The sequence below is a fragment of the Dermacentor albipictus genome, chromosome 8 (assembly GCF_038994185.2).
Source record: "Dermacentor albipictus isolate Rhodes 1998 colony chromosome 8, USDA_Dalb.pri_finalv2, whole genome shotgun sequence".
NCBI lineage: Eukaryota > Metazoa > Arthropoda > Arachnida > Ixodida > Ixodidae > Dermacentor > Dermacentor albipictus.
Window position 1 is genome coordinate 135,855,551 of NC_091828.1, and position 144,179 is coordinate 135,999,729.

General features: G+C 45.6%; 1 protein-coding gene and 1 long non-coding RNA gene across 10 annotated transcripts in view; one reads left to right on the forward strand and one right to left on the reverse strand.

Moving 5' to 3' along the window:
• The window catches only part of LOC139049198 (uncharacterized), a 28,361-nt gene extending 19,935 nt beyond the window's left edge, over positions 1–8,426 (reverse strand). Inside the window, exons 1-5 of one of the 9 annotated variants that reach the window (XM_070524563.1) lie at positions 8,183–8,426; positions 7,202–7,284; positions 5,755–5,805; positions 3,465–3,498; positions 1–39 (exon numbers count right to left, since the gene is read on the reverse strand). The exon at positions 1–39 is cut by the window's left edge and continues 32 nt beyond it. In XM_070524563.1, the coding sequence (XP_070380664.1) occupies positions 1–39; positions 3,465–3,498; positions 5,755–5,805; positions 7,202–7,284; positions 8,183–8,216 (241 nt within the window). In that variant the 5' untranslated portion in view covers positions 8,217–8,426. The other 8 variants (XM_070524562.1, XR_011508181.1, XR_011508182.1 and 5 more) reach the window with 8 other exon arrangements.
• Positions 8,427–29,506: 21,080 nt separating this feature from the next.
• On the forward strand, positions 29,507–78,751 carry LOC139049199 (uncharacterized). Its single transcript, XR_011508187.1, has 5 exons — positions 29,507–30,101; positions 45,838–45,872; positions 63,061–63,907; positions 70,647–70,774; positions 77,381–78,751. It is a non-coding gene; the product is annotated as an uncharacterized lncRNA (long non-coding RNA).
• Positions 78,752–144,179: the final 65,428 nt, after the last annotated feature.

The following is a 144,179-nucleotide window of genomic DNA, read 5'->3' on the forward strand; positions in this document are numbered from 1 at the left end:
CCCTTTGAGAATGGTCACCACAAGCACCTGACTTTCTCCCTAAAGATTCCAGTATGTGTAATTATTGACAGAAAGGAAGATTTGATAACTTCTAATTGCGTGTTCTCCAATTAAATACAAGTCAAATGGTCAACAGCTATTTGATTTACATTTGACATTTTGAACATTCGCACAGCACAAATATGTACTCCAGCCATACTCGAGAAGAATACCATCAGTGCAGATTGTGAAACACCTGACGAGTAGGGAAAAAAAAGTTTCGTTTTCAGGGCTCTGAAATTATTTTGAGTTTTGTGCAAGTGCACCGTCAGTAGCATACCTACTGGTGATCATCAAGGGTTCAGCATTTAATATATCTGCTCTTGCCAACACTAACAATACGAGATATTCCTCTAACAATTCTTTCCTTCCTCAAATAAACACTAATTGTCAATGTTTACTGCTCTTTTATGGCGATTAAACACTAAATTAAACCACCCCATATTAAAGCCTGCCGCACAACATTAACATTCAAGAGAGATATGAAGACATATTTACTATCGACACTACTGGCTACAGACTCATTACCACGAACACATATTATATACAAACTCATTTTACCACTTTCAGTGCTTCTGTATTTGCCAAATGTATCGCTTTTATTCTCTATATCCCATTGTCTTTATTTTTTCCTTCCTTATTTTTTAAGTTTTTTGTCGCACAGTATATATTTCACTTGTACTTTGCATATTGTAAGCACATTTTTGTTTCTGATTATCTCGTACATTAACCTTGTGTTCTTTGATATGTGTCATCCCTATGTTTCCATAACGTGCCAATTACTACATTTTTATTTATTCATACGCAGCATCTATTTCATTTGCTTGTATTTGTAAGCACCTTCCTTGTATTTGATTACTCGCTTCATTAACTTCGTGTATTCTGATGTGTATCACTGCTATGTTGCCATAATGTATTAATTACTATATTGTTAAAACTACTAATAGGTCCCACTGACAGTTTTTGTAACTCCGGGACGTCCTTCTGTACTAATGATGAATGATGAAATAAAATTTAGGTATTCTGTATCAACTGTGTAATTATTAGGTATTAAAAATCACCATTGCTAGATGTCATAGCGGCACCACTCCCCAGGTTCTGAGCCACCTCTAGTAGAACGAACTAGTGATCTTTTTTCATGAAGTGGATTGGCTTCCCACATGACATCATTAAGAATACACAAAGCAAGCCTCCTCATTTAGCTTATTTTTAGTAGGATATGAAGGCATAGTAATTGATGTACCTGTAAAAGTAAACACACTAATGTAAGACATGTAGATGTTTCTTCAGTCTAATGGTAGACTAGCCTGAGATAGCAGATTGTCTGCCACTGTTATCTACACACACACTATCGACTAAAAAAGTTTACGAACCATGGGATCTCAGAAAATGCTAAATATCCGAGCAGCCTTTAAAAGTAGCCAGTAAAACCGTACATCACAATGTTTGCATATACTAGTAGAGGCTGGAAATGGGAATACCAGGCTTCGTTTTGAGACTGCGGAGATATTCAGCTTTTTGTGAGATCCCTTCATTTGTTAACTTTTTGGGTCAATAGTACATTTGTACGTGTGTGGTAGGGAAGGTATGAATTAGAGAGTTTCTCCAAAAAAGCACGGCTTTGCAATAGATGTGCCAGGCTGTAGATGTGCAGGCAAAGAGTGAAAAAGAATGCAATAATGTTTAACAATAGCACAGTGACGACAGCAACCAAAGCAAAGCAGCAGAGGGGTACATGTGGTGGCAGAAACTTGCACTGTACCTATTGCACTTATATTCTTGTACTGCAGGTGAGTGCAGAGAGTAAGTTACCGCGACTGCACACTGTACAAAACATAAGCGCTCTATGTAAACTTCGTTTTGAGGCCATCATCACCACAATAACAAAAAAGCTGCATCTCTAATACCCCTGTCAAGCGGGCAAGTTAAGTGCACTTACGGGGAGTGCACTTACGGGGAGTGCACTTCGGTACCTTGAGTCACATTTTAGGCAACGCGCTTCTTAACGGGAAAACAGAGTGCACTCGCAGTAAAAAAAAATGGCGACAGTCTAAGAGCGCGTTTTTAAAGATGGAAATTAACAAGTGAAAGCTGCTAAAAAGCGATTGTTTTAAGTAGAATTATATATAAAAACAAGCTTCATCTATTTGTCTCAACAAAAAACGAAGAAGCTTTTATTATAAGTGTGTTGCAAGTCAATGCTGGCCAAGACGAATGCCTAGCCAATCCAAAACAACATGGCGGCGTGCGGCAGTTGATCCTGCTCATGATCCTGCTAGAACAGAATATGAGCGAGTATATATGAGCAAAGACGGTGAGTTCGATATTTAGCTCCATTGCAAAATGCCACGCACACGACTGAAAGCACGACCGGCGTGGTCAGCACGCTTTCACACCAAAATACAGTGGCTGGAATATTCCAGCCACTGTAACCAAGATAAACACGAACTGAATGAGCATGGCGGCGCCACAGTGCCGCATCATTCTGGCGCTGCTGGTTGCGTACATGATAAAATCGTTCCTTTATTGCGCTGTTTCGCTTCTCGCTAAACACAAATTATATCGTTAACAGCTGCTCAATAACTGAAATGAAGTTTTGTGTCCTTTTTCTATGCATTACATTTTGCATCGTTGAAAGCGTTGGTGGCGAGGCTAGGCACTCTTCAAACCGTTGGCGGCGAGGCTACGCACTCGGCCAGCAAAGTGCGTTCCGTGAACGTACTCCGACTTGAGTGCACTCACCTGAGAGTACACTTAGCTGTGACGTTAAGATTTGGGAAAGTGTACTTAAAAACCGAGTGCACTCGCCGTAAGTGCACTTAACTTGCCCGCTTGACAGGGGTATAAGTCATATGGGAACAAACTAGATTCAAGTAAACTGCAAGTAGCCAACACTACTGTCACTGTACGATGTCGTGTCCAATGAGGCAGGACATAGCCAAGGCCACATAGAATAAAAGTGACATTGGAGAGGAAAGGCTTTAGAGGAGGGTAATTTTTAACCACTTGCAGCTCTTTATATAGCATGGTGACATGAAGCTTTTTTTGAGTAACCATTCGAGGAGAGATACTGTGTACGTGTAGGTCACACCAATAAAATACTTTCAGGGACCCTTTGGGTGATGAGGTTAACATTTAGTCTTTTTTTCTTTATGCACCCACAAGGTTCCGTTACACATGTACAGATTTTCTGTGAACATTTTTTTTTCCTTATCAATTTGTGTTGTACCTGTGTTGTACCTTACTTTCCTTGTATGATTTTGTTCTGTTTTCTTTAACTTCAGTCTTTCCTCAGCGGCAATGCTGATGTCATTTTATTGATTTCTAGTGCTTTAAGCTAATATGGCCAGTCCTACACAATAGAGAAAGAGTGAAATAAAGAAATGCGCAAGATATGCATGCTGGGATGTGAAGTGATTGCTTACGATGGGGCAGGGTGGACACGTTAGAGAATGATGGCTGGAACAATGTAATAATTATTTTCTTTTTTACACTTTCTCATTGGTCTCAGCAGCATTCTGCTTACATTATCATCAGCAGGTCTACCAGTAAATGATAAACAAATTCTGACATTATACCAGCTAATAACTGCCTTGCTCAAGATCTGAGCAACTGAGCTATTTCATGATAGGAGTGTTTGAAAACTTGCATCAATACTGACTGAACGAAATGCTATTTTGCTTCAGCTACCTAGAAAGAACTAGCATTAGTGGGGTTGATCTCTTGATATGTCTTATGGTAAATGAATGTAGGTGCATTTGCCCATTTAGAATGAGAATAGTGGAAATTAATGGGACATTGAAAAGACACTTCAACATTCCGACGGTTGTTACAATTATGAAGGGCCTGACAGTTCCCGTAGCATTACTGTTCTGCTTACCATTTAAAGGTTACCAGCTTACTGCTGTGGTTTGGACATTAAACTCTACATTCGACCTCACATTGGGCGTTCTTGTTGCACCTGCCTTGAACCCCACCCTTTCCATGCATATGAGGTGTGTTGAAAAAGAAACCGAACTTTTGCTATAACAGCTTTGCTGCTTATGGTACAACATCTTAAGTGCTGTCCCCTTCAAAATAGTCCCCTCTACTGGCAATGCACTCTTCCCATCTTTTCTTCCATTTTTGGAAAGCCTCCTGGAATGAAATTTCTGGAATGGCATGCAGGTCTCTTCTCGCATTGTCCTGGATCTCCTCTACGATTTGGAAAGGGTCTAGGTCCGGAGAATATGGTAGGTGGGGCACAAAAGAAGTGCGGTGTTTCGCTAAGTAGCTGCGGACAAGGAGCGACATGTGAGCCAGGGCATTGTCATGATGCAACATTCAAGCCTGATTTTCCCACAATTCAGGCCTCTTACTGCACACAGAATCTCTCAAACATGCTAGGGTTCCCTGGCAAACTTCTTTGTTTACCATCTAACCATGTGGCACAAATTCCTGATGGGCAATGCCTTTGCAGTCAAAAAACACAACCAACATCACCTTCATTTTTGACCGACTCATGCGTGCTTTTTTTGGACGAGGAGAACCTTTGGCCACCCACTGCGACGACTGCACTTTCGTTTCAACATTGTAGGCATAAACCCATGTCTCATCGGCTGCTATGATGTTCTTAAGGAAGTTTTCATCGTCAGTGGCAGTGGCAAGCATTTCCTGGCTGATTTCAACACGGGTCTGCTTCTGTGCACCAGACAACAAACGTGGCACAAATTTTGCACTGACACGACGCATCCCTAGTTTGTCACTCAAAATTTCATGACATGATCCTACGCTGATACCCACTTCATCAGCGACTTCTCGAACGGTCAAACAACGATTTCCGCGAATCACAGTTCGAACTCCCTCAATATGGTGATCATCTGTGGATGTGGAAGGTTGTCCAGGCTTGGGATCGTCACCGACCAACATTCTTCCCTCTTCAAAACACTTGAACCAACCACAGCACTGCGTGCGACTCGCACAGTCCTCCCCGTATGCTTGGCTAAGCAACTGAAAAGTCTCTGTGAAAGTTTTCCAAAGTTTGTAGCAGAACTTCACACACACACGCTGTTCTTCCAATTCCTTCATTGTCACTTTGGCACCAATCCGAAGAGCAGCTTGTTCATGTGCTCACTTCAGTGGCTGTAGCTCGCCAACTACGGTCAGAGCGAAACGCGGCAAATGGCAGTTTGTTGTCTAAACCTGTCATTACATGCGCTCAGTAGCCGCAGCGCGCTCGCTCTGCTGATTGGCATGCTATTTCAAAAGTTCGGTTTCTTTTTGAACCCACCTCGTATATATTACTGCACACACACACACACAAAAAAAAAACCTTGAGTCATAAGTGAGCACTGTGTCTGTCCCCTTTCCTTTTCCAATCAGTTGACACTGTTTTCGTTCTAAATACCTTCTAGGAACTAGGCCATAAAGAAACTGTCTTGCAAGTGCCCTATATTATCTGTGTTGTAGTCCAGTTTGTCAGTCTACCTAAATTTAGCATTGTTTATAAATTCTGCTTAAGTGCTTCAAGATTTTATGTATTCTGTACACTTCTACAGGTCAACACCACCACATATTTCATGTAAGTAAAAGTTACTATGCAGAAAATGCTCGTTTTATTTGAAGACCAAGCAGCTTAAGTGATAATGCATGTCCTGACTAGGTAAAGTTAATGAAAAGTGACCAAACATATTTTTCAAAGAAAGGCTATGTATATGTACTACAGGCAATACAAACCTCTATTTGCATGCCGCTGCTACAGGTCCCGTGACTAGTGTGACTTGCTTTCTGTAAGCAGTACAGGCTGTACAGAGCTGTCAAGTCAGCTAGTCTTTAGTCTATCTAGCTTGCTTTCATGTATACAAACCAGAAGGCCGCCTTCTACAGTATTATGCTGAAGATTATAAATGGTTGCCTGACACTGTGCCTTGCAATGTTCACAGGCATTCGGCTTACCAGGAGACATCATTTGTGTTGGCAACAGTAGGTGAGAGGTAAATAACAAATAAAGTACACATTAATTTAAAAGCCTTCATCTTCACTACATTGTGCAACATAAGGATGCCTTTCCAAAGGAATGTAGCCAGTGCCATCTACAAGCACAATGCTCACCAGCTGCAGTGGCTTCATTTGGACACAGGTGACATGCAAAGACATCGTTGTGCTTGAAGTGAGGTGCATGTAAAGCACCACAATCCAATAAAACTGCTCATATTTTATACATGTACTGCGTTTTTGCTCCCACTTTGATGTTGACATGATGAGCCTGAATGCCATCAGCCATCCTATACAAAAACTGTCCCTACTTTCATTCAAATGACTCAACCTAACTGTGATAGGCTAGCAATTTTCTGGTTTGGATATGCTGTTCAGTTTGTGCATGTTATAGTGCAGGCATACCACCAATTGAGTTAAGCATTGTGAAAATCAAGTACACTACATTGCCTACTTAAGCACATGAACATTTAAGCAACAAAATCTTTTTCTGCTCATGCAGCGACCTACAGCTACAAAGGAAGAGACAAAGACAGTGCACACGTGTAGGTAATATCAAGCTTTGATGCAGACATAGTAAGCTGTGGTGAAGAATGAAGTGTAACCTGTGTTTCCACTTCTGCATGAATTTTGTGGAAGTGCTGGAGAGTCAAGGTTTTGTACAGCTAATTTATGTATGTGGTCTAATAAACCATTGCAAAGTGAATGTGTGGCATCAGCAACAGATAGCCAGGCACTATCACAAAAAGAAGCAACATAATGCAGGGGAGTGGTTGTTGAAAGTTGCAGGTTCTGGAGGAGAGAGACAAAAGGACAAGACTGCATCGATCAATTGGACATGACTGAAGGCATGCATGGTATGTCGAGCAAGAAGCAGACAGAAAGAGTATTAAAGAAACGCATGAAGGAGAAGCCTGACAGTGTGTGAAGGCAAGAGCATCACATGAAAAGAAAAATTTGAAGAAAGTAGCAAATGAATGGGGAGCTCAGATGCTAAGGAGCAAGAATTTTCTGCTAGAAATGTTATTGCTGTTGTGCCTTAGCCCTGGTGCTGCAAATGGAAGGTGGAAGAAACAAGTACAGTACAAGTTGAAAAAGTGTTGTGGCAAGAGTGAGCGGCATTAGATCGGTGCCTCACCAAAATGATTGAATTTGCAGTGCTCATCTGCACTCAACAAAGTGTGCTAACCTGTGCTGCTGGAAGTGTGCGAGCTATCTCGAGATGAAATGTGCAATCAGCCAGCTCTTCCAGATTCAGAAAAGACTTGAGACCTGAGGAAAATTTCTAAAAGTACAAGACAGCAACCTGATTTGTTAAATCATATTTTGGATGTTTCCAGCAGAAGCACTTGCACCAACGAAAACTAAGTTGCATTAAAGGTTGGACTTCAGAAAGTGCATCAACACTACACCAACGATAAATGCAATTCCACTACATGGATGACTTGCCTTGTATGAAAACATTGTTTTCACGTTTTGCTCTCCTGTTCGCCACATAAGCATTGCGGATTAAACAAAGTCTCACTGTTTCGTGCAATGCGTGTGTCACTGGCTGACCACAGAGACGCCGAACAAGTGTACTGGCAGGCATTCAGAGCTATTTCGCATGCGGTTGTAGTGATCTGAGCCCTTGTTTCGCCCACATAGAGCGCCCCGTATATGAGCTAGACATCGTAACAGCCGGGATTATTAACTAGCCAATATCAGTGTTACTGCACAGCTTTCACAATGGTCTACTGCTATGAAATTGCATGACGACCACTGTTCTTTTGCATACATTTCTTCCGTATTCATGCGCAGGGCGTAGTGTTTTGCCAGTGTGGCTATACAGCTCTCACAACGATCTACGGCTCAGATTGCATGACGACGCAAGTTTTATACTTACACATACAGAGTACAAGATTTCCATTCCCACGAACCTCCAAGTGTGCTGTATTCTCAGTTACATTAAGAACTAATGCATCGGCACGGAAACTGTTTCCGTTCCCGCGATTCCCCTGAAGTGTGTGGTATGCTGACCTTGATCAACGACACTAATGAACAATGCATCGGCACGACGTAATGCTTTGCCACTAAAGTCATCCGAGAAGACACCTCACTTCCAAACGTATCCCCTTGCGACTATAAAATTTAATACGCTACCGTCGCAACAAAATAGCAACAAACTCACCTCGGACGCAGCTTCCGCCTTGCCGGCCACGCATCCTGTCGATTCTGTGCTGCAAGCGCGGCTAGGGACAAAGAGAGCAAACGGTTTTCTTCCCCGTAGTACCTAAACGACGAGAAATCTTGAGCACCAAAAGTCCCCACATTTCTCTCTCGCAGCAACCGCTCCTCGCGCGTGCGCAGAAACAGCGGTGAAATCCATTTTCGATGTGCTCGTGCCTAACGGCCATCCCACCACCTCGGGCTTCCTGATCGGCCACTACTTCGCTTCCATCTCTACGACCCTCTACCTTCCTCCCTCCTACCCTCTCTCTCTTTTAACCCCATTCCCTCGACCCTGCTGGCGCTGAGCCGTGCTCCCGCATGGGTTGCAGAAAATAGGCTAGCCTTTTCTCCTTCCCCACAAGAACCACTTCTCTCTCTGCTTGAAAGTTTTGCTGTCGCGTGCTGCAGAACGATTTCGAGATGTTTATGTCGTACCTTGTGTAATTAACGCAATGTCCGTTCATATGAGGTCGTCAGGGAAGCCTTTCGGTGCATCGGTAACTACAGTACGCGGAAATCTCTTGGGGCGCAAACATGTGACGCGCATTATCGGCCGCGGTGTACGTGTAGTGTTGTGAACAATATATTGCGTATATCGCTTTTGATTCAACGAAGAAAACCGGTGTCACTGCATTACAAGCATGAAATGGTAAATCTGCTCACTATCTGATCGCTTGTCGTACGGACTAAAACATAAGAGCGCATACTCGTGTACGGCCAACCTAAGGCAACCACAAAACATGTAAGCGGCAGGCGCTATCAAATATTTGTGATACACCGGTATCGTTCTCACGCATTTCAAGTCTAATAGGCTTGAAATCACTCTGTCTACGTCAGCCTTCCTGCATGAGGCCGATGGCGCTGCTCAACACAGCGATCACTGCGGTATGCGAACCAGCATGACACATATAAGCTATGTGCTTCGGCATTGCCTTTTTGCCCTGTAAAGCCATAATATTTGAGAGGGATCGCATAAAAAGAATGCGATGGCTATTTTTGAGGACAAAATTTGCGTTATATGTGTGAGTGCGTCGTAGAGAACGGGACGAATTAAAAAAAAGAAAAATATATATCTGTTATCATCCACTTTCTCGAAAAAGCAGAAGAAAACGGACCTCGCATCGTCACGCCGCACAATGTTTATAGATATGTAAACGTTGATGCCGTATGCTTGGACCATGCGCTGTATAGAAGTTATCTGTGGAAGATATATATCTGTAACCCAGCACATACCACTGCTTAGGACGCTCGCGCAGTTCCTAAACGGTCGCTTTTCTGGACAAGCTTAATTCACATTGTAAGGAATGCTGATATTAATAATCAAAATTATGTTATTCATGGGTGGAAACCTCATTCACCGAACCAAATGGACACGCAATGTAATCTGCGGTTAACACTTTGAACGCTTGTTAAAGTGTAACAGCACAGCTCATATCGTAGCAGAATGGTATCCACGCCGTTACCATCGTCGCGTATGTTTTATTGAAAGAGCGTAAGTTTGGGCATGTTGGTATTCCATAACTTTTACGTTTTTAGCGCACAGAAAGGGACGAGAGAAAAGTGCTGTGTTCGCGTCGCACTTCTGTCTCTCGTCCCTTTTCGTGCGCTAAAAACGTAAATGTTATGTTTTATTGTTCCTAAACCGCACCTTAGAACTATAGGGTAATACTGCAATAAGGTCACATTAGTGAATGGAACATTCAGAAATACACAATTGATACCAGAGGCTGATTGTAGGCTCAAATATGCACGCACACATCGCACTGCGTTCTCCGTCCGCCTCAACGCGAGCAGAAAGTCCGGCCATACCGACTTAAACCACTTCAGTACTTCTCACAGAACCGTTTACCACGTACAAGATGCACGTCATACAAAATAGACCGCACGAGCGCGAAAACATACGCCAGCACCCTGCCATGCAGGACGGAGCGCTCGCCCAAGTCAGCATGCCGACTGCCCATAGATGGCGCCACTGCGTAGCAATATGGTGGCTTAAAAGGACGTCTTATTGGGCAAGTTGGTCAAAATTCATCTTGGGTACAAGGCGTGTGTGTGTTCGCGCCTTGTACCCAAGATAAATATGGTGGCACCCATGAAAAAAACGGTCTACACACGAGCGCGGAAGAGAGGGAATGCGACGCGAGAAACTCGTTAGGACCCCACCGCGTCGAATGTGCACAATACCTTCTGGAGCTCCCTCGGCGTCGCCACCTTAGCCTCTTCACAACTGTAATTATCCGTGACCACCCTCAAAAGCACTGCAGAAACTGCAACCTTTCCCTTTCTACTAACGTGCGACTCCAGAGGGGACGTAGATAGAAGTGCAGAGAGAAGGGAGAAGAGGCAGTTCTCATAAAGAGGGGGGGGGGGATAATGACGTGGGAAGGCAAGGAAACCGTACTACTAACACCACCAGCAATGAACGCGAAAATGACAGCCACTGTTGGCAGCTTGCATGCAAAAGCACATTCATGTGGTGGCACTGTTTATTTTGGTTATCTGGCCGAGGCAAGTAATGCGGATAAGAGAACAATTATCAAACATCATTAGCTTAGTCAGGCCCAGAAAACTCATTTGGGTAGCTATTAATAGCAGTAGTCGAGGGCACGCTTGAAAGGCACCGTTTGCAGACTGTACATCAAATCAGTCAAGCCGTCGCCACTGTCGGTGAAACAGCATCAATCAACGCGAAAATGACAGCCACTGTTGGCAGCTTGCATGCAAAAGCACATTCATGTGGTGGCATTGTTTATCTTGGTTTCAGGCCCAGGAAAGTAATGCAAATACGAGAACAATTATCAAACATCATTAGCTTAGTGAGGTCCAGAGAACTCATTTAGGTGGCTATTCGTAGCAGTAGTCGATGGCACGCTTGAAAGGCACCGTTTGCAGTCTGCACATCAAATCACAGTCATCCCGCAGCCATTGTTGTATTTGTTATCTGACCGGGCAAGTAACACGAATGTGAAGCACAATTTTTCGCCCTGAATAGCTCTGCTAGCATTGTTTGTACTAGAAATTCTGAGTAAAGTTTAATGTGTTTTATTGAGGCAATTATTTAATTCACAAGCCATCGACATAGCGATCGACGGCCAGGTTCAGACAATGGCATTGGTGAAAGTTGCAAAAGCTCTCAGTGCACTGCTTTGCTGGGCTCCATTCACTGAAAAATGTCTTTGTAACGATGAAAGCGTCAGACAGGAAATGACACCCCACTGCACAATGTTATTCATGTTGAAAATTTTACCATCATGTGTGATGGGTAGCGAAACCGTCTGTTTACTAAACAAAGCATGAAAAATGCAACAGCATAGCAAGGTGTTGTTTCACAATATGCAGCCTTTCATGTGCACTTCTGGCGAGCTGCTACATGCACTGATGCATAAACATGAACAGAGGTAAGAGGCAAAGTTACTGTGCAGCCCACATGACGCCTTTAAGAAAATGTATCTGTCAACCTTTCTGTTTTCATAGGCGATCAAAATTTATTTTGAGCAAGTTGGTTAATCACATTGCGGCAACAACACAAGAAGCAAGGACAGAAAACACAGCGAGTAGGCAAATTGAGAGGACGAGGTAGACCAGTGAGAAAGGTTTTAATGAGATGGAAGAGGCCAGCCCTGCTCTCTACAGGAGTTCGTGCTTTGAATGAGGTTGGTTAATGAAAATGTGTAAAAAGACTTTGCTGAAAGAAAACTAGCAAAAACAAATGCTAATATAGAATTAAAGGACAGAAATAAGAGTAAGCGCAAACACGCATTGAAGCAGGCACGTATTCACACACAAACGCGAAAATGAGAAAAATATCCAATATAAAGAAATGTGGGAAATAAAAAAAATGAGAGAAACGCAAGAAAAGATACACGCATTTACAAACAGAGGCGGATAGAGGTATCATCATCATCATCATCATATGTACTTTATTTCTCGTCCGAGCGAGGGGAGACTGGGACTAAAGGCACGCAGGCCTGACAGAGGTCCCAGACCCCACGGTTACAACAGCGGATGAAATCATTACAAATGAATACACATATAACGTACATATATATTTCACACAAGAGATCATAAATTCATGAACAAAAGTGATTACATTATTTGTTCGTTAGAACCAGTAAGCCTCATAATGATTAGCACAGTATGCGCTCTTTATTAGATCATACATGTCTACACACAGAGGCAATAAAATGAAAAATGTTAAAGGGGTTGGGACACCAAATTTCGAGGCTATAAAAAGCATGTTGTAGGCTGCTTCCGTATGCAAGGACACCCAGAACGAGGCATTGGACTCTGCAAACATTTCAAAATAATTTTAATTCAGCTCCAAAAAGCCATTAAAAACTCCTTCTCGTAGTCGAGACCCATCGCTAGCGCGGCAGTTACTACGTCACAGAGGAGGAACGAAAATATTGACGTCATAGCACACTAGCACAAAAACGTGAGGTATGATGAGTAACGATGAAATGCCGATTACGGAGCCTGATGAGCCGAGCGACCGAGCATAGCCTCCACTATGACCGAGCTACAGGCATATAGAAATCCTTTCTTAATGCAAAGAAAGGGTAAGGCGTGCAGACACGGACACAAGAGGAGAGAAGTGGACAACACGAACGCCGCACGGCGGCCCGCGAACGGCAAACTGCGTGCGGCGAGTTGCCGTGCGAACGGGTCTTTACATGTTTGAACACTAGCCGGCCGACTTCGAAAGGGACCAGGGATATGCGGCGTTCGTGTTGTCCGCTTCTCTCCTCGCATAGTCGCATAGTTCGGCAGCTCGGAGCGGTCTCTCGTTCGCTTGGCCTCTCTCATTGTGAGGGCCCGTTCACGTTACCGGCACGGAAACTCGCCGCACGCCGTTTGCCGTTCGCGGGCCCCCGTGCGACGGCGGTTTTGCTCGCGAACGGCGAGGTTTCCTTGCCGTAGAGAGGACGGGCCTGGGACTCATTTGTGCGGCAGCCATACGGTGAAGTGGCCAATCAGTGACCGAGGAGTGGTCACCCTCGCACCGACGGCAGCTTCACCGCCTCTGATCGTTCGGCGCCGCCGATATCGTCGCTAGGCCTTTTCCGGTTCACTTCAAAGCTAAAGCTTACGGCGCTTCGGAATTAATCACCGACTCTCACAAGCCGCAATATTTTCTTACCGTTGTTGTCACTCTTCGCAATAATGATAATAATCGCGACATGCACTTCGAATCGCCAGTTGTTGACCTTTGCTGGCAGAGCATGCGTATGCGCGAGCAGACGACGCAGCATAGTTTTACGTCACTATTTTTTGTGGCCCACGTGACCAAGCCATGTTGCGTTTCCTCCTCTGTGACGTCATAGCATCGCCGGAGCCCAGAAACCGAAACCGAAATCGCTCGGTATAATAATGCTATTATTAAATTATTTATCGGATATATATGAATCCCGCTGTGTGTACCGTGCTCCCTGAAGCATGACGCAACGTTTGAATCAACAAACGCATGAACAAAAATTTTGATGTCCCTTAATAATTACTGAAAGCAATGTCATCGGCGAGTAATAATGCATTAAGCTGTTTTTTGTAGGTACTTTCTGAAGCACTGAAGTTTAACAATTCTCCTACCTTGTTTACTATTTCTGTCGACTGATATATGAAAGTTTGTTTAATATAATTTGTTCTTGTTTTCGGTAAGTGTCTGGTATTCCGGCGCAGTGAATAACGAGGTATTTCATCGTTGTCTATTTTGGTGAATAATTTTTGCTTGTGTATGGTCATCAGAAGTTTCTTATAATATATTCTGTCTGCTCGAAGAAGGGAGTAGCGTTGAAATAATGGAGCTGTTTCAAGGTCTACAAAACGGCCATGGTAATTGCAGTATATACGAAGGATTCGTTTCTTTAAGAGAATAAATTTGTTGTAGTTTGTTTTTTGAAGTAGTACCCCAAACCAGTACCTCGTAGCAAAGTTTAGAGTAAATGAGGGTATTGTATAACTGTTGTTTGAGCCAAAGCGGAATCAGCTGGGTTATCCTGTTAATGACACCGAAAGATTTAGAAAGGTCATTGCATAGCATCCTTATATGCGAACTCCAAGATAAATGTTCGTCAAACCAAACGCCTAAGAATTTTTGTTCTTGGACTTGATTAATTGCTATACCATTGTAAATAATGTTAATGTCATTAGGTACGGTCTTGTTACGAGCCCTGAATAAGATGCATGTTGTTTTTGCAGTATTTAATTCAAGACTATTTGCACTCAACCACACTGATAAGCGATTTAGATATGCATTAACACTGACAGAAAGTTCAGAAGTGTCACTGGAAGTAAAAAACACGTTGGTATCATCGGCGTACATTGCCAGGTCAGGGGAGTCGGGTATTCGTACAATATCATTTACATAAATTAAGAACAATAGTGTGCCAAGTTTTGAGCCCTGAGGTACACCCTGTTTTATAGGCAAAATATCAGAGGTACTAGAATTTATCTGAACAAATTGGCTTCGATTCGTTAGGTAACTTCTTATTAAATCATTAGCGACGCCGCGTATTCCGTAAATTTCTAGTTTATGGAATAATATTTTATGATCGATCGAGTCGAAAGCCTTCCGTAAATCTAGAAAAAGGCCAAGTGTAACCTTCTGTTTTTCGATGTTCTCAATTATTTTATCCTTGATATCTAGAAGGGCTTGCTCTGCTGACTTATTCTTTTGGAAACCATATTGGTACTTTGAGATTACACTGTGTTTAGTCAAGAAAGACCACAGCCTGTCAACTACGACGCTTTCGAAAAGCTTTGAAAATATATTTAGGACCGAAATTGGTCTGTAATTTGAGACTTGATCTTTCGCACCACCTTTATGTATTGGTGTTATGCGAGCGGTTTTCAGAGCATCTGGAAAGATCCCTGAAGATATTGACAAATTAACAATATAAGCTAGAACGACACTTATTTCGCTTGAGACATACTTTATCGGCTTCGGTTGAATTCCGTCGGGTCCGGCCGAGGCTGTGCTCTTCATTTTGTGTATCAGAGATTGCATCTCAACGCTATCTGTAGGTTGTAGAAAAATGGAGCTGGTCACCAGTGGGACGTCGATTGCATGAACCACTCTTCCTTCGCCTCCCCTCGATGTACATGTACCAGGCTGAACGAAATGTTCGTTCATGCTCGTCATTTGACGTTTGTGCAGTAATGGTGTCTCGGACGCGATACTCGACTTTCTACTTGTTATATTATTCACCACGTTCCATATCAGTTTCGGTTCGTTATGTATGCTAGAAAACAGTTGTAGATAGTAGTCTTGTTTAGCTTTCTTCACTACCCGCCGTGGTTGCTTAGTGGCTATGGTGTTGGGCTGCTAAGCACGAGGTCGCGGGATCGAATCCCGGCCACGGCGGCCGCATTTCGATGGGGGCGAAATGCGAAAACACCCGTGTACTTAGATTTGGGTGCACGTTAAAGAACCCCAGGTGGTCCAAATTTCCGGAGTCCTCCACTACGGCGTGCCTCATAATCAGAAAGTGGTTTTGGCACGTAAAACCACATGATTATTATTATTAGCTTTCTTCAGTTTGCTTTGTAGATGATTTCTGAACTTTTTGAATGTCGCCAACTGTTCTTGGTCACGTGTTTTTATGAAAAGGTGGTACATCGCATTTTTCTTTATCTCATTATATAAATGACGGTTTATCCAAGGTTTTCGTACTTTCTTATTCCTGGTACGTTCATATCGTAGCGGGAAAGCGGATTCATAAGAAGTTTGTATGCTGGACAGAAAAATGTTGAAAACTGCGTTAACATCACTTTCATTGTAGACCGCCTGCCAGTCTATAGCTACAATTAATTCCCGAAAGTGTTGTAATGAAGAATTATTTATATTCGACGATGACAAGGTGTCCGGGTAGCGCGAATGTTAGTGGAATTGATAAAAGAAAAAAAGGGTAAATGGTCACTTATATCAGTTGTAAGAACACCGGCAAGTACTTCATCTTCATTTAAGTTAGTAACACAGATGTCAATCAATGTGGCACTATTCTCTGGTTGGTAACTTAATGTGGTTTGTGCAGGCGTGGCAAGCTAAAATTGATTTCAGATGCCAAGCCCACGTGTCATGTGAGCTCATGTCTATGTTTATATCTCCCATGATTATCACAGGTTCATTGCTAGAACAGGCGTACAATAGCAAAGCGTCTAAAAAATGCAAAATATTTCTTTCTCGCCAGAAGGAGGTCTATATATTACCGATGTCATGGTCTTTCCTATATATATAGTAAGGCATTCTACGTGTACATTAATTACAGAGAATTGGTCCACTACGGTAAAAAATATGTACATAGCTACACCACCTCCCCTTTGATTGATTCTAGTCATGTGCTGCGAGCGATATTCATCAATAATAGGTATGTGGTCGTTTTGTGATAACCATGTTTCGGTGAAACATATAACATCAAATTTATTTTCTATTGTCGACATCATATTCTCAATTTCGTCTACTTTGTTCCTTATACTTCTGGCATTTATATGCATAGTCGAAAAACTTTTTAAACCTGTGCTTTCTCTGTTGAGAGGAAGGATATCATAATTGTCGTCGACTATTTCAAATCCCATGCTAATATAATTTTAGATGTAGCGTATGTGTTCCTGGTAGCCTATTCGCTCTCTAAGCCATTTTTTCTAGGTCATTTAGGGAACTTTGTGGGGTCTGATGTGGGATTCTCACACCGTACTCTTGGGACAAAGGAACGACAACACAGTAGTGCAAACAATCACAAGGGCATTTATTGCACCTTTCATAGATCAATGCCTGCTAGCCGAGTTGCTATCCACAAAACATGCCGATGGGCGCGCGACAAATCTAGAAGTCCGACTCACCGCGTCCTCGAGAGCGAATATGTTCGCTCCATGCTGGATCCCAACGCCTGGTCGTTCGCGTGTATAGTCACGCGAATCATGGCACGTTCGAAGGCGGCCACGCGAGGCGGTCTCGCAGATGCATCGGTCGCCGCGCGCGCGGAATGTCCGCGCTGTTCGGCGACCCGCCGGGGAAGAGGGTTGCTGCACGTGCAGCCCGCTTGCTGTCTCGAAGCCAAGAGAGAGCGCCTTGTCCTTCCCGAACCCAAGTAACCGCGCAGCGGCGCGACGCTCGCGCCTTCTCTCGGACTGCGCTTCAACCACATCGACCGCGCTGACGTCACGCAGGCCACGCGGGACCACAGGAGACGCGCTATGCGGGAAAACATCAGGGGAGGCGCGAGGGTCGCGCATCCCCACATCCCCCCAACCTTAAATCACTTCTTATTCCGGCGAAACGTGACACGGTCTAACATTAACCCGTGCTTCGCGAACAGGGTGGTACATGCAACAGTGGTCGCGCTGAGGAAATGTCCACACGCTGTCCATAGCATGCGAGCCGACATTGTCCTTGGGTACACCGCTGGCGTCCGCCGGTCACAGCAGCGGCTTTGCAGCCTCGACGGCACGATGCCAGGCCAGGACTCCGGAGACGACGACGCAGTAGTCGGTACGAGCAAGCGTCGCTCGCGCCGACGCGCCCTGCTGGCAAGAGCCGCCGTAGCTGTCGGTGACCGCCGGCTCTTTTGTCCGCCGCCGAGGGTTGTGAGCTGGATACAGGAGGCCGCCGAAGTCGCCGCGCCGAACTGGCCGCAGCATCACCATCGTCCGGGGTGGCTCGACGTAGTCCGGGGGAGCAGCGCAGACGATGTGCAGGTGACAGCAAGCCAGGGGTGACGCCAATCACGCTGCGTAAACTCAACACACTCGGCAAACACTAAAGTAGTGCAAGGGAGAGGAACTCTGCATGCGCATCGCCCACGTGGTACGATGTTCAACTCGGCTAGCAAAAGATCGGGCAGCTACTCAGATGCTAAGTTCACGTGAACGAAGCTCGCTTTCTTGAGTCGAACGAGTAATTTCAATTCGTGCGAGGTTAACTAGAATGAGGTAAGCAAAGTGCAACACCTCAACGCCACGGTCCACCAGGTTGTGTCCCTCCACGTGCGACAGGCAGCTTCGTAAAGCCTTAGGCCTAAAGCGTCGCTACCCTGACAACAACCGGCATCAAAAAAAAAAAAAAAACACCCAAGATGGGCGCAAGACCGGCAGCCGCGAGGAGACGTCAGCTCTGTGAGGTGGTCCTACTCCGCTCGGTGCACACAGCATCCGAGTTGACGGCGCCCACCGTCCCAGACGGTGTCGGAGCGCCCGGTGCCAGGCCGCAATACCAGTCAGCCCGTCGTGGCACCCGTGGCCCGCGGCCACCCGGCTCCCAGAGCCGCGACTTCATCCGAGTCAAAGAGATAGAAGAAGCTATTTACATAAGAAATTCGGACCACCCACGAGGCTTCCGTACTCACTCGCTTCAGGCTTGCCACTGCTCAGCGGGCGCTCAGCCTCGCTCTCCCAGGATGCAGACCACGTGGCTCTCGTACCAACGAATGCCATTAAAAAAACACTTGCGAAAAGGCTTAGCATGTTGACATGTTCAAACACATTACAGCCACCATCACCTCGCTCAAGAAAGCATGCCGCCGACGCTAGCGATCAAAATTCACGCTAGGCCTACGCTTCGGTTCAAACAAAGGCCTCGAACGAAGCAACACTGTTAAAATTATCGTCCGATGCCCCAAGAGTCCCACGTTGGGCAGCCAGATGTGGGGTCTGATGTGGGATATCTCACACCGTACTCTTGGGACAAAGGAGCGACAACACAGTAGTGCAAACAATCACAAGGGAATTTATTGCACCTTTCATAGATCAATGCCTGCTAACCGAGTTGCTATCCACAAAACATGCCGATGGGCGCGCGACAAATCTAGAAGTCCGACTCACCGCGTCCTCGCGAGCGAATATGTTCGCTCCATGCTGGATCCCAACGCCTGGTCGTTCGCGTGTATAGTCACGCGAATCGTGGCGCGTTCGAAGGCGGCCACGCGAGGCGGTCTCGCAGATGCATCGGTCGCCGCGCGCGCGGAATGTCCGCGCTGTTCGGCGACCCGCCGGGGAAGAGGGTTGCTGCACGTGCAGCCCGCTTGCTGTCTCGAAGCCAAGAGAGAGCGCCTTGTCTTTCCCGAACCCAAGTAACCGCGCAGCGGCGCGACGCTCGCGCCATCTCTCGGACTGCGCTTCAACCACATCGACCGCGCTGACGTCACGCAGGCCACGCGGCGAAGCGGGACCACAGGAGACGCGCTATGCGGGAAAACATCAGGGGAGGCGCGAGGGTCGCGCATCCCCACAACTTATGCGGATCACCCTTGAAGTTTCAGTTTTCCGTGCCAACACCCGTCCTTTTGACGTCCAAACGAACTGCCAGTTTACCTCGGATTTCTTTTTGCGCGCGGCTGCGAGCAGTTTCTCGTTTGTTTGTGTCAGGTGTTCACTTACATACACCGCGTTTTTCGGATCTAGATCTAGTTCTTTACATGTCAGCCACTTCTTTCTGGCCTTGGCGAGCAATTCATCGCGCTTCCTTCGTTGGACGAAGCGGACAACAATGTTGTTCACATCCTGTTTCGGTGTCGGGACCCAGTGGCATGTGTCAATGTCACTTTCCCGGATGATTTCTTCAAGGGCAACGCCAACTTTTTCAACCATTTCCATGGCGTCAAGTGTTTTCTCGGTTTTCGGAATCCCCCTGATTTCGAGATTATTCAATCTTTGGCACTGTTCAAGGTCTTCGATTTTTTGTGTCAATTTTTCGTTTTCCTCCTTTAGGGTGCTATTTTCTTTGAGTAGCTGCTTAATCTCATCCCTTAAGGCTGTGAATTCCTTTTTGAATTCGCTCACTTCATCGCATGTATCGGAACAGTATTTTACACTGTCTTTCAAGTTCTCTCAAATCCGTTCGCATGTCACGCTTGAAGGCTTCAAGCTGTTTAAACAGATCCTTTATCTCTTTGGCGTCATCTTTCCCACCCATTCTCGGTACTATCAGGCAAAAGCGGGCACCAACACAATCGATTCGGCAACGGTGCACACGAAAACGAAGTACAAAGTTGGATGAAAGAACAGAGCAGCAGCAGCAACGACAGCGGGAAAATAATATGTCAATGTAAAGGTACTGTAGTTTCAGAACTAACCTGTACAAGAATAAGAGGCGACTCAGATGCTGCACGTTATGCTGTCGCCGCTGCTTCTTTGACGGTCCGGTGATATCGGATTGTATATTGTAAAGAACGGCGGGTTGCACAACAAGATTGTCACCTTGCCACCCGATTACGACAAGGGGTGCAAGACGCGCACCTCCCGCTCTCCGCCGCTGCAGCTGCGAGGCGTTCAAAGAAGCGACCTTTGCGCAGGAATCCGCCGCCTTCCTCCAGCCCGCTTCGACATTGTGACAAGACGAGTTTGGTGTGGGGACAATGATTCCAGAGTTCCTCAACGCGGAGCTGATCCGACACGCCTGAAGAAGCTACCGCGGGAACGTCTTATTTTTGCGCTCTCACGGTTCCGCATGTTGCCAAACAACGAGCGTCCCTCGAGCGGCGTCGATTTTCCGGAACGGCACCACCTTCAACGCCGTCGCTTGGGCTTCGGAATGTGTGTGCCTTTGTGTCTGTAAACTGGTCTTCAGAGCAGCTGCGAGTTGGTGATGTGTAAACGAACAGCCGCCGCGTCGTAGGACCAGCGGATCGAGTGTATAAAAACTGTGGTTGTGCGATTGTTGGACACACTTCTCTTGAGCAGTCATGTTAGACTGGTACACTTCTCTTGAGCAGTCATGTTAGACTGGTACACTTCTCTTGAGCAGTCATGTTAGACTGGTTCACTTCTCTCATGCAGTCCTGTTGGACTAATACTATTTTTCTCAGTCATGTTAGACTGAGTTAATTTTCTGTAAATAAACCCCTTTTTCCTCGTTCTCGATGAGAAGCAGTTCTTCACTTCATCAACGATCTCAGCGTAAATAAGTTGGACGACGGCATGGGCCAGCTACCTTCGAATTCATGCCGTACTCCAATCTTGGCAAAGGACCACGGACGAAGGGATTGAGCCCCCAATCCTGACAACTGGCTGACAGCGGTGAGATGGACTTTGCGACATGGTGCTGTATCTGTGGTGAGTGCTTGGTTTTTGCTTTGACTCTCTAGGCTTCATTTTGTGGTTGTTCTGTTTAGAACAGTAGGGAAGCTAGATTGTTGTGTGTTAGCTAGGTTGTGTTTTCCTAGCTAGATTTAGAGAGCAGAATCAAGGCAGTAAAGCAGCAGTCATGGAGTTAAGGACACTGCTGAGAGACGAGTTGTTGATTGTTGGTGAGGAACTGGGCCTAGATGTACGCAAGGAAATGCTCAAATCGGAATTATTGGAGCTAATTTCCAATCAGGCCAGTGAGCAAGATATTGAAATGGGATTGGAACTTCTCAAAAAGAGAGAGAAACGGGAAAAAGAAAGAGAAGAACGAGACAGAGAAAAACGAGAGAGAGAGGAACGCGATAAAGATCGCGAGATAACAAAAATGCAACTTGGACTTGAAAACAGACGTTTGGAGTTGTCTCAAGGAAGTGAAGGAGCTCTGGGTCGATCAAGTGAGGCAGAATCGTACCGCATGGACAGGCTATTAAAGCCATATGAGGTCGGGACCGACATAGGCTTGTTCCTAAGCAATTTTGAAAGGACTTGCGAAAAGATGAACTTCGGTCCGAGTACATGGCCACAGCGGTTGCTGTCTATGTTGCCGTGTGAGGCGGCGGAAGTAATCGCCAGATTGAGTGTGCAGGATGCATATGATTATGCGAAAGTTAAGGCTAGTCTCCTGAAGAAATACCGCCTTTCAGCCGAAGCTTTTCGGCAAAGGTTTAGGAGCACAGGCAAGAAAGATAGCGAGGGCTATCCGGAGTTTGCATATAGCTTAAAGGCCAACCTAGTCGAGTGGCTTAAAAGCGCGGAAGCGTACGACAGCAGAGACATGATCATTGAATGCATGTGTCTAGAGCAGTTTTACAAAACCATTCCCCAAGCTGTGAAACTGTGGGTGCAAGATAGAGGTAATGTAAACACTGTGGAAAGGGCGGCTGAATTAGCCGAAGAGTACGCAACCCGTAGAAAGTTGAACGCCGAGGAGGGAAACTGGGACGGTCGAAATGGACCGCGGAAGCCATTTCCGTTCAAAAAGGGTGCGCAAGCTAGACGATCCGAGCCTGTAGACATGGCGGAAAAGCCCGCAGAAAAGAGCGAGGAGAAAGTTAACGGAGAAACCGCACAAAAAGAACAGAAAAGAAAATTCGAATCTGTCAGACCAATTCGCTGTTACAAATGCCACAAACTGGGACATATAGCTGTAAACTGCGAGAAGCCAAGCGTAGTTTTTTCCTACGTGGAGGAAAAGGATGAGAATATGGAACTTTTAAGTCCATATCTCCACGACCTGCAAGTTAATGGAAAACCATGCCGAGTGCTAAGAGACAGTGCCGCCACGCTGGACATTGTCCATCCGTCTTACGTGATGGTAGAGGACTTCACCGGAGAAGTAGCATGGATAAAACAGGTTGTAGAAGAACACAGCGTGTGTCTGCCCATGGCCAAAGTCAAAATCAGTGGACCATTCGGGGAGCTAGAGACTGAGGCTGCAGTTTCCAAATTTTTGTCACTGCAGTATCCCTACATCTTTTCGAATCGTTCGAATCAGTTACTGCGTGACAGAGGGCTCAAACTGGGAGAGGGCATAGTACAGGCATTGACCAGAGGCCAAGCTCGTAAGATCGCGGCGCTTTCGGCTGAAAATGCTCAAGCTCCTCCAGCTGAAGCAGAAAAGGGGATGGCTTCAATACCCGAATCCGAGCTAGGCCCGACGGACAAAAGAACAGTTGAGGAGAGCCTGCCAGTTGACCAGCTCAATGAGAGCGTAGCACTAGAGTGTCAGAGTTCTAGCCTGCAGGAAGAGCATGCAGACGCGCTCCCAAGCGAGACAGGGTCGTTATTATCACCGGCCTCAAAGAACTTTGATCAACTCTTACGCGTGGATAGAGAGTCACTGGCAGCTGAGCAAAAGAATGATGAGAGCTTGGCTAAATTACGGGACACAGCTAAAGAAGGCATTGCTAGGCGCAACGTAACGATACATGAGAAAGGAGGATTGTTGTATCGGCATTACAGAGATCGAAAGGGTAGGATTTTAGATCAGTTAGTCATACCTACTAAGTATAGGGAGGACCTTTTGAGTCTTTGTCATGGAAATGGGTGGTCCGGCCACCTAGGCATAAACAAATCAAAGGAAAGATTGCTTATGGAATACTACTGGCCTGGCTGTTTCAAAGATGTAGAAAACTTTGTAAGATCATGCGACGCCTGCCAGCGTTCTGGTAAACCAGGAGAGACTTGGAAAGCTCCACTGAAGGTAGTGCCCTTAATAACAGAGCCTTTCAGACGGCTTGTAATAGACACGGTAGGGCCTCTTCCAAAAACAAAATCAGGCTACAGGTACTTGTTTACCATGCTGTGTCCGGCTACCAAGTTTCCAGAAGCAATCCCTTTGAAAGAGCTCAGCTCCACTGAAGTAGTAGACGCGCTTTTGACAGTGTTTGCACGAGTTGGGTTTCCAGCCGAAATTCAGGCAGATCAAGGGTCAGTATTCACGAGCGCACTGACTTCCACATTCTTGCAAAAGTGCGGGGTAAAGTTAATGCACAGTTCTGTCTATCACCCTCAGTCAAACAGTGTAGAGAGGTGGCATTCGGTGCTTAAGCGAGTTTTGCGTGCGCTCTGTTACGAGCACAAGGAGGACTGGGAGAACTGTCTGCCGGCAACTTTGTTTGCTTTGCGAACGGTTCCACATGAAGCGACAGGGTTCTCACCAGCAGAACTAGTGTATGGGAGGACACTCCGTTCTCCACTGAGAATGTTAAGAGAGATGTGGGAGGAAAGAGGGGAGAGTCCAACCGTGGTTGAATACGTGCTAAATTTACTGGAACGGCTAAGCGCAACCCAAGAACTAGTCGGAAAGAACATGGCACTAGCTCAAAAGAACGCCAAATTCTATTACGACAGGAATGCGAGGCTTCGTACGTTTAACGCCGGAGACCAGGTAATGATCCTCAAACCTTCAAGAAAGAACAAGCTTGAAGTTCACTGGGACGGGCCCGTTAAAGTGTTGCACAAACTTTCAGAAACTAACTATGCTTTGAGAATGCCCGGTCGCAGGAAGGAAGTGAGGATATATCACTGTAATTTGATGAAGCCGTATGTAGAGCGGAGCGGAGTCGTTAACTATACTGTCAAAGAGCCGGATGGCATTGGTACCAAGTTTAAGGAGGATAGGGCAACCTCCAACTCTGAAATCGGCCTAGAAGAAGTAGTAGAACACTCGGTAAGCTCGCATGCTCTAAGACCCGAGCAGCTAGATGAGCTAAAAGGGGTGTTAGGGGAATATCTCGACAGATTCAGCGATCGGCCGGGTAGAACCGAACTGATAACGCATGAAATTGAGCTGACCTCTGCCGAACCAGTAAGATCAAAACCTTACAGGGTGTCTCCAAGACAGAGAGAGATTATGGAGGCAGAGATACAGCGCATGCTAGAGTTGGGAGTTATTGAGCCCGCTGAGAGTGACTACACGTCACCGCTAATACTCGTAGAAACCCCTAACAAGGACCCTCGTCCGTGTGTTGACTACAGGAAGTTAAATGCGATCACTAGGGATCAGCTGTACCCGATACCCAACATTGAGGAACGAATTGAAAGAGTTAGCGCTGCTAAATACATTTCAACTATAGATCTCGTGCGGGGGTACTGGCAAGTTCCCCTTTCCGAAAGTGCCAGCCGCTATGCCGCATTCATCTCGCCTGTAGGCACTTTTCGCCCTCTCGCACTCAGCTTCGGGCTGAAGAACGCGCCGTTTAGCTTCTCTAAGTTAATGGATATTGTCCTAAAGGACTTGCAGGAGTTCGCCTTACCTTATCTTGATGATGTGGCCATTTTTTCGGACAGCTGGGAACAACACGTATCGCACCTCAAACAGGTGTTCTCACGGTTGAGGGAAGCCGGCTTAACGATGAAAGCGGAAAAGTGTAGGTTTGGTTGTTCGCAGGTTACTTATCTGGGCCATGTTGTTGGTCAGGGCATGAGACGGCCGGCTGAGCTGAAAATAGCTACGATTGGAGATTTTTCTCAGCCGCGCACGAAAACGGACGTTCGTTCATTTTTGGGACTTGTGGGGTACTATCAACGGTACATTCCGAATTACTCACAATTGGCAAGTCCATTAACAGACGCCCTCCGAAAGGGAGCACCGAGTAACGTACACTGGGATAAGGACAAAGAGAACGCTTTTCAAAGTTTGAAAACGCTATTGGTTTCTCGCCCTGTGCTTCGCGCGCCAGACTACACAAAGGAATTCATAGTTCAATGCGACGCAAGCGACAGAGGTATGGGCGTGGTACTTAGTCAAGTCGGCGACGATAACGAGGAGCATCCTATCCTCTACGCCAGCCGTAAACTAAATGTAAGAGAGGAAGCCTACAGCGCTTCAGAGAAGGAATGCGCTTGTTTGGTTTGGGCCGCCCAGAAGTTGTCGTGTTATTTGTACGGAGCGAAGTTCATCTTCGAGACCGACCACTGTCCTCTGACGTGGCTCAATCAAATGTCACACAAAAACGGCCGCTTGCTCCGATGGAGCCTCACTCTCCAAGAGTACAACTTCTCCGTTAGATATAAGAAGGGAAAGTTGCATAGCAATGCGGATGGTTTGAGCAGGCTAATTTGAATTCTGCGTTTGAGGGTCCCGCCTAAATTTTAGGGTTACTAGTGTTAAATTTATTAAGCGAAGAAGATCCCCTCTCATTTAGCAGGATTCCCTCCATGATTGCTGAATTTGTCAGCAGGAATTTGCTTCAGAAATTGGCATAGTGAAATGCAGCATTTTTTTTGTTTCTGCACTTATGTTGTTGTTGTTTTTTTTGAAGCCTAGCGAGTCTAAAGTGAGAGCCAATGCACGTTATCTCGGCGCAGAGCCGTGTTGTGGGGTTCATTTTGCAGTTGCCTGTCCTTGTTGGATGTTTTGGGGCGGTGACATCAATGCACAAGTGGTCGCTGCGAGCCAAGACATCAATCCCCCCCTGACCAGCAGCCGTTCTCTTCCTGCCTAGCGGTTGTCAGCGCTAGACAGTCGAGACTTTTGGGGCCATGGAGGCGCTGTAAAGAACGGCGGGTTGCACAACAAGATTGTCACCTTGCCACCCGATTACGACAAGGGGTGCAAGACGCGCACCTCCCGCTCTCCGCCGCTGCAGCTGCGAGGCGTTCAAAGAAGCGACCTTTGCGCAGGAATCCGCCGCCTTCCTCCAGCCCGCTTCGACATTGTGACAAGACGAGTTTGGTGTGGGGACAATGATTCCAGAGTTCCTCAACGCGGAGCTGATCCGACACGCCTGAAGAAGCTACCGCGGGAACGTCTTATTTTTGCGCTCTCACGGTTCCGCATGTTGCCAAACAACGAGCGTCCCTCGAGCGGCGTCGATTTTCCGGAACGGCACCACCTTCAACGCCGTCGCTTGGGCTTCGGAATGTGTGTGCCTTTGTGTCTGTAAACTGGTCTTCAGAGCAGCTGCGAGTTGGTGATGTGTAAACGAACAGCCGCCGCGTCGTAGGACCAGCGGATCGAGTGTATAAAAACTGTGGTTGTGCGATTGTTGGACACACTTCTCTTGAGCAGTCATGTTAGACTGGTACACTTCTCTTGAGCAGTCATGTTAGACTGGTACACTTCTCTTGAGCAGTCATGTTAGACTGGTTCACTTCTCTCATGCAGTCCTGTTGGACTAATACTATTTTTCTCAGTCATGTTAGACTGAGTTAATTTTCTGTAAATAAACCCCTTTTTCCTCGTTCTCGATGAGAAGCAGTTCTTCACTTCATCAACGATCTCAGCGTAAATAAGTTGGACGACGGCATGGGCCAGCTACCTTCGAATTCATGCCGTACTCCAATCTTGGCAAAGGACCACGGACGAAGGGATTGAGCCCCCAATCCTGACAATATATAGGCAGGGGCCACCGGAAGCAGGTAGACTGTCCCCGGAAGGTGGGCATGCGCAGGTGCAGAGGAATCCACGTGTCGTCGGTCTCAGGAATGATGCGGCTGGTAGGTGCGGGTAACAAGCGGGGTGGGCTGGTCTGATGAAACCCGGATATTTGCCTGTACAAGAATAAGAGCTGTGCTGTGCCTACCTTCTCGTTTTTTTTTAACCGTTCTCTTAACACTGTCTTTGGAATTTTTAATTGTAGCATATCACGAGAATCGAAAAGCAACGCGAAGCTGTGTTGTGAGAAACCATATCGAGCGCTGGCAACACAACTTATGCGTGACTGTGCCAAAGCACGCATTCTACAGTGCGCGCGCGGTGATCACTGGTGGAAAGCAATCAATCGACGGTGCTACACAACGCTCGAACACCACCGTTAGACGCTCGGCTATCTCACTGCCGACAACGATCGTTCACGCTAAATCGACGGCGACAAATCTTTGCGTTGGAGGCTTCTTTTGCAAATATTTTCTGCTGAGATACTCGTAGGTTTGTTTCATGCGCGCACGCTTTTTTCATTTATCCTGAGAATGGTTTTGAAAAGACTTTGCTGAAAGAAAACTAGCAAAAACAAATGCTAATATAAAATTAAAGGACAGAAATAAGAGTAAGCGCAAACACGCATTGAAGCAGGCACGTATTTACACACAAACGCGAAAATTAGGAAAATCTCAAATATAAAGAAATGTGGGAAATAAAAAAAATGAGAGAAACGCAAGAAAACATACACCCCTTTACAAACAGAGGCGGATAGAGCTATTATAGGAGCGGGTTCACAAGCTGCTGTGCCTATCTTCTCGTATTTTTTTTTTCACCGTTGTCTTAACACTAGCTTTGGAATTTTTAATTGTAACGTATCACGAGAATCGAAAAGAAACGCGAAAAAAATTCAAACAGCGCTAAAGGACAGGACCAGAATGAGGAGGAGACAAACACGGCGCTGATCAATCAATCGACCGTGCTACACAACGCTCGAACAGCACCGTTAGACGCTCGGCTATCTCACTGCCGACAACGATCGTTCACGCTAAGTCGACGGCGACAAATCTTTGCGTTAGAGGCTTCTTTTGTAAATATTTTCTGCTGAGATACTCGTAGGTTTGTTTCATGCGCGCACGCTTTTCTCATTTCTCCTGAAAATGGTTTTGCTCCATCACTTCACCCCGTCCGACGAGAAACGCAGCGACACAGTACACGAACACACCCGCCGCTGACAGTAGGCACCAGATTTTGGCAAAATTTTCTCGTAACTTCACTCGGGAACGAAAAAAAGAAAACACGGAACAAACACGCAGGATGTGTGTTTGCAGCGGTCACACATCAGCGACACAGACACTCTTTCGCCAGCCAGTTTCGGTTTCAAGGAGCCTGCCAAGCGGAATTAATTATTCGCGTAGCTCTCAAACGAACTCCGCTATTCAAAATTTTATCGTTGGTATAGGTAGCGTCGGGGATGGGCCCCAAAGTACTTATTTGCTGCAGGCACCTATTGTTGATAATTAGAAAGATAATTAGCGTAACTTCGCTAATTGAGCACGTAAGTGCAGAAATTGCTCTGTATCTAGAGGCCACCAATCCATGCACTCAAAAGGTAAACATAACGTTACCGTGATTCATGTTTACCTAATTTTAAAATTTTGGTGCATCTAAAAAAGCGCCCTGTATACACAAAACAAACAAAAGTAATACGACGGCATAAAACCCAAAGGAAGCGCCCACACCGTCGCGCACACTATGAGCGTAGCCAGTTCGAATATATCACAACACACAACAGACCAATTAATAGTCGTTTTCTAGTGCATAGATTCTTAAACAAAATTACACCCTTTCGGTCGTATCTTGCCACACAAGAATAATCGTCAGCTTTCTGGTCCGCATTTCCTTTCTTTAAAGCTGCGAGCTCGGCCCTTCCAAGTCACGAACGGCATGTGCGTTATCAGCATGACAGAGCATTATCGACAGGAAAGTAGCGAGCACAGCGTTTTCAAGAAAGGAAACGCAAGCAAAACAGATGACGATTATTCTTGTGTGGCAAGATACGACCCAAAGAGTGTAAATTTGTTTAAGAACGTACTCCCGATTACGTCTTTGCCAGTACAAACAGAAATTTTCCTTGTTATCGCACTTTCTATAGAACGAACACAGTGACTAGTGATGCATTAAGTAACTGAACGGGCCAGTCGAAACGAAAACGAGTAGGCGTCATCATTGTAGGGTGACTACATCTCTTTCCTTTATTTTCATTAAAGAAAGAAAAAAAGAAACGCCGATGTATTGGAAATATTCAGCAATCAAACAGCGCTCAATGTCACCATCAAGCATCTACTTCTGCATATTCGCGCCATAATCACCTTTTCCCACCGAAACGAAAACGTGCGGTGTCGACCTTTTCTCGCCAAAGCCGAGGTAGCTGGCACGGTCAACCTTCGGCACCTTCCTTTAAACTCTTCGTGCGACTAGCGAAGCGGCAGATCTCGTGGCTCAAGTTAACCAATAAGACAACGCCTGCACACGGCACTTAAGAGCCAGGCCGGTGATTTGGCGCGCACTCGGTGCTTGCAGAAGCGGCGGAGACGCCGGGCCTGGCGGTCGCTACCAACCCTCTCTCCCGTTGTGCGACTATGGTCTCGCGGAGGGATAAATTTGCCGCGCAACGGTTGCGTCATTTGGTCGTGGACCGGTTGGACGATTCGACAAGACAAGCTGCTTCCTGTTCTTCGGCAGCTTACGTATCGATGTGTTCCAAAACTCTTGTCTTCCTTGTGGTGTTCGTCGACGAAACTTTGAGGGTATGTTGTGCGGAGTTGACACGGCTGCCCGGTGAACAAGGAATGTGGTTCGTCGGTGCAAACCTTGAGAACGCACAGCAGGGCTTCTAAATGTGAGTACATATGAAATATGTTCACTGCTCTATTCATTGTCTCTTCGAGTTATAAAGAGCATAATTTTAAGCACGTAAACAAGGAAGCTATTGCCCTTTTGTCATCTCTCCGAACTCGCGCCCAATTGTTCGTGCTTCATCTAAACAAGAGGCGGGTATTGTAGCGGTTTTCGTAATTGTGCACGACCTCAGCGAACATAAAGGAGTAAGACCTTGTTGAGTTGATCAGCTGATGCTTGACGCCGGGCCCATTACCCTCGCGAGCTCGAGCGTGAAACTGGAGACGTACCGGAATCGTCCGCCTCGCCGCCATTTTTGCCGGTTTCGTGGGGAGGGAGGGTGCCGTATTGTTTCGGAGCAGCTGTTTCTCGCTGTTCCTCTGCTGCAGGCTTCCCGACTTTCTAAAATATTTATTATTGCGAAAGCAATAGATAGTTTTAGTTGCACGTACAGTCGAGCGCGATTTGAAGGTTATCGCGCGAGGGTTAACCAGCCCAACACTCCAGGCACCTGGCGGCCGGTTTCGGGACAGGAAAAATCATGATTTCGCACTCTTCTCTCCCTCGTTCGCTGTTACATACAACAACCATCACCCCGCGACAAACTCACCGCCCTTTCTCTGTATTCTACGCTTTCTATTTGTTGCGATAAAGTGTGGACTTGGTTACCTCGTATCTTCGCGGGCTTAAGCTAATGTTCTTGGTCACCCATTCTTCCTGGCTCAGCAGCAATGACCTTATATAGGCTAGACACAGCTTCGTAACGTCCAATTTCAGATAATACCGAAGAATACGTCGTGCGCACTGCGATCACTGCCTGTTCGCAGAACCAAAAAAAGAAAAAGAAAGAAACTGATAGCCCAGCAGGGAGTGACGGCTGCTGTAGGAACAGCAGAAAGAGTGAGGGAAGCAGGCCTGATACCTCCCTCGCCTCGGCAGAGAATTCTGGGCCATGGCGCTGTTCGCGTTCTCGGTCGACGCTCGCGCGATTACCTTCAAATCGCGCTCGACTGTACGTAGAGGCTTTGCGTACGTAGAGCTTCTACGTGTAAGCAGTGCGCATGCGTAGAACGTAGCGGCCGCGCGCCAGTCTCACGGACGTACGTGCGATTCAATTCTTTGCGTGCGTTTGTTGCCCACGTAGACAGCTTCGCGCGGGAGTTTCGCGAGATCACGAACAAGCGATAGCGGGCCGTGCACGCGAAGACCGCTTGCATTGAAACACGGCGACAGGATTGAATTGGCTACCGCCGGGTTCACATTTCCCGATAGATGGAGCTACGTGGTCCCTCTTGGCGCGCGTCGCGTACGTGTAGCTAAAAGCGTTTCAGATAGCGTGCACGTAAGGTTCGTAGGCTCTTCACGTTTGCGTACGTGGAGTCTCCACGTACGTGTAACTAAAGCTGTCTAATACTACGCCAGGTCTAACCGCTCGTCGCGTATGCTGTGGCCACGCCGTGGCTCCCCCACAGCCGGCGCGGCGCTTAGCAGCTGGTGTGACGTCAGCTCTCTCCGTTGCTATGACGACGCGTGACGTCGGCTTGCTTTCCGCTCGTGGCGTGTACAGTGGCCTCCGAGCATGCGTCGCGCCTAGGTGGTCTCTCCGTTGATATGACAACCTCGCCTTGCGCTCGCTCGGTGGCGGCTTCACTGGGATATATAGCGGTGCGCTACGCGTTGGTTGATTAATCTCGCCATGAAAATTACCGACGAAGAGTCTATATCTGAATCTAGTTGCTCTACTGCTTCGAAACGGTTAAATTATAAGGCGAAAGCTAAGCAAGCTAGGAAGAATGAGAGGAAGGTTACAACGTGCCCAGGAAACTTTGCTTTCGCAATTCAACCAGGTTTACCCAGAGCTAAGCCACAGCCAATTTTTTTTCTCCTTGTTAATAAATGACGGCTACGGCTGTCTGTGAAATGGTCTGTTATTTATTTTGGTTACTTGATGAAGCCCTAAGTGCAGGCGCCAATACCGGAAGGGTGAGCTCGTTTGCGTTTTGCAACCACGTGATGCGTTTTGCGTTTATACTGTGGTCAGCGATAATTTCCATACCCAGCCTGTCACTCGTTAGATTTTTCAGAAATTTTCTGGAGTCTCTACATTGCACTCGACGAATATTTCAGCAATAGCTGCGATATTGTTTACATGTAGCTTTGATTCTGGGTCTGAATCTCTTGTTGTATGTTAGTGAAATTTGCTGACGTGTTTTGTAGTACATGGCCATTTTACAAGTTTTACTTTCCGCACTCCATGTAGAAGTTGAAGCCATACGTACTTCATTTTCAACTGCACTGCTTGCGCATATTTCTTCATTATAGGCTCGGGAGAGCTTGCGACGGATTTTGTGGTGTATGCTAGTTTCTTAACATGCATTGGGGCTTCTTTTAACTTATGTTTAAGAAGTCCGAGAGTATGGTTAGTGGAGGCAAGGGTGAGTGAATGAAGAAACTTTGTTATGAATGCCTGCAGAACGGTTAGCCTTTAGGGAGGCGTCACCGTGACGCGGCCATGACGTCTTCGCGGTGTGTGGCGCCTCTACTTCGGCCGCGGCCGCACTACTTCCTTTGGTCGACCGCGCCTGCCCCTCTTTTGGGGTGGCAGCCTCCCTCCGGTTTCGCTCGGTCGTTGCCTTTCGAGGGCTGCCGAGATCTGCTGGATCGACGGACTGGGCTTGGACATCCTGGTCATAGCACCTCGTTGCGGCCTCGAGCCGCGGTGGGATCGTTGTTATCGTTGCAGCTTCGTGCGGATTTTTAGCACAGTCCCAAAGGTAAAAAAATTACCGACGATTACGTTACTTCCTAATGCGAAATTTGAGCGCAGCAAATAAGCTGTTTCACCTTTTCGATAGATTGAGGCAAAGAAATCGAGCAACACATGTATGCGCTATCACAGATTTTTTTTTTTTTTCACACGTATTCCTTTAACAAAGACTCCACTAACAGTTCTTGACAGTCATGAAGGAAGCTTTGTGGTCGGAGAAATAGACTGATATATGTTCGACTTGGTACACCAATGCTTGATTCTCAAAGACGAGATCTATACAAGTGCCTCGCGAGGTTGTCACAGCCGTGGGACGCGTTACGAGCGAGAGGAACGGGATGTTCTCCCGCATAAGTGTTAGGAAATTGCTGTTTGTCTTTATGTCAACATTAAAGTCCCCCACTACTAACATCGGTGTGGATCGATGGACGGTTAATGCGAGTTGCAGGAAGTGCACGACGTCTTTCGTGAGTGCGGTAGGGGCGAAGTAGGCAGCTACTACCAGCAAGCCGTTGGGCAACTTTGCGGCGCACAGTTCGCCAACTTCAAAGTTCGAGCCGGCGCTTTGACAACCGGAGACTCGCAGGAAGGGGTGGGAGGGGGGCGGCGTGTACACCCAGCGGCAAACGATGGGGGCAGAAGCGCGTGCAGCAAGCGGACAACACGATAAAGGGAGGAGGGAAGAGATAGCAGCGACTGACTGATGCCGCTGACGCCGATAGTGAGTCAACCCCAGCTGCGGAGTTGGTTTCAGGGACAACGCCGCCGATGCCGACACAAACAATATGATACCCTCGCTTCCGCAGCGCTAAGAACCTGGGGGGGGGGGGACCCTTTCCTCCTCTTTCTGCATGGCGGCGACGGTGTTCTATGCAGTCACGTTATCTTGACTCTCTAGCGGCGTCAGCGGCATCCAGCGGTATCAGTCGGTCGCTGCTAGCGCTGGGGGGATGAAAGGGGGGCGGAGCTGGTTACGAGGCCGACGACAACGCCGACGCGAAACCCAGGAACGGACGCCAAAGAGCTGCGCTCTAAAAAAAAACTATACAGATCCCACGCACTGTGGGAATCGATGAAAGCAAAGCTTTCCGTGCCGGATTCTTTGATTTGTGATGTTGACGGCTAAAGCTTAATTTCTTCAATGTTTAGGCTAACACGAGAGTGGTGAGTTGATGTTACGTTACCTTGCCTGCACCACTGCTATTTTTCTGCGTAGTACACAGAACACACAGGGAGGGGTGTTTGCTTGACGCGTAGTTGTGCGCCATATTTTATAACTTCTGAGAGGGTAGAGCGTTGCCATTTTTCTCCTATGGCACGCATTGTGGCAGAAGTATTAAAATCGAATTGCATTATGGGGCTGTACTTTAATCCAAAACCACACTCGGATTTTGAGGCAAGCCGTAGTGGCAGACTCCGGATTAATTTTGACACCGTGATGTTCTTTAAGATATGTCCCGGCCAAAATCTAAGTGCACGTGAGTTTTCTATTTCGCCCCCGTCGAAATACGGCTGCCGCGATTGGGACCACATCCGGCCACGACCTCTAGCATTGCAATAGCCGCGCAGCTACCGCGGTGGGCTCAGAACTGTTGATTTGACGGTCGACCACTCCGTAGTGTTGCCCAGACCCTGCAGTGGGCTTTAATTAATGCGGCTGTGCTTCAGCACGACCTGCGTAATTCGTCCGCTTGACATATCTGCATGGCGTTTGTTTTTGCAGAAATAGCAGCAACGACGTACTGCACCGTATCTTGAACTTAAGCGTATCCTGTTTCCCCGCAACTGCTGTCTTGTAGTAGTGGTGCTTCCCAGTCTGTCTATCAACCGGGAAAACCGGGAATTCTCAGGGATTTTGAGTAGCCTGGAAAAACTATGGACAACTCATGGAATTAGTGCCGCTATCAGGGAAAATTAGCTGCAATTTTATTGAAAGGGTCGAAAGTAATGCTGGCTCGAGTAACAGTCAGGAATCGTAATGAATCGTCTTTGACGTCCTGTAGTCGGCTGGAGAGCTGCCAGTGTACAATCAATGACCGACTTTCCGTATTCCCGACAATTTGGACGGCTTCACGGCACCACCACGTACGTACCCCACAGAGTCAATGTATCAGAACGTTTGATATTTTTGATGCAAGAGCTCTTCGCCGTCCGATTTTCCGGACGTTTTGCCGTGACCGCAGGTCCGAAACGGCATTAATCAAAGCCACCACCTCTGCCATTTTGATTACCTCGCCGCCTCGAACCGGCGCTCTCGCACGCAGATCCGCTGGCAGCCGTAACCACCACTGCGGCGACGTTCGCTATGCAGCTTCTTGCCGTTGGGTGCCGTGTTTTTTATTGAAAGAATTCGCTGCTGTCAGCAATGGCACGGGCTCCGCCTTTGCGGCCCTCGCGATTGGCTTAGGAGCTTGGAAAGCACGCTGCGTTGTATAATGCCGGTTCCCGAAAGTCAGCTTCGCCTCTGTACTGAAATGTTACTTTGTGTAGCATACGCAAAAGTATTGCAGTGAAGCATAACAAGCGTGGAAAGGGGCTATTGCCACGGTACACAGTATGTATTCCTTAATTATACACGCGTGCACCCGGTATTTCCTGTCACAGTACGAGCACCCATATGCCTAATACGTGTATCGACATGCCTTCAAGGTGTTTTCGAATGTGCCTGTGGCGGTTTGAGCCCTCAAGGCCAGCAAATGACATGCATTTATTTTTTCCAACTGGCCGATTTTTCGGACGTTTTCGAGCCGCCTAGGGAGTTAGAAAAATCGCACGTGGTGTGTGCAACTGACCAAGAAGATGCTTCAAATGGTCCGTGGGACGAAGGAGTGGCAGAAGGAGGACAAGAACTGAAAGGACTTACCCATTGAGAAATGAATGGGAAAGGAAGCATGCTGCCGCCATTTTGAAGGAGCTCGAGCTCAAAAAACAAACTGTTGGCTGATGCTGAGATGCAGGTGTCCTTCATCGAAACCAAAATAAACTCTTTAAAGCAGTGAAACATAACACTAAGGCGTCGTGCGCAGGCTGAGAGTATGTCAGGACAGTTGAGGTTCACTTAATTACGAGCTGTTGAGGGAGAGTCTCAATTGTGACAAAGTTCGGGCCTCATAACCCATGAGCTTGCTATCAGTTGACAGAAATAGCTCATATTCGAAAATATTTGCTTCTGTATGCATCTCCTTTCTATTCGTATTTGAGAGTGTCCGACTCGATTTGAAATTTTTTTTAGAAGACACTTTATTTGCTGTGCATTTTACTAACTCCTGCCTTCGATTCTCTTCTTGAATAACATAGACACTACTCCTTAGTATTCAAATTGGCATAAGTTTTTTTTTTATTTTCTTCATATGCTTACTAGAGAGTGACAGCATCGGGCAATATGGTTTCAGCCTGTCTTGACATAAAACAGTTCTGAATCACTCAGGGAATTTTGCAAAGGCACTCAGGGAAAATCTGGAATACTCAGGGAACTTGGGAATGCCAACTTGGTAGACACCCTGTTTCCTTGCCTTCACACATCACCTCCCCCCTCTTTCATATTGGAACTGCCTCTTCTCCCTCTCCTCCTCTCTACAGTTCTATCTGTGTCCCATCTGGCCATGCACGTTAGTAGAAAGGGAAGCGCTGTAGGTTCTGCAGTGCTTCTGCGGGGAGTCACGGATAATTACAGCTGTCAAGCAGCTAAAGTGGCGACGGCCATGGAGCTCCAGAGGGCATTGTGCACATTCAACCTGTTGGGGGGAAAACTAGTTTCTCCCATCGCCCTTTCTCTCTTACTTGCGCTGTCATCCATATACACCCTCTGAACTCATAGTCGCTCATAGCACTTCCGGGCGACGAGCGATGTATTATAGATTTCCATAACTGAGCAATCGAGCGAAAAGAATGTCTGACCTGTTCGCGCGATGGCTCGTTTTGTCACTCAAAGCCGTCGCTCTGATGACGTTTGGGCTTGATACCAAAGTACTTGCAAGTTGTGGTGAGTTCTACACAGCATTGTTATCGAGGGAGTAGGTGGTCTATTAGTGAAAGACATGAGTTTAATTTTGGAAATATTTAATGGCATTAACAAATTAGAACACCATGCACATATCACTTCTAGGCCAGTTTTTACTAAGTGGCTATGAGTGTTACTTGTTGCACATTGATACAATATACAATCATCTGCAAATAGTCTGATTTTGTTCCTCACGTACCTGGGTAAATCATTAATATAGATTAGAGAGAGTAAAGGTCCAAGTACCCTGCCTTGTGGTACTCCAGACGTAACATATAGCATAAGATGAGGTAGAATTGTTAACTGATGTAAACTTAATTCTAGATGAGAGCAAATTGATGATCCATGCAATTATATTAGAGTGAATGTTAAGTTGTAAAAATTCAAGTAACAACCTAGTGTCTGGAATGCGATCAAATGCCTTAGAAAAATATAAAAGTATTGCATCAACTTGAAACCCAGCGTGTATGTCGTTAATAAATCCGGGAAGTAGGGTGTCGCATGAGTAGCCCTCGCAAAAACTGTGCTGATGCTTGAAAATAATGTTTGAAGTTTATTCAAAATAGGAAAGTACACAGGAAATGTTGTACAGGACATCTGGATCCCTAGCTCAAGGCTAGTTGGGATCCATGCTAGTTATTAATTCACATTCTTAACATCAATACGAAGAAGTATAAGTAAGTCATATATACATAAACATTCAATTAGAACACAAGGCAGGGTACGTCTATTAGCTACGAGAAACCGACAGAAAGGAATTTGTATTTAGTAAATTATACAGTGCAAGTGAAAAGGGTAAACATGTGTATACAATCCAGATGAAAACTATGCAGATAATAGTAATGAGTGATAATGGGATTTTGAGATGTTATGCTCTTCAAGGAAGTTGATGACTTGGCTGTGTATGATATGTTCAAGTAATTTACGAGTAGTGCTGGTTAAGGAGATTGGACAATAATTAAGTGGAGAAACACAATCGCCTCATTTGAAAATTGGTATTATTACGGCGAAGCGGTATACCTCTACCGTCCAATGAAATGCTTGTGTTGGCGTGGTAAGCAAAAAACTCCCCATACATGGGCCGATCCCGGAGATAGTGCAATGCCGGGCCAACCCGCAGCGGAGGTTAAGCAGGCGTTATCCAAGCACATTCTCCCGTGAACTTGCCTTCCTCCATGTACGACGGGTGCACCACATCCATTGTGGCTTTTGAGTCGCGAAGTACCCGACACGGTTTGCCGTTTACCATGAGGTCTCGAATGTACGGTTCTAGCAATTTTAGATTTTTCTCATTGCTACTTGGTGACATCTACACTAGTTTGGGATTTTTGCACCCCATGGAGATATGCCCCGTTTCTTAGCAGTTGTAGCAAACTACTTGTTTCTTTGCCTCGAAAGCTTTTTTTCTTTTGCCTTTCTGCCCTGTGGTCGGGTGACTCCTTTCCCTTGCTGTTCTTGTCACTATTTTTCACCGAATCTGACCTTTCCTTTGATTTGTACTGACTCAACTTTGACCATCACTCTGGCTTGTCGGGACTGTATTCATTCATCTCCTCAGTAGCTTCTTCGCCTTCGAATGCACGGCGAGTTACATACGCCTTGGCGAGATTGGCCGCTCTCGTGAGTGTCCGCACCTGGCTTATCCTGAACCCAATAAGTTTTCGGGCGGCTGGCGGAAGAACTGTTCTAATGCAACCTACTGCATTGTCTTTTCTGTGTCGCCGAGTGCACTCTCTTCTCTGAGCCGTTCTTTCAGGTTTACCTCCAAAGTGTACGCGAAGTCTGAGTATGACTCACTTTTGGTATTCTCGAGTTCCCTGAATTTTCACCTGAGTGCTTCTGCTGATAATCTGTGCTTTTTAAGCAGACTCGCTTTGAATTTATCAAAGTCCTCTGCTTCTTTTCCCATGCGGGCAATGATATCAGCTACCTCACGTGGCAGCAACTTAAGCAAGCGTTGCGACCGCGTGCTTCTTGCAAATTTTGCCTTCTCACCTGGGTGCTCAAACTGCGCTAGAAAAAGACCTATCTCCCCTACTACTGTGTCGGATGCCATCAAGTCTCATTCTGCGTTCACTTTCTCGTGCCTCTATGCTAGGTCTTTCAGTATTTTCAGCCTTCAGAAACTCAATATCTAGGTGCCTCATTTCGGTTGTGTCGCGTGCAGCACGGTTGCGCTCTTCTTTAGCCTCAAATGCTGCCCGCTCGAGCTCTTTTTCTTGTAGACGCTTGCGCTCTTCTTCCTTACGTGTAGTGCTCTATAGGCATTCCTTCAGTTCGTCGTCTGCCCCGATTGCTTCGATCACCTCAATGATCTCTGGCTTTCTCTTCGATTCGGCAGTTTGGAGGCTCAACTCTCTGGCCAAGTTAAACAACTCCAGCTTGTTTAGTGTGTTCAAGTTCATGGCTGGCTTTAGTGCTGCTAAATCTTCACCCTATAACAACCTCAATGTACTCAAAACTTCCGTCAATGGCTAAAGAAAAATCACTGCTTTGTACTTCCCCCAAAAATATGTAAAGCCAAGTGATATCTCGGTGAAAAGCCATGCACTCACCATATGCAGTCATGAATCCTGACACCTTCCTTCGCAAGCTGTCACCAGGACAAAGAGGAAACAGTCTCTTAAATGTCATCCAGTGTTGGGCAGATGAGCAAGATTGCGAAACAGTTGAATTTATTCCTGGCAAGCCAACTGCCTCTGTCCAGAGAAATTTGGGCAATGCTCCCACGGAATGAACTGCCTTAGCGTTTCACACATGCATTTGGTTTTTGCCGCTTGTGCACTGCATTGTGTACGAACCATGCACTGGTGCGTTTATGCTAACAATGAGGCGACAGGTAAATGCACATACAGGACTAACAGAAATACTCTGAAATATTAAGGTAAAAAAGATCTTGTGTCTAATGTAAGGCTTTTGCACAGAAGTATTGTAGAAAAGAATAACAGTGTTTCATAAAGTCATGGCTTTGCTGCGGTAGCAATTTCACCAACATAGAATACAGCCATGACGTAAAAAAAAAACAGTAAAAATTTCCTGCACACAAATTCTGCACAAACCACATTGATGGACCCTAGGAAGAGCACAACTATGCAAGTAATTTGACGATGCAGATGACAGGCAGAATCGTTCCACTGCCATAAAAAAAATCCAGCACTTGCACTGTACCAAGTTAAAAAAAATGGAGTAGTTGCCTCTAGTTCACGAAACATGCCTTGGCGTTGCACAGCAGATTCCTAAAGTTTCACCAGACACACATGCACAACCAAGCAGCTTCCGATGCCTGTACAGTCTCCAGATGATAGCAGCAGCGGTTTACGATGGAATGGCCTCCACTTATTCTGCATGAAAATAAAAGTGTACAATGATAAAAAAAAACGGGAGATTTAGCAAAACACGCGTACAAGCTTGCTTTGTCGATAATGATCAAGCCATTGCACAATCAACGTCCTTTTCATTTGAGTGGCGACCTGAAGGGGCCAGTAATGCTGTAGACAGCTAGTTTTAGCTTTAAGAGGGCACTTTTGCAATCAAATCAGATACAAAAATGTGGTGACGCTCGAGAAATGTGCATGCACAGTACTATAGTGCATCACCCAGGTCTCCCAATCCTTTCTTATCTAGTGTGTGTCCCTACATTCACTTTACTCAGGTACGGCTGTGCTGTGAAGATTTTTACCGATGGGGGAGCTTCCTGTTTATACAGCAGAAGCGATACTCATATCTATAGAGATCAAACTTCAAGGGTCCCAGAAAACTGGAAGATTGCAAACATTATACTAATCCACAAAAAGGGAGACGTTAAAGAATCGAAAAACTATAAGCCCTTTAGCTTACTTCCAGTATTATATAAAATATTCACCAAGATAACTCGCAATAAAATAAGGGCAACACTATAAACTTTTCCCAACCAAGGGAACAGGCTGGCTTCAGGAAGGGATACTTTACAATGGATAACATCCATGTCATCGATCAGGTAATTGAGAAATCCACAGAGTATGATCAACTTCTCTATATGGCTTTCATAGATTACGAAAAGGCATTTGATTCAGTAGAGATAATAACAGCAGTCATAGAGGCATTACGTAATCAAGGAGTACTGAACGCTTACGTAAATATATTGGAAACTCTATAGGCGCCTTTATTCTCCACAAGAAAAGCAGGGAGATACCTATAAAGAAAGAGGCCAGACAAGGAGACGCAATCTCTCCAATGCTGTTCACTGCGTCCTTAGAAGAAGTATCCAAGCTATTAATTTGGGAAGGTTCAGGAGTAAGGATCGGCTGTGAGTATCTCAGCAACCTTTGGTTTGCAGATGACATTTTGTTCAGCAACACTGGAGTTGAGTTAGAACAAATGATTGTGGACCTTGTAAGATTTGGCGGACGATCCTACCGCTGTCAACCAGATGTAGGAGTCGTCGGACTATCTCGCCGCTGCCACCAGATGTAAGAGTTGAAGGTCGTAGACGTAGGGATGAACTTGGGGAACAGGATTTATTTACAGGATTTTACATTTTAAGACAAGATACATTGGCAGTCTAGCGCGACTCCCATATGGAGCCCGCAAAACTAGCATACAGCAAACAGTTTACGAGCACACAGCTCACTACTACATTTCGAGCATGACAACGAGCACTCAGCTCCCGACGACGAGCATGACACGAGCACGACACGAGCACGCCCTAGCAGCCGGCAAACGCTGCTTATAAGCTCTCCGCTTGACGTCATAGTTCGACGTCATCGTTCGGCGTGGACGGAGTCCGAGTGGTCGGGAATGTTCGTCCAATCATTGTAAACTTGCCGCCGCCCCGCAGTACGGCCCACACACACCAAGGCACACAAGTTCGAGCGCCCACACACAAAGGCTCCGGAGCCGACGTCAGAGGGCTTTGTAGAACTCTCGGTGCCGCATAGCTCGCGGTGCCGCATAGCTCTCGGTGTCGACGACCGAGGGCTTCGTAGAACTCTGCTCCGTACCACATTCCTGAGCTGACCGTGCGCCAATTGGCTGCCGGTCATCCGCAGTTCTCAGAAGGGCTCCCTGTCTAGTGGGCTTGGAACACGTGCAGCGGGCTGAAAGCTGGCACGTTGCCACCCCGTACGGCCATTCCTAACAACCTGAACAGAGAGAGTAAGAATTGGGTTGAAGATTAATATGTGCAAAACAAAGATACTCATGAATAGCCGGAGAAGGGAACCAGAGTTCAGGATCGTCAGTCGGCCTCTGGAGTCTGTGAAGGAGTACATTTACCTTGGACAATTAATCACAGGGAACCCTGATCATGAGAACGTAATTCACAGAATAAAAATGGGTTGGAGTACATGCGGCAGACATTGTCATCTCCTGACTGGAAACTTACCATTATCATTGATAAGGAAGGTGTACAATCAGTGCATTTTATTTACTGCTGACATATGGGGTGGAAACTTGCAGACTGACAAAGAAGCTTGAGAACAAGTTAAAGACTGCGCAAAGAGCAATGTAACGAAGAATTCTAGGCATAACGTTACGAAACAGAAGGAGGTAACCTAATGTGCAGGTTAAATAACCGGCGAACCATTAGGGTTACAGGATGGGTGCCAAGAGAAGGGAAGCACAGTCGAGGACGGCAGAAGAGGGGTGGGCGATGAAATGGGAAAATTCACGGGCGCTAGTTAATGGGTTGGTGCAGGACAGGCGTAATTGGAGATCGCAGGGAGAGGCCTTCATCCTGGAGTCGACATAAAATAGGCTGCTGCTGCTGATGATGAACATTATGGTTCATTGTATCAAAGGTTTTAGTAGTCTTAAAAGGCTGAGCCCACATGTACCCGAGATCAAGTGAATAATAATATAATCAGTTGATGTTAGCAAAGCAAAGTTAGGTGAACTTCTTGAACTTATACTGAAATGACTAGGTTTCAGCAAGCTAAATTTAAGGTAGTTGTTAATACGGTAAAGCAATAACTATTCTACAACTTCACTAATTGAAGATAAAATACATATAGGATGATAGTTAGAGACCAGCGTTGTCACCCTTTTTGTGAAGAGGAACTACCTTAGCTTTTTTAGACATCTAGGGAATGTTGTAGCGAAGTGATGCAGTTGTTACTTTTCTGACGCATCAGCTCACCAGGGAGACAACAATGAGAGGGGATGAGTTCAGGCAGGGGCAAGGCCAGATCCGCAGTTATGAAGATGAGAAGTGCCATTTGAATAACTAGGTTTATTAACTTAGCATTTAGATTTATGCTCTACACATATAAAATACAAAACGATGACACACCGATCGTCCACGGCATGCCTGACAGGCAGGTGGTGAAGTCCCGCCTGTGTGCTGCTGTCTCCTTGCTCTCTCCAAAACTTCTCGGACCATTCCTTAAATGAGTTTCTGCAGCATTCAAGGGACCCACGGGTCGGCGGGAGGTGCAGGCTTCTCCACCAATGGCCTATTTCGACCCATCCGGCTGGCCGACAGGTTCCAATAAGGGCCAGAGTTTAAGAGTCCAAAAATGGTTGTGAAAATACTCCGCATAAAAAATAAATTTGCCCAAAAGTAATCAATTTTTCACGTCCCATACGGCCGAGCGTGAGAAGAGGGTGCGACGCGTTCATGAAGTGACCGTCAGGTACGGCAGCGTTGGCTGGGCGGGAGAACATGCCCGAGGCACTGTTGTGGTTATTTCCGCACAAAGGCTTCCCCCGCATCGAGGAACCCGCATTTGTGGAAAGAAAGGGGCCTGTGCTGTACTATTTTCGCAACAATATACTGGTTTTTAACATAACGTTAATTACAAACACTGCTCATGCACACAGTAGAGATGGTAAAGAATCCCTTGGCATGGCATGGCAAGAACTTTATTTTAGTCCAGAGAAACTAGGGTCCGAGGGCACAAGCCCCCGGGCTATGTCGGTGGCTCCGCCCACGTAGGCACCGGTAGGCCAAAGGCTTTCCCGATGTCGTGAGCTCTCCGGACGGCCAGGAGTTGATCTTGGAGGACATCGCTGGATATGCGCCGACTCCAGTCCTCCTCACTGTTGAGATCCGAAGCCCTTTGGTTGAGGCACAGCCAGAACGTATGATCAAATAGACACGGAGTGTGTCCACAACTTTTACATTCCTTGACCTGATTTTAAAACAAGGCAAAGACCCCACATTAGCAACAAGTTACTGCCTAATTGCCCTCACAATTTGTATTTGCAAACTTTTTGAAAAAATGTTAAACCGTCACCTTCTACACTTTTTTCAGTCAAACAATTCTTTATCCATATCAGTGCAGTTTTAGAGAAGGACAGTCTACAACCGACGATCTCATGCACATTGAAGCAATATTCGTGACACCTTCGTACATAAATAAACCTTCTTTGTGTTTTTTGATATGCAAAAGGCGCGCGATACAACTTAGCGTTATGGAATGCTGCGCGACCTGTTGGTGGTGGGCATCTGCGGCATTATGTTAAACATTATAGAAAGCTACCTATACAACCGTACGTTCCGGCTGAAAATAGGTATGCACTCTTGTGTGCATTCATACAGAAAATTGGGGTACCTCAGGGAGGTGTGTTCAGTTGCACGCTCTTTGTCGTTAATATGAATTCGCTTTGTGCGTCATTACCACCAGCTATTTTTTATTCCATCTATGTAGAAGACATACAGATAGGTTTCAAATCCTGCAACTTTACAGTGTGTTAGAGACAAGTACAACAGTGCTTGAACAGAGTTTCTAAGTGGCCAGCCGAAAATAAGTTTAGAGTGAACCCTCCCAAAAGTTCTTGTGCTCTTTTCACCACGAAGAAAGTTCTTGCTGCGGATCCCAATATGGAAATGCATGGGCAACAAATACCTGTGAACAAAGATCAGAAGTTTTTAGGCATCATACTTGACTCTAAACTTACTTTCATTCTACACAAGATATCTCAAAGTGAAATGCATAAAAACAACGAACTTACTGACAATTTTATCTTCACACATCCTGGGGAAGCGAGAAGAAATGGTTAACGAATGTTAACAAACTCATCTGTTGCCGCTTGAAGTACCAGCGCGCACGTCATGCTGCCTTAACAATAGCCATAGTTTCATGCGCATATTTGGCAATACACTGTCATTTAACGCATCAGCACTGCCATGTGTCATAACTGTATGGAACAGTTTTCCTGATAACATAGCATGCTTAAATTGTGGCGCTTTTCGCGAAGAATTGCAAAGCTTCCTGTAGCAACATTATATAAGGATGTTATTGTCCTGCTTTCCTTCCCTGTTTTTCACACTTGAATTTTTGTATTTTTTGTGTGTATGAGGATATTACTGTTTTTACGCTGTCTAAAGCTTAGCCTAGACAAACATTTATTGAACGTTGCTTTACTTATCTTGTGATGCCTGTATTGATATTTATATTGTTTACTCCTGTTGAAACACTTTGTGTCCCCCCTTACCCAATGCCCTTAAATGGACCTGTGAGGTATTTTAAATAAATAAATTAAATTTTATGTTCAATGAAGGATGTGAAACATTTAAGTATAATTTTCTCTAATCTTTTTGAAACAACTGCCAAAAAGAAATAGGACGGTAATTGGAAGGTTCGTTTCTGTCACCTTTCTTGTATAATACGGCGACTCTTGCATAATGCATTTTACGTGGAAAGCTTCCTGTTGCAAGACATGTATTAAAAATATTAACTAGCGCACTATAATTAATGTCAATAATATACGTAACTCATGTTATTTGTATGCCTGATGCGTCGATAGACTTGCTGTTATTTGTTTTCATAAAAGACGAAACTACTTCACTTTCATTAACACAGTCTAAGAAAATGGTCTGCTCATTAGGAAATATTATTGCCGGTATGTTGCTATCCTTAGACAAGAGGGTGAAAGAGACAAAATTATCATTAAATGTATCAGAGTTCAAGCCCTTTGAACTAAGCCCCATCCTTTAATAATTTAGTACGTGGAGGTATATGACCAATTGCTGATTTAAATTTTTTCCAGAGTTCTTCAGGTCTTCCTGCAGAAGAGCTGGATAGGTGAGTATAGTAATTTTTCTCTGCTATGTCACTATCCTTATTCACGGGGTTTCTAAATGCTGTACAAATTTTCAGTCCATCGGTACATCTTACTTGAAGAAATGCTCTCTAAATCTAGTCACTTTTTCTTATGTTGTTAAGCAGTTCATAATTCATTGACAGCTTTGTATGTTTCCTGCACTTACTAGAGGTTTCTTAAGGAAGACAATTCTCATAACCCGCTTAACTTTGCACAGAAACTGCTCATAAGCTGCGTCAGGGTCATTTTCATTTACAACATTGCACCAGTCCCAGAATTGTGACAGTGTGGCAGGATTTATGTCTCGCTACAAGTAAGATTAGTCCTGCTTCTTTAAAATGTTAACCTGGGACACTGAAAATGGGCGAGTGATCACTTATCGCAAAATTAATGACACCTGCCTTTATGCAACACTTATACTTGATTATGAAATGTTTCAATATGGTACCTGTCTTTTCTGTTACCCTTGTCGGTACATTATTACATTGTGACGTGAGTGAGTGTTTAATAGTGTCTCAGAATCAAGCTTCATAGCAGCAGTAGCACATAGATTAAAGGGGCTCTGAACCACCTGTCGAGCTTGGTGAAATAACATACTCCGTTGGTAGCATATGCTGCTGTGAACGTATCAGCCAAGTTTGACTGTCGTATGTGGTGCGTGGAGCTTGCAAGCAGACCACGAAGTCGCCTTTCTCTCGAACACTCTTTTCAACAGAAACCTGCCTCCTTACTTTCTTAAGGAGGCAGGCTTACACTTTATTTCATAATAAAGCAGATTCCCATATGCGACTGCTATTGGTTGTTGTGGTCGGCTACGTAGCGTAGATACAGCGACCACCGCAGGCTTCAGTTACGAGTCCACTGGCTAAAAGCACTGTGGCTTCCTGAGGACAACCACATTTTGCTTATGTTTACTGCGTCATAGGCACCAAAATTGAAAGTCGTGGTGTCTACATTAACATCAAAAATTAAACTTGAGCTTTATGCAAAGGTGACAATTGTAGGCACGCCCCACCGTACCGTAGCCTTCGCAGTGCAAGACATTGAAAAAGCAGAGGTGGGACTCCTGCGCAAATGGTGCCGTTTTGATACAAACGCAAATTCCTGTGCCAAACACGGAAAATTGACCAAATTCTGTACGATGTGCCAGAGCGCCTTTGGCATGTGTGCTCCAGTGCTGGCTGCGAACAGCGAGTGGATTCTTCTCATAAAGAGAGTTCAGCTGTTCACATTTCACACGCCGTGCGAGGGCGCTTCGCGCACAGTTTATAATTTTCGTGCTCTTTACGCTGGACTTTTCCATGCTCCTGCTAAGTGGCCGGTGCCCCTGGGTCCACTCTTGGCTGTTGTCACCGCTGTCGGAATGGCCAGGGCAGCTGTATTTACAGTGTACTAGAATATGCTTTAGTGGGTCGAATGTCGTAATTTTTCTTCTGTGCTGAGCACCTGGTGCTTTTTTTCTGAGCTTCGGCATGGCCCGAGTCTTTGCCTGTACGACACCGAAATGATGTTGATGTGGCTTCACTCACAAACAGACAATACGATTGAAGGCCGTTGTTTTGATCTGTGAGGTTTGTTCTTACAACCTGCCCGATGGGGACAAACTGCTGTGGTTGTGCAATGAAAAGTGGAAACACTGCGTGTTAACTGATACATACGTAATAAGCTGGTACGGTTTATGCAGATACAAAATGCATTATGTTCAATGGCCACTGAGTCAGGGATTTCACTTTACTACTTTTAAAACGAAACTACTGTTTAAGGAGGTACAGTTTAACAAGGTTTTAAGAATTTAAGGTTTTAAGAATTTAGAAGAATTTAAGATGGTGTCGCACTCTAATGATTTTATGAGTGCACTGCAAACACTTACCAAGATAACAACTGGTGCCTTATCATGCCTGACTGGTGCCTTATCATGCCTAAGCTGGGACCTTAGGAGTGGGTTATCTTTTGGGTGTGGGGAATTTCTCGGGATTCTACGGTAGAGAAAATTTGGCATTCTAGATTTACTAAATTTATAAATAAATACAATTTGCTCACCAGATGTAAATTCGTATTCCAGAAAAACAAATCTACTGAACTGGTGCTGTTAAAAAAAAGATATATTCTGTCACAATTTCAAAACAACTTTTGTGATGGGAATATTTCTTGACTTTTCAAAAGATTTTGATCTTGTTAATGATGCGTTACTTCTAGAGAAGCTATACTTCAGAATATGAAGCCAGGCTGTAAAACTAATAAAATATTAACTTGTCAACATACATAATCATACTTGGAAATAAAACCAATTAATTCTGGTGCCCCACAAGGCAGTATATTAGGACCACTACTTTTCAACATTTATGTTAATGACATTGTAAACATTAACCCAAATGCCAGATTCATAATATATGCAGATGGTACAAGCATTTTCGTATCTGGACATAACATTCATGAACTCGTACAAGGGTGCAATATGACGATAACTTCGCTGGGAAAATGGTCACAATCTAATCATATGCATGTTAATGAAAAAAAAAACACGAGCAGTAATCTTCCAGCTGAAATATAAAGCAGTTTGTCCACACAATAGCATCATATTTAACTCCAAACAAATAGAGATAATTGATCAGTTTAAATGTCTCGGTGTTAGCTAGATTTGACGTCATTGTTGATGTGTGCACTAACAACGTACTTAACAGCATATGTCAGCGTGTGCATGGACACGTACCGGCAGCTCGCTCAGGGGATCCTTGAAAGGAATCCCATGCTGTAACTAGCTTTTTCTGCCATTCTTCCTCGGAGGTAGAATCGGCACTGCCCATGAGAAGTTAACACTCGAACCCACAACATTTGGTGGCAGTCGTACCCACTTGAAGATATGGGCAAACCAGCCATAACTGCAAGCTGGATTCCGATTGCCATTGTTAACTTGAGCTGTACCCGCAACCTTTGGTGGCACCTCAATTTCATGTCCGAGTTCACCGTGCACATACAATACATTGAAAGCCCGGTCAACGCAGCTGCAGATGCCTTCTGTATCGACGCAATATCCACGGCAACACTTGACATCGAAGAAATTGCTACAGCGCAGCACTTAGACGTCGGGCTTCGGGACCTCCGGTCCTCTGCAATGTCATTAGTGCTTTCAGACGTCCCCTTTCCATTTCCTTCAGTCACTACCACTTGCAACATGTCAAGGAGTCGAACACTGCCATTCATTCCATTCCGACTCCTTCATCAAGTGTTTGATAACCTACACCATGCAAGTCATCCCCTAGTTCGTGCCACCCAGCATGCCACCTGAGTGTACTCTGATATGCGCCGCTTGGCACGCGAATGCCTTCACTGTCAGCGCTCCAAGAGGACGCAACACACGAAGTCGCCAATGCACTCCTTTCGTCTCTGTGATACCCGTTTCTATCGCTTTGACATCTACATTGTTGGCCCGCTCTCGCCACCATCCAAGGCATTCGCTACACTCACTTGTGTAGACCTTATGTAGACCTATGTTTGTCAATGGCTGGATTTCGTGCTGTGGATGCCGCAGCATTACGACCAATTGCGGCCTGCATTTGAACATAGAGAAAGAAATGCAACAAGTGTGGATACTTTCACAGAGTCCAGCGACTAAATCGAGTAGTACACCAAGACACTGGCATTAATACCTGAGCCACACTTCCTGTTTCATTTTTGGGTGTACATGTTTTGGCAGAATTATGTCTGGTGATATTGAAACAAATCCAGGCCCTGAGCATGATGACGTTTTGGCGAAGGTCTTAGCAACAGTTCAGCAGATTATATCCGGACAAGATGAAATTAAGGATGACCTGCTCGCAATAAAGAACTGGCAGGCATCTGTAGATGTCGAGTTGAGGCAGCTCTCTGCAAGAATCCGTGCAATTGAAGTTGACTCTGTGGAGATTAAAAACGCCCATAGCACTTTGGAATTCAGCTCATCTATTTTGGCTTGTAATTTACCGGACAAACTAAGGATACCACACTCCCGCTGTGAAGACGCGGAAAACCGAATGCGACGATCAAATTTGCTTTTATTCGGTATTTCTGACGATGCTTCAGAGTCATGGTGTACAGCCGAAGAAAAAGTTATAGCACTCTGCACGAATCATCTTGGTATCAATCTGCAGTCTTCACTAATTGAACGCACCCACCACCTCGGCCAGTATCATGAAGATAAACATAGGCCTATCATAGCTAAATTTACCTCCTTTAAAGATGGGCAATGTGTTTTCGAACAGGGCTATAAATTCAAGGACACTGGCTTTGCCGTGCGTGAGGATTTCCCCCTTCAAACACGCATTGCCAGAAAAAATCTTCTTGACTATGCTAAATCTAAAAAGATGCCATTCAAGCTTAACGTTGAAAAGTTGAGGATTGATAAACAGGTATACACGTATGATTCTGCTTCAAACACTGTGATACAGTCTTCCAGATAGCTCAACCGCGCCCCGGCAACACGTCCACAGGATATTAGTACGCGAGCTTCAAATGCTTGTAGTCGACCATCGGAGCTTAAAGTATCTTTCACTAATATTCGTAGCATTCTCCCCAAGCACACTGAACTATGCTCTCACTTAGAAAGCAATAGTACTGACATCTTATTATTAACAGAAACGTGGCTTAACTCAGATGTTGCTGATCACGAAGTTTTATTTGACACTGAGGATTACATCATTCACCGGAATGATCGGACCAACAGAAGGGGTGGTGGCGTCCTAGTCGCCATAAAAAAACATCGTACATTTTCATGTTAATGTTTCCTCCCCACTGGAAATCTTGTGGGTTTGTATTCCTTCACAGGCGCACAAATGCCTACTTGGGTTATGTTACAAAGCACCAGATCATACGAGCTCGTTCATTTCAGACTTGACCGATAACCTTAGTGAAATTAAACAGAAATTCCAAACAGCTCATATCTTCCTTTTGGGTGACTTCAACTATCCTGACATCGACTGGAAAAACCTAACATCTTGTTCTACCAACTCTAATGAATTCATAGAGTTTAGTCTAGATTTTTCATTTGTCCAGATAATAAATCAACCTGCCCGCGGTGATAACATCTTGGATTTGATCCTTACGACTGCTCCCGAGTTTATCAGCCCAGTGTCTTTTTGTGAAAGATTTAGTGACCATCTGCTTCTCGAATTTACAATTACCTCTTTTTATCAGCGTATCACATGGCCCAAACAAATCTTAGATTATAAAAAAGGAGACTACGATGCCATCAACCTCGGTTTAGAAAACTTTTGCCGCACATATATTCCTACTTTTCCTGGCAGACCGGTCAATGAAAACTGGACTTTATTTAAAGAAAAATTAACTGACCTTGTTCTCATATCAAAGCCTTGATTTCACAGGTCTTTGTGCACGCTAAAAAACAAGAAGAAATGTTTATTTAGGAAAGCTAAACAATAAAGAACCCCACATTCATGGCTTAACCATAAAGCAGCTGATCAAAAATACTGTCAAGCTGTACGCAAAGCTAAACACACGTTCTATTTACGTGATCTTCAATCTGTTATCTAGAATAACCCGTCAAAATTCTGGAAGACCATATCACCGAAAAACAGGGATGCTAATATATTACTTCAAGACGACATCGGGGCACCCATAAGTAAACAAGAGTGTCCATTTGTTTTTAACACTTTCTTTAGATCTGTCTTTACTCATGAAGACCATTCCAGTATTCCACAGCTAACCAATGTCCTCTATCAGTACATGGAACCTATAAACCTAACTGCTACTGGTATTGCATCTTTAATCAATAACCTAAACTTATCAACTTGTTGTGGCATTCACGGCATAAATTCTAAAATACTTAAGAACACCGTAAATCATTCCAGCGTTATCCTCTGTAACATATTCGAGCAATCATTGTCTACCGGGGAAATACCTGATGATTGGAAAATCGCTAAAGTTATTCCTATTTTTAAAGCTGGTGACAGAAATCATGTCAGTAACTATCGCCCGATATCTCTAACCTGTATTGCATGCAAACTTCTTGAGCACATCGTCGCATCAGGCATCGCACATTACCTTGTATGCAATAACTTCTTTTTCCCAAACCAGCATGGATTTAGGAAGGGATATTTGTGTGACATGCAGTTAATAGAATTCACCAGTGAACTTTTTTTCTAACGTGGATGAAGGTTTCCAGACTGACTGCATTTTTTTGGACTACTCCAAGGCATTTGATCGTGTTCCACACTCCCGCTTAATAGCTAAACTATCGTCGTTGCACTTACATTCTTCAACGATCTCATGGTTGCATAATTTCCTGTCATTTCGTTAGCAGTTCACTGTCGTCGACAGATATGAATCCGATTTAACTGATGTCTCCTCCGGTGTTCCCCAGGGCAGCGTCTTGGGTCCATTACTGTTTTTAATCTGCATCAATGACCTGCCGTCTAACATTACTTCAACCATTAGACTTTTCGCAGACGACTGCATAATATATCGGAAAATTAGCTCACCCTCTGAACACCTTGAACTTCAGAACGACTTAGATCAAATCACTAACTGGTGCACATCGTGACAAATGACGCTGAATCCTGACAAATGCAGAACTGTGACTTTTACCTGCAAAAAGACGCCTTCAGCCTTCCCATACTCACTAAATTCTAACCCTTGTGCGCATGCGACTTCATACAAGTACCTTGGCGTATATCTCACTGTCAATCATTGCTGGAAGACTCGCAATAATAAAATGACCGCCAAAGCATTGCGTACTCTTGGCTATCTAAAGCGTAATCTTCGAGATGCCCCTTTAACCACTCGAAAACTAGCCTATCAGACTTTTGTTTGTCCTCAACTTGAATTCGCCTTGCCCATATGGTCACCGCATCAGGCCTATCTAATGCAATCACTTGAACGAATTCAGAACCGCGCTGTACGTTCTATAACCAGGATATATGACCGACAGACTAGCGTTACTAACCTGAAGTTCTCGCTATCACTCCCAACACTAGAGCTGTGAAGGAAGGTAGCTTTGCTCTGTCTCTTCCACAAAATAATTCATAGTCAGCATCCTACTACCCTTCCCCTTACCGAACCACATAGTACATCCCGTCGTCTTTGTAATAGCCACAGCTTTAGGCACACATTTGGCCGAACCACGGCTTTTAATTCATCAGTGCTTCCACGTGCCATAAGCTACTGGAATGATCTTCCTGATCGCATTGTTGCATTACATGACACTGCAGCCTTCAAAGACCAAGTACTGCTCTGGTTTTCCTAACTGTTTTATTCGCTGCCTTGTACTTCGTTAGTCACCCTTTTAGTCGTCATTTCAATGTTCCTTCATAGATTGCATATACTGTGCAATATTTTTCTGGCCTTATATTTGTAACTTTATACTTCTCATTATTTCTTTGTGTCCGGTGAAACTGTTACCCATTGTGATGCATGAGCTGCTTTTTTGTATCCTTCATTTTCTGTACATGCCCCCCTCACACAATACTCCTTTCTAGAGCCTGTGAGTATTTTGAATGAATGAATGAATGAATGAATGAATGAATGAATGAATGAATGAATGAATGAATGAATGAATGAATAAATGAATAAATAAATAAATAAATAAATAAATAAATAAATATTACACTTCTGCATTAGAACGGGAGTTGAGGAGACTGTGCTTTTACATACTAGCGAAGTGGACAAGATATGTGTGAGGATGAGTGTGGGAAGTACCCTCTATATTGCAGACCTTCCGAATTTACATGAATGTGATTGAGTGAATGTCAGAAAGGTGAATATACTGGGGGTGGTGTATTGTAGTTTTGCAGTAAAGATGTTAGATGAACTATGAGGGCTCGAAAATGTGTGCAGTTTCATGTCCCTGGGGAACTAGAACATTCACTGAGTTGATATTGACACATGTGCTCGTTTATTTTTTGGGGGTGACCGCTTTTCACTGTCTAAGTGCTGGAGGTGCCTGCATGTATCAGAAGTTTCTCGAATGTTACTGATGGTTGTGTCTGCTGTCTGTGTCACTGTAGTTTGTGTAACCTGATTGAATATACGACGAAAATTGTGTAGACCATTCAGGAAGACACGCGAGCACCAGAAATTATTCAGAACCTTTGATGACTTGTGTATAAAAGCTGACGCGCTTGACCGGCAGAGCAGATTTTTTACGATCTCCAACTGTGTTCACCGCTATCATTGTGCTTTGAGTGTAGCCTGTTTTTCTAGGCACAGGTTCACCCAGTAAAGAGTTAGTTTCGCTGTTTACAGTTTTGCTACGACAGAGCGCACCGGGGTCAGAACTGCAGGGGACAACTTTGTAGGTCATGTCACTGAGGCAGCGTGTAACCTTGTAGGGACCAAAATACTAGCGGATCAACTTGTCCGAGAGTCCACGGCGACGAATGGCCGTCCAGACCCACACGCAGGTGCCGGTATTGTAATGGACGTCGCGTTGACCCTGGTTGTATCGAAGGGTGTTGGTATGCTGTTGACTCCGGATACGATGTCGAGCAAGCTGGCATGCCTCTTCGGCTCCTAGCTTGCACGAACTCTTCCACATGTTCGCCGGTCGGGTTATTATCAGCCAGAGGTAGCATGGCGTCAAGTGTTGACGTGACGCCCGTATAAAAGTTCAAACGCGTAAACTGTGTAGTCTCCTGTACAGCAGTGTTATACACAAAAGTCACATAGGCTAAAATCTCGTCCCACGTTTTGTGCTCTACGTCGACATACATGGAGAGCATATCAGCGAGCGTTCTGTTCAGACGTTCCGTTAATCCATTGGTTTGAGGGTGATACGCAGTGCTCTTACGGTGAGAGCTATGCATCAGCTGGAGAATGTCCTGCATAGGTTCACCTGTAAATGCTGTACCGCGGTCGGTGACGAGAACAGACGGTGCACCATGTTGTAGGATGATGTGGCGTACAAAGAACTTGACCACTTCATACGAATTTGCTTGCAAAATAGCTTCGGTTTCGGCGTACCGGGTTAAATATTTGGTAGCGACGACTATCCATCTGTTGCGCGAAGAAGTTACTGGGAATGGCCCAAGTACATCCACTCCTATTTGTTGGAACGGTGCTTGAGGAGGGTCCACAGTGTGGAGAAAGCCACCCGGTTTAACTGGTGGTTTCTTGCGGCGTTGATAATCGCGGCAGGTCTTCACGTACCGTTGCACAGAAGAATAAAGCCGGGGCCAGTAATACTTTTGTCGTATCTTTGCTAATGTCTTGGCGAATCCCAGATGTCCCGCGCATGGCTCATCATGGCAGGCTTGCAAAATGTATTGGCGCAGTGCCGACAGCACGACAAGGAGGTACGTATTGGGACTGCTTCTGCAGTTTTTCCTGTAACGGACATTGTTATGCAAGTAGTGTATCGTATCTGGCGCAGCGCTGGCTTCGCATCTATGGCACGTGTGACGTGACAGATATCGGTATCGCCCATGACACATTGTGGTGAGGGAACAAACCCTCTCCCACTTAGTGTATATATACATGGCTGTTGAATAAACGGGCACGCTTTCCGCTCCCCTTGCTTGGAGCCTCTGGTCATGTCTTGCCTGCGGCACCGCACGATACAAGTAGTACGATGATAAGCTGCGCACGAGCGTGTGGGGTAGAACACCTTCAACTCCTTGAAGGTGCTCGATCAGCGGCAGCAGCTCAGGGTCAGCGTACTGGTGTTTAGTCATTTTTATGGCATCTATAACGTCGACACCGTTTTTATGGTGTGTCTAACGCCGACAATTGGCGAGTCATGGTCAGGGTCAGATGACATTGTAGGGAGTGGTGCGCGTGACACAGTCAGCGTCACTGTGCTTCCAGATCGGTAGACAACTGTAATGTTGTACTCTTGTAAGCGCAGGCTCCAACGGGCTAGTCTGCCTGAAGGATCCTTGAGGTTGGCAAGCCAGCACAGCGCATGGTGGTCACTGACTGCCTTAAAGGGTCTACAGTACAAGTACGGTCGGAATTTACTAATGGCCCACACAACCGCTAAGCTTTTTTTTTTCGGTGGTTGAGTAGTTTTTCTTGGCCTTGGTGAGACTGCGGCTTGCATAAGCAATAGTGCATTCCGCACCAGCTTGGCACTGCACAAGAACTGTGCAGAGACCCGCATTGCTGGCGTCAGTATGAATTTCAGTGTCAGCGTCTACGTCGAAATAAGCAAGTATTGGGGCCTCTTGCAAACGGTTGCGCAATTCATTTAATGACTGCTGCTGCTCGTCCGCCCAAATGAAAGGCACATTGTCGCGTGTAAGCCGTGTCAGAGGCTCAGCTATTCTCGAGAATCCCTCGACGAAGCACCTATAATATGCGCACAAACCAAGAAAGCGTTGGATAGCCTTCTTGTCTGTGGGTGGCGAAAACTCGGCGACGGCAGCTAGCCTGTCGGGGTCTGGTCGGACGCCTTGAGGACCAACGACATGGCCAAGAAATTTGAGCTCTTGGAACCCAAAGTAGCATTTTCCAGGCTTGATGGTGAGGCCGGTAGTACGGATCGCAGTGAGGACACTCTCAAGTCAGGCGAGATGTTTGTCAAACATGCTCGAGAACACGATGTCGTCCAAGTATACGAGGCTAGTTTGCCACTTGAGTTCAGCAAGCACGGTATCCATCATCGGCTGAAAGGTGGCAGGTGCGGAACAGAGACCGAAGGGGAGAGCTTGGAACTCGTAAAGCCCGTCAGGTGTCACAAACGCTGTTTTTCACGATCCTGTTCATCAACTTCAATTTGCCAATATTCTGATTTAAGATCAACGAAGAAAAAAACTTGGCATGTTGTAGATGATCCAATGCGTCGTCGATGCGTGGCAATGGATAAACATCGCGCTTGGTGACATGGTTCAACTTTCTGTAATCTACACAGAAGCGTAGTGTGTTGTCTTTCTTTCTGACTAACAGTACAGGGGAAGCCCATGGACTTGTAGATGGCTGGATCACGTCGTCTTGGAGCATCTCTTTCACCTGATGCCTGGTCGCTTCTCTTTCCACTGGAGACACTCTGTAAGGATGCTGACGAACAGGATGTGCAGAATCGTCTGTAATAATGCGGCGCTTTGTGATGGACATGCGCCGCACTTTGGATGACGTTGAAAAACAGTCCGCAAATTCGTTCACGAGACTCAACAGATGGCCTTTCTGACGGTCTGGCAGAGCTGCGTTAACGTGAATCTGTTCTTTTAGGCAAAGTTTAAAGTGTGTGGGTTAATTGCGGCCTTTGCACTAAATTCTTCCGGTGCACTTAAGTACCGTAAGTGTGTTTCACGAATGTATAATTTAGCCTGCTCTCCTGAGAGAACTATAACAGCCATACAAGTTAAATTTGTTGAAAATGGGGAGAATAATAGCGGCTCATATCCATGCTAACTGAAATGTTTGTGAGTGAAGCAATTTGCTAAAAAAGGAAGAAAGCGCTCGAATGCACTGTTTACAGGCAATGTTTGAAAGTGAAGTCGTAGGCGGCCAATATTTTATGGTGTGTGGCTTAATTACTGGCAACTGAAATCTTATATGCAACTACTCAAAAGAAACAGTTTCACTGAAAATTGGGCCCTGATTGTGCCAGGTTGCATAAGCCAGCTGTCTGTCAATTGGAAGTTGAGTGAATCAAGTACAAACGTCTTCAAAATAAATAACTAGCAGAAGCCTGGAAGGATTAGAAGGATGTTCCAGTTTGTAACTGTGCATTAAAATGATACTAGACAAGTTAGAATGACATTTATAGAACACAAATATGAAAAGTAGGGAGAGTGTGAAATTGCCAAACTTTAGCTAGAAATGCATTCACATCTAGAGGAATGGCTAAAGTAGCAGGCTTGTGAAGTATGCGTTGCCATGTTCCTAATAACTTTGTCATCCATATGTTGTCTCTGTCTACTACGGTAATGCTGGTTGTGGAATTCTAGAAACATGCACAGGTGTTCCGCTCTCCGGGTTTCATGCAGCGCCAAGCCTTTTATTATCACCCAAAGTCCAGACACCCTCTCTTAAGACCGCCACACCGAACTTCCTCCCGTATCAACCACAGCAACGCCATAGCATGACTTAACAGCCGTACTTCATCAATGCTAACCTCATTCTTTCCTCAAGCAATAACCCACTGAAACAGTCTACCCGATACCATAGCCTCATGCACTGACAGCGAACTATTCCGGAAAAAATTAATCAGCCATATTCCATTGTACATGCATAGCTAATGTGTTTCATGCTCTTGCTGTATGGAAATCTACTGCTGTATTTTTAGGCTGTTGTATCTCTGCACTTTTGTGCTGTATTTTTTTAGCTATTTCTATTTTTGTATCTGCTGTTACACTTGTACCTCTGTACTTCACTGTACTGATACTGTACCTCTGTAGCCGTGTCATATGTTCCTCTATGCCTCCCCCCCCCTCTTATGTAATGCCCTCGGGCCTTTAAGGTGGAAATAAATTAAGTGAAATGACCCCCCCCCCCCACAAATGAAATTACCAAGCACCAGCACTGTGAAATAGTGTTTGATTAGTGCATCAAGGTGCCAACTACACATTATTGTAGGAGAATCAGTTTACATTCTAGTGGTGCTGGCGGGCTATGTTTTGTTCTTGTTCACCCTCTCATGATGACAAATCAGATAGTGGCCTGACGAAAATGGCTGTGTATGTTGTGTATAAAGTTTATTCCCCTTCTTTCTTTCGGATGTGAACGCTGACATGACCAGCTAGACCATTGTGTACTCTGTTCACATCACCACCTTTGCTGTATATAAAATAAATCTCACTTAGTGCACAGGATGCTGCTCAATGAAGGTGGCACTAGCAATTAGATTTTGGTCGTTCTCATGTCTCATCATGTAAACTTGAAGATATTTTTGTCTTTTATAAAGGTTCAAGGACATAACTGTTAATTACAAGTTCCCACAACACTTGCTCATTTATCTTTTTTTTTTCAATGTGTATGTATGCTTCACATTTAAAATAAATGTTTGTTGGAAACCAGCACTTTGTTCATGTCTGCACTTTCACTATACCTTTATTGTGCTGGTCTGCACGAATGCCTAAACGTTGAAGTGACACGGAAAGACAGAGCTAATTATAAAATCTGTGCACAAAAACTACTAACTGCACACATTGAAGTCGGGGTTCAAAAAGAAATATTTTTTTCCACACTGAGAAAGGAAACAAGAGCTACGTCTAAAAGAATGCAATGAAGGTTGATTCTAGTGGTAACAGGAAACAGTCTGCTTAAGGCACGGTGCCGAAGCACTGTCCAAGTTCTTGGGAAGATTTATAAGGATGAAAGAGGAAACTACAAAAACAGCAGCCATTAAAAAAATCTGGTAATGTGTAAATGCAGATATTTGTAGCATGTATAAAAAGCATGTCCTTAATGCCACAAGCCTTAGCAGTGATTTAACAAGGAATGTCATTTTGAGTGATTTTCACAAGATGACGTACTGTTGAGCAGCAACTGCTTTCTTAGCAGCATTTAGGCATGAGTAAATCGCCCCTTACCTTTAATGGGTGAGAAAGAGATTAAGCCAATGCATAAAGTAAGCTTGGGTAATCAAACTGTAAAAAAGAAAGTGGGAGGTGTTAAGCGTTAATTACCGATGCTGCAGTGCTAACTCTGTTTGAGCAATCGATGAAGGCTAATTCGAGTTACCTACAAAAGTTCTCCATGACATCAGGACATATCATCAGCTTGGATTTTTTTCAGCGCATGCACCATATGTGGTGTGTTAAGAAGCGTTGTAGGTATCTATGTTGAGTTAGTGTAGGATGTGACATCTCCGAGTCATCCCAACGTTATATGAAGCAGCTACCCCTTTTGGCTTTGGTTCGCAATTTAAAATTAGCAATGACCTTCTAAGCCAATTATGCCATCCCACTGGTAACACTAATGTCAACGGCATTTGCATATGTAAACATCCTAATGTACTTAAACACCAAAGCTTCCTTTTAAAGTACACGCAAACTGTACAAGTGCCTTGCCTGAGTTAACCGTCAAAGGAATCGCAATGAAATGTGTTTAAAATTGAAATTGTGGTCTTGCGAGAAAAATGGCACCTGTGTGTAACCTAGGGACAAATGTTATAATAAATCCGCTAACATGTAATTTCGGAAAGCTTCACTGAAAGAGGTTCACCATGACGTGAAATGTGTAACACAACACACTTGTATGTACGTGAGTGACACACAACAATGATCTTCAAACATGTGGTGCACTGTATGTAGCATTGCTGCACATTCAGTAAGCTTTGTGATGTGCAATATTAAATTGGCAGCATGTTTCCAACACCTGTACGAACTTGAACTGTTAGCTTTATGTCTGTTAAAAAGTACAACTTTTTATCAACGGAAATGAAGCAACGGAAACGAAGCATTGTTTAAAAAAGCAGTGTGGGGCGCATCACACGAAGCTTTTTGTTTTTAGGTGCGTTTTGGAATTAGCCAGTCACCACATTTGCTTAAATGTTATGTTGCGAGCTATGTTGCAATATCAAGCGTATCTCAAAGTCTCACCCGCATCGCTGTGACAGAAAGTCTGATTTTTGTGGAATGGCTGACAAAGAAAAGCTTTTTATTACCATGTATTTCCATGTGCTTCTGCAAGGTCATGTTGACTCATGACCGAAACCAAAAATGCATGCACTTTATATGCCAATTCGTAGTTTCCACCTCCTTTATGTCCATGTGAATTATTTATTACACACAGTTTAGGTTTCGATAGCATAAGTCGTAAAGGTATGCACTGCAACGTTTGTGGCAACAGTTTGTTGTTCTGTATGCACTGGAAGACATGTTCTGTCGCCTCTGCTGTGACTGTGTTTGTTCACTTGGTTTTGTGCCACAATTCTTTTCTTATAATTTGTCCTCCTTCAACGATTGGCCATATTCCTCGTGGTTCTTTTAATTTGTTGTTGGATACTTCCATATTGTTTCCTACATACGTTACATTGTGACACACATTGCGATTTATTTGTGTTGGAAGTCGTTAATATGACATGAGATTTCTCCTCCGTCTGAGGAGACCAAACAGGTTTACTTCGACATGTCATGCTCGTAGTATGTACTACGAACAAGCGTGAGTGCGCAATACCTCATTACTATTTCCTTTCAGCTTGAGCGTAGGATTTAGCTGCTCGGACCATGGAATTTATAGCTTTGGAATATATTTGTGTAATCTACACGAAGTATACATGATGTGTTGGCAGTGAGGGTGCAAGAATTAGATTAAAGATAGGCTTTTTTCAATACACCAATGCCACAACAAAGTTGTGCACTACCTCTCCACACTTGAAAAGCACTGGAAGTGCATGGTAGTTCACAAGATTATTGCAAGGGTGGGACTCCTTTGTCGATTGCACCATCTTGACAGAAAGGCACATTCCTGTACCATACTGTGCCACAAACATAAATTTGGAGGAAATTGTGCCATGCTACACCACAATGACTGCGGCATATGTGTGCTCCGGCAGTGGCCGCGAACAGAGAGCGAATTCCACACACACAAAAAAAGACTACAGCCGTTCACATGTTGCACACCAAGCCAGCGTGCCTCTCGCATGAATTTTTGCACTCGCAACAGTGGACTTTTCAGCGCTTCCTGCAACTGGTCGGGGCATGTGCGGCCACTTGGGAGGTTGTAATTATAATATTTGAATACATCTTGAGTTCCCCAAATGGCATCGCTGGCTCATCCTCACATGCTTTGACTTGCACATACTTTACAGCATACAGTGCATGGCGATGTCGTTATCACCCCTGCAATTTATCTGGAACATCACACCAACACTGACGGCAGAAATGTGCCTACAGTGTCCATGTAATTGCTATTGTTATAAAAACAGATTGGAATAGCTTTAACTTTCACCAGTCTGGGGTTGATCGTGGCTCTCTGCGTCTGCAGTGACATATGGTGAACCAGAAAGTGTGTTACCACGTTGATTGGACCACATGATTTAATAACATTGCAGTTATGAGCGTTGGCACCAGAATATATAGTTCCATCATAGTGCCACCAATGCTCTTACCTTTATACAGAAAAACATGCGCAATGCTGCCTGTTGACATACTTTATTGTTCTTTTCGTGTTGGTCTTTTATATTTCATTGTGGTTTCGAAGTGCCCTGTACATTCCATTCCACCATAATTGCCATTGGCCCGCTCCAAACTGCTTCAAAATAAATTTCTCTACCCCAAATTGCTCCAAAATAGAATTTTGTCTGCTCCAAACTGCTCCAACACCCAATGTTACTTGCTCCAAGAATTGCTGAAAAAAAACTTCGGTCAGTTGTAACCATGAGATTGCCACACTACATTACTAATAAACCTTCAAACGTATGCTGGTATTTTTAAGAACTTTTAATTCTTACATATGGAAGGATAACACATTATTTATAAATCAACACTAAACTTGGGTTCCATTCGTTATAAACGAGGCCATGATTGTGGCCAACTCCGAAATGGGCCTCAGCTGCTGTTCCATTGTGTCAGCTAGTCTGCTGACCTGGTGGTTCAGCGTCTGTAACTCACCAGTTTGCTGCAATAAAAATGTTTCGTCAGCAATGCTTCTACACATGTTACTGTGAAAGGCAGAGTTTTGCTGAACGTGTAGTCATCTTAGACGGCAAAACACATGGCCATGCAATGCCACTAGCACTGATACTTTCATCCAAACTTGGGCGCTTTCCTACACATCTACCTAACAAACCGTGCTGTCACATTCTCACTTGCTGTCCTGAAAACATGCAGAGATGTAACCGACAGAGCGAGGCTGCTACTTTCACTCTACTAGCGTGCAGCACCAGTCATTCAGCCTTGCTGCTAATACAATGTACTGCCGCCATCACGACAAGAATATGTGAGGATAAGTGGTAGTGTTGTGAAGCAGCACTGGATGCAATTGCACTGGGAGCACAAGAGTCAGGTTGTGTCAAAGCCAGGCATGCGATACGTGTAGACAGTCTAATGAACCCATAGTGTGGTTGTCACTTGTAGGTAACATGTAAGTGTAAGTAACATGTAACATGTAAGTAACAGTAACAATGTAAGTAACATTGTAAGTGAACATGGCTAGCCTTCACTGGCACAAAACGATGTTTTTTGCACAGGCAGCAATTCGCATGTGATTATTGTGTCAATTTCGGCCCAGCCTAAACACGCCAATGCAGCGTTTGTATACTTTTTCGGCGACTGATCATCTGGTGTGGTGCAGGTGTGACTCGACACAGACATGCATGTCTGGCTGGTGCCTCTCGGTCAGCAGAATGACAGCTGGTTTCACATACTGCTCAAATGGACTGCATGCCTAGTGGTAGGTTGGCTGCAACCTTGCTCTTGCATAGGTATCATCCAGTGCTGTTTCGCCATGGTGACGTCCCGCGATGTTTGCACCCGCATTTGGGTGAGGTGTCGCAATGACAGCACATCATGTGAACTTGCTAGTGCTTCCCTAATGCGACTCCTACTTGCATGTGTGTGCTCTCAATCTCCGTGCTGCTTGTGTCACTGCAAGGAGACACCAACATATTGTTTCGTGTGGCTAAATTGTTGGGTAGGCACTGCAACATATGTCTTATTGTTACAAACATTCTCAAGAGAACAATGCACTCTTATGTAATGTCAACCTCACAACACACAACATATGCAAGCCTGTATTGCGAAACAAAGCTTTCGTAGCTTTGTTTGGCTGCTCTGTGCTATCTGCCGTTTAGCTGCGGTTTTTTGTGCTACTTCGAGCTTTCTCACATATGAATGCATGCCCATTCACTGAACTATTTCTGCTACTGCACTGTAGCTCTGGATGCGCAATTAAAATCGAATGCATGTTCTTGTGCAAGCCATCCTGCTCTAAAACACAATTCTGCGCCATAACTCCGCCGCGCCGGCCACTTCGATGTTTTACCGTCAAATTTAGCGAAGCCTATGGGTTATTTTTCCTCACTGTGGGCTAGCCGATCTGATCCAATCCAATCCGATCCGATACTTCGTGCGAAGCTGTTTGGTGTTGTGTTTGTAAGCTGCTGCCGTTGGGTCGCCTGCAAGCCTGGACATGAGCAAAAGTAAGTGTATTGAAGCTACCGAATCTAGAAAATGCTACATTATAGCAGTTATGTAACTTAAATGCTCAGCCTTGAGGGCAGCGCAGACGGGATTGTCTAAAAGCGAAGCTGGGTGGTCATGCCTTGTAGCTGCAGTGGACGAAAATGTGGCGCCATTGTTTGATTTTTCGTGATATATGGTATGCAGTAGGAAACAAGCTAGTGCCACTTGTATTTGTTGGTCCTCGCTTGACATCAGGTCAGGTTGTCGAGCATACTAAATTCTCGATTATTTGACCCCCGTTTTCTCATATAATTCGAAATAGCAGCGCGGTCCCAAACCCTATGGTGTCGGACGCTCGCTAGTTCGCACACGAGAAGGTTCGCACTGGTACCACCCGCGACGTCAGTGATTGACCTAATAGACCTCACCGAACCTGTGTAGGGAACAGTGATGCCCGCACACCTCAGGCGCGTGTGCTATGGCAGGCGCGACGTCTATCGGTAGTCCACCACTGCCGAAGTATAAATCAGCTGCATATTTTCAGTTTTGCATCTCTTAAATTCAAGCCATCCCTCCGCTGCCACCGGGCGTGCGCATCGGCCAGTCGCTCCGTTTCGGACATTGCGCGTCACGGGTCGTGTAGTTTTATTTTGTATGTTTACTTTGGGATGGCCAGGTCACGGCGTTCTAACGTCTACGCATCTCTCTCTTGCGTCCACGTGCTTTCTCCGCTCTTCGAGTATGTTAAACCGCCGGGTTTTGAGGACGCTTCACCTCATCAGAGTTCATGCGGTGAAGCATCCTCAAATCGTGATGGGGCCATTTGTGAATAGGCACTACGGCTACTGCGTCACACTGCGAAAAGAGCCGCGGAGGCGCTTATGATTCTGGAGCGGTTGTACGACGTTCCCGACAGTGTGCGAAAAGCAAAAAAACTTGACCAAACTGCAAAAAATTGTCGCGGTCACTTTGTTTCCATCTCAAATTTACTGCAACAATATTCCAGGTGTTCATTTTATAAAACTGCTGTGATGCAAACTGTTTTCATCAGTTTTTTTAGGGCCATTCGATAATTTGGACTTTCAGATAATTTTAACATGGTTGCTATTTCCTTGAAGGCTGAATTGGCTAGATTTTACTGTACTTTTACATGCCGGGTGGTGTAAGGCCGCACGTGAGCTGGAGCTGTATTCTCTTAACATTCCACTGGTCATTTTGGAACCATTTGATCTTGTGGCATTTTACCACTCGCTCCACAGGAGCCAGAGGTCCAGTTGCTATCCACAAATGCTTGTAAGCTGCGGCTTCGTCACCCAACCTGTGCCAGAGGACCAAATGGATCCGACATAGAAAATGGAATGTTGAGAATACGCCCCTGGGCAGTATTTAGCTGTCTCGTGTGCAGTCTAAACTTTCGAGAAAAAAAAAAAAACCGCTGCAAAGTATTCTACAAACACATGCGGACATCACAAGACATGCGGACATCAAGGATCTCTAACAGAAACTTGGATTGCCACAGCTGGAGTTCCTGCGGCACTTAAGCAGCAGGTGGCTGACACTATTACCAAGTATACAGCGTGTGCTTAAGCTGTATGATGCTTTGAAGTCTTTCTTTTCCAAGGCTGCAGAACCAAGAAAATCCTCATCTATAAGGCACAATCGCCTCGCATCTGCATTTTCTGACAACACGCTCCGAGCACGACTCCTTTTTGTTCAGAATGCCGCCCAGCTCTTTGACAAGTTTCAAACCTTGTTTCAGAGCAAAGAGCCTCTTCTTCATTTATTTTATGATGAAATAGTTGCTGTGGTCAAACAGCTGATGGGCAGATTTTTTGCGGCAGGAGTCGTTTGTAGATGTAACTGGTTTCCATTTGAAGAATGTTCAAGTTGAATCGCAAGCTAACTGGAAAGTGAAACCTGAGCTTGGCTTAGATACTGAGAAAGAAATGGAGCTTTGGACACCAACTCAGAAAAAGGCTTTCTATGTCAAGACCAGAGCTTTCTATATATCCAGCACAAAGTACCTCGTCTCAAGGTTACCTTTGGACAACAAAGTGCTGTTCCACAGTAGATTTTTGAAGCCTGGTGTAGTAGGAGACCACTACACAACGTCACTGCGCTACATCGCGAATGCCCTGCCACAAGTCATGCCACCCAGCGAAGTATCATCTCAGGGTGTCTACCAACCGGGAAAACCGGGAATTCTCAGGGAATTTGAACAGTCTGGAAAAACTCAGGGAAAACTCAGGGAATTTGCGCTTCTATCAGGGAAAATTAGCTGTAACTTTATTGAAAGGGAACGAAAGTCGTGTTAATGCTGGCTTCAGTAACAGAGGAATCGCAACGAATCGTCATTGACGCCGTGTCATCGGCACGATGTATTGCCAGAGTAGTTAACGACCGGTTTTCTAGACGCCCGATTTTCGGACATGCCCGATAATTTGCATGGTTTTGCGGCACCACCACGTACTCCATATAGTCAATGTATATTGCCCTGACTGCAGGTCTGAAATGGCATTAATCAAAGCCGCCACCGCCGCTATTTTGATTATCTCGCCGCCTCGAACCGGCACTCTCGCAGGCAGATCCGCTGGCAGCCGTAACCACCACCGCGGCAACGTTAGGCCTAGCTGCTTCTATGTTCGCTATTAAGCTTCTTGCCGTGCGGTGCCGTGTTTTTCATTGAAAGAATTCGCCGCTGTCACCAATGGCACCGACTCCGCCTTTGTAATCCTCGCAATTGGCTTTGAAGCTCGCAGAGCACAGCGCGTTGCGTAATGCCAGTCTCCGAAATTTAGCTTCGCCTCAGTACATTAGTGTTAGGCGGTGAAGCATAAGAAGCGTGGGAAGGGGGGGCAATTGTCACGGGACACAGTATGTATTCCTTAATTACACATGCGTGCACCCCGTCTCCTGTCACAGTACAAGCCCTGATATGCCTAATAAGCGTACTGGCAGGCCTTCAGAGCTTTTTCAGTCGTGCCTGTGGTAATTTTAGCCATTAAAGGCAGTTAAAGACATGCATTAATTTTATGCGAAGCATATTACGAGGGCTCAACCCAGCTCCTCAGGCGCGGCGGTGACCATGAAATCACGTGACACCGTGACGTCACAACAGAGGAGAAGTGGCTTTGGCTCAACTCTTGCAAGACGGGCTGGGTGGGAATCGAACCAGGGTCTCCGGAGTGTGGGACGGAGACGCTACCACTGAGCCACGAGTACAACGCTTCAAAGCGGTACAAAAGCGGCTCTAGTGAATGCGGTGTTGCCTTAGAAACGCGCTGTTTCTAAGGCGTGCGTCTCTTGCTCAGGCGCACATTTCGTTGCCGCGCCGAACGCTGCTTTGCTCGACGCTCACCGCGTCCAATGCGGGGCGCGTAGTCGCTGCCCTGTAGCCCATTGTCTTACACCCCTTGGCGGGTCGACGGGAACGCTGTCGCGTTCCACTCTTGAAGGCGAAGAAGTAATGCATGAGTTGTTTCTTCGTCTAGCCGAACCAAATATAGCCAAGCAACAGCAGTTCACCAGGCTAAACAGTGGTTCAACAACTAAAATAAAGGCTAGTATGCTTCGCATCCTGGGCTTAACCTTACCTAAGCCACAGCCATTTTTTTTCAGACTGCCCGTTTTTTTTTTCAATTTTTTTTGCGGCCCCTCGGAAGTCCGAAAAATCAAATATTGACTCTACAACTGACCAAGAGGATGCTTCAGATGATCCATGTGGTGAAAGCGTGCTAGAAGGAGGATGAGAACAGAAAGGACCGACGCAATAAGGAATTAACGGGAAAGGAAGGGTGCCGCCGCCTTTTTGAAGGAGCTTGAGCTAAAAAAACTAAGTGTTGACTGACGCTGAAACACAGGTGTCCTTTATCCAAACCAAAATAAATTGTTTAAGCAGTGAAACCCAACACTGAGATGTGTACGAGCTGAGAGTATGTCAGGACAGTTGAGGTTGACTTCCCAGCTGCTGAGAGAGAACCTTAGTTATGACAAAGTTCATGACCTCATACAGATGAGCTTGCTATCAATTGATAGAAATAGCTTATATTAAAAAATATTTACTAATGTATGCATCTCCTTTTCATTCGTATTTGAAAATGTTCGACTCAATTTGGAATGGGCTTTACGATTTCTTTCGCTGTGCATTTTACTATCACCTTCCTTCTGTTTTCTTTTTAAATAAAATAAATATTACTCCTTACTATTCAAACTGGATTAAGTCATTTTTTTTTTTGTTTCAGCATGCTTACTAGAGAGTGACAGCATCGGGCAACGTGGTGTCAGCCTGTCTTGACATAAAACAATGTTCTGGCTCATTCAGGGAATTTCGCAAAGGTGCTCTGGGAAAACCTGGAAAACTCAGGGAATTTGGAAATGTCAACTTGGTAGACACCCTGCATCTCTAACTGATGAGTGGTTGCACCTTTGCTGCGAAATTTCTGACTGGGATGTTTTAACAAATGTTGTTGAACACTGGGTTAATGTGTTTGCACTAAAAATGCCCACTGGCGAACCCAAATACCCAAGACTGGGAAGGCTCGTCAGGGCTGTTCTTTCCTTGCCGCATGGCAACGCAGACTGCGAGAGAGGATTCAGCGAAAACAAGCAGGCGCTTCACCATGGAGCCTCTTTGTCAATAACAAGTGTGTCAAGCCTTCGTTAAACGAAAGCATACTTGAAGCGTTATGGGGGTGACGTCACAAAGGTGCCAATCACTAGAGATCTCCTGAAGTGTGTTGGAAAGTCGTACAGTGGTTATCGCAAACGCGTTGAAATGGAAGAAGAATCAAAATCACGCAAACGGAAATGTGACGAGCCACTGACAGAAAGCAGCGAAGAAAAAAAGCTGAAAGAGGAAAAGGCCACCCTGCAGTGCCGTCTATCCACCCTGAAGGCATTACTTACCAGTGCCGAGGAACTCATCAGCACAGGAGTAAAATCGAAGGACATGGACAAAGTGGAAACTAGAAACGTTTTGCTCGTTGATGTGAATTCCAAATTGCCGGCGGTGCTTGAGCGCATTAGAATGATAGATTCCACGCTGGAATCTAACAAGTAATTCTAACAAGCAAATTGCATGCTGAATAAAATGATTTTCTTTGCGTTTTTTTGTATGTCAGTGTGAAGTTGCAATTATTACAAGTACTTTACTCTAAAAACATGCTCCAAAACACAATTTTTGTGCTCCAAAACATAACTTTCGTGCTCCAAAGCTGCTCCGGAATGGCATTATTACTGCTCCATGAGCTGCTCCAAAATGCTCAAGCCTGCTTCCACCATTGTAGATGTCATCTGATAAACCAATCCTCAATCTTTCCTTTTTGAGGATCAACTGTATGCAACAGGATATCTCTAATGCACCACTGTAAACCCGTTGATCACTAGACGCTTGGCAAAGGTCCAAGCATTTGTATTGACAAGGCAGTTTAGTTGGAAAATATCACCTGCAGCCACACGGTAAAATGCAATTGGGTGAGACGTCTGGCTAATGAATGTAACAGTCTTGGTAATTATTGGCTATGTTATATGTTACGTGCATGCTTAGGCAACTTCATGTTTCAACCACACTCACCTGAGGAGCAGAACGTTTAGCTTTCAGTTTTAGTTGGAGTGGTGAAGTCAAACTGAATGCATACTTAATGGATACTCTTGTTATTGTATGGTAATGCTACGTATCTTGTGCATAAAAACTGCATCTCGATGCTGTAGGGTTTACGTAGTTTGGATATTTAGTAATGTGGCAGTACATGAATAAAGAACATAGCCATGAATGATTTTAACTGGCGAGCAGAACAAAGGTCACCGTGAAGACCTCTTTGAGGGTATGTAGTGTCACTGGTGGGTTGACAAACCTAAGGCATGGGAGATGCCCACAAAAAGGTAGTAAAAATTGAATGAAGGCAACTACAACAGCACACTGAATGCGTGCCTGCATGCTATGTATTCATTGCACGTTTGAACAAATATTGCACAAACTTTCAGTCATGCATGTGCGATTATCTAGTGGCTTGCTAACAAAGCTTGCCTATGTATGAAGCTAGGAGTGTATTCTAGGGGGCCAATGTCACCTTTGTTAACTGGCAGAGCTTCATATGGCAAAGTCATTTCGGACAACTTCCACAAATTCGAAGTGAAATTGTTATGAGGTGAATGTGACAAATGTATTTATGCAAATGCCATGTCACACAACAGATACATATAGTCAAGCCAAATCAATACTTGCGTGACATCATGTAATGTGGTTCTTGGCTGAGCACTCGTGAATGGCTGTTCGTCTATATCAGTGGTATGGAAATTAAAGATTAAAATAGACCAAGAAACTTCCTATGCGCCTGAATTGTACATGCTATTATGGACTGCTGGGGACTGGGATTTTGTGGGAAGTCGATATATTACAAGGTTAAATGCACAATGCAAACACTTCACTTCACATAAAAGAAACGATGAGCTGCATTAGTGGTGCGGCTGTGAAAGGAACTGTAATTTCCAATTTCGCACGTTTCTATAACGATTTCAAGGTCTATGCTCCTCAAGTGAAAACGTGAAGTATTCCTGTTTCACTGATGAAAAAAAAAAAAAAACATTTCAGGTATGAAATGTATGTACAGTCAAGTAGAATATGAAACCTCATGCAGATGAATACTTGTATTGCCTGTTGTTATTGCTGCCCTAATTGCGCTGCTTATCCTTAAACAGCATAGTTACAGTTCGTTAGTCGTGCAGCTTAGAAGCTAGTGTGCTTCCCAAATTATGCAGGGCCTTCATGACCTACATCAACAAGAGGCTGCCTCTCGCAGCAGGCTGTGGGTGACACAGCCAGAAGGGTGACCCTTGCAGCTGCAAGGAATACGTTGGCAGAAAAGTTATTGGAGGAGTACTGCAAGGTGAGATGGCAGTGCTGATAGTGCGTACATGTAATTAAACCTGAGCGATTGAATTTTTGGCACGGCCGAGTAGGTGTATTTGGTGACTAGAAAAGAAATAAGGAAAAAAGTTCTTGGAATTTAGCGTGTTAAACAAAACAGTAATTCTCACCATTCACACGAGTAACTCAAATGCAGAGACACAAGGAATATGCAGTGTTCTTCGTTATGTACGTAACGTTTGACATGAGAAGTATTACTTGACCTTTGTCTGGGGGATTCTGGAATGCGTTGCACTTTTCCGACGGTATGAACATAACTTAATGCGCAAAACAATGTTGCATATCATATGCGAGCTTATGTCCTAAAAAGTGGCATTGAAGTCTTGCAAGCTGTAAGGTTCTCATGCAAACCCACGGTTGATTTCTTTTCCTTCGAGACAGCTCTTTTGAGCCATTCTTCCTTAGTATTTCGAGATTGAAACCTGACTAGTATTGGCTGTGTCTTTCCTTGTTTAGCTGGAAGTCTATGAACAGCATCGAGTTCCCTTGTAGTGACATGCTGCAGACCAAGTTCACTAGCAAAGATGTTAATCTTGCTGAGCAAGTCCTCATTCTCGGTGAACCTTATGCCGTGTATTTCCATATTGTGTCGTCCATACTGCTCAAGGTGATTAAGGTAATTTCTCAGTTTTTTTGTTTCTTCACAGTCCCCTGACGCTTCAATGGCGGCAACTCGTTTCTGTGAATGTAATGTAATTAATGTAAATCCACCTTGATCCAGTCACTAATCAATAATTAACTTTGCTAAGCAATAATCTCTCATTCAGCTGTACATGATATTGTGAGCTGTCAGGATTGGGGGCTCAATCCCATCGTCCGTGGTCCTTTGCCAAGATTGGAGTACGGCATGAATTCGAAGGTAGCTGGCCCATGCCGTCGTCCAACTTATTTACGCTGAGATCGTTGATGAAGTGAAGAACTGTTTCTCATCGAGAACGAGGAAAATGGGTTTATTTACAGAAATTAAATCAGTCCAACATGACTGCTTGAGAAAAAGAGTATCAGTCCAACATGACTGCATGAGAGAAGTGACTCAGTCTAACATGACTGCTCAAGAGAAGTGTGTCCAGCATTCGCACAACCACAGTTTTTATACACTCGGTCCGCCGGCCATACGAGGCGGCGACTGTTCGTTTACTCATCACCAACTCGCCGCTGCTCCGCAGATCAGTTTACAGACACAAAGGCACACACATTCCGATGCCCAAACGATGGCGTTGGAGGGGTGCCGTTCCCGGAAGTATCGGTGCCAATCGAGGGTAGCTCGTTGTTTTGCGTCACGCCGAAGCGTGAGAAGCACCAAAATACGTCGTTCCCGCGGCAGCTTGTCCATGCGTGTCAAATCAGCTCCGCGTTGGGGAACTCTGGAACCATTGTTCACACACCGAACTCGTTCCATCACAATGTCGATGGGGCTGGTGGAAGGAGGCGGTTTTCAGCGCAAAGGCCGCTTCTTCGAACGCCTCCTAGCTGTAGCGACGGAGAGTGCGGAATGCGCGTCTTGCCCCCCCTTGTCGTAATTGGGTGGCAATTTTGCCTTGCAGCCCGCCATTCTTAACAGAGCGTGTGGCCATGTTTGAGTCACGTCATTTTTCCCGTACCGGAGTGCAACCTTGAAACAGATCCCAGGCTTTCACCATTTTAAGAGAGTATACTAAGTGTGTGTGCAAGTGTTCCTCTGGATGAAGATACGTAGGTCTTGGTGCTCTACTATATAGGGAATTTTGTGATAGACAATTCGGCACCAAAGAGCCCGTGTATTTCCTATGGGAAGAACTTGTGGCACGACACCTTGGATTACATACAGCATTATCCACTTCAAAGGAAGGTTGCAAAGAATGCAAAAAAAAGGAAAGCAACGTCGATGCTATAAACGAACTTTCGTAAATGATCAGAGTGGAAATTTCTTCTGGAAGGAATTTCTTCACAAATATGCTGACCAATTTTATCACACATCAGCCAAGACAGTTCTGGCGTTACATGGCGAAGCCGGGGGCTTCAATCAAACAAATGGAAATGGAGCCGTTACAGATGACGAGAACTGTATCGCGAATGTCTTTAATCACTATTTCCAGTCTGTGTTCACTCGTGCTTCTACCTCAGAATTCAATCAAGCGGAATACCATTCTCTCATGCCCGATCTTGTCATAACAGAATGCGGCATTCTTAACTTACTGCTACAGCTTGATGAAAAGAAATTGCCTCGGCCGGATGGATTACCCAATGCTTTTTTAAATCATTAGATGCAACAACTGTCTCTCCTTCAAAAAATGTCTCCTTACCTATAGAAAGAGCATCCGTGCCCGCCAACTAGTTTTGTGTAAAAGTGGTCCCGGTGTTAAAAAAATGGGAATAGGCTCTTAGTAAGCATGTATAGACCTATAACTAACCAGCTCTTGCTACAAGTTAGCAGAGCATATAATTAACAAAGCAGTCATAATCTATCTGGAAAGCAACAAGCTTTTATGTGTAAAGCAGCACGGCTTTAGGAAGTGACTATCAACAGTTATGCAATTACATGAAAATACACATGACTTCATGGCTGCTAGTGCTTGTTGACTTTGCGAAGGCCTTCGATTCTATCCCACATCGTAAATTAATCGAGCAGCTTCAAATTATTCGTATTAATTCAAACATTTTTCTGGATTGCAGCTTACCTCAGGCCGTACTCAATATGTCGAAATAAAGAATGCCAAATCCAATAATGTAGACGTTTGCTCTGGTGTTCCCAGGGATCGATATTAGGACGTATACTTTTTTAAAATCTATATAAATGAGTTTTTCCTGTGTCACTCCAAGTGTACTGAAATTATTAGCAGATGACCTTGTGTGCACTGTGATTCGTTCACAAGACGACCAAAATAATTTGCATTTGACACTGACTAACATTGACTGTTCGTTTAAAACGTGGCATATGAAAATAAATGTAAGCAAAGTGTCATCTGTCACCATAACAATGGAAAAAAACGGCCATTTTTTTACTTACCGTTTATCAGGTTCTGCTGTGACACATAATAATGAAGCAAAATACTTCGGGGTAACACTTACTGAAAAATTGAGTTGGGAATCCCACATAGATGACATATGTACAAAAGCATACCGACAACTTGGGTTCATCCGACGGAAATTATCAGCTGCACCCCCCATGTAAAACTAAATGCCTATAAGACTAGTAAGACCCATTCTTGAGAACAGCACCATAGTTTGGAACCCCCATCAGTCTTATCTGAAAAAGAAACTTCAAAGAATTCTTTCAAAGCCTAGCACTCCGTTTTATTTATTCCCGTTACTCCCGCTACGATAGCGTGAAACTTCTGCGTAAAAGGGCTAGTATCTTGACGTTAGAATGCCGACAACTAACTGCATGTATGAAATTTCTTTTCCTGTTAAGATTGCATCAGTATAACTAAAGATGCGTACCTAAAGCCGCCACCACACCACTGCTCCAAAAGAATCAACCACGACATGTGCATACAACCATTTGCTGCTAGGTGTGACTTATTCAAATTTTCATTATTGCCTCAATCCATGTCCAAGTGGGCTGACCAAAATGGATTACAATCAACCCCCACAAAAGTTCTTGCGTTCTCTTCACAAGTAAGAGAGGTCTGGTCCCAGATTGCGTAGAACTGGGCGGACAACAAATACCTGTGAACAACGAACACAAATTCCTAGTTGTAATACTTGACTCGAGGCTTACTTTCATCTCGCACATAACATGTCTTAAAGCAATATGTCTAAAAACTATGAATTTACTTAAAATCCTATCCCATACGACATGGGGTAGCGACAGGAAGTATTTACTGAATCTTTGCAGAAGCCTACTTCAATCAAGATTACATTATGGTGCGGTAGTATGTCACTCTGCCGCCCTGAGCGTGCTAAAGATGTTAGACCTCGTTCACCATCTTGATATCCGCCTGGCCACTGGCGCATTTAGAACAAGCCCTGTCGAAAGTCTATACGTCGAGTCAGATGAGTGGTCACTCCAATTTCAAAGAACATACATCAGCTTATCATATTTTCTCAAGGTTCGCTCTAATAAGGAACATCCGTGTTTCACGACAGTAAACAACTTGACGTTGAAACACTTTTTTGGAATAGATCCTTCATGAGACTTCCTTTCTCACTGCATGCAAGAGAACTTAGCAGGGAAACGGATTTCCCAGTTCTCGAACATCGCCTAATGCCTCCAGCTGAGCTATTACCACCGTGGGAGTGGCAGGTGAGACTGTCACATATCCTTTGTAGATGTCACAGAGCATGCTCCTGACCTCGAAATCGCTATGCACTTCCGTGAACTTCAATTGAAGTACTCCTGCAGCGAATTCTACACAGACGTGTCAAAATCACATGTTGGCGTATGTTACGCTGCTCTTGGTAGTACCTCTTTTTCTGAATCTGACGTGTTAAACCCCCCCAAACAAGTATCTTCACTGCAGAATCCTACGCGGTACCGTCTGCGGTAAAACACATAAAGAAACTAAAACTTCACAGAGCAAGCATATTCACTGACTTGTTAAGCCTTGTAAAAGCACTCATTTCCTTACAAAAGCATACAAATCCTGTCTTCAATGAACTCTACACACACTTATGTAACATCTACTTATCACATAGACATGTAGTAATATGCTGGGTTCCTGGCCATAGAGGAATCGATGGAAATGTGCTTGCCGACGAGATGGCCAAATCAATAGTATCGCAGGGTACTCGTTCTGCTGCAGTCCCTGCCACAGACATGAAGCCTTTCCTAAGAAAGAAACTGTGAAGCCACTGGCAATGCTTGTGGGATGCAGAAACGAGTAACAAGCTTCACTTAATTGAGCTGAAGCTAGGTTTCTGGTATCCGACAACGAAAACACAAACAGATGTCCTATTCACCACACTAAGAATAATAGGACACACATTTGGCACTCGTAACTTTCTCTTGACTGGTAACGAGCCTCCAACCTTGGGTAGATGTGGCGACAGGCTGACCGTCCTCCATGTCTTGCTGGAGTGCCGAGAAGCCGAAAGAGAAAGGAGGAAACATTTTTCTTTTCTATACTGCCATTGCATTCCCCTGCATCCGGCTATGTTTCTCGGTGAAGAACCGCTTTTCAAGACCAAAGCAGTCCTCGCTTTCTTGATGTGCTACATGTTACAAGCCCATCCATTTCGTAGCGCGTCCTCTTCCCAGAGAATATCGCTAGGATAGATTCTCTGTATAGCACGTGCCTCTGGGCCCTTGGGTTTCAAGGGCTCTAGTGAGGCAGTAGTGCTCTAGAAAATTTTAGCATCTCACGTATTTCGTATATTGCATCATTCTTTCTCAATGCACTCTTATGTTCGTAGTACACGTCAATAGTCATTCCCATAATTTTATGACACGTAGATTTTATGGAATTTACATCCTCTTTTAAGCCTTTACCAGCCACGGCACATTAAGATCACAGAAACCATCAGTCCACTGCGAACTCATTAACATTAGCATGGCGCTCTTTGGGCATACCTCACCCTTACACCATTAAACATCAAATATTCATTCATTGAATTATGCAAGGCACGATGTTCATAAATCGTTGACGAACGGAGCACGTCATTCGACGAGTGATTAACGTGCGAACTAATTTTTACCCTAATTAAGGCCTTTCTGGATAGCCTATTGATTCAGGTGTTTGAGAGTGTCATGCTGACGATATGTACATATTTTCCCAAAGTCGTAAAACAGGTGCATCAGATAAACCTTCAAGTTTGCCGAAAACGTGGGGATTTGACGTTTATGTCTTTCGAGTGTTTAGAGTATCCTGTTTAAATTGACGCATTGCAAATAATTACTGAACTCTTGTTTATTCCTGATTTTCATCAGGAATAAACCAGGTTTGTAGAACCATGTTTGAAGAAACAGGTTTATAACTAGTTTTTTTTGTTGTCGTTGGTGATCTAGTTGGGACACCTTGTTTATATTTCATCTAAATTAAACAAATGCTATGGCTTGTGCATAGGCAAAGTTGAAAATATGTGGGCTAATTCTGGTATTTGCAATAAAACAAGCTTTGAAGGGCTCGGGAGGAAACGACACGTCATTGAGCCTGCCGTCATGTCATAACAACATATGGCACTGAAAATAAAGTTCTACCTTTTTCGAAACTTTTTGCAACCTTTGTCTTTCTTCCTCACTTAACGTATTTCCTGTATTCACTTCATTTTTACTTCCAATCTTATCAGCAGCAAGGGTTAACCTCGTGTGGAAATACGAACAGTGTCTAAATCCCGTCAGTCCGCATCTGTAGAAGTGCCAGTTCCGGCCAAAGTAGCCGCAGCTAATGATAGGGCAATCAACAGTTATCGAGCAACTTTTCAGCAGCCTTTCCGAAGGTCCGAAGGTTCCGATGGCTGATATTCCCAAACCCGATGCCAACTCTGGACACGATGAGCACGTGCGCCTGGCAACACGGACCGTCAGTCACTTCACCTACCACTGAGCCCGCCAACGGCGGGGCCGCATATAAACCGACCGTCGACGATTCCAGTCAGGCACGACACCGCTGCTAAGATGGCCAGCTCACGCCCACTGTTTTTGCAGGTTACGCTTACATGGTTCATCTGCTCCGTGGTGTGGGATTGCTGCCTGCTGAACGCCGAGGATCGGCCACCCATTTGGCTGATATTCCCAAACCCGATGCCAACTCTGGACACGATGAGCACATGCGCCTGGCAACACGGACCGTCAGTCACTTCACCTACCACTGAGCCCGCCAACGGCGGGGCTGGATATAAACACCGACCGTCGACGATTCCAGTCGGGCACGACACCGCTGCTAGGATGGCCAGCTCACGCCCACTGTTTTTGCAGATTACGCTTACATGGTTCATCTGCTCCGAGGTGTGGGATTGCTGCCTGCTGAACGCCGAGGATCGGCCACCCGTTTGGCTGATATTCCCAAACCCGATGCCAACTCTGGACACGATGAGCACATGTACCTGGCAACACGGACCGTCAGTCACTTCACCTACCACTGAGCCCGCCAACGGCGGGGCCGGATATAAACACCGACCGTCGACGATTCCAGTCGGGCACGACACCGCTGCTAGGATGGCCAGCTCACGCCCACTGTTTTTGCAGGTTAGTTATTTGAAGGGCGCTGCGTCTTTCAAGACCAGCAACTACTGCTTATTTGAGGTGTCGTGCCCGACGGATCTCGTTGATGTACTTAAACGAATGCTAGCGTTTTCGGGTGATGTGTTTTCCGCTCTACCTGTACTTTTGCTTGTACTTTCTGGGGATGTTGAGCTAAACCCGGGCCCAATGTCCAAGACGGAGGTGGATTCCTTTGCTATTATATTAGAAACAATACGCAGACTAGAGGCAGCTGATGTCGCTACTACGGAAAAAATACTTAAACATGAGGAAGGGCAGGCTGCTTTAGTTGCTGAACTAAACTACGTCAAAAATGACCGTGCAGCTGCTTCAGAAACGGTGCGTCGACTTCAAGAAGCAAATGCGACTTTGCGGGCCGATCTAAAGGCAGCCCACGACAGGCAGTCTGCCGCAGATAGCGAGGTCAAGCTGCTGAGTATGAAGCTTTCTGCAGTGGAGTCGAGGACTTCACTCGAATGCCCAGGTGGCCCGGACCCTGGCTCTCATTCATTGCGTAAATTTTCTGAGCAGATCGAAAAAATTTCTTCGAGGTGTGATGAAAACGAAAATAGAATGAGACGCTCAAACTTGCTGTTCTTTGGCATAGAAGGTAATGCTCGAGAAGACTGGGCTGCATCGGAGCACAAGATAATTTCTTTCTGCTCAGAGAAACTTGGTATCACTGTAACGGGCGCCCAGTTTGACAGAGTGCATAGAATGGGTAAGTTCGCTGATGAAAAGCGCAGACCTATTATTGCTAAGCTAACATATTTTAAAGATAAAGGACGCATCTTGTCTTCTGCGCACAAACTAAAAGGTTCTGGTTTCTACGTTCGAGAGGACTTTTCATTTTCTACACGACAAGCCAGAAAACAATTGATCGATCACGCGAAAACACTAAATAAACCATTCAAACTTGCAGTTGACCGATTGCGCATTGATAACAAATCTTATGCATATGATGCCACAAAGCGTTCAGTTGTGGAAATCAGCAGATAGCTAGACCAAGACGCATGTGAAGCGCCGCTAACTCATCGCATTGCTACATCGTTAACAATATCATTCACTAATATTAGCAGCCTGATGTCGAAACGCGAACTCGTCTCATCTTATCTTGAAGACTGCAACTGCACTATTCTTGCTCTTGCCGAAACCTGGCTTTCCCCCGAGTTAGCCGATCCTGAAATTCTTCCCGTAAAACTAAGCTATAATATTTATCGCTGCGATCGCTCAGATAGAAGAGGTGGTGGCGTCCTCCTCGCTATTAAAAAAACTATCGCATCATATATTATTGACACATCTTCAGGTCTGGAGATTGTCTGGGCCGCATGCCGCTGCCGTTCTGCCAAAGTTTTGATAGGCGTTTGTTACCGCCCTCCAAATTACAGTCATTGCTTCATTGATGAACTGCGCAGCAGCATTGCTAAGGGCCCGTACATGGTCACTCCGCCCGTCCGTTCCGCCCTCGTCCGGTCGCGAGCGGAAGCCTGAAAGGCGGAAGGTGTCGCAAAATTCGATGCACGCTCAATCCGCACGAGCGGAACGCACGCGCACTCCTATTGGGCGACGCGGCCTGTTGACAGCTGGCAACCGTTCGGCGGAGCAAAGGTGTTCAAGGTTGGCAACGACCTTTGACAGCAGACGACACTGGCATATTTTTTCAGATCCGATTTCAATTTTCCGCGTTCCGGTGAAAATGCGACTCTAGGCTGCCACATTCTGTTCTGCAGCCGTATCTGTTGCATTGGCACCGTCATCCTTCTTCGAAACATTGCACAGTCGTCTCATCTGCGCCACCTTTTACAGATGTATTGCAATCGCATCACGTCGCAGCACGCGACGTATTCTCGGATGATTACTTTCAGTGCACGGTGCCTTGGCTGGTTGAACAAAACCTCTCTAATTATCCAACGTGATGCGTTCTGCGACACGCGAAACTGATATTGTCGCCGGAAGCGCGGTGGCGCGGTTTCTATAGTGTTAGTGACAGCTTGCAAGAATACAGAACACACGCACATCTGTCGCGGAATGCATTTGCGTAGGTCGCCAAGACGCACATTTCTACCACTGAGCACGCGTGTGAGGCCCCGAGTACAGCTTGCTGATACGCTTGCTCGTGTTTTTTTTTTTTTCACTCTGCCAATTTTAAGAGGGTGCTTAAAGCAGTTGGATGCATGGAATGCCTTTTCCTTAAATGATATGCTCAGCGATGACTGAAGTTCTCACCGTGTGCAGAAAAAGTTGTGCATGAGTGGTTAACTTCATGCAGCAAGGAATTGAAGGTTAAGCAGTGAGTGTACAATTCATTATGACTGGCTTAAAGCAATGTGTATGTATTGCGGTGACCTTATGCAGATATATGCATACTCATGAGATATGTTTCCAAGGGGGTACTTCTTTGAAAGCATATAATTTACATTGCTGATAGGAAAACTTATTTTGAGTGAAATCAAACAATTGCATTCTTTCTTGCCAGCCTGGCTACCCAATATGTTGCCACCTTACTACTTAACATACCTAATTTAACATTTCAACAATGTACAAACATTACCAAAGCACACAAAATTAAGCAGTACCTTGACAGGCATGTTCCCTCTCTCACCCATGGCACCAAACAAGGATGTTCGACTTGAGATTGTTTGATACTGTCGGCATCATACATGCGTGTTCTATTTTGATTACTCTACATATAAAAAATAAGCTCCAATTAGGTTATATGAGTTAGTTGGGCATGAGCTGCATGTTGTTTATGTATTTATGTAGTAACGACCTTGCTAGCTCATGCACAGCCATATTTTAGGAAAATGAAAAATGCATAGCATAACATAAACAGCTGGCCAGTGCCTGTATTTATTTGAAAGCAAACCGACATTATCAAGTGTAGCTTAGCAGTGAGCTCAGTGACCTCTTGTGGTGTGAAAAGGTTGATGTAGTTAGTAGTTTTGTGTTTGTCTTTCTTATTTAGTTGCTGTTTTAACATGCACATGACAATGAAATGAAGGTGCGTAGGGCAGAAGACAGGGCCACACAAAAAGCGAGGAAACATTCATTGTCATTTTTTTATTTCCATAACAAACCAGCGAATAGTTCCTTAGGTTCAGTTTTGTGAATAATGCACAAGGTGTTCTGCGTAAAACTGAAAGATTGTAGTGCTCTATTACCTATACACTATTTGGGTAGCCAAATGAACGATACTCCCATTAGCACTGTGAGAGCACAGAAATTTGCAGTCAAGAGGCCACAGTGGCTCAGCCTCTGTGCCAAATGTAAAATTGTTCCAAAAGAAAACATGCATACTGGTGAATTGGGTATGCATTCACATCTGCTATTCAAATCCACACATCACAAGTAATCTTTCATTCCTTGGCACATTTCTCACCATTGTACAGACTTTGTTTCAGCGTTCTGTGTGTGCAGTAATATAACTTGGTAAATCAAAGCTGCGGTTATTCAGTACCCTGAAAGCAACTTTGCGTGTGGGTTGGATAAAATAATGCTTCTACATATGGGCCAGCTTAGTATTATCAGCCGCTTTGTTTACTAGTTCACTGTTACGCCTGAACTATACGGTGCCACTGGACAATGCTGTATCCCTGCAGGCACACTAGAACAGCTTGGATATGCACAAACAATCCTTTACATCGCACTTAAATTAAGGTGGTGTAGATTTGCTGTCACAATGTGCTTGTAAGCATAACTGCCGAGCATTCAAAAAAGTGTTTGAAATGTAAGGGTGGATGCTCAGGTTTGCAGGTGTGACATTTTACATTTATAGTGCAAGGACACACCGATGAACAGGAAGGATACCACAAATCCTCGTGTTGTGACCTCGCAGTCACAATGCAAGTAGTTTTCAGTGGTGTTTAGCTATAAACATGTGAAGCAATCTGTAAATTCAAAACTGTATTAAGTAAACTGAGACACCATGAAAAGCAACATAGCACTACGGTGTACACATTTTTTTGTCACATCAGCTCTTTGCGGTGCAGGTCAAATATGTATACAAGCTATTTGTAGGAAGTAGGAAGCCTATCCAATATAAACAAGAAACTTGCAGGCAAGGTAATCACAACAAACCAGCTGAGATGGTGGTACTATTCTACTTGTTTTCGTTTGTGATAGCACAAGTGTTCCCACTTGTGCTGGTGGATGGTTGCGACTGATATGCTCGCGAAGGTTTGGGTCATTCACATTTCAAGGGATGAGTAACTGTTACATCGTAAATCATCTTCCTCTGCATGCAGCCGCTGTGGCTGGCAGTCGATCCCATAGCCTCATGCTTAGCAACCCAACACCACAACCACTAAGCAATCACGGCGGGTAACTGCTCCTCAGGTTGTGCAATCTGTGTGGCTGTATCAAAGCACTGATGTAACACGTGTTTCAGTGGGGTCTAACTACCGCACAGAAGTTGTGGTGCAGCACTTCCTAATGGCAACATGTGTTGCAGCTGGGATACAAAGAGTTGAGCCTTTGTATCCCAGCTTGCAAAGCTAGCATTGTTTGTACTAAAAAATTCTGAGTGAAGTTGAATGTGTTTTATTGAGGCAATTATTAAATTCACAAGCCATAGGCATAGTGATCGACGGCCAGGTTCAAACAATGACATTTGTGAAGTAATAAATGGTGAAAGTTGCAAAAGCTATCAGTGCACTGCTTTGCTGGGCTCCATTTACTGAAAATTGTATTTGCAACGACAAAAGCATCAGACAGGAAATGACACCCCACTGCACAATGTTATTCGTGTTGAACTTTTTTGCCATCATATGTGATGGGCAGCGAAACCACCCGTTTACTAAGACTGATTGCATGAAAAATGCAACAGCATAGCAAGGTGTAGTTTCACAATATGGCACCCTTTCATGTGCACTTCTGGCGAGCTGCCACATGCACTGATGCATAAACATGAACAGAGGTAAGAGGCTAAGTTGCTGTGCAACCCCAATGACGCTTTTAAGAAAATCTATCTCTAAACCTTTCTGTTTTCATAGGCGATCAAAATCTGTTTTGAGCAAGTTGGTTAATCACATTGCAGCAACAACACAAGAAGCAAGGACAGAAAACAGCGAGTAGGCAGATTGAGAAGACGAGGTAGACCAGTGAGAAAGGTTTTAATGAGATGGAAGAGGCCAGCCCTGCCGTGTACATGAGTTAGTGCTTTGAATGAGATTGGTTAATGAAAATGTGTAATGACTTTGCTGAAAGAAAACTAGCAAAAGCAAATGCTAATGTAATATAAAAGGACAGAAATAATGGTAAGCGCAAGCACGCATGGAAGCAGGCGCGCGTATTCACACACAAATGCGAGAACTAAGAAAAACTCCAACGTAAAGAAATGTGGGAAATAGAAAAAAAATTGACAAACGCAAGAAAACATACATTTACAAACAGATGCGGGTCGAGGTATTATAGGAGCGGGTTCACAAGCTGCTGTGCTTACCTTCTCATATGTTTTCTTTTTTAACCGTTCTCTTAACACTGTCTTGGGAATTTTTAATTGCATTCATGACATTAGTGCTCTCAGGCGCGTCCACATTTCACGACAGCGCTGAACTTCTTGACGTATGCAATTATAATGTTGTTCCCTAATTTCCCCCCCACCGATAGAAGCATCTTTAACCGTGCAGTAACAACTTTTGAAACAAACGATAGATGTACGAAGCAGAAAAGGCCGGTGTGATAGGGCTTCTCTATCGGGCTACTACATAAGAAAACGCAATCGGCAACACTTATGCTCAGCTCACTTCTGAGCACACGAACATCGTGTAGTACGACCACTTCTACACCCAGTAACGCTGCAACACATTGCACATGTATATCACGATTTGTAGCTCGCAAACGCACTTCATAACAGCAAGAGCACAGCTCGAACGTCGCGGTCACCACGGCGCATCGCAGCCGGCAAAACGCCTCATAGGCAGTATAGCACACGCAGAATGACAGCGATAACTAGGCGATAAAAACTTATCGCTACTGATCGTATCGTTACTTCTGAAAGTTGCGAACGGCTGGCGTTCACCACTCCGCGGCAACGATCCGCATACACAGAGCAGAAACCAAACGTGTACGCTGGGTGCGCCAATCGGACGCTACTTATTTCGCCACGCCTTGAACGTGTGTGCTGCTCAGAATGCACGTGTATGTGATGGAGTTCTCGTCTGCGACGCACACGCGAAGCATGGCACAAGAAATCACGAAGTCGACAGCTTCAAATATTTCTTCCGACGCTCTCGTGAACACAACACACACTTCCTGCGCTCCGTCTGTTTCTGTTGGCGATCTCACGCACTGATGAGGTCTGGAAGGGTACGCCGGCTTGCTTCTTCAGATGGCTATCTCCGTGGGTGCCACATATCTCGAGTAAAAATCACAAAAAGGAGAAAAAAATAGACTGTTTCTGACGCGGCTGTAGCCTAGGCCTTGCGTCCCCGCTTCGCTTCGCTTCGAGCACGCGCCATGTTTGCTGTGACGACAGCCGAACTATCCGCCTCGGACGAGCCAATGAGAGACGAGCAGGCGGCCGGACGGGAAACTTGCGTCCGCTCCTCGCTCACCAGTAGAGAGCTATCCGCACGCGGCCGGTCGAGGGCGGAACGGACGTGCGGAGCGACCATGTACGGGCCTTAAAGCCACCCAGCTCTGTCCAACTGAGTTCACATACCTTATAGGAGACTTTAATCTTCCTCTCATTGATTGGCCAAACTTGTCGTCATCCTGCAGTTTTTCATCAGAATTCATTAGCCTAACATTAGATTATAATCTGTTCCAGATCATTAAAGAACCTACCCGTGGCTCTAACCTTTTAGATCTTATACTAACTAACGTCCCAGAAACTATAGAAGTAACATGCTCGGATGGTTTCAGTGACCACACATTACTGAATGTATCCATCAGTATCCCATTACCATTTACAGGTATCTTAAGTAAGACAATTCGTGACTACAACAACGGAAATTATGAAGTAATCATCACTGAGCTAGAATCATTTCTTGAACATCATTTCCTACCTTCGTTCCACACCAGGTCTGTTCATGATAACTGGGTCATGTTCCGAGATAAGTTATGCGCATTGGTTGAGCAGAACATTCCTTTAATCAGAATAACTGAAGACAAAAACAAACCGCAAACCGTGGTTCACTAAGTCCCTTCATCTACTCAGAAACAAAAAGAAACGTTCATACAGAACTGCAAAACGAACCGGCACCCCGTCAGCTTGGGAAAGGTACCTTAAATGTTTAAGTTCTTACTGCTCCGCTCTCAATGTAGCCAAAAATAAATATTTTTCCCAAGACCTTCCTTCACTACTCAAATCTAATCCCAGAAAGTTCTGGCAAATTTTATCTCCTGAACGCAATACTAATGACATCTCGTTACACAATAAAGAAAACAACATTCCTATTCCTAACAGTGAGTGCGCTCAAGTTTTATGCGAAGCATATTACGAGAGCTCAACCCAGCTCCTCAGGCGCGGCGGTGTCGCCTTGAAACCACGTGACACCGTGACGTCACGACAGAGGAGAAGTGGCTTTGGCTCAACTCTTGCAAGACGGGCTGGGTGGGAATCGAACCAGGGTCTCCGGAGTGTGGGACGGAGACGCTACCACTGAGCCACGAGTACGATGCTTCAAAGCGGTACAAAAGCGCCTCTAGTGAATGCGGTGTTGCCTTAGAAACGAGCTGTTTCTAAGGCGTGCGTCTCTTGCTCAGGCGCACATTTCGTTGCCGCGCCGAACGCTTCCTTGCTCGACGCTCACCGCGTCCAATGCGGGGCGCGTAGTCGCTGCCCTGTAGCCCATTGTCTTACACCCCTTGGCGGGTCGACGGGAACGCTGTCGCGTTCCACTCTTGAAGGCGAAGCAGTAATGCATGAGTTGTTTCTTCGTCTAGCCGAACCAAATATAGCCAAGCAACAGCAGTTCACCAGGCTAAACAGTGGTTCAACAACTAAAATAAAGGCTAGTATGCATCCTTCGCATCCTGGGCTTAACCTTACCTAAGCCACAGCCATTTTTTAATAAATTTTTCTCATCCGTATTCACAAAAGAAAGTATTACTAATTTGCCCATTGTTGCCGACCTAGATTACTGGTACATGGAACCTATTAACATTACTATTGATGGTATTGTTCAACTTATTAATAACTGGAAGGTTTCATCTTCAGCAGGTATTGACAATATTAATTCTAAATTACTAAAAAATACAGTATCAATATCTAGCAAGTTTTTATTTCACATTTTTCATCAATCATTAATGACAGGTCAGATACCCCAAGATTGGAAAACAGCCAAAGTCATACCCATTTTCAAAGACGCTGACAAAAACTTAACTGAGAACTACCGACTGATATCACTAACGTGCATATGCTGCAAAATGATGGAACATATTATTGCATCTCATATTTACCAACATCTAGAATTGAACAACTTCTTTTTTCATAATCAACATGGTTTCAGGAGAGGTTTGTCGTGCGAAACGCAACTGCTTGAATTTACGACAGATTTACATTTTAACATGGACTTAAACCTTCAAACTGACAGCATCTTTCTAGATTTTTCTAAAGCTTTTGACCGCGTAGCTCATTGTCGCCTGTTTTTGAAGTTATCATCATTAAAACTTAATTCACTAACACTATCCTGGCTTCGAAATTTTCTTTCTAACAGGCAGCAGTTTACTTTCGCTAACAGCTTCTCCTCGCCCCTTTCAGATGTTTCATCCGGTGTACCACAAGGAAGCGTTCTTGGTCCCTTACTCTTTCTGATATACATTAACGACATACCCAATAACTTATCATCATGCAAGCGCATTTTCGCTGACGACTGCATTATCTATCGTTCTATTAACGCCTCCGATGACCACCTGATCCTCCAAAATGATCTTAACGAAATCACTAATTGGTGTGACACCTGGCTAATGACTCTAAACTCATCAAAATGTAAAGTGATGTCCTTCACCCGCAAACGCAATAACTTGGACTATTCTTACTGTATTAAAAATGTCCCATTATCTCGGACCTCATCATTAAATATCTAGGAGTTAATCTTTCAACAAACCTCTCCTGGACTTCTCACATTACTACCATCTGTGCCAGTGCTTCTCGATCACTGGGTTACCTGCGACATAACCTTCGGAACTCACCTCCACTTATCCGCAAACTGGCATATCAAACATTTGTTCGCCCTCGACTTGAGTTCGCCGCTCCAATCTGGTCTCCCCATCAAAATGACCTAATTACCATGCTGGAATCAATCCAAAATAGAGCCGCACGTTTCATTTCCCGAAATTATGACTACCGTTCTAGCGTAACTCAAATAAAGATTCACCTTTCACTTCAGCTACTAAGTAATCGTCGCGACATAGCCCTTTTGTCATTATTTCATAAATACGCCCACCACACTAACAAACATTCCTTACACCTAGAAACGTCATCACACACGTCGCACAGATTATACAATCATCATAGCTTCACGCGCATCTATGGTAAAACAGAAGCATTTAACTCATCTGCAATTCCACATGCCATTCGGCTCTGGAACAACCTCCCCGACAACATAGTTTTGGAAACTGACCGTGATAAATTCAAGTGCTCACTGAACTCGCTTAACCCATGTTAACCATTAATAACACACTCACTGCTCTGTATTATTTCTTTGCCTTTTTCTTGCAGTGTTATACGTTGTTACTAACTTATATTGCTCCTTTTTATTGTAATCATATGCAGCTTTATGTAGCTAATATGTTTCATGACTTTTAGGTAGTGCACTTGGCTGCTGTTTTCATTTGTTATTGTTGTTAATTGTATGTACTTGATTGTATGCCCCCCTTACTCAATCTCCAAGAAGGGGCCTTGTAAGGTATTTTACAAATAAAAAAATAAAAGTATAACTGAGATGCTGCCAAATTAAACTGCCTCTCCAATTGCACTTTGCAACTGTAGCCCCCTCTTCAACTAGTACTCCTGCTCAACAATGAAATGAATGAAACTTTGACAGTCAGGCAGAGGTTGTTTCTGATACGTCCGTGTGTTCTCCTCTCTCAGTAACTGTGCGACCTAGCCACTCGTTTGGACACGTGAGGCTTGGGACCTTCAGGAATTTCTCCCACTAATTCTCATAAATCTAATAAAAACAGAGTGATCACGACGAGCAGGATGCCTTGAGTTCTGCATTTAAGACTGGCTAAGCATCAGTAAATGTTCAATGGAATTGGCACTCTAACTTTTCTGTTTATGCTGCCTTTCTTTACCTCTTACACAAACTAATTACAGATGTTATTTTATTTCAAGGATTATGGCTTGCGCCACATCAAAGACTTACTATTAGTAACTTTCGAACATGTCGATTAGATTGCCCAGGTAGAGGCGGTGGGCTCCTGGCATTAGTCTCATAAAAAATGTATCATAACGTAACAGTCATCTATGAACATGTGCGTGAGACTGCGACATTCTTGGATTAGATTTTTTGCTGCCTGACTGCATTGCGTTTATAGTGGTTAATGCGTATTTGCCGAACGGAGTCAAGAGCACTGATCAGCTGTACTCGCTGTGCCAAAAATGTTCAAATGCAATCCTCCTGGCATTAGATTCTTAATTATCATCATTCTTCTTGTGGACTTGAAGCGGATGTTTGTGGGAAAAGGTTGCGAAATTGGACGCAGGACAACAATTTTCAATGTCATATTTCAGGTCGAATTAGTTTTCTAAGTTGACGATTCTCTTCTGCGTTAGACCTGACTTTGTCTTCTCATGTCTAGTATTTCATCTTGGGACACCTTCGACAATGGAACAAGTAGCGATCACTTACCCATTACTTTTGGAATTGTGCTTTCACATCAGGCCCCTATTGTATGGAAAAGATGGCTCATTGATCATAAAGCTTATAAATCTACTATAAATTCTGGCTGATCCGCGTTGGCCACTTGTGATGAAAAACGGAGAGCTAATTAAGGGAACAGGGTAGGCAAAGTTTACGAAAAAAATTGATTTTTTTGTTTTTGCGCAATTTAAAATCTCTATTCTTTCCTGAACATGGCCCAGTGTTTCATTTGCGCGCACGCGAAATATTTATCTCAAAATCAACATATTTCGAAACCTAGGCAGCATCCAGCCACACCCCCTTTGACACATGCTCGGGATCTGTGCCTCTCGTAAACTGAAAAAAAGTTGTTTTTTTCAACGCCTTTTTTGTCACGTTTGGTGGAATGGATGTCACTTATCTGGCGACAGTGAAAACCTAGCTACCATATTTCACTTAGCCAAACGACAGCCACTGTAGCCAAACGAATCATAGGACGCAGCTGGATTGCTTGCAACGCGCGCCGTTTTGCTCGTGCTTCGGCGTCTTTTCGCGGACAATCGAATTTGTTTATACTTTGATGCTGGTTATTTAGCGGTAATGCAATGACGAAGCCAAAGAAGTGCTTTAAAGAACGCCTCTTCCACGGAAACCGGCATAAGTCGATCTCCAATGAGGCCAATTCTCCGCAACACAATCCAGGAGTGGGCGCTACGGCCACCACGTGCGCATCTGCATCGAAGCTTTCGCGCTCGGCGGAACGCTTGAAGCGGAACGCCAGTGTTTCAGCAGCTCTCAAAGCCTGAGCTTCTCCAGAAGTATATCGATGGAAAAACTCAGAACGCGAATGAGGAGTTCAACAAGGTTGTATGGGAGTGTGCTCCGAAGAATGTCTTTCTTGGCCTCAAGACGCTTAAAATAGCGACAATGGATGCTGTGCTAACTTTTATTGACCGCAGCATTGCTCGAGTCGACATTCTGAGGTCATTCGGAGCTTCTCCAGGACGGTTCACATTCCAGTGGTTGCGCGAAGCTGACTGGCGGCGACTATACTTTGCAGAGAGTGCTACAAGACTGGTCACTAAGATGGCCCAGAAAACAAGGCAGCTAGCTCAGAAAAGAAGTGTTGATGACGGAGGGGACTACCAGGCTGGTGGCTATTGAAAAAAATGCGCCAGAATTCGTTTCTATAGTCCTATATTGCAATATAGCTATTTCTTCCACTTCAAAGGCAATTATCTCAAAACAACAAATTTTGCTGCATTTGACCCTTTTTTTTTTTCAGAAACTACAAGCGCTATGGCGATAATATTTTCCAGATATTGAGAAAACATTACAGACAGTCTACTGAACCAGGATTATAATAATATTGCAGGGGATTTTTATTTACAGGCTATTTACTGCAGATTTTGGCTCTAAAATTGGGTGGGTCCAGTAAAAAAAGAAAGCAAAAAAAAACTAATCTTTAAAAAAATATAATCCTGGTTCAGTAACACTACCTGACATAGCTGATTACAATGACATCAAGGTTAATGTTCTAACCCCAGCAGATCATGAGAAAAAGGGTCACGAACATAGCCCAAAATGCATGGCAAGAATAGGACCTACCCTGTCCCCTTAAGTAGTATCGCTTTTGAAATGGCTGTGTCAATGAGTGGTTAATTATCGGTAAAACCTCGTTTCCGGCTTGTTTAGAAGTGTTAGGTGAGCTGCTTAAAAGACTTTCCTTCCTCTGCAGAAAGACCATAAATAGCAGAAATTTCATATTTACAGTGAATGTGGACAGTAGCGTACCAAGTATTTCTCGAGTAAGGGGGCAGACTGCTAAAGATAAGACCTTCTGTCTCTCTCCATATATATATATATATATATATATATACATATATATATATATATATATATATATATATATATATATATATATATATATATATATATATATATATATATATATATTATGATTACTATTACAATAGGTTAAAGAGACTGGAAATATGTCTGCCATTTATACTTTTAACAGACATAGACATATTTACTGATCACATGTGGTCAACCATGGTGGTGCGTAAAATTATTTGAATTTGCATTTATTTCTTGCAACAACATAAAATCTCAAGATGATATATGGGCAAAAGGCAATGTGGTCGTGGGTCCTGCCCAGTAGCAGCAGTACAGCGCGCATAAAAAATGCGAATTTGCTACGAAGAACTTGAATAATTAAATAGATTTGTACCTCATGTTAAATCGGCAGCGTAAATGTATCGAGGTTATACGCAACGAAGTAAAATCAACATATATTACTTGCAATATCCACAAGAAAAAAAAAAAGGCAGCAGATGTGTGCGACCTTGGGAGAATTACAACCTGATTTCCTGCGAAGTGATTACTTTTGAACAGTTGCACTAAGAGTTTCAGTTTCTATTGACTATATCAAATACTAATCAAAATATTAAAATGGGAAGGCTTAGTAGTAAGGATAGAAGGCGAATATCAGCAACTTTCTGTTTGCCGATGAGATTCTTCTATTCATCAACAATACAGGTGTGTTACAACAAATGATTGAGGACCTTAACAGAGGGAGTGTAAGAGCGGGGTTGAACATTAATATGCAGAAGACAAAGACAATGATAAATAACCGGGCAAGGCAACCGGAGTTCAAGATCGCCAGTCAGCCTATAGAATCTGTGATAACTACCTACAGAGAACATGCAGTAGTATCACATACTTCTTCAAAGTACAGTCTAATCCCCTACATCCTTGCTGCACATACGTTAAGGAAGTAGCATGTGCTACACTGTTGTGTCATCAATTTTCAGAGACACAGTCTTTCGTAATGCAGGTGAGAAAACTTAGTTATGAAACGTGTGTCGCAATCCTCGAACGTTGCCTAATGGCTTCAGTAGAGCTGTTACCACCATGGCAGTAGCAAATTATTGAATGCGAGACATCATTTGTAGATATTATGAAGTACGCCCCTGATGTACAAATACATGTGCACTTTCGAGACCTCCAGTCGAAGTACGCCTGTCCAGAGTTTTACAGAGATGTGTCAAAGTCGCAAGCCCACGGCTCTTATGCGGCTAGTCGGCCAATCTTATTTGGAATCCGATGTTCTAGATCCTGAAACCAGTATGTTCACGGCTGAGGCCTATGCCATACTGTCGGCTACTAAACACGTTATGAAAGCAAAGCTTCCAAAGGTGATCATATTCACAGATTCTTTGAGTGTCGTCAGCTCTTTACGATCGTTACGAAAACAGGAAAATCATCTAAGAAACGACCTCTAGTCACTGATGTGCAATACTTACTCATGTAACCAACAGGTTATAATGCGTTGAGTGCCTGGGCACAGGTTTATGAGGTCGTAGTTGAAATGGCAACTTCCATAGCAAGAAAGCCTGGACATCTGGCCATACCCGTTCCTGCCACAGACTTGAAGCCATTCCTACGCAACACTTGTGGGATGTGTAAACATTGAATAAGCTGCACACAATGAAGCCACTTCTATGGAACTGGCCATGATTAACAAAGTCACTATGACCTGCAGTTTTCTTCTGCCACCTCAGAATAGGGCAGACATAAGCAACTGATTGATACATTTTAACTGGAGCTGAACCTCCCCTTTGTGTTAGATGTGGAAGAACGTTCTTCACGTCTTGCTATAGTGCCGGGATGCTGAAGCAGACCGAATGATGTTTTTTTTTGCATACAAAGAACATATCTTCTCACATCCGGCACTGTTTCTGTGTGCAGAACGTTTGTTTGCAACCAAGGCAGTGTTTAACTTTTTAAATGATGTTCTGCTTCGTGTTAGTAGCCCGAGGGATTCGTAGCCCATACTGCTGGAGCTTACTTTTTAGCATGTTACTTTTTTAGAGCAGGTGCCTCCAGTCGCTTGTGTTCAAGAGCCTTAGTGAGGCGGTAATGATTGTGAACCGACAAATTTTTTTTCACCTTATTTCATTTTAAAATCCAGGGAAAAGAGAGGGAAGAGAAAAGAAACAAAATAAAAGGAAGAAAAAGAAGACAAATAAAGAATGAAAAATCAGTAAGCAACGAAAGGAAGTGTTGTTGCCTATAGCTTGAAATTTAGCATAGCGAATACATACTAAGGTTCCCTTTGAAATGTTTATGCCAAAGGGTTGCGATCTCTCGAACCTATGGATAAGGCACAATTCTCTGTCTTTCCTTTCTCGTTCAGAGCGGAAATGTGACTGAAGTTCTGGAGTTTAAGTTCATCAAACTTAATTATGATCTGTTTTGTCGAAATGCTTGGCGACTGCTTTGGGAAGCTTATCAACTGTGTCCGCGCGATATCCGTTTGATCTTACGTTCATTGATTGTCCCGTTTTGGCGCTCTATTGCTTTTTACAGAAGGAACATTCAAGCATATAAATTGCATCTCAACTTGTATAATTAAAGCTAGTTTTGACTTCGTGTGTATAATTGTTCGCAGTGTTTTTAATTCTAATGTCCCTTTGAAGGTGCCTGGAAGTTTTGCATCTGGGTGAAAATAAGCTTTCATTATGGGGGAATGATGTTGGGTAATTTTTGCATGCACTGACATGCCTTCAAAGTTTATGTTGCGGCGATAGGTAACCTTTGGTGCATCCGGGAACGCTTCGTTACTGGATAATACTGTATGGTTATTTCGTAGGGTGATTTATGTTTGGGAGTGCATTAGAATATTTTTGTATAAAGGCTGGCGGTCTGTCAGATTCCGGCATAGGTTGTTTCTTAGCTAATTCCGCCTGTCTCCCCAATCTTCACGGGACATCAAAAGTTGAGCAAAACGAAAACAAGTTAAAAGTGGAAGCCAACGTTTCAGCAAGCGGACTTGTCGTCTTCAAGACAACATATGCTTTCCTCAGCACATTTTCATTTTAAGATGGGTCTTATGGTGATCGCTCACACGAATTGTCCTTGATACTATTTAAGCGCAACGAGCTAGGACGTGGTGGCGGAACCAGCGTCCATGGTACGCGCGCAAACGTGTCTTTGCGGCGATGAACCGCAGCGTTTCCGAATGCAGGAGCTACGCAGCAGGAGACATACAGTATGCGTTGTACAGTACTTGGATGATGCGGCACTCTGAAACGAAATGATTGTAAATGGCATGCTAAGCTTTTAACCGACTGCCAGTTGCAGCTTCGAGTCACGGTATGTCAGGGATGGATATCGGCTGTTTCGCAGATAGTATCGTAATGTACGGCGATAGGTAGCGCAGTTTTCAAGCATGAGCCAGTTAAAGCTGTCAGAGCGCGACAAAGGGAAATTACGTTGCTAGAGGGTCGTTTCACTCGTATGCCTGCAGGGCTGCTTTTGTGTTTTAGCGGTGGCCTCTCATTGTGCTCATATGCAATGTGCAATATGCAAGGACATGTGGTAGTTTTTAAGGATATTCAACCTAATGGGATCCCAGTGGTTCTCATATTGGTGGTTTCGTTTCATGCTGCGACAACTACGCTTCATGGACAGGGATTGATGAGATTTAAGTCATGTTTGTGCGTGCTGCCACCGAGTGTTGCAATCGAAAGAACGGCGGAGAGTACGTGGGTACTTCCGGTAACTTGGCTGCCGAGAAATGTAGTTACATTAGGAGTTTGTTACACTACATTACACTAGGTTACACTAGCACAACTGGCAGGAGTTTACTGCGGCATGGCAGTGTTGACATGGCATTCTAGTGACACTGACACTAGGACGTGTATGATTTAGCACTCCGTGTCTTGCTGGAATTCCGGGAAGCAGAAGCAAAGCAAGTGAGGCATTTTTCTTTGGCACACAAACAACATGTATTACTACACCCAGCACTTTTTCTTCGTCTAGAACCTTTGAAACCAGGGCAGTGCTCAACTTTTTAGGTGATGTTCTGCTTCATGTTATTAGCCCGAGGGATTCGTAGCCCTTGGGCTAATATGCAATGCAATACACCAGCTGTGTACCCTCTGTCTAGGGTATATAACTGCGAGCTTACTTTTGGTAGAGCACGTGCTTCCAATCCCTTGTGCTCAAGGGCCTTAGTGAGGTAGTAGTGCTAGTCAATCGACACATTTTTTAATGGTATTTCATTGCAAAATACAGTCGAACACGGATATATCGAACTCGAAGGGGATCGCGAATAAATTCAATATATTAAAAACTCGATATAAAAAAATACAGGCCCAGAGGCTACCTGTGTTGGACGATGACCTACTGATCGTCGCATTCAAAAATGACTACTATTTCCGCACACACGACGCAACGTAATGCTTTATTTGCCTGAAAAAAAAAAAAAAATCGCTCATGTTGGTCTGCTTTTTCGCCTTGCAAATGAAATTAAAGACTCCAACCTCGATCTTATCGAGGCTGTTCAAGTGCGAAAGCCCGGTTCCTTCCATGTCGCCGCAACAACGACGAATCCAGCTGAACGCGGCCGCCACTTCAGCGGCGGAGTACGAGCGTGTAGCTGCCCCCTCGTCCGGACAATCTTCGTCGCCACGAGCTGTCGGCCTGGGTCCCTGCGACTGCAGCTACAATGTTCTCGTCGGCGAGGCTCGCAACAGCCTGAACATTGCTGTCGCCGTTCACAAAATCGTCAGCAGACACTTCGGCTGGAACGGCAGCCAGGAAAAGGGACGACAACGCACGAAACGCGTCATCCATGCACTCGTTGTCGCCGTCTTCGCAGGTTTCGGGAAGTTTGGCCGCCACGAGGCCTGCCTTCCGGAAGCAGTTGGCCACGGTATCCTGCTTCACGTCTCTCCAGGCGCCCGTCATCATTTGAATGGCCCCCAGCAGGTCAGCCTTAAGCTTGGTGCCCATGCGGAGGTTCACCAAAAGCCTATCAATGAGTTGCCTCCTGTATCCGACTTTGAACGACTTAATGATGCCCTGGTCGAGCAGCTGCCACTTCGCTGTCGTGTTCGCCGACAGAAACTTGAGCGCGATGTTTTCGAGCTCGCAGGTGGTGTGATGGGCCGAGCAATTGACGAGAAGGCAAGCGTGACGCCCCGACTTGCCCAGTTCGGGGTCCCACGCTTGCAGCCATTCTGTAAACAGCTGACGCGTCATCCACGCCTTATTGAAGGCGTAGCGAACGGGGAGCTGCTTACAGTTTTTAAAGCAGCGCGGTGCCCTTGCTTTGCCGATCACAAAGGGCTGGAGCTTTTGTGAGCCATCCATGTTTGCAGCGAGCAGAACGCTCGCGCGGACTTTGCTCATCTTGCCTCCGTGACACGTGCTGCCCCGGACGTCGAGCGTCTTGCTGGGCAGCATCTGCCAAAACAACCCGGTCTCGTCGGCGTTGAAGATTTCCGCGGGTGAAAACTTCGCGCAAATTTCCGGCCATTTCTTCGAAATCTTCTGCTGGATATCCTGGCTGATGACGGCTCCGCTTTTCCCAGAAATGGTTTTGCCAACTATCTTGTGGCGGTTCTTAAACCTCTGCAGCCACCCTGTGTTGTCGGCGAAGTTGTCGTCACCGAGTGCAGCGGCAAACCATTTAGCCATTAGCATTGGGCCATGCACCGGAATGTTCTTAGCCCGCACCTCTAAAAACCACGCATAGAGGGCCTTTTCAACTTTCTCGTGGGCAGGAGCGCGCACACGACAAGGTCCGGTTGTTCGTTGCTCCGCCGATTTCGACAATGTCCACCTTGTTTTTTAACAAGGTGCTTAGAGTGCTCCGAGGAATCCCGAAGTCGTCTGCCACCGTCGCACTTTTCTCGCCCGCCTCGCAAAGCTTTGTCGCAAAGTCCAGGTTCTTGCGTTTCTTGACGCTGCTTGTGCTTGCTGCGGCCATTGCTTCCGCGTCAGCCCACCACGATCCAGTCACGCGTGTCGTGAGACGCACGCAAAACAATAATGAACACGAAACACAAGAACGCGCACAAAACACAAGAATTCACGTGCGCAGCCTCCGCTAACAAAGCGCTCGCGATGGCCACCTCCAACATAGAGTTTCCTACAAAATTACTAGAGGGAACTCTGGCGCTGCAGTCGTTGTCCTACCATGGGAATGATGGGAAGTACATGGATTTGTCTGATCTTCGTGCTTATGGATTCAGACGTTCTTATGGCTTTGTATATTACGCTATATAAATCTTATTGTCGTATATTTCAGCGCAATCTATATTCTTCGAAGTGCAGAAGACGCCGCGAACGCGTAGAATTGCCATTAATTGCGACAATTGAGCTTGTCTATGTGCCCAAATCAAAACGCGCCAAGCGTCTCAAAGCACTGGCATGCCCGCGATAAGTTCATAAGTGCGTTTCATTCGCTTGTCGATACATGCATCCGTGGCTTAATGGTTTCAATATCAGGCTTCTGTGCTAGAGTCCCTTTGTTCGAATCCTGCCGTCGGGCAATTTTAATGATGTTTATTTATTTATTTATTGCGCAATAAACTGTTAAAAGGCCGGCGTTGCGCGTACCCGGTGCTTCGAACAGGTGCGTTGCGTTCACCCAAATAGCCAACTTGTTACTGATTTGGCTTAGCTCCCGTTGGATTTTTAAAAGGTGGCAGTAGTGCGCTTTGGACATTTCTTGTGATTTCTTGAATTTCTTGTGAGCGTCTGTGAAACAGGGTGTAACCTTTCTCTATGGTGAAACCTTTTCGAGGTGTTTCTGCGTTGTATTTTCGATTTAAGTGGTATTCGCTGCCGTGGTTAGTTTGTTTGGCTGGTTAGTACATGTGCAAACGGTCTTTTGCGATGTTCTGGAGTTGTGGAAGGTCGTCGCCCCTATTGCAAGTACTTGCATTGTCGCGACATCATTCGAACACTATACGATCAGAGCAGAAACAAGTGCTATAACCTACCTCGGTGGTTGTGTAGGCATCAGCTCTCGAAGTATTGGGCAATGCACGGTGGGAGCCCGTTTTATCTGCGAATGCGTGCTTGCACCAACTCTGACGAAACTCTGATCATTTGGGACCTATGAAAGCAGTGCTGTGTTGTTTTTGTTCCCTGCTTAGTTCGCCTGTTTACATACTCGCCTGAATGTGTGCTATTGTGATTTGTAAGTTTTCCCCCATCGGTCTGTACCAGATACCTCGCATTAAGCTGCTTGTCACCTGTGGTCGTTTTATAACTTTGCTGCAGAATATTGTCCTTAAGTCGAATAAACTTGGGAAGGAAATCGTGAAGCTTTACTCCTGAAAAGCGCTTGTACGTCCATAGAATTTACAGTTCAAATGCAACACATATCCTCATTTAAATTTTAGAAGAATTTATAATTTCAGTAAATTGAAATTGCAGATAAACAGAATTCAATAAATTGAAGATTTCTATATGCACACCAAATAAGTTCTGCAAAGTAAAACGGTTTGTTACATTAAAGTTCAATATATGGACGTCTAATTGTACAAAATTGATTGATATAGGGGTTGATTGGATACAGAGTGTGCATATTCACACGCCTGGTTCTTTAGTCAGTCGTTCCGTGCCGGTCTACTTGGGCAATAAACCAAGCAACAATGTTAATGTTTTCGAACTGTTCATATATCGGGAGCACACCAAGAAGGTGATCTAAAACCTCCAGGCATATGGTGACTTTCTGTTCCAAAAGAAAAAAAAAGTAATAGTAATAATGTGTACAGTGGCATATCAGAGTAAACAAACAAGAAAGCTCTCTTTTTAAGACAATGCTACATTTTTTTTCCCTAATTGCAGCAGCCGTGCAAGGTGTTCTAGATCAGTTACAATATTTGAAAATTTCATTGTGATGGGCCAGTCTGTTTCCCTTAGTGTTATAATGGCCTCATATTCTTGCGAAGTTAATCATATTACTCCTGTATCCTTACTACATTGAACTCCTGAAATGTTTTATCCCAGCCACTGCTTCTCATCCACCATGCTGCTTCTGCTTAATAGTTCTCAAGGCAATTATATTGCCCTCCTCCCCCTATTATTCAGGCAGAGAAACAGATCCACATGGCCATCACAAACTAATTTTCACTTGCACATGCCCTGACGTTCAAAACATTGCAGTTGAGCTAGAAGCTAGAATCAAGCTAGAAGCTAGAGGGAAGCTAGAATTAGCACTAGTGAAATGTGAAGGTTGTTAGCAAAGGTGCCCACAGTATGTGAGGCCACAGTTTATGTGAAGATAATAGTTTTGAGAAAAATTATATCAATTTTGCAGTTGATATTGTTGTTTTAGTAATGCTGCTCTTGCTTTAGTTATCCTTTTTTTTTAGTCACCATATGTGTTAAATGTCACAGCATTTGATATTATAGCATTGACATATATCAGTGGGGTGGGGGGTCCTCATCTGGATAGTTCATTTCTAATGCATACACTTTGCATGGCTTGTTCGCGTTGCCAACACCTACTGTATTACTTTGCAATTAAAACCTTCACAATTGTTTTTCGCACAAAAATAAAACAAGCAGTCTAAAAATGTTCCTTTGTCTCATGCAATATAGCGCTCCTCTCACCTAAAGCTGTATGTTCTCGAGATGCAAGTAAACAGCTACATATTAGCTGCAAAACCTCTTAAATTTGCAACAATATCGAATATATTGAGACAAAAAAAATATCTTGGTGAACATATTGCTGCAGATGCTGACCAGCACATGAGTAGTGCTTCTTTTATTACAAACATTTAATCACATTGCAGAGAGTGTGTACCACTTAAATCACAATCATTTTATTGAGATATTTTTGTGTCATTTGCACGTGGGAGAAGCAGGAAATAGTAAGCTGACTCTGCCTTAAAGCAAACATATGCATGAGAGAGCGCTTAAAGCATTACTTGTTCAAACCGAGGCTTTGGTGTCTAGACTTCACGACGAAGAGAGTAAAATGTGAGGTCACTTACCCTGTATTCTGAAACCATCTATGACTGGAAGCTTCATTCCACTGAGCTGAGCGCAGTGCCACCCCTAGACTGAAGACGACGCTGTGTTTCATAGTAATTGACATGAAGTTTAATTAAAGCTAAGCAACCGCTTCTGTCAAGGAGCGGGGCTGCTGTGCATTTGAATCCAGGTGGAGTGTTGAGTGGAGAATGCGGGAGTTAGTCATGTTTACCTATCCTCGAGCCTCTTAAGAGATTTCCTACAACATTTAAGCTCAGCCTTTCTGTTTTTTCTTACAGCATGGTTATTGCAGGTGGTACAAAACATTCCATTGTACAGTTTATATAATTCTTTGGGAAAGCATCCATCACCTCACCAAACAGGAATAGGCTCAGTAGGTTCACTGGTATCATCTATAGTGCTTCCATCCAAGACCTATTGCTATTACAAGGCATTGCACACATTCAGTGACGTAGCCAGAAATTTATTTCAGGGAAGGATTCTCCACTGGCCACTACCACTCCCCCATCACCTCTCTCTCTCGCACTATATAAATGTGTGGAGGGTTTAACATCACACCAAGACAAACTCCTAGCACTCCCCGGACAGGAATGCTTTAGCAATGAGGATGCACATTTTTACGCTGCCAAAACAACTTTGCTTAACTTCTGACAAAAGTTTTTCATTGCTAAGGCATGCAGCCACTACGCCTAAGATTATGCTATCATCCTTGTGCTGTTTTTAAAAATGACTATATTAAAAATAACATTTTGTTTACAAATTGATGTATTTATATAATGTATATTATCACCTTGTTGGTGCATTACTTAGGAAAGCGAGCTGTGCTAAAAACATGACAGCGCTGTCTTGTGTCTTCTTGTTTGCTGCCCAGACTTGTTGCAGCCCAAGTAACAGTGGAGGTCAGCGTTATTTTCTTACCAGATTTGCTAGTGAGTGGTTCAGTCATGGCTGTGTATGGAAGAGAGCGGGCACTATTTTGCAAGTCGCCTATTACTTAATTGCAGGCATTATGGGCATGCTTCCCTGACACCTGCCTATTCTAAAGACTGCAGAGCAGCAAGCACAGCACATGCTATGACAGGGTAGGTGAATCTCGGCTAAGGCAACTGGCCATGGCTATCTGGTGTTGAGCGATCGAGCAGTGATGAGACAATCCCCCTATGTTCCATAATTTTTCACTTCATTCTTGATGCCCTTAATGCGTGTCACCACCCTAGCCTCCTTACCGTATCCACCTCTCCACTCCCTGGAGCTCTCTGAAACTCTTTTCAGCTAATTACTTTCCCACTTTTCAACATTCACGGGGTTTTTGAATGACACAGCATTCTCTAACATGCTTATATTTATGTTTCTGTGTGGACATCGAAGCCATTCACCGAGCTCCCCTAGTTTGTTGTGGCGGCTTCTTAGCTTCCCTGGTCCAGCACCCTGTCCTTGATATAAATTGCCGCGCGCAAATCAGCATTCTGTAGGCCTTTCTTTCTTGTCCCGTTTTCTCTCCATTTTTTCATTCTTAGCAGTGTGTACTAACTAGCCTGAGAGCAAGCTCTTCTGAAGTTTATTAACATAATGAAAGTTAGTCAATGGAAAGTAAAAGAAGAAAAAAAAAAAGGTGGGAGGGTGTTTTTTATGAGTTTTCTAAACAAGCAAGTTGTAATATAAGTAAGTTGTATAATAGCAAGAACCAAGTATGAAAGAATAAAAAGCGCATTTGCACTTCTCGTCTGGCGAAATTTACTGTGCTTTTACAGAAATGAAAATCATTGAAAAGGAAGTTAGTGTTTACGTTGAGATACTAGCACGTAATCTGCAAGCCTCGTAAGCTTATGTCAAGTAAAACAACATGAAATCCTGAGAGATTGAGCTTCTTAAGTACAAGTGTTATAATAGGAACACCAACCTTCTTCAGGATGATAAAAGCACTGTAGATCAAGGTTCTCCACGTAGTGGAAACATTGTTAAATCTGTTAAGATGTGAATGTGGGCAAGTTGGTAACAAATTTCTAACTTGCTAAGGCACATTACTGTCCTCATCGAACTAATAACTATAGTTTCTTGTACAAGTGTCTTGATCACATTCAGCACAACATTATGCATTTTTATCTTTCTTTAATACATTCTGTAGCCCCTCGATGGATTCAAGATGCTAGAAACCTATGTTGAACTGCAAAGTGCTTGCCATTAGAAAAGACGAGAAGTCAGTTCCTGTGTTAGAAATATTTATTAGTTAGAGAAAGGCTAAAATTTAGTATGAACATTAGCCATGTCTTGAAGTTTTCCTCCTCATTTTACAGTTGAAGCTAGCTTGCTTCTCAGGTTACTTGTGCTTAGAATTAAAGCACAACAAACAGATGAATGGCTTGCCGAAGCATTATTCACAGAAAGTGGTCACATTTCTCACTCTCACTGTAGTGTTTGGGCTATTGCTGGTACTGTTGGCCGCATAGCAGCCAGTGCAGTGCCACTGAGTGTCGTGTGCCGATGTGCCAGTTTTTCTTAGCATGTGGACACTTCTCCCACGAGTTTCTTTGATTTTGTCTTGACGAGGGCCGAACAGTGAATGAGCCAGTTCATCTTGAAATGTTATAATTGGCGTAGAGTTTCCTTCAAGCATGCCACGAATGTTCCATGCATATATTATGGCATTTCCAACCAGCAACTCAACAGCTACCTTTCTGTACCACTTGAGTCCTTTTCTAAGGCAGTTGTGGTATAACGTCATTTGGTCACTATAGTCGATGTCCTTTTTTGCTGCATTGTAATCAAGACCGGCCTGATGTTTCATGATTGGTGCGCCGTCCCTTGTTTTTTTCCCACTGTCCACCAAAGTTGCCTCATATTTGGCAACATATGTATCAGAACAGGCCTCTTGTCCATCCACTTCAGTGCCTTCACTCCATTTTTGGATTGAAGTCCGGTAACACTGCCATTTGCAACCATTACTTCAGTGAGATCTTTTGCAGCCCTTTCCTCACTGAGCGAACTGTGCCACGAATGAAAGTGTCTTCCTTTGGAAGGCGAAGAGTGAGTGGCAAAAAGGACGTCTTGTTGGGCGAGTTGGTCACAATTCATCTTGGTTACTAGGCGCGAAAACGCACACGACACAAGGAAGGGGACGAGACAGAGCGCCACTTACAACTGTTTTTATTCGGAGGTACACCACACACTTATATACCCGTCTTATGCGCAAGGACACAATCACATCAAGATTGATATGGAAGCGCACTAGTTAAATATTTCTTTTCGGCCATATATAAAGATATTGACGGGTCGCTGACGCACATGCTGCCTCTCTTTTCGATAAAGAAGCTTCAATCACTTCCCGAGCTTTTTGATCTTTACTTTTTGCCAGAATTCGCGCCCCTGCAAAACATGGCTCACAAGAGCGTGATGGGCAGGACTTAATGTGCTTAGGAATGTTTGGCCCTTCTTTGTCTTGTTCTACATTTCTCTCATGTTCCCTAATTCGTTCGTTAACGCAGCGCCCCGTTTGCCCTATGTACGAGCGCCCGCAGGAGAGGGAGATTTCATACACAACGCCTTCGTTGCACTTCATGAACGGTCGCGCATGCTTGGTGCCGCATCCATTTTTATTGTCTCGTATTTTTTCTATACGAGAACAAAGGCTTCCTAGCTTTCGGGGGGCTGAAAACACAAGCGGCACCCCATGCCTGCTAGCAACCTTCTTTAAATTGTGGGCCATCTTGTGTACATAGGGCACCACCACAGGCCTCACCGTCTTATCTCGACGGGGATCTTCCCCCGCTCTCACAGCAGCACTCTTCATTTTTTGTAGCAGGCTTTCAGCGACTGCCATCACAATCGAGTCAGGGAATCCAGCTGAAGACAGCCTGGTCAATTGGGTCTGGAAGCTAAGCTGCATCTTGTGAGGGCACGATTTTCCCAGGGCTGATTTCAGGCAAAGTGAAGCAATCCCCCGTTTTATTAATTACGAATGGGCGGAGTCGTATGGCAGAAGTCCTTTCTTTGCACGAGGTGCATATGCCCAACAAACGCGATCCGCACAAAAGTCAATATTTATGTCTAGAAACTGTAGGTGGTTCCCCTCAGGCACTTCACTGGTGAATTGCAAGCCATTTCCAAGTTGTCGGAATATGGATAAAATATCATGCACATTCTCTTCGAAGTTCAAACTTCCTTCCTTACTAAAAAATATCAAAAAATCATCCACATATCTAAAAACTTCTAAAACGTGCCTAGCTGGTAAAACCTGATGTAAAACTTGATCCATTTGTGAGAGAAAAATATTACACAATACTGGCGCCACACAAGATCCCATACAAATGCCGGCTTTCTGCAGGAAGAACTGCTGGTCAAACGTTATAAAAGTCGATTGCAAGTAAAACTCTAATAGGGGTAAAAAATCAGCAATGGAAATTCCCGCATTGTTCTGAAAGGAAATGGGTTCGTTTTTTTCTATACACTCTCGGACGGCAGTAAATAGGGCCTTGTGAGGGATAGAGTAGAATAAATCCACCACATCGACGGAAAAGGCGCGCCCAACATCACATTGCGATTTTAAGAAGTCACAAACTTCGTCAGATTTCTTTGTACGAAATGGGTCGTCTACTTCAAGTGTACTCAAATGTTTCAACAAGAACTGGCTTAGTTCCTTCTGCCACGACCCTTTTTCCGTGACTATTGTTCGAAACGGCATACCTTGCTTATGCGTTTTTACTGAAAAGAAGGCTTTCAAGGCATTATTTTTGCTTTTTCCTATCTGTTTACCAAGACGGTCTAACCCAAACTGTTCACATAGTGCAACAGCTCTGCTCTTAACTCTAGTTTCTTTAACTTTGACAGGTGCAAAATTCTTTTCTAGTGCCTGCGCAGCTCTTTGGAATTGAATTTCGAATGGGCGGAGCCATACGACTCCGCCCATTCGAAATTAATAAAACGGGGGATTGCTTCACTTTGCCTGAAATCAGCCCTGGGAAAATCGTGCCCTCACAAGATGCAGCTTAGCTTCCAGACCCAATTGACCAGGCTGTCTTCAGCTGGATTCCCTGACTCGATTGTGATGGCAGTCGCTGAAAGCCTGCTACAAAAAATGAAGAGTGCTGCTGTGAGAGCGGGGGAAGATCCCCGTCGAGATAAGACGGTGAGGCCTGTGGTGGTGCCCTATGTACACAAGATGGCCCACAATTTAAAGAAGGTTGCTAGCAGGCATGGGGTGCCGCTTGTGTTTTCAGCCCCCCGAAAGCTAGGAAGCCTTTGTTCTCGTATAGAAAAAATACGAGACAATAAAAATGGATGCGGCACCAAGCATGCGCGACCGTTCATGAAGTGCAACGAAGGCGTTGTGTATGAAATCTCCCTCTCGTGCGGGCGCTCGTACATAGGGCAAACGGGGCGCTGCGTTAACGAATGAATTAGGGAACATGAGAGAAATGTAGAACAAGACAAAGAAGGGCCAAACATTCCTAAGCACATTAAGTCCTGCCCATCACGCTCTTGTGAGCCATGTTTTGCAGGGGCGCGAATTCTGGCAAAAAGTAAAGATCAAAAAGCTCGGGAAGTGATTGAAGCTTTCTTTATCGAAAAGAAAGGCAGCATGTGCGTCAGCGACCCGTCAATATCTTTATATATGGCCGAAAAGAAATATTTAACTAGTGCGCTTCCATATCAATCTTGATGTGATTGTGTCCTTGCACATAAGACGGGTATATAAGTGTGTGGTGTACCTCCGAATAAAAACAGTTGTAAGTGGCGCTCTGTCTCGTCCCCTTCCTTGTGTCGTGTGTGTTTTCGCGCCTAGTAACCAAGATGAATAGTGAGTGGCAAGCTCATGTAGAAGTTGTCTACGTACAGCGGGCACACGACTTCCTTGTAATTTTGCAGGAGTTTCAAGCATACATCTTCGGCATGTCCGATGCCAACTGTTCAGTCACACTTTCCGGCATATACATCAACCTTTCGCCTGTAACCGTCTTTGGTACATGCCTTGAACAGCCTGACTCTGTAAGAACGAAAGTCTGCCACGCCATGGCACTATTGTTTCATCTATCACAACCTCCTTTCCCGGCTGGAGCACAGTGGCAAATATTTTAGTTCAATTTCTCTACCAGAGGATGGATCTTAAAGACATGATCCTGCAACTCTGCAACCAGTTAATTGTCCGCAAAATGCCGGAACCTCAAAAGTACGGAAAAGGCGGTCACGGCTCATATTTTGACAAATGAGTTCAACACCATACAGGTTACTTTTTGCCCAGTAGTGACTCAGATAGGAAGATGGACGAGATTAATACAAATTGGTATTCCAACAAATGCTTTCGTTTGTTGGAGATTGGTTTCCATCCAATTTTTCAACTTTGATTTAGATTTGGGAGTAGGAAGACAGATCTAGAGGAGACCAATACAAATTAGTATTCGAATAAGTGCTTTAATTTCTTTGGCATTGGTTTCCGTCCAATTTTTCAACCGTGATTTAGATTTAGGAGTAGTTGACTTCAACACTTGTTGTGTGAACCTGTTTGTTTCATTGACCATCATTTGCCAAATGTCATCCGTAATAAACAGTGAACATAAAGATGGGGCATAACGGCTAGATGGCAACTGAATGATAGTGGGCGGCCTAGAGTGTGGTATCACACTAGGCGAAGTGGTTGTTGCCGGTGTCAATTTCTCTAGAGATGGGCTGAGAGAAATGAGAGCATTGTATCCTGAATCATTTACCTCAGAAACATCAGTCAGGTCTGACTCTCCATTCGACATGCTGGCTGAGGTCTGTGATTGTTCGTAAACACTATCTTTCTCACTGATTTCACTGTCTGTCCACTGCTGAACATCTGACACTGAAGCACTTGACTCAACCGCTGGTGATCGCGAAGTTGCTGGTGCATTCTTCTGGCCCAAAACCAAAGTTTATTTGTTTCCTCTGCATTGTGATTTTTTTTTTTGCATCCATAAGAGGCATGAGGATCTATCTATGAGACACGCTAAAAAGTTTGGGAGTAGCAAGAAAAATGCAGGTACTTATTCCAACGGCATGTATTTCAAGAACTGCGGCGAAAAGTTTGCAAGGAACCCAACTGAGAAATGTGCCGCCACTCCACTCTCCGAAACAAACATGCCACCCCATGTCCAATGCAGTAAAAAGATATATTAGTTGCAATTTCAAACCTCAGATGGCAACACAAGAGCGAGAATTCTTGTGTGTGGGTCACTGGTGAGTCACGCCGCACACAGCATAAAAACGTTTTCTTTGAGTGCATCGTGGATTGCCACTGGGTCATAGCATTTAGCATCAGACAAGTAGCCTACTGGCTATCTATAACCTCACACAACAAAAATCGTACCTCTGAGTTCAAGTGTCATAATGTTATCGCAGCAGCAAGCAGATGAATTCCCGTAACTTTGCTGCTGCATAGGAGCACAGGCTGTGCTGTGATGGCACTCAGAGTAACACGTGACTTAGATTCAAGGCAGCATCAGTTATTTGTTGAATCTGTTGCTTCAGTGGACTAATTAAAGTTTAGAGAAATAATGAAAAACACAACCCGAATGTCTGGGTGCGTTTGTTTTACTTCGCACTGTAGCAAGAGAGATGAATTTCCGTTTCGTCTCCTTTTTCCAATGTTTGCACGCGTGCAGAGAACGAAACTATACGTCATTGTCTACTGTGTTCCAGCATTGCGATCATGCTCTTTCATCCTGTCGCGTTTGCCTTAGTGCTGGGGCACTGACTTATACCGCTAATCACGTGTTCTCGTGTAGAGTGCGCATTATCGTCTGCTACAGGAAACGAGACAAGCGCAAGAGCTCGCGCGACACCGTCACCGGAAGTGTGCCGGTGACGGTGAAAAAAAAGAAGACGGCAAGGTATACCCGCCGCGCGACCCCTCGGCTCCAGTATGGGAGAACGCACTGAAGGAAATTCGCTTACACAGGCGAAACGGGAAAAGTCGAGAGAGTGTTTATATAGGCGGTGACGCTTGCCTCCTGAAATCATGTGTTCGCGGCACTTCAATCATTCTCTCTCTGCTGTTAATGACCCAATTTGAAAAATGCTTGCGGTAGAACACTTCTTAGAGGGCGCGTAACAACTTTCAGAGTATAACAAAAATTTGTTATGTAGCCTGTGAGGGGCCCTTTAAAACAAACTCGGTAAAAATCGGGTGTACCATGGGATGTTGTTACAGCTGCGTCGAGCTTCACAGCCCTCTACTTAAGTATTGCTGTGAAGCCTGTGGCAGAAATAGTTTTATTAAATCAAAGGACTGCATAGAGCGCGCTCTCGTGTTGTGCTACGTGAATTGAATCATTCGTTTCCTGCCTGCACAAACGTTTGCATCTCGAGTTAATATCAAACAAACCATATAATATGTTAATATATAATACGCATGCAGCGCTTCACCGCACTGCATGCAAGCATTGCCGTAAAGGCTGTAGTATAAATAGGGTTTCATGAAGTCAAATTAATGCGCAAACCTCGCACTTGTGGTGTACAAGGTAAACAAAGAATTTGTTGCCATGTCTCCGCAGTAGTTGGTCACGTTGATTTGTGTGAGCATATAGGTTCAAGTGCCCCATCTACCTCTGTGATGAGAAAATAAGCAAGAATATCAGCTGCTATGTGTCGATGCATATGCTTTTTATTACAAGGTGTAGGAGTAGTACATCTTACTGCATGAGTAAACCACTCATGGAAACAGTACGTTCCTTGAACATTGTAGCTATTTAATAGCCTAGGAAGCGCGCTATATTGGAAGTTGCAATTTTTTTTCTGTTCGCAAAATTCAATAACTCGATGCTTTTTGTAAAAGCAAAAAATTATAAATTTCGAAATGATACGTGTGCTGCGAAGTAAGTTAAGTAGGCAGCACATAATTAGGCTAAACCAGAGGAATATCTGCAGGTAGGGATTTATACAAATGTACAAAGTACTTTTAAAAAAATGTTTTCTCAAATGTTTTCAGTGTGGAGTAAGGAGTTGCATATGCGTCCAGCGCTGATTTCCAACGCTTAATTTTTGTTGAACCTTGATGTAACAAAGACCTAACACTCAGCACTCTACTTTGTTACATCAAAATTTTTTTTATAATGGAGCACTGCATTCTACTATACGTGTCGCTCATACGCCCCAAAATTTTGGCCCCTCTAAGGAAGTCACTGTTCTCTAAGTTTTGTCCGAAACTTAGATATCGCTACTTCCAACACTCGTGAAACCAGCAGCCACGTCGGCTTGCCGCCTTTACACCGGCCGCAAATTACGTTTAAAAAATGTGGCACGTGCGGGTCGTGTATAATGCACTCTGCTGCGCGCGGACAGCCATATGCACGGGCACGTCCGGGCAAGAGACGTCGCGCGCTCTCCTACCCTAGCGCGCGCTTAATCACGGGACGTGGACAGCGCGAATAAAGCTGCCATCCTTCTCGGCTCACCCTCGCACCCTTTCACTCTCAATTAACCCCAGCATGTGGGATGCTATTGGGCCACTATAATTTTTGTCACACTTGGACTTTAAACCAAACATCAGGGCGATGTCGAAAATTCGCTTGGGGTGTCCAAAAATTGCTATCGCAATAATACACTATGGAGAAAGGTATTATGGAAGTTATCTGTGGATGGGTCGAAACCCCCTAATTTCCCAAACACGCACCCATCCACTGGCACGCTGCACACATGGATCCTGCACGGCACGCTGCATCATTAAGGCGTATCGTTCTTCTCTAGCTCTATGATCATTTCTGCAGTAGTCACTTGGCGAGAAGCTTAATTTCCAACCTATGCGCAAGTGTCGTACTTGAATTTCGAAAGTACACGGACCATATATATGTTGGCAAAATAATGGAACTCCCTGTCTAGACTCGCCAAAATTATACTTAGCTGCTCACTTGAACTCATAAGAATATACTGCTCAGCCGAGCTCACTCGGGCTCAAACTCGCCAAAATACTGCTCAGCTGGGCTCACTCAGACTCATGGGATGATCTGAGGGAGTTCACTCATCAGTGAGTTTGCCAGCGTATGATGTGTGCTGAACCACAAACCTGGCTTTCTTGAATAAAAACAGTTGGTCGTTGCAGCATATGGGTGCACACAACTGTAATTCAGAGAGCGCGGCATTGTAAAGGCAGCCACAGTTACCATGCCATGCTGCAGCTCATTTCAATCATGTCAAATGCAATACCCCTGCCAGCTTTTAGTCAGTCGATCAAATGTGATTGCTATTTATCTCATCACAACACCTCATTTTCCTGCCTAAGGCTTTGGGTGAATTTTCCTTGGCATCCATTTTGTTACTCTTTTGTTACAGGTTACCAGTTATCTGTTGCCTATACGAAATTTGAACTTGTGCACATGTCATGTGGACTCCATGCCAAACTCGTAGTACTGCATGCGTTTTTGCAGTTAGGTCTAGAGTTACAGAATCGCATGTGGGAGTTACTTTAGTTAGCAACTGTAGCTTTGGAACAAACATGTGCATGAGAGGGTGCTTAAGTGTTACCTGTCAAGACTGGGAGCACCAAGGCAACTTGTGCAGTAAAGGCATGGGTAGTACGAGCCCACAAATTTTACCAAGTGTGGCTGAGGTGATGCGTCTAGACTTCACTATGAAGAGAGCCAAATAAAAGGTTGCCTATCCATCATACCTATTCTGTAGCCTTTTCTTGAGCTTTTCTAAAACATTAAGCTCAGCGTGTACACTTTATCACAGCATAATTATTACATATGATATTGACACGTGTACTTATCTTTATCGGGCGACCACGTTTCGCCGCTTAACAACTGTAATCGCACAGCGAGGGACGCGCCCAAATGTACCCGATGTTTCTGGAAAGTTATCGATGCTTCTACCTGGCTGTCTGTTGTCGCCGAACCTTGTGTTATCAGATTTCATCACGTAACGCGAATGGTGTAGAACTTTGTGGAAGGCACACGGGTCCGAACGATTAGTCTGGAACATTCAACGACTGCTCTATAAAAGCCGACGCACTTGACCCGCTGATCAGATTTTCGCCGATCGCCGACTGTGTTCGCCGCTATCATTGTGCTTTAAGCGTATCCTGTTTTGTGGGCACAGGTTCGCCCAATAAAAGCTAGTTTTGTCTTTCACAGTACTGCTACTGTGTTCTTTCTTCACCGTCACTACCACGTGACATCTGGTGGAGGTGCTAGTGCGTTCATGTACCGAACGCCCCCGCAAAGCCGCGATCCAAGCCCGAAGCCCGAGGAGAAAACCGACACCGCCCAAAACCAGCGTGCTAGCCGCAGACTGCAAGGACTGCCCCCAGAGCACGGACTTCTACCTGGGGCGACAAAGAAGATCGTGGTCAAGACAACCTCAATGGCTGCCCCAGCGTCCCCCGTTATCTTACAACAACCCCGGGACCCACCGACCTTCCATGGAGCAGCGACTGAAGACCCAGAATCCTGGCTGGAGACCTACGAGCGAATCGCGACATTCAACAACTGGGACTCCGACGACAAGCTGCGGCATGTCTACTTCGCCTTAGAAGACGCCGCCAGAACGTGGTTTGAGAACCGGGAGTCGACCTTAACGACATGGGACCTCTTCCGTAGCGGGTTCCTGCGCACCTTTGCGAGCGTCGTGCGCAAGGAAAGGGCCGAAGCCATGCTGGATGCCCGAGTGCAGCTACCGAACGAGAACGTTGCTATCTTCACGGAAGAAATGTAACGTCTCTTTCGCCACGCCGACCCGGATATGCCCGAAGAGAAGAAAGTGCGCCTTCTCATGCGTGGTGTGAAGGAAGAACTTTTCGGCGCAATGGTACGAAGCCCACCGAAGACCGTAGAAGAGTTCCTTCCGAAGCAACCAGCATCGAAAAGACACTCGAAATGCGGAACCGGCAATTCAACCGCCGTACGAGCTCTACCCACTACGTAGGAATTCAATCACTGGCCACAGACGATCTGCGCGAGACCATCAGGGCCATTGTGCGCGAAGAACTGCGCAAGGTCTTGCCTTCGTCGCAGCCTCAAGGGGCCTCGATCGCCGACATCGTGAAAGAAGAGGTGCACCGATCCCTTGGAGTTCCTGAGGTGGAACCAGGATCACCGCAGCCGGAGGCAATGACCTACGCCGCCGCCGTCGCCCGCCGTCAAGGCCCCCCTGCGCGACCGCGCCAGGGTCCTGCAACGCCGCAGTTCCGTCGCCCGCCGCCGCAGCCAGCACGCCAATACGTCGCCCAGCGCACCTACGCGAGGAAGACGGACATTTGGCGAGCCCCCGACCACCGCCCGCTCTGCTATTACTGCGGAGAAGCCGGCCATGTGTACCGCCGATGTCCATACCGCGACCTGGGACTGAGAGGGTTCGCCGTCAACACGCCGCGTCCACAGCTTGGCGAGCGCCCATGTGAAATTGCCGATTACCTAGCCGCCACTCAGCGGAACTCTCGACGACCATCCCGTTCACCGTCACCAGGCCGCTACCTGTCACCGCAGCGCCGACCGTACACTGGTCCAGCTCGGGGCCGCTCTGTGAGCCCATATCCGAAAAGCTAAAAGCAGCAACCGATGGAGGTGCGGTTGCTGTTCGTCGAACTGACGAAAATCCTTCGCCGCCGCCGAAGTCGATGAAGAAACCATCTCGACGACCTAATGACGACACGCCGCCGTCCCGACGAAGTCAGCAAGCCAAGACTACACCGACGAAAGACGACTTGACGACGTGACGTTCCAGTTTCAGTTCAACACGACGCAGCCGTGATCCGACGCCAAGACCTAACTGCAACGCCAGACAAAGAACCACCGACCTCGACGTGCTTCTCGACGGCCACGCAGTTACGCCTTAGTGGACACCGGTGCTGATTACTCCGTCATGAGTGGACACATCGCCGCCCAGTTGAAGAAGGTTAAGACTGCATGGGAAGGCCCTCAAATTCGTACCGCTGGAGGACATCTAATTACGCCGACTGGAATCTGCACGGCAAGGATAACCATTCATGACCGGACTTACCCTGCCACCTTCGTTATCCTCCAACAGTGTTCTCGAGACGTCATTCATGACGGGCTGAACCAACACGGCGCAGTCATAGACCTGAAGTCGAAGTCAATAACGCTGTCGGAAGATAAAGCGATACCGCCGGAGAGCCCTCGTAGTCACCACGCCTTGAGTGTGCTCGAAGACCAAGTGTGCATCCCGCCCCGCTCCAGCATTGTTATTTCGGTCGGCACCGAAATACCCACTGACGTAGAAGGTGTCATCGAAGGCGACCAACGCCTCCTGCTAGACCGTGAAATTTGCGTCGCAAGAGGGATCGCTCGACTGCATGGAGGGAAAACTGAAGTGTTGCTGACAAACTTCAGCCCGGAGTTCAAGCACATCAACAAGGGCACGACGATCGCGTACATCGAGGAAATTGTGGAAACCAGTAATGCGTTTGTCCTCTCGGATTCCGCCACATCTACCCCGACGACCACGGTTCCCGAACCAGACTACGACATTAATCCAAGTCTCCCAGTGATTAAGCAACAGCAGCTCAGAAGTCTGCTCCGACGATACAAAGACTGCTTTTCGACGACATCGAGGATTCGACAAACACCAGTCGCCAAGCATCGCATAATCACCGAAGAGTGCACTCGATCACTCCGCCAGAGCCCTTACCGAGTTTTGCTGCAAGAACAAGTTGACGAAATGCTGCGCGACGACATTATCCAGCCGTCGAAAAGCCCGTGGGCACCCCCTGTTGTCCTGGTGAAGAAAAAGGACGGAACCCTACGTTTCTGCGTCGATTATCGTCGTCTGAACAAGATCACGAAGAAGGACGTATACCCCCTTCCACGGATAGACGACGCATTGGATCGGCTTTGCAACGCTAAGTACTTCTCCTCGATGGACGTCAAGTCTGGCTATTGGCAAATAGAAGTCGACGAAAGAGATCGCGAAAAAACCGCCTTCATCACCCCAGACGGCCTCTACGAGTTCAAGGTTATGCCATTTGGACTGTGCTCGGCGCCTGCAACGTTCCAGCGCGTGATGGACACGGTTTTAGCGGGATTGAAATGGCAGACCTGTCTCGTTTACTTGGATGACGTCGTCGTATTCGCCGGAAATTTCGACGATCACCTTAGGCGGCTTGCCACAGTACTAGAGGCCATCAGGTCATCAGGGCTCACTCTGAAGCCAGAAAAATGCCGCTTCGCTTACCACGAGCTTCTGTTCCTAGGCCACGTCATCAGTAAATCCGGAGTACGCCCCGACCCGCAGAAAACGGCTGCCATCGCAAAGTTCCCGCAGCCCACCGACAAGAAGGCAGTGCGTAGATTCCTTGGCATGTGTGCCTACTACAGGCGCTTTGTCAAGGACTTTTCACGCATCGCCGAGCCGTTGACACGTCTAACTAAATGTGATGTTGAGTTCAAGTGGGAAACGCTGCAGGCTGACGCATTTGAAGAACTCAAACGACGTATGCAGTTGCCGCCGGTACTTGCGCACTTCGACGAGTACGCCGATACAGAAATCCATACTGACGCCAGTAGCCTAGGCCTCGGTGCCGTTCTAGTCCAGAGGAAAAACGGAGTCGAACAGGTGATATCTTACGCTAGCCGGTCGCTGTCAAAAGCGCAAGGCAACTATTCTACAACTGAAAAGGAATGCCTCGCCATCGTTTGGGCTACAGCTAAATTTCGCCCTTATCTTTATGGCAGGCCATTCAAAGTCGTCAGTGACCATCACGCTTTGTGTTGGCTAGCGAGTATAAAGGATCCTTCAGGACGACTGGTGCGGTGGAGCCTCAGACTACAAGAATACGACATCACTGTAACCTACAGGTCCGGACGAAAACACTCCGATGCCGATTGCCTATCACGTGCCCCCATTGACCCGCCGCCGCAAGATGACGAAGATGACGACGCCTTCCTTGGCATGATAAGCGCAGAAGACTTCGCTGAGCAGCAACGGGCAGACCCGGAGCTAAAAGGCCTGGTGGAATATTTGGAAGGGCACACCGATGTTGTCCCCAGGGCATTTAAGCGCGGACTATCTTCCTTCACGCTTCAAAACAATCTCCTCGTGAAGAACTTTTCACCAGTCCGCGCCAACTACCTTCTTGTTGTCCCGTCAGGACTTCGTCCAGAAGTATTGCACGCCCTACATGACGATCCGACCGCTGGACACCTCGGTTTTTCCCGGACACTCTCGAGGATACAACAAAAGTATTATTGGCTGCGCCTGACCGCCGACGTCGCCCATTATGTCAGAACATGCCGAGACTGTCAGCGACGTAAGACACCGCCGACAAGGCCAGCCGGATTACTACAGCCAATCGAGCCTCCTTGCCGACCATTCCAGCAGATCGGGATGGACTTGCTGGGACCCTTTCCGACGTCAACAACCGGAAATAAGTGGATCGTCGTGGCGACAGACTACCTAACCCGCTTCGCTGAAACTAAAGCACTGCCGAAAGGTAGCGCAGCCGAAGTGGCGAAATTTTTTGTCGAAAACATCCTGCTTCGACATGGCGCCCCAGAAGTTGTCATCACCGACAGAGGAACGGCCTTTACAGCGGAGCTCACCCAAGCCATTCTGAAATACAGTCAGACAAGGCACAGGAGGACCACGGCCTACCACCCGCAGACGAATGGCCTTACGGAGCGGCTGAATAAGACCCTCGCCGACATGCTAGCGATGTACGTCGACGTCGAACACAAGACCTGGGATGCCGTCCTGCCGTACGTAACATTTGCTTACAACACGGTGGTGCAAGAAACAACACAGATCACGCCGTTTAAGCTGGTTTACGGCAGGAACCCTACGACGACGCTCGACGCCATGCTGCCCCACGTCACTGATGAAGAGAATGTTGACGTCGCTAGCTATCTCCAGCGCGCCGAAGAAGCCCGACAGCTCGCCCGCCTACGGATCAAGAACCAACAGAGGACCGACAGCCGACACTACAACCTCCGACGACGCTTTGTTGAGTACCAGCCCGGCGACCGTGGTTGGGTTTGGACACCGATACACCGACGAGGACTCAGTGAGAAACTACTCCGACGCTATTTCGGACCCTACAAGGTCATCCGACGTATTGGCGCTCTGGACTATGAGGTCGTGCCAGACGGCATTTCGCATTCACAGCGGCGTTGCGCACGATCTGAAGTGGTCCACATGGTGCGCCTTAAACCCTTTTACGGACGCTGACGAAATTTCTTATTTTTTGTTGTTGTTTTCTTTGCTACGGGTGTTTTTATTTCGCTTGTATGTAGCATCGGGTCGATGCTTTTTAAGAGGGTGGTATTGACACGTGTACTTATCTTTATTGGGCGACCACGTTTCGCCGCTTAACAACTGTAATCGCACAGCGAGGGACGCGCCTGAATGTATCCGATGTTTCTGGAAAGTTATCGACGCTTCTATCCGCGTGTCTGTTGTCGCCGAACCTTGTGTTATCAGATTTCATCGCGTGACACGAATGGTGTAGAACTTTGTGGAAGACACGCGGGTCCCATCAGTTAATCTGGAACATTAGACGACTGATCTATAACGCACTTGACCCGCTGATCAGATTTTCGACGATCGCCGACTGTGTTCGCCGCTATCGTTGTGCTTTAAGCGTATCCTGTTTTGTGGGCACAGGTTCGCCCAATAAAAGCTAGTTTTGTCTTTCACAGTACTGCTACTGTGTTCTTTCTTCACCGTCACTACCACGTGACAATATAAAACATTGTATTGTGCAGTTTCTCCAACTCTTCGTGAAGGCATCTATCCATAGATTAAACAGGAATAGGCTCAATGTTGACATATCTCCTCAGTAGCATCTCCAGGACCTCGTACTGTCACAATGAATCACAGACATTATTTAAGTGAACTCCAAAAGTGAAGCTCTTCGTTAACGTTGGCTAAAATTGTATTTTTATATAGCAAAGTGATCATGCATAAATCTGTATGTCATGGCAGAACACATCGTTTCTCACAGACTTTAGTTTACAATTGTTTTCAAGTTCAGGAAAATTGTGCAGTGGGCTAGTTGGTTCGACATACTTAACACTGTTGTGCGGAGTGACGAAGGGCCAGGACTTGATCGAGAAAACAACACACGACACCTGAGCACAAACTATCAAGTGATGATTATCACAAGACTATGATTCTGCTGAAAAGTAGGAACCAAAGGAAAAGAGAAGTTGTGGAAGCATACAACCTCAAGGTGGACCCACAGGGCTCATGTGTCAGCCCGCCGTCTATTTCACTCAGCAATAAAGAGATTAGCATAATCGCTGACAATAGAGGGTGTAGGTAGACCGGGAAGAGGACTCCTGTGCATGCGTGTAGGCTTTATGTACTCTTCACTTGCAGAAAAATAAACCAGTTCATAGTTTGTGCTCAGGTGTCTTGTGTTGTTTTCTCGCTCAAATCCTGACCCTTAATCGCTCTGCGCAACAGTGTGAAGTTTTCAGGTTGTTCGCTATGTGATGTAGGAAGGGTAAAATTGATGGGAAATCCCAATATTCTCGGGCATATCGCGAAAAATATGGCCCAAGTCAAGTGTCATTTTAGGCTCCACTGTCCCCTTTTATAGGGCAAATAGTAACAGTTTGAATTCTATGGACGCTAGTTGCTTTTTCTGACTTAACCTAGGCGGTGCTCAGCTCTCAGTTGAAAGGAACAGGTAAACAGGAGGACTTGCCACATAAGTAGGAGGTAGCAATCCAGACTTAAGCTTAATATACTGCGTGCTTCCATAGCCCTAGGGGGCTAGTCTGTAAGTGTTGACTAAGTGGACTGTCCATTCCAGTACACGCTGAATGAATAGAGCACAAGAACCCACGGTGACGATTGCCACTTGCTCTACCAGCTTAGAGCTCTACCTAATCAATCTGTGCTGAAATAGTCCACTTAGTGGATCCTTACAGAATCCTTCCCTAGACTGATGTTTCTGTTGGTAGGTTGCAAGTATTCTACTTTCTTTCCTTTCATGTGGGCAGTTCCCACATATGGATGTAATTTAACATATTGTATTCATATTGCCTTTGGTCTATAAATTTCTAATTCATGCTTATAACCAGGCCCACCAGCTCTTGTCCTGCATATTTATATAGCCTTCTCTTTTCTGCATCAACACTGCACATATTTATAGCAAATTGGAGTCATTCTCCATTATACCCTCAAGCACTTGAAGTAGACACTGCAATAACCCCAAGGGAGGGGGGACAGTAACGCAAAAACCTTATTGGGCTTGTAGTGCTGCTGAAGGATGCACACATACCATTTATGCTAAAATTCTCTGCAGACATTCCAAAGTTTGCACGAGTTCGACTTTAGCTGGCTAAACTGAATGATTAATATTGAAGGCAATTCTTGCAACACTTGGTCAAACTGAATGAAACTGGACAGCACAATTAGTTGTGTTCACCTACCATTTATACGACTGCTGCCCCGAGCATTTTTCCTGTTACTTTGCCTTTCGTTTCTGTACTACCGAGTTCAAGTACACATGTACTTTATCACTGTAAAAGTGAAATGGCTTCAAGGCTTTTTCTGGGCATTCAACAGTCACTATTTATACCTATAAACCTTCCTGCATGTGAAGGCAAAATAAACTTATTAATTCATGCTGGAAGTATAAAAAGACAGTTATTTGCACAGAAAATGTTTATTTTGAGCACAGAGGTTCTTGCTGATGTAGATATGGTGCTGGCTCCCTCCTTGCCCGAAGCATGTGTTTGCTGCACACAGCACCAGATGATGGCTTCCTAGTTCAAAAGATCAAATTGAAATAAGAGGCATTTTGTTTAGCTCCGGAAAGAGAAAGCAGGATTGAGACATTAACATGTATAAAAAATACTTGCCTAAAGAAAAATTAATACACAAGCAAATTCACTAAAGAGGTTCACTTTCAAGAGCAAAAGTATGGTTACGATGAAAATTACAAGGAAGCTTCACTGCTCATTGAGGTTTCGGTTCAGTAGTTGTTGAGGTTAGCATGCTACATCTTGCATACCTATTATGTTTTGTTTGTAGAACAATATTGCGCTTTGAACAATGTAGTGCCTATTTAAATGAACTGACAAGGAACGCTGAAACTCCAGGCTAGTTGGGTCTGCACAAGATATGATACACACTGTACTGCATTCATTTAGTGTTTTTGTCACTGATCTCATGCACAAAGGTCATTCACACCTATCCTACATGAAATGCAGTTACTTCTTTGAAGCTTCATCTAGTCCTTGAATTTGCTGCATGCTTATGTCCAAGGGAGTTTGTTTGGTTCCTGTTAATGTAGTACATCTAAGCAACTGCTATCAAATGCCCATAGTGTTACCTTGCATGTACAAAGCATTTTTGGCCCTTTCAATGCACAATACTGATTACATTTGACACTTGGGGCTCGTGCAAGGCGCCATTTAGTATTATTTGCTTGTCTACATGTGATAATACCTTCATAGCTGGGTCATTCCCATGCCAAATGCCTTGGTTATTACTGTGACCATCTCACACTTTTCCTTTAGAATCTTCTTGTCCACTTTTAGGGAAGCATCCCACGACACAATGTCTCCATCCTAGTGGTGCTATGGAGTTAACTTATGTGCTAGTTGTAGCATATGACGAGAATTGCGAGAATTCCTTTTGCACAAAAAAATGCAAACAATACAGAATAGTCAAAATGTAGTTATCTGGCAAGACTGGCTGCATCCATCATCTTTGTTTGGTGCAATTCTGAGGTGGCTCCATGTTACAAGACGCTTGGCGATTATTGCCATGTGACTGTTTGGGACTCTATAAAACACAAGAATTGCCCTACTCCGGCTTTTCTCTTTGTGCAGCGGCCAACGTTATTATTCGTCCAATCGCACCGTGTACTGTTCGTGTGTCCATAGACTAAATTCTTCACCACATTGCTTTTGTGGTATTTCGTGAGTGACCCATGAACTCATCTTGGGGTGGGACTTCTTATCTTTGGCGTTCGCTTCTATATCTTGTCGTCAGCGCCTCACACAACTGGATGCCACTGGCAATTCTCTTCCTAACCTCAAGGAACGCATTCGTCTCGTCACCTCTTCCGATTACGTTCTTTGGCCACCTAGAGAAGAGATTATAGGTGTAAACTCCTGTAACATTGTGGATGGCGGCGTATTCATTCTACACTATGACCATACCCTATCTCGAGCAATTCTGATTACCCCTGGCCTTATTTGCTTCTCTGAGGGGTCTGCATTGCTTACTGCAATAAACCAAATCGAACCCCAACTGTTGCCTCGTGGATCAATTGTCATTTGAGCTGTTGACACTCATGTCGTTACAATTGTCACGAAGACAGCTCAGTGTGTTCTTGCGTCTATTACCGTGCGTTGAACAAAGTCGTGCTCAAAGATGTTTACCCCGTGTCACGGATGGATGATGCACTAGATTCACTCCATGGTGCTAAATATTTTTCTAGCCTTGACTTTAGACCAGGCTACTGGCAAATACCGTTGTCCAAATCCGACAAAGCAAAAACATTTGCTACCCCTTTGGGCTCTACGAGTTCAGTGCGATGCCTTTTGGACTCTGCAATGTGCCTGCCACATACGAATGCATGATCGATAAGTCTTATGTGGCTTGAAATGGAAAACCTGTCTGTGCTATCTCGACGACATTGTGTTTTCAACCATGTTCTCAAACATTTGCAACATCTTGATGAAGTCCTTGCCTGTCTTGCAAATGCTGGTTTGCAGCTCAACACACGCACACGTGCGCGCGCACACATGCACACACATGCACACACACACAAATGCAGTTTGGCCAGCAAGGCCATCAAAGTTCTGGGGCACATAGTCAGCAAAGAAGGTATTCGACCGGACCCCGAGAAGCTTACTGCCATCCTCGAATTTTGTGTCCACTGCGTCAAAAAGACATGCACAGTTTTCTTGGACTTGCTTCTTCCGGCACTTCATATGCAACATCGCTAATTTTACGTCCCCGCTCCATCAACTCCTCGCCAGTAATGCGCCCTTTGTTTCGTCTGATGAATGTGAACATGCTTTCCTGCTTTTGCAACATGCCCTGACGTCAGACCCAATACTGTGCCACTTTGATCCGACTGCGCCCACCATCTTTCACAACGACACTAGCAGTCAGTCTCGGTGCCATTCTACTGCAATCTGACAAGACATTCCGAGAACGAGTAATTGCTTATGGTAGTCGTGCACTAACCAGTGCAGAAAATTACTACAGCATAACCAAGCAGGAGTGCCTTGCTGTTGGGCAGTGCAAAAATTTCACCCATGTCTTCATGGCCGCCATTTCACAGTCGTTACAGACCATAACACACTGTGCTGGCTTTCATCGCTGAAGAATTTATCAGGTCACCTGGGTTGCTGTGTGCTTCACCTACAGGAGTACGATTTCAATGTCACCTACAGGGCTGCAAAGAAGCATCAAGACACCAATGCTCTCTCTTGCTACCCTCTGCCAAATCATGACGATTCACCATAACCTCTCCGTGATTGTGTACGTCCTGAGTCCTCTTCATCGGCTTTACCCATTGTAACCCTCGAATGGCTAAGACACGACAGCCCATCTGTCCTTGTGTCCCACTAACGCATCGACCCATACTGCTGAACTATTCTCCAACGCATGGAAGATTCTTCGTCACCTTCAAATGCCTGACTTCGTCGACAACTTAATCAATTCAAGCAGCACAATGGGGTTTTACATCGAAACATTTATCAGATCGATGGCAACAAATGGGTCCCGGTCATACCATGTTCTCTGCAATGTGAGGTGCTTGAAGCCTTTCACGATCATGCGACGACTGGTCATCTAGGCTACCACAAGACTTACAACAGGATATGAAGTCGCTGCTCCTGGCCTGGCCCATCTTCAGCCGTTGCGAAGTATGTTGCACCCTGCGTTCATTGTCGAAGCAAACCCAACAGCTCCTTCTGGCTCTTTACAACCTCTGCCTTATCCCGCTTCGCCTTTTGAAGTAGTTGGAATAGACTTGTACGGTCCTCTTCCCATGACCTTACATGGAAATTGTTGGATTGCAACGGCCATAGACCATCCAACACGCTATGCGGAGACAGCATCTCTACCATCCGGGACTGCTGCTGAAATCGCCGATTTCTTTCTACACAACATTATCTTACACCGCAGCGCTCCGTGCGTTCTCCTCAGTGACCGCAGCAGTCTTCCTCTCTTCTATCCTTACCGAAGTTCTGTGCACCTCTAACACAATTTGCAAGACGACTTCCAGTTACCATCCGCAGACCAACAGGTTGACGGAGTGTTTTCACCATTCCCTCTCTGACATGATTGCGATGTACAGTCACGTGCAATATGAATTGCAATACCGGTGCCCGTGGTCAAAGGGGCTCCAAGGCTGTACGGCTGTGCAGGCACATGGTAAGTTCCAGACCGAAACACAGCTTCAATTAGTGGTGTCTATTAAACTGCTGTTTCACATGTCAGAGCTGCTGCGCAGCCGTGGAGCCCCTTCAACCTTGAACAAGAGTGTTGCAAGTCATATTGCATGCGACTGTACATCCACCCTGGCCGCACGAACGGGGATGCAATCCTGCCGTTCATGACATTCGCCTATAACATGGCTACGCAACGTACTACTGGCTTTTAACATTTTTTCTTCATCTATGGCTGTTCACCAAGTTTCATTCTTGATGTATCATTCCTTTCGACTCCTGTACCCCCACCAGTTGCTTTCTTGGAACAGTTTGTGTCTCGCCTCGCAGAGTGCAGATGCCTCGCCCCGCTTAACACCAGCGTCTCCCAGGACGCTCGCAAGTTTTGTAAGGACTCGACCCACTGTGCTGTGACTTTTTCTCCTGGTGACGAAGTTCTTTGGACTCCTGTATGCGTTCCTGGCTTATGCAAAAATTTCTTGTGTTTTATTGGACTTTCCACGGTCATTGAGCAGACATCACCTGTCAATTACCATGTCTCGCTTGTTAGAATGCCACCCGATTCCCGTTGCTGTGGCACAGAGATAGTGCATGTCGCCCGCTTAAAACCAAATATTTGACGCATTTTATAGTACTTACGCGCTGCCAGGCGGCCGCTTCCACAGCGAGAGAGAATTAGCATGGGCACAACACATGCCTGACTTTCAACTTCATCATCTGCACATCTTTTCCATCTGCATATATCATCACCAGCAGCACAGTTTAATCCTCGAGGTAGTAGTCCGAGCTTGGCTGGAATAAAGCGGTTCCTTACGATATATATACATATATATATATATTTCTTGCACTTCAAGAAACTTCGCTTGACCTCGAAGACTTGAGCACTGAAGTGACGGCGCTAAGTATATACAAAACCTCATAGTAGGAGACAGTTCAATTTCACAGCCTGAGTCCCCTTGCTGGTGTAATCTTCCTTCGTGTAATTGTCGCATACTTGGCTATCACTAACACTGCTTCGCCTTTCTGCAAAACTGCAGCCTCTCTCTTTTTTTTTTCTGCTAGTCCGAGCATAAGTGCTGCCGCACATGACTGCTGTTGAATCTGATTTCGAGCGAATCTGGCTTGGCCTCATTACGGTTACTGAGTGAATTAGAGAGAGAGAGAGAAATAGAAGAGAGGAAAGGCAGAGAGGTTAACCAGACGCATGTCCGTTTTTCTACCCTGCACTGGGGCAAGGGGTATAGGGATGAAGAGAGAGAGAGTGTTCCACAGCTATCATGCACTAAGATGAATAAAAAAAACAGTTCCGTTACTCGAAGAAAACCTAGTGCATATTGTTTCTAGTAAAGCGGAGTAGCAGCCAGTAATTTAATTTGGTAATTACAATTATCTAACTCGAGAAGTATTCGTAATTTTCAAAGTGTCAATGAGGCATTTGTTGGCATCCCAAAATGACATCTAACTGCAGTGTTTTCAGCCACATACTAATTGCGTACAATTTTATCGACTGGAAAATAACCTCACGAACTATGAAAAACACCATGTGAGTGAACTCTCACCCGCATCATAAAGCAGTGCCCTCAAATAAGCTGATTGAAAGTAACTGCACTGCCCATCGCAAACCCGAAGAGACAGCGCACCACCTCGATAATATTATGGAAGGAGCCCCAACAGCAGGTTTCGCAGCTACTCTTTTCTCTCTACGTCACACTTATTATCTCTCTCTCAAGGCCGACTGATAAATGATAACAAAAGCCCCTTGATAACGCAGCCAAAGTGCAGCTCTGACCACACACGAAATGTGAAGAGCAATGTAATAGGCACAGAATGTTTCAAAATCTAGACTTTGCTCGCACCGCATCGAAAGAGTGCGGGCGAAGTTACATTTCACACCAGAAACTTGCTTCGGACCAAAGCCAATATAATGTGAGCGTTTTATTTTTCATGAAAGTGTATACGTGCTGCAAAAACAGGTTCGTGTCAACAAATAAAAGCGAAATAAACACACTGGAAAGCGACCAACTTGTAGAGAAAAGACAAAACCAATGCGTTCACGAAATTAAATATACTGCTTCTATGAGCCGAACTGGCAATCAGAATGTCGGCATACACACACACACAGACAAAAAAAAACTGTGCTCTTACTATCTATTAATTCGTAAGCCCCGTTGAACATCAGAAAAAAAATTATGCGTTAAACTGAGCCATTTACCCTGAAAGGGCTGGTACATTACGACAAATCCATGGTCACTCACTGTGGAATCATAGTCCTCACTCAATGGGCCGAGGTCCACGAAGCCGCTCAACTTGCCAGAGGCTTTCACACTAATGTTTTCCGAGAGCTTTATCTCATCGAAGACAATGCCACCGTGGCAATTGCATGCATCCATTTCATCAGTTTTCTTTTTCATGGCCTCAAAAACAGTAGCATTGAATCCAAAGGAGCTCTTAAATCCAGCCATGTGTTTGTCTAGGCAGGACTTGCTGGGGAGTGCAAGTATCTCATGCCTTCTTACATGTTCATAAAGCTCGGGACTTTTCATGCACATGAGTGCTGTTGTGCCATTACCACAAGCCCGGATTCCGAATCTGCAAGATGCGGAATCTATCCTGCGAGCGCCCTAATTCTCCCTTCACAAGTCAAGATGCTGAGCCGTCAGGCAGCGCGCGGGAGAAGCCTCGGCGAGCCGCAAGTTTGGACATGTCAGCGTGTGCCAGACAGCCCGGCGCCGCACCTCCCTTTGCCTGGAGGTCACCGCGCGCGCGAACTTTGAACCGGGTGGCCAGCGCGGTCGCTGGTTGGACCCCTTGGACGACCGTCGTGTGCTGACTTTGTATTGGGCCGTTTGAGTGACAATGGTCCTCGGGGATTATAAAAGCAGTGACACGCCGCCTGAAAAACAGGATCCGCTGACCCCACCGGGAGAGAGTGTCGCTCCCGACTGGGGTGAAATGTGTCACGCGTTTTCGCCGGACGTCGTCGTGCGAGAACAGTCGCGTTTGTTGTGAGCACTCGGCCCCAGTGCCGACCCGTTCATGTCCTGTATGATAACCTGTATATAATGTATAAAGTCCCTTTTGGTATTCTCATCGACGCCAGGCTCGGAGTCTTCGCTACCAACGCTCTGTCACGAAACGGGTGACGAGCGCTACGGGACCACAAAGCCGTAATCGTGGTGCAGCGGTGCAAGTTCGTAACACTGGCGGCACCGGTTGGATGTCCGTAACACTGGTGGCAGCGGTGGGATATCCGTAACACTGGATGGCAGCTACGGGATTGACCGGCATCAGCTACCTCGGCGCGGTGAGTGCCTGAAGTTTACCTCAAACACCAGACTTTCTCTGACACAGGTTATAGTAGCTTAGGGAAGGATTTGGTGTTGCATTGTGATAACCTTGTGTGTTTCAAGCCTAGTAAGAGTGTTTTGAAAACCAGGGGATGCTGAGGGGGTAAAACAGGGCAGTGTGTGAAATACTTGCATATGTCTTACTAGTAGTGTTATAGTAGCGTACGGCAGGTATATTCAAAAAGGGTAAACAGCAGGAGGACAGTGTGAACGATGGAGAAGTACAAGGTGAAGGAACTTCTCGAAATTTGTGAGGAGTTGGGCATTGAGTTGGGCTCAACCAAAAGAAAGAATGCGATCCTTGAGGTCATGAGGACTGGGGACGTAACGGCTGAGGAAGCCGCAGAGGCCTGGGCGGATATCAAGGAACGTCGGGAAAGGGAGGAAAGGGAGAAGGAACGTTGCGAGCAGGAAAGGAGAGAACAGGAACGTCGCGAAGAGGAAAGGGAGGAAAGGAGAGAACAGCAACGTCGCGAGGAGGAAAAGGAGGAAAGGAGAGAGATTCGTGAGCACGAGCTTAAAATGAAAGAGTTGGAGAACCGAAATAACTCGGCGGCGCCTAGTCTCACTTCTAATGTTCTCAGAATACGCGATCAACTTCCACCCTTTGTCGTCGGAGAGGATATGGCCAAATACCTCGTGAAATTTGAGCACGTGTGCGAACGGAATAGCATTGAGCGATCCCTCTGGGCACAGAATCTGTTAGCGTTGCTTCCTGGGGAGGCATCAGACGTAATAACTTGCTTATCGAAAGAGGCGTTTGAGAGCTACAGTGATGTGAAGGAAGCGCTACTGCGGAAGTACAAATTGTCGCCCGAAGCTTTCCGGCAGAGGTTCCGGTATGCAAAAAAGGGTAAGGAGTCGAATGTTGACTTCGCGTTTCGTCTAAAAGCCGACCTGGTGGAATGGCTGAAGGGCGAAGAGGTTTACGACGACCGCGACAAAATTGTCGAATGCATCGCGTTGGAGCAGTTCTACCGTTGCATTGATGAGGATGTCCGGCTCTGGCTGCAAGATAGGCTAAAGGAGGTTAAGCTAAACAAGGCAGCAGAGTTAGCGGAAGAGTATTACACCCGCCGCAGCTTGCACAGCAAGGCAGTGCGCGTAGAAAAAGCTGATAGAAGAGATGGGTTTTCCGGGAAGTCCGACGAACGGAAGCAAATCACGCGTCGCGAGTTTCGGAAAGATGAGTCTCTTACCAAAGAAACTGTAAGGGAAGGACAGAATGCATCTCAGAATGCTAACGATGGTCCCAAGCAGCGAAACGATACGACGCGTTCTTTTGAAAAACGGAAGCCGTTAACTTGCTACAATTGCAAAAAGCAAGGGCACATCGCAGCGAGCTGCCCAGAGAAAATTGCTTTTGCGACAATACAGGAAACTAACAAAAACATACGACTATTGGAGCCATATATGCGGGAAATTAAGGTAAACGGCAAGAAGTGCCGAGCACTTCGAGACTCTGCAGCAACTATGGACGTTGTCCACCCGTCTTTCGTCTCCTCGAGTGATTTTACGGGAGAGTGCGCTTGGATACGGCAAGTGGCCGAGGAGGAGAGTGTCTGTTTACCGATCGCAACGGTTACCATTGAAGGAGAGTTTGGGAAACTTAACACAGAAGCCGCTGTGTCTGCCGCCCTCCCGGAGCACTTTCCCTACCTCTTCTCAAATAGCTCGGAGCAGCTGCTGAAGGATCAGGGCAAATCATTCTTTGCCGATGTGGCGTACATGGCCCTCACGCGATCCAAAGCGCGCCAGCTGTTGAGGGAACTTGACTTTGAGTCGGTGAGCGAACAGCGGTGCGGCACACGGACTGATCAGGGTAACTTGAGTGGCGAGCAGGCACCGGAGAGGCAGAGCTCGGAGGCTGGCCTGGTCGAGCGTGTCCTGGAAGTGACTGGGAGTGACGCGTCCCGTGCTAGCCGCGATAAGGACACGACGCCGCAGTTAGGCGACGCAGGATCCCTACTCGCTCCGGTTTCCGCCAGCTGGCAGGAGCTGGCTGCAGTTGAAAGAGAAACTCTGGTTCGTGAGCAAAAGGAAGATTGTTCAATAGCCGATCTGATGAAGAGCGTCAAACTGGGAGTGAAAAAAAAGAGGGTTTCATTTTACGAGGAATCTGGCTTATTGTACCGCCGCTACACAGATAAGCAGGGTCGCAAATATGAACAGCTTCTGATTCCTCGGAAATATCGCCGACAGTTACTGGAACTCGCGCACGAAAATGCGTGGGCAGGGCATCTTGGCTTGAAAAAGACCAAGGCTAGAATGGCTCAGGAGTTTTATTGGCCGTATTGTTGGAAGGATGTCGAACAATTCGTGCGCTCTTGCGACACCTGCCAGAGAATCGGCAAATCCACTGACAAGTGGAAGGCACCGATGAAGTTGGTGCCAGTCATATCCGAACCTTTTCGGCGACTAGTAATCGATATTGTAGGCCCTCTGCCAGAATCAACGAACGGTTGTAGGTATGTTCTGACCGCCCTGTGTGTCGCGACCAAGTTCCCCGAGGCAGTACCTCTTAAGGAGCTAAATTCCTCCCAGGTCGTGGACGCTCTGCTCTCAATGTTCGCACGCGTCGGGTTCCCTTCCGAGATTCAGTGCGACAATGGCAGCGTCTTTACCAGCTGCCTAACTTCTACTTTTTTGGAAAGATGCGGCATTAAAGTAGTGCACAGTTCCATCTATCACCCGCAATCTAACCCAGTAGAGCGGATGCACTCGGTGCTGAAGCGAATATTGAGAGCCCTGTGCTTTGAGCGTCACTGTGACTGGGAGGCCTGCATTCCCGCCGCTATGTTCGCCCTGAGATCGGCTCCCCATGAGAGCACCGGCTTTAGCCCCGCGGAGCTTGTATATGGCCGGAGCCTAAGAACTCCATTGCGCATGCTGCGAGAGTCTTGGGAAGGCAGTGACGACGACCCAAATGTAGTCTCGTACGTCCTTGACCTCCTCCAGAGGCTCGGGAAAACCAAAGATCTTGGAGAGAGCCACATGAAGGCGGCGAAAACCTTGTCAAAGGAATACTACGACAAGTCAGCAAAAAAACGCACCTTCGAAGAAGGTAGCCAAGTGATGTTGCTGCGACCGTCGAAAAAAAAACAAGCTCGAGGTTCATTGGGAGGGGCCCGCAAAGGTTGTAACTAAGCTTTCCGATACCAACTACGAAGTTAAATTAGGGAAACGGCCCAACAAAATTTACCACAGTAACTTGATGAAACCCTACATTCAGCGTCGCGCGATTATAAGCATGACGATAAATGCTGATGATGAGGAAGGGGCCGAAATCCTGACGACGGCTGACATGAAGGGATGTGGTATAGAGCTAATGGTGGAACAGCTGACGTTGGAAGCGCGTCTAAGTGCCGCCCAAAAGGAGGATTTAAAGGGAATCGTTTCAGAGTTTAGGGAGGTTTTTTCGAGCCGTCCCGGAAGAACAACGGTCCTAGAGCATGACATCGAGTTAACCTCTGATCCACCGATCCGCAGTAAACCGTACCGTTGTTCGCCCGTGCAGAAAAAAATCATGGCTGAGGAGATTCAGCACATGCGTGACTTGGGGGTTATAGTACCAAGTGAGAGCGACTACACGTCGCCCTTGATACTAGTCCAGGCTCCAGGAAAAGATCCGAGGCCATGTGTCGATTATCGGCGTCTGAACGCGATAACCCGAGATCAGACATATCCTATACCGAACCTGGAAGAAAGGGTAGAGACAGTGTCGAAGGCAAATTATATCTCTACCCTGGATCTCGTGAGAGGCTATTGGCAAGTACCCCTTACGGAACGGGCTAGCCGCTATGCCGCCTTCGTTTCCCCGCTTGGAACATTCCGGCCACTCATGTTGAGCTTCGGCCTCAAAAACGCGCCGTATTGTTTCTCTAGCCTGATGGACCGAGTGCTTCATGGTTTAGGCGAGTTCGCATTGCCGTACCTCGATGATGTTGCCATATTTTCGGACACTTGGGAATCACATCTGGAGCACTTGCGAGTCGTGTTGAGCCGGTTGAAAGAGACAGGTCTTACTGTGAAACCAGCTAAATGTCACCTAGGTTGCGGTGAAGTGACTTATTTGGGCCATGTGGTGGGGCGCGGCCGGCGTAGACCGTCCGACATCAAAGTAGCTGCTATTTTGAACTATCCCCGGCCAACCACGAAGACGGATATACGGGCCTTTTTAGGTTTAGCTGGATATTACCAACACTATGTGAGAGACTACTCTGACCTTGCCAGCCCGCTAACCGACGCACTTCGGAAGTCGGAGCCCGTTAAGGTGACGTGGGACTCAAAGAAAGAAAATGCGTTCCAAATGCTGAAGCGAGCATTAGGCCATAAGCCGGTTCTGACGGCACCAGACTTTTCGAAAGGTTTTGTCATTCAATGCGACGCGAGTGATCGCGGCATGGGAGCGGTACTATGCCAGGAAGATGCTAGTGGTCATGAACGACCAATTTTGTATTTAAGTCGCAAACTAAGTTGTAGAGAAGAGGCATACAGCACCTCTGAGAAAGAGTGCGCCTGCGTTGTGTGGGCCGTTCAGAAGCTGGCTTGTTATGTCTCCGGTTCTAAGTTTGTTGTGGAAACAGACCATTGCCCTCTAACTTGGTTAAGTAGCATGTCCTCTAAAAGCGGCCGTTTGCTGAGATGGAGCATGACCCTACAGCAGCACAGCCTCGTTGTCCGTTATAAGAAGGGAAGGTTGAACGCGAACGCTGATGCTCTAAGTCGTGCATTCTAGGCCTCGCTTCTTTCAGTGGCCTACTCGTTCCTGCTCGTTACTTACCTTGTCTTACTTCGCGACGACCTGTCCTGTTCACAGGGAGATCGGGGTAAAAATGAATGACCTCATTTGCTTCCTCAGTAGTATGTTTTCGGTCCAAGTGATTTCAAGGGGACCATTCTATTTGTAATTATTATTGCTGATTATTAATTGTTTCTATTTTGTTGTGTTGTTAATTTGAAAACTGGTTGTTTGAGCCTTGTGTACTAGATCGCACACCTGCCTCTTGTTGCAGCGGGAGCAAAAAGAGGGATAGCAATTTAGTTAGGTTGATTTGAATTATGGCCTTGTCTGGTGTTTGATGGGAGACAGAGGGCACTTGTTCGTGTTGGGTGTTGCCTTCTGCCGGTCGGTTTTGCAAGCTGCAGAACGACCAAGCGGGACCAGTGGCGAGAAGCAAGGTCTTAGGAACGACCCGAGCGGAGCTGGTCAAGGTGCCCTGGCGACGACGTGGTGAGCAGAGCTCCTGTCCTGGCGAGTCGGACCTGGGCACGTGATGTTACCTGGCGTCCCGACACTGGACGTGAACTTGGACGAGCCTGACGAACGTGCGCGCCTGGCATCCGAGCCACGTGGAGGCAGCTCGTCTTCCCGGCGCCTTATCTGAGGGCGGGGATGCTGTTGTGCCATTACCACAAGCCCGGATTCCGAATCTGCAAGATGCGGAATCTATCCTGCGAGCGCCCTAATTCTCCCTTCACAAGTCAAGATGCTGAGCCGTCAGGCAGCGCGCGGGAGAAGCCTCGGCGAGCCGCAAGTTTGGACATGTCAGCGTGTGCCAGACAGCCCGGCGCCGCACCTCCCTTTGCCTGGAGGTCACCGCGCGCGCAAACTTTGAACCGGGTGGCCAGCGCGGTCGCTGGTTGGACCCCTCGGACGACCGTCGTGTGCTGACTTTGTATTGGGCCGTTTGAGTGACAATGGTCCTCGGGGATTATAAAAGCAGTGACACGCCGCCTGAAAAACAGGATCCGCTGACCCCACCGGGAGAGAGTGTCGCTCCCGACTGGGGTGAAATGTGTCACGCGTTTTCGCCGGACGTCGTCGTGCGAGAACAGTCGCGTTTGTTGTGAGCACTCGGCCCCAGTGCCGACCCGTTCATGTCCTGTATGATAACCTGTATATAATGTATAAAGTCCCTTTTGGTATTCTCATCGACGCCAGGCTCGGAGTCTTCGCTACCAACGCTCTGTCACGAAACGGGTGACGAGCGCTACGGGACCACAAAGCCGTAATCGTGGTGCAGCGGTGCAAGTTCGTAACACTGGCGGCACCGGTTGGATGTCCGTAACAGTATGCACTCCAACACCCATGTTTTGTCATACAACATGCCCCTCGTTGACTTTCTAGTGGCCGCCTCAAAACATGCTTTCATAGCGAGGCGTTGCGTTGGAGGAAGACCTTTGATTCTTTCGTCCAAAGTTGCGGAAGAAATATTCTGGTTGATCGTTCTAAGGTCTTCTACACTCCTTTGTGCTTGCGCCAGTCTTTTCTTTGTTCGGAACAATTGAAGTGATTTCCTGGCCATGCGACGCTTGAAATTTGTCTGCTTGCTTTTTATTCAATCTATACATTTGGTTTTTAACAAGTTTCCTGGTATACTTGCAGTGCAAACAGGGCTTTCCATCGGGGCTGACCACACGGCAGTTTTTTGCGAAGTGCTCTGAACCAAACTGCACGCACAGACCGCCGGTGACAGGCTCAATTCCACATCCTGGACAAAGTTGTAGTTCGTCGACCTTCTTCAATGCCTGGGCAGCATTGCACTCGTTTACACTGAACTCTTCTGTCTTAATGCCGCGGCAAAACACGGTGCAAATATGAGAATTTTGCTGCGTAGCAGCAGCTTCCGTGGACGTCGAAAAAGTAACGTGTTTTATGACACGGACATCGCCGAGCTGCGTGCCGGTGTGCCACGCGAAGCACAAAACAGTGGCATCACATGGCAGCGAAATCTTGCTGCAGAATGCCGACGGTAATTCGATTTCTCCCAACGGGCGCGGTCTTTGCGGCGTTTCATCAGTGCAGGCCTGTGTTTCGACGGCTTCAGCTTGGTCGTTGTTCGGAGCCTTGCGTTTCGCTGGCGGGGCATCGCTGTTGGCCATGTTTCTTTCTGCTCTCTTTTTCGGTAGTTGCTTCGTGAAATAAGGTGGTGCGTCGGGAAAAATAGTAGGAATAGCATCCTCAGTAAGCGCCGGACGTTCACGGTCGAGCTCGACAATCTCGCCATTAATTACGTGCTTGAACTTCCTTTGGATGAACCGCTCGTCGAAGTGGCGAGAGCACACAACACAAGTTTCACTCAACACTTTGTCGTCTCTCTTGATGTTCCTTGCCCATGCCTTCAAGCGAACAGGGTCGGATGGAGCGCGGAACAACGACACCTTTTCTATAGACGACTTGTAACCGCCCTTACAAAGGGGAACAAAACATGTCCTCTCTTTTTTTGAAGGCATTATCACAGAAGTTCAACGTCGCATCGCACCAAGCCGTGGCACTACGGTGTCAACGAAAATAAAGGCTGCAACAAACTGAACTACGTCGGTACACGTGCTACCCAAAACTGAGGACGACTTGTTGGACTTGTGTCTGCATTCCTTCGGCTGGCGTCAGTAACCCGCCACTAGAGTTACTGTATATGCTACCGCTACCTTTGGTAGCATATAGGTAGAGTAACTCTACACGCCACTAGACTTACTGTATATGCTACCGCAGGTAGCAGAGTTGCGCGTCTGTTTTATCCCGCCGCTAGCGCCCCTATTGGCAGAGCGTCATCACGTGGTAGTCAAGCAACCGTGCATTGCGGAGAAGCAGATGCCCGGGCCAATTTTTGTATTTCCCGACGCCGCCGCTGCAGCGAACTGGATTGACACAAGTCAAATTCAAAGCGAATCCGGCCGATCTTGGCATTCGCTGTTCGCGTGCGCGCTAGCTGCGGAGCAACAACACAACGTGCGCAGCGCATCTCACAGTTGGTTCATCGCAGTGTCCGCGCAGTCCCATCGGAATGATATAATGACCGGGTGCTCTGCTCCCGTCTGCACGAATCGCTCTGAAAGCGGGAAAGCTTTTTATTCCATCCCATTCAAAACCATGCACCACACTGCTTTCACAGAACTGTCATAAAAAGTCAGCTCACATTTTCAGGATAATGCACAGCTTTGGTTGCTGTTTCTGAACATAAAAGACGTTACACAACTAAGTAAAGATATTTCATCTACTACTGCTTATGTGAAGCAGGATGCAAGAGGAATTAATGTCGTTATTTACCATACGGTAAGGGCCTTGACTGTGTTTTGCAATATTACCCATATTGTAGCTATGTCAATCCTGTGAGAGAAAAACTTTCACTACACTCCCACAGAAGGTTACTTTTCGAATCCCTGCAGTGAAAAGGCACATAATGAAATGGCACTTGAAGGTGTGGCTGATATCCAGTGCCTGCTAGTAGGTGGGTACGTTTCTACAGCAAATTTAATAGGGTACCAGAGTCGAAATACTAATGGTTGGTCATTGATTCACCAGTAATATTTAAGACTACCTACACGTTGAGAGCTTTGGCACATAAGCAGGTATGCCAATTGCAAAACCCAGTATCCAGTGCAGCGCCGGATTATGGGCCCAGTGCTGCGCGCTGAATGCTGGGCAGGTGCGGCGTACTGGGAGGCACTGGGTACGTGCGAAAAACAGCTCTAGCACGTTAAATACGCGGTGCCTGGACACCGTATATATATTTTTGAGAACAGAAAGAAACAAAGCATTTTGGCGCAATAAAAAAAAACGAAAAAAAGAAAGCAAGCTCCGACGAGGATTCGAACGCCGGACCTGCAAATCCCAAGCCCGATACTTTACCACTACGCCACGCCAGAAGCAGAACATCCGCGCATAATTTTCTACGTCAAGGACTAAGAAGCAGTTTAAGTTTCACAGAGATAAGTCTCGCTCAGCCATGGTAGATGCGCTATGGCCCAGCAACTACAGCTCACGCCTGTACCACAAGGAAAATTTTGCTGTTCATATTCAGTAGCTTGCTCGGAAGTGCCACAACACCGATTTTCACTTGCGATTGGCATTTTAAAGTCCTAAATGAACCGCCGACCCGGGACGCTGTATGGGCTGTTACTACCGATTTGAATAGCCGTTTGTTCTTCACGCGAAGGATCTGCAACGTTTTCTTAGTTCAGTGATGCCTTTCAGTCGACACGTCTGTCTATTCATATATCTTCGTCAGAGAAGCGCAGGCTAGGACTGTGATCCTTCGGCGACAGCACATATATACCTGTGTTCATGACGCGTCACATCGGCGCTCATCGCTACTTGTGCTGTTTGTGCGCTCATGCTAGTTGTGTTTATTTAAGGACACTGATGCGAAAGCTGAAATATGGTGATTTATCCTTGTTAGACTTCTTGATTCCTGAGCCTAAACGCGCCGAGAGCGTGCAGATGGACTCGGCGGATACGCTTGGCATAAGCTTCGGTGGGGACCGATCTCGGCGCCTTTTCTTGACGATCTTATTCAGTCAGCTGTTTCGATGCACTTTGTTTGCGATTAGGCGGAAAATCAGTCCACAAGCGATGCAAAAGCGTCCACGGTCGATCAACGATACGGCAGGCATGTCGCCTGCAAAAACAGAGTGCGGCTTCGCCGCATAGATATGGTTGCTTGCCAGGCAAGATGGCGGACCTACGCGCAACTCTGCTACCTGCGGTAGCATATACAGTAACTCTACACGCCACAGGAGCGCAGCGCCCTCTTCGAACTACTCCGCCAAGCATCCAAACTGGTTTCTCCGGCGCTTCGGGAAAGGGCGCCCGCTCCCGACACTAGGATAACCTTCTAGCCTCTATAGACCTTTGCACTGAGGCCTCCATGGGCGCCACCATATTTGGACTACTGGCGCCGCCTAGCGTCTGCTTGGCGGCGACGCCATACTGGACTGTCGTTGCTCAGCCTCAGCCGGCTCAGCGCTGCTGTTCCTATCAACAAACAGATCTAAAAACGTTGGTTGCTATCTACATCTCTGTTGCTCCGTATCTTGGGCCTTCACAGAGTCGTCTTTCCACTTTCATGATATTTTCACCAGTGTCGAGAGGCCTCGGCTACGCATCGAGACGGAAACTTTCCCGCTGGCAGCGGCCGTACGACTGCACGCGACTGTCGGATGGTGCTCAGCGCTGCAGCTGCTTTCACCTATGATTCTCCATGTCTTAAGTCTCCTCAGCGTCGTTTTGGACCTTTAGTGCAAGTATCACCAGTGTTAAGCGGTGTCTCTTTACGCATTAAGGCGAATACTTTCCGGTTTTGAGCGCCCGTGGCTCCGAATCAGTCCGTGCGATTGCGGAATGGCGTCGACGTCAGCCACTGTCGGCTTGCCGCCTTGAGCAAACAAGGCCAAAACTTGACCTTGTTGGCTCATATTTGCAAATTTATGGCCCATCTAAACATTAGGCGCTGACGATGGAGACACACACAGCGCGTCTTACCTTCCTCGCGTATCCGAGCTGAACCATCGGCTCTGGATTCTCTGATGTCCGCTTCCCGTCGATAAAATGAATCGAGCAGATGCGTGACAACTCCGTAGGGACGAATCCCTTAAGCGGGAGACACACGATCCGATCTGGCGGCCGACGCGCCAGAACGGCAGCCGGAATCAAGGTGTTTTGCCGTGCCGAAGCGCCGGATCGGAAGTCCGGCGTGCGACAAACCGGGCAGATTTTCATCGTCCGACGCCTCCGACAACCGCACCGTCGTTTTTTACTTGCCTGCTGCAGTTTGTTTCCGACACGAAATAGTTACCAATTTAGTAAAATTATCTCTAACGTGTGCCTGTTATGCGCCTAGCACACTAGCACCCAGCTACTGGCGAGATCGGGAGCCGCGACGCGAGGGCATTTCGCGGGCAGACAGCACACACCGACCGTCTGGGCGAGGCTGCTCGCTTCGCTTGCACGTTTGCCCTTCGCAACGACGGCGTCGAGTAAACCAATTGTATTTAATTACGGGCAACCTAAGTGTACAGTGTTAATTGTTTTGGCGAAAATAAGCGCTCTTTGACGAGCTCGCGTTGGATCGCAAGCGCCGTCGGCCGCAGCGTCCGCCTAGCTAGGCCTACCGGCCCTATCACTTGCTGTTGGCGGAGCCGTCAGTGGACAACGCGCCGTCGTGAAGTGTTCCGTCACTCGCAGGGGCATAATTTTATTGGCAGCGTTCGCGTAAAGCGAAGCAGTGTTGTGCGGAGTTGTTTATATAGCGTTTCTCGACGGGGTATATGAAGTGAAGCTGGGGGGCCGTATCTGGGCGGAGCTCGATCTTTCGGATGCACGCACCATGTGCCCCGAATCGTCGTATGCCGCATGCCGGAGCATGCGGCGCCGCACGTCCGATCGGACGCCGAATCGTACCGTGTGTCTCCTGCTTTACGATTTACAGCGCTAATCCAGCGATGCTTCAATACCGCGTTGGCAGAAAACCGATACAACAGGTACACGTTGCAGCCGCAGTCCTCTTGCAGAACATTGTGCGTGCTGCACGGCGCTTCTTCTTGTTCGAACAACCGTACACAGCGCAGTGTTGCCCGGACGTTCGCATAGCCGGTGCGGATAAGCTTAATATAGCGAAAACGTCGTGCAGTCAATGCGGGAACTGCGCGCGTGACAGTCCAGCAAGAGAGGGCAACTATGAGACGCTAGCTACTCTCGCTACCGGGGGCCTGATATCCGTTTCCGACTCTTTGGTTCGAGGCTTCCGGTGCAAAGGTCTATACCCATGCTGGGACAACCGCCCCCATTGTAGCTCACGTAGACACTAGCGCCAGAGTTCCCTCTAGTAATTTTGTAGGAAACTCTATGACCTCCAAGGGCGACAGCGACGTACGAAAGGCACGAGCTGTGGTTGGCTGAGCAAAACTCGTGAAAAAGCAACAAGAAAAAAAAGGCAGGAGGAGGAGGCCGTCGGCGCCTTCGTTCCTGGCTATCTTTTCCGAGCCGATCACTAACGCGGGGGAAGGATGAGACATTGGGAGAGAGAGAGAGAAAAAAAAACAGTTCCGCAAGTCGGAGAGCGTGCGCAGCGGGAGTATAGTCAACACCCTCTAGAGAACTTAAGGCCTTCTGGCTGACCCTCTCCCCTTGAGCGACGTCATGCACAAGAGGCCAACATAGAAGTTCCGTGCAGCGTGCTACGAAGCTACGAGCGGCGCACCAGTTTTGAAAATGAAGCGCGGAAGATATACAATGGTTAACCCCGGCTATTCGGAGAAGACCGAGGGGACGAAAACGGCGACAACAATTCAATTAGTTCCAGGAGCCCTGGCGCTCCTTGAATAGGTTCGGGTTTAAACAAGTCCCGGCATACTCGGCCATGCTATTGCTTGCTTCCGAACGCACAGTTTTTTTCTAGACGTGACCAGTGCATGTAATCTCAACACTTGTGCTGTCCTTGCGATTGTGTGTGCCGCGGGTCTTCATTGCCCCGGAATGTGGAGTGACATGCCAAGATATGCCTAATAAGTGCTGCGTGCCCAATTGCCGGAGCAATTACATGTAGAAATCAAGGCAGAAAAATAATGTCTTCAAGTTTCCGTAAGATGAAGAAGCCCAGAGTGCCTGGATTAGGGCGCTACCACGTGCAGATTTCATTGTGTTAGCGCACTCCAGGGTAAGATGTTCAGAACTTCTTTAAATAGTTACTTTTGAAAAATACGGAAAGGTTAATTGCTCAACTACAGCAAGTGCATTTACAGAAAGTGATGATTCCTCAGAGTTCGACGCCTGCGAGGATAGACATAAATCGAGGAATTTGTGTTAAGGCACCTTTTGTGGTGTAGCACGAATATTCTATTGAAGAACTACTGCTGCAAGATGAATGACAAAATATTGGACGCCAATGCTAAGGCAAGGAAGAGAAAAGCTGAAACACTGCGCAATAAGGCAGCTGTTATCGTGTAAATAGCTGCACAAATGTTTTATATCCCATTTCTAAACTCATTTGAGTTGTTGTAAATTAGTGGACTGCGGTAATTAGTGTGTCGAAAGCGAAATTATTCGTTTGACTATAATCTACATTGTAATAAATACATGTGTCCCCAATGAAATTGTTCATACGCAATTGTGAAGCTAATCGAGTGCATTACATTCGTCATTGCTGTGCCGTAAAAACAACAAGTACAAAATACGGAAGGAGATGTTTTTATGGATTCAATTTACTTGAAGTAATAGGTATGAAGTATGGGGTATAATAAATAATAATAATAATTCACAAAAAACGTACATTACAAAGACGACAAAGCGCGACGCTATAAAAGCTTCTGGCATCAATACATGCAGAAGCTTTACAAAGCTGTTTTGTATCTGTGCCTCTAAATAAATGCTTTGTAAGGTGCCTGCTGCTCATTCCGCAGTTTCGACTGAAGAAAACGTGTGGAGTGGTCAATAAAAGCATACGGCTGCTAGGTGAACCAAGCCGCGATCCCTTCACTGAACCCGTATCCCCGAGCCTGCCGATGGCCTCTTGCCCGTGACGTCACTCGCCGAGCACTCCGGCCTTCTAGCCTAGGAGGTGTTGGTACAGTCCGAGCCTCCCTTCCTCTCGCTCTCACATTTTCCGAGCCTTCCGGGGGGAGTTGCGGAGCTCGCGGGTGCAGCGAGTGCAGAGATCGCGCGGTGTTATATCCAATGGTGGGTAAAGATATTGTTCGATATAAACGCACGAATTTCCATACTTTAACTCAGAATTTTCAAGGGGATAATTTACGAGTTCGATACAGACAATAATTGCATATATGTGGGTTTGATATATCCGTGTTTGGCTGTATATGTGGTGGTTATCTGTCACATTACACGTCCTTGACACCATTTAAGGGGGGACGCGGGTCTTGAAATCTCGAAAAATGGTCAAAAACGGCAATTTTCAAAAAGTGCGTTTTTGAAGTCTTTAATGTCCCAACTATGCCTCTACAAATTATTATGGCGCAATTCCTACTCGAAGTATTAAAAAAACGGCAATTTAGAAACGTCGGTGAGCCGAAATTGAACGCCAAGCGCGAGGGTTTGCCTCATTTTCAAGCTGCCGTAGCTCCGCGCGACGCGAACCGATCGGCGCCATCTTGGTCTCGTTTGAAAGCTGGTTTCCCGCTCTCCATTCTGGCGCCCCTCGGCACGCTGTAGACCCTCGTGCAGCGGAGCGATCGGCAACCCAGGCACCCGTTCTCAAGCGCGAAATCGTCGCGAGACAGCCGCTGATTGGGTGAAACGGGCGCCTCCCCGAGGCGCAGCCCTCTGATTGGCCGTGACGCCTGCCGCGGCCCCGCGGCCGCGTTGTTCGACTCCTTCGCGTCGTCTGCTTTCGCCGGCGCGCACGTCATTTTTCGCATTCATCTTTGTTTCCTAGTATTTTTCGTTCTGCCTTTTTCTTTATCGTTCTTGTAGATATTTTGGCTATTGAGTCGCTTCTTTTAACCAAGAATTTCTTGCTTTTGCGTGCCTGGTGTCGTTGTTCCGCGTGTCACGATGGCGCGAGACGCGCGCTTGAAAGCAAGCACGCGAAAAGCAGTCAGCAAAAAGAGGCGCGCATGGAATAAGCGCGCACATCGTCGAGAACTACAGCTTCGGTGATGCCGCAAGCTGCTGTGCCCTTGGTGGATGCGGCTGGACTGAGCTCGCCAACAACAGCTTCGCCGGTGGACGCGGCTGGACAGTGCCGATCGGTGTCAACTTCGGTGTTACCGCAAGTCTCTGCAGTGCCGGTGGATGCGCCTGGACTAAGCCCGTCGAAAATGCTAACTTTTGAGACGCTGCAAGTCGCTTCGGATTCCGTGTCGTCGAAAGCGGCCGAGCCGGCTGAGCTAAGCCTAACGTCGACTTCGGCGTTTCCGCACGCCGCTTCGGTGCCGACGGACGCGGCTGAACCGAGCTCGCGTGCTCAACGCTTCGACACGGTGTTTTGCGCGGAGTGCGCGGGGCGTGAAAAGTACGCAGACAACATTAAAACTTCATTGGCGAAGAAGTCCGCGACTTCCCGCAAGTTCGAGCTAATGAACGTCGGCGCAGCTAGTGAAGACGACTTTCTGAGCTTTTTTTTTTTTGTCAAGTGCCAATGCAATACAGAGGTTTTCACAATCTTTACATGAACAGATTTCTGTGAGTTTGGTGTTATTGTGTTCAGTAATGACTGGGCTGCATGCTAAAGCATTAAATTTTTCCATGTGATAGGTAAACAAAAGTGGCAGAGTAAGCAAAACTTTGAATGCAATTTTCTCAGCTTTGCTTTTTCGATCAAATGCCTTTGCCTTACAGAACTTTTCATAGTGTTTGCATCAATTGATTTTATTGAATTAGGTATCATTTTTTTCAGTAAAACCTCAGCTACATCCTAAAGCTTTCCATTTTTCATTAAACCCAATAGGCTAGCAATTAGGTCAGATGTAAGCTAATTACTCCTGCATTGTTTTTTTCTTCCTACTTTGTTATTCATTCACGACCTCAATGATCACTTTTTAAAAATTTCTTTAGCTTTAGGATGTGCAGTGGGCCCTTGGAAATGAAAGCTATTCTTTGAAACTAGTTTTTTTAATTAAGAAATTATCATAATGGCCCGTAAGAAAAGACCTATGTGGGATCAATTATTTTGCAATGTCTTCATTTCTAGAAGAGATATATAAAATCTGAATATATATTTGGGATCAGCATTCAAAGATATATCTGCATGCCAATTTTCAGGAAGATATGTTAAGAAATAAAAAAAAAGTTTTCAAGACCCTCATCCCCCCTTAAACACTTTCATAGTTTACGTACCTTACAGGGAATATTTTCGGCCTTTATCTAGCCTCGTTACATCTGACACTTGTCACTCATGGCATCATTGACTTCTACACACCTCTGGCACTCTTTGGCCATCCCTGACCGTTGGGACAAAAAAAAACACCATACATCATCAATAACAAAAAACTTCGGTAAATTGGGGAGATCAATATTCCAAATATTTGTGCGAAGTTGAGTGCGTGCATCACAGATACTTAGCAAACAATGAATACTCGAAGTAGTGTTCGGGGTGATCAGCTGTGCGACCTTGTGTGTGCGCTTTGTGAAATATCAATAAACTACCCCAAGAAGAAGTTAACGTAAGTATTTGCAAGTGACGCACTGCCATCATCGGCTACTACGCGATGGAACTCCGCCTTACACAAATGGTGGGCATCTCTACTTCCATGCTTCGCGAAAATATACCGTTTCTGTCTTCAATAGAAGCTTTACAAGTAATTCGCGGACACGCTTTTTGTCATATTTTCCAGGGGTCATACAATGTTTTGCGGGTGTTCTGGGCGAAATGAAAAGGTACGTCATTTATTTGGCGAGATTGAAATGATGCGCACTCGAATTGTAAAGTGCCTGGGTTATATGTAGCCTTTGCATTAAATTACAAACGCAAGAGCTCCAAAGCACTCTTTGTTTTACGAAGCGTGCATAATTTAGCCCGCTGCCTTGACCGAAGTACAGACTCCGACAAGGTCAAGTTTATGAAATATGTAGGGAAACCTATGGCAAATTAGTGTGAAAAGGTAAATGTCAATGGCGAAGTTAAATTTTTGTGTAGAAAGAAGGCAATTCTTAAACATGCGAATGTTTGTGCTATGCTGCTGAGCGTCTCGAGCTGCAGGATACACGAACTTCACATTTTGGTAAAAAATCAGGCTGACGTCATCAGTCATTTGCAGGCTAAACTGAATAATGTCCTTAAAATATGTAATATGGAGCACTTCAGACTATATGTGACTGATGTTTACCAGCGATGCGATATTCCGCATTCAACCGTGACACAACTACAAATGCAACCAAAATTAGACTTAGCAACGATGGCCGCGCATCTATGGAAAATATGTGCTTAAATTTATATGGGCGTGGGTTAAGTACAACTTTTGCGAAAAGGCTATTAAGCAAATGTCCCACTGACGTTATCAACTACGTATTCTAATGTCGCGGAAGAAAACGTCTGGATCTGCACGGCGAAGTTCTTAGTTGCGAGCCTTTCTCAGGAATCGTTACCAATTTGCGTCAGATAACCATTGACCCATTTTTGTCAGCCGAATCAGAGCTCCGCAATAAGCCCGCCGCTCAATCTCATTTTAATGAATGGCTTGCCCATCATGAATTAACACGTTTTCCATCAGTCTTACTGCTGATGACTGCAGAATCTCAAGACAAAATGACAGTGATGTAGATGCAGCTAACCCGCATTTCGATGTTAATCAAGTTTACGAATGATGTCGTTTATGTAGCCTAAAATGAATCAAGTTTATGCTGAAAAGAGAGAAAGAAATGGCCGCAATTAAGTTAAAAGGGAACGTCTTATTCAAGAAGAGGCTGGTGTCGTACTTGACAAAGAACACCCCCTTGTCGGCTGCAGCTATTTATTTATGAAGACTATCCAGGCATTGCAGGTAGGCTCACATCTCGGTTCCCTCTGGACACGCCGCACATGAGGAGCCCGTGTATCGCAGGTTCGATTCTTGCTTGAGGGAAAGTGTAGGATTTTGAGATCGGCCCATGAAAACATTGAGATAGATCAGAGAACAGGAAAGAGAACTAGTCGGACATTCTATGTTCGCACCAAATGAAAGTGTTAAAAGCGGACGACCACAAACGGGAATATGCGAGTTGCGGCTTACACTGTAGCATTTGCAGCACATTGACAAACGATCAGAAGTCAGTGGTGAAACATTACTTTGCCTTATAAGAATATTAAAAATATATTGCGTTGGGGGAATATCAGAATTCGCGGATACGAGTAGTCAAAAGCAGGCGAATTTATTCGTGTGTTCTTAGGTAGCACGGCGAGACTGACTAGTGAAAAAAAAAGACGGCTTGTGATCGACTTTAAACACAGAATCGCTGATTCCTGATTTAGAAAACTACGAAAGCTCCTGAAGAATGAATGTCTACAGGGCGACCAGCTTTGCAAAACAAATGAGTTGTTACCAAGAAAACATGACTCGTTGTGGCGTCAGGTATGATACTGCTGCATGATTACACCGCCAAAAACACCAAATGACAGAATACAAGCAGACAACGGCTTCCATAGCAAAACAGAAAACTTCTGAATAACCATTTGCGTTCACATTTGAAAACTTGCGATGCGTTAACAATGGCTTGCTACGAAATCTGGTGGATATTGACGTGTAAAATATGCACGCGCCCTTGATAAAGTTTTTCTCAGATTTAAAAGAAAATGTGCAGGCAGGTGTGTTACTTATGGGGTCGCGGGAATTGGAGCCGTATTCCGTGTCAGCGCTACGAGATGCCGCCCTCGCCAGCTCAGCCAGGTATGTGCAGCCTTCTGCGTCACCTTTCGCGGCGCGTTTCCTTTAGTTCTAGCGAAGCGAATACCGTAAAGTTAGCCATGAACATGACAGTGCTTGGTACTTGAATGTCGCTAGCGTGAAGACGCGGGACGAATTGCGCAAGTCGCTGCTGTAACAGTATCTGTAGGAAATGGGCCAGCATGCTTATATTCAATAATTTAAGCATAATGTTGTACTGAAGCTGGCGGCAGCTTTCCTCTGCAACTGTATACCCTTTGTCTGCCATTCTCATCTTTTTGTTTATATGAGCCAAATAAATGTTTTCTGCGTTACAATATGTTGCCCAGACACTTCATAAAGAAAGTTCCAAACAACCCAGTAAGTAGAAGGTACCCCGCCAATAAGTAAATTAGTTTGTCGAACACTGGCCACTCCCAGCATACATGCGGGTATTTAACTAACACCCGAACGTAGCTGTAAGAAACATTTAATGTCAACCAGTGCAGGAGTTCTGTCCTGGAACCACTTTCAGTGCGATTGCTGGCGCCAGCAGAAGCAGGAGAGCGCAGCCGTGTTCTTCACGGGCGGCTTTCGTGGTGCGTGCACCGTCGCGCTAGGTAAAATTAAATACCGCAGATCTGTTCATAAACATGGCCAGTGTGATTCATACGTTTGCGCTAGCGCTATACAAGTGTTTCATGGACGAAAAACAAAACAGCCTGAAAAGACAAGCCTCGTTCTGGTGCTTGTCTTTTCGCGCTGTTTTTCGTCCACCATCAAACAGCTGTATGGCGCTAGCGCGAAAACCAAGCGATCAGGAAATAAAAATTTGACCTTGAAATAAAAAACAAATCCGGGCACCTGCCCTTTCGGGTACCCGGGGGACGCTAGAGGAGAC